Raw genomic sequence first — 121,689 nt, 5'->3', positions numbered from 1 at the left:
AGTATTTTACCTCATGCAATAGAAAACTAGCAAAAAAGCTAAGTAGCTCAATTTTGGTTTCGTCTGTCCAGAGCACATTCTTCCATCTTTTTGCAGCATCACCAGCATGGCTTGTGTCAAACTGTTGTGGCTTTCTTTCTGCAGTTTTCTTCTTACCAGTCTTACAAAAAGGCCAGATTGGAGGAGTACACCTTAAATAGCTGCCCCGTGAACAGATTCTCCCAGCTCAGCAGTGGTAGTTTGCAGATTCTCCACAGTTACCTCTTTCCTGCATCACCGATTTATTATTTCCTTTCTCAGGTTGTCAGTTTAGGTGTATGATCACATCTTTGCTCGATTTACATTTAGCTTGGAATATTAGCCTAAAGAAATTACGGTAAAGAAGAAAACTTATTCTCAATAAAATACATTCATATTTGTGGCTGTATTGTGAAAGAAAAAACCCCATTAAGGTCTGAATTGTCACTGTAATTTATATATATTGTCTGCATAAAACCATGTAGAATAAGTGTCTTGGTATACAAAATACCCTCAAGTGAACTTATCCCCTTAAAATCTCACAGATGACCGAACAGGAATGGACCTTGTCGGACTCTCACACGTCTAGGACTGATCCAGTCCCAGCACTCGGCATCACAGCAAGCCCTGTTTGACCCCTACAGCAACAAAGTCCCTGTGCTGTCTAGAGAAAGTGAAAAACCCAGGGGGACATGTAAGGAGGGAGAATGTCAGGTTGCAGAGAGTCGGGCGTGTGCCTGTCATGCAGAAGGACTGGAGGGATGTGGCCTTCTGCCCTTCCTGGCAGCTGTAGTTAATCACGCACATCAGAACCCACCTGAGTTTAACATTTATGACCCCGAACCTCCCTGCGTTGTCCAGCTGCCGTTCCCTCCAACAAGTGATTGTCCAGGAAATGTGCGGCCATACATCATCAGCTCAAGAAACCCGCTCGGCGCCTGGGGCTGGTGATTAAAAGGAAACGTGAAGAAGACACTCGTGCAAAAAGCTGTTTGTCACATGGGTGTTCCAGTCACACAAACAGCCGGAGACCAAGGAGGAAATGTACAAAGCAGGAAAAAAAAAAAAGGATGCCACTTAGATTATACATACACAGCTGTTAACGAGCCATCGCCCTTGAGGGAATTAGGCGCGGCGTGTTTTTAATGTCAGACACGTATGTAGATGTGTTTCATGTGAAACACAGCTGAATGGCACATCTGTAAGTGCCCCACCTCACTGTCCTCACTGTTATGGCCGTGGTGAGGCTTATAAATATTGATGGAAAAGATGAAGCGGTGGAGGAGGAGATATTCAAAACAGGGTAAAGCCTTCATCATGTTCACACAGCTCCTCATTAGAAAGGCAGCGGAGAGCCCTGACAAGAATCTAAGAGAAAACGTGCATCTCCTGGGAAGATGTGCTGTTATATTGGATTTTTATTTTATGTCAAAAGGTCATAAGTGCTTAAAATGCCAGAAAAGGCTAATACTGAGGTGTTTGTGCAAACAGCTCAGGGGATAGATATGACACGTCAGCTTGTCACCACTCGGGGCAGCACAGCTGGTTTCCAATAATCAGCCAAGGCGATAGGATGGTCATCAAACTGCACACACACCCCCCCACACACAAGCATATAAACACAGTGGAGCAGATGGATGCCACTAATAAACCAAACGGCACTGCCAGTGCCGCCATTGCTGTGAAGCTGAGCCTCTCCATGGACAGATTCAGATTGAGAAAGAAGCCGCAGTCGGTATTAAGTTGACTTGAACCAGTCATCTGGAGATTGAAGAGGCATGAGAGGTGAATAGCACACTGGCCTCGGATCAGCTTCACTGACTCAGTGATTTGAGACAGCCACTGCTGTTAGTGCTTTGTAGAATCAGAGGCAGGAGTCCGATACAGTCAGTCAGAGGCTATCGAGAGTTTAATGTTTCTCTTCTGGGTTGTCTACATTTAAAAGTAAATGCGGTGGCTTGCAAAAGTATGTATGCAGCTTGAACTTTTACACATTTTGTAATATTACAACCACAAACCTTACACTGGATTTTTCTTGTACCAAAACAAACACCAAACTTTGCTAAAAACGTTGCTAGTAATTATGTCTCTTTGTTCCCTAAAACCAAAGCAGCTGTTTGTTGTTTATCATCTGGACAGTTTAAATACAAGTAAACCAGAGAACACACAATTATGTATCTCTGTGCACAGCAGAAACATGGCTCCTGTTGCCTGAGAGAGTAATAATCAATACGGACCTCTGCGTAGGTTATCAATGATCCCCCTGTGCAGCCACCTGCTGTTTGTGTTAGCTTGAATCAATTCACACTTTATCATATCAGTATTTCACAGTGACCTTGCCAGGGCCACAGGTCTGGTGTGAGACGACACGTGAAACACCACCTTCATCCACATATTAGAAGTGAAGGTCTGTCAGGACGTGTTAACATAATCCAAAAGTTAACGCGGGCCTGCTGTGAAATCTAGCTCAGGACTGTTGAAAGAGGATTTTGAGGGATTTTAATTATTTTTTTCCCTTGCAGAGCATAAATGGAGCGATCGTATGGAGGACTACTCTCATCCTGTGGCCTCTGATTGTAAATTAAGCTGAGCAATTATCCCTGGTGATTGGCAAAGGCCATTGCACAATCCAATATAGAGGAATGAAACTTAGACTCCTGTTTTATTGGCAGCCCAACACCTCCAGGCTCTGTTGTGTAAACTGAGTCTGTACCGCTGAATTAATGCAATCATCTCCAACATGAGGCAATTAAACAGCAATTCAAGCTGTCACTGTGATGCTATTTGAGGAAATTGTGTGTATCCCTGCAGCCAGCTATCTATAGATCCTGCTTCATCCACATGCTGGTTGAGGCCGAGCATCGAGACTGGAACATCAAATGATTGAAGTGGTTCAAAAGAAAGTTGCTTATTTTAATATCAAACAAAGGTAGCCAAAGGGAGCAGAAAATGCAGATTCCAAGTGATGATTTTATTTATTAAGCAAAACCATCCAACTCTACCAACTATTTCACTGGCTACAGAAAGGCTTAGTGATGCACAATATAAATTATTACCAAATTATTTTGGTAGATTGATACATCATTAACATATTAAAATATTTTGTGATTTATTTTTTCTTTGTACTGGTCAATAATCAATCTTTGAGATAAAAGGAAATAAAAATGTGTTCAGGAAGACTTTGCTGATGTTTGTAGCCGTCTACAGTATAAAGTGGTTTTTACACTTTTTGGGACAAAGACACAAATTTCTTTGAGCTATCCCTCTGCTCATCATTTAAAAATCTAGAATCAAACCATTCAGGGATTAATAAGTGTACATTGCAATCCTTTGTTTACTTTTCAATGCCATAGTCATGTGAGGGCACCATAATATTTGGTACAATGGACTTCCCGGGTGTATGTGATAATCCAAGTGTGATTAATTGCTTCGGTTGTTCAGAAATACCAATAACTGGCCTTGCTTCTGTAATTATTGCTGTTCATCATATGGAGGAAAACTGTCCCAGTGAAAATCCAGAATGTCACCGGACAAACCAAAGAAGAACAAATGTGCTGTCGAGCTCAGTAATTACAAACAGACTATCGCTCCAAAGAAGACCTTCAATGTTGAGGACTGAAGAATTATCTATATGGTAATAAATGGAAAAAAAACTCTTAGCAACCTTTCAGTAGATTAGAAAAAGTCTACATCTTGCCTATTTGCAGAAGGCGCATGCTTAACTAAAAGACGCAAAAGTTATGAAGTTTATACTTTACTCTAAAGATCCTGCACAATTATTTAAAAGTCTGTTAAATGGAAAGATGATACGACAAGAAGAAAAAAAATGCCCAAGATGCAAATCACATCAGATTCTTAAGTAAACTCAAGGTTGGGTGTGCCAATTGATAATAGGACTGCTGAGGGCAGGTTGCCCCAACAAATTGTGAGCTGTGCAGAAACATCTGCCTGGTTTCCAATAAGTTCCTCCAAACTCATTGGAGAGTGCATCGTCCTGCAACAAGATAGTTATGTCAATAATGCTGCTGGAACGCAGGAGCTCCTCATTTCTTAAAAGGGACTTTTCTTCAACAGCCAAGTTCACTTCCATATGTAGAAGAAGAAACTTAAAAAGAAAAAGCCCTCACAGGGTTGAGCACCAGATATGTTCAAAGAAACTTAGCATGAAAACTTTTCTTATGCTGTCTGTCGCTAGAACGATATGTTTGCTAAAATAACATGACAAAACTGCTGCCATTGATATGGCATTGAAAATCTCCATATTTAAACAGCATAAGGGAAGTCAAATATGCAATAATTCTCAGTAGGGAGACAGACCAACAATGGGGAATAGATAAAAATATACCAATTGAGCTACAGTGCCTACAGCGCCATGTTTCATATGGACATTACAGTTTAATAATAAATGTCTGTTGTGTTGTGCAGTGATGTGCAGTCTTAGAGGGAGAGTAAACTGAAGGGAGGGAGGGAAAAAAGTTCTTCATTAAAAAGGAATTACAGAATTAGCGGCCATCATTTCACTGCCACACCTCATATGACAGCATGCCCACACATACACACGATCCTCTGATCCCCTCTGGTGTAAATGTCAACCTAAGCTTTTGCTCTGAATAGGGACTTGCCGCTCTGCGCTGGTGCCAGTGTTGAATCCTGAAGTGCATACACAGGCTCAGGCACAGTTTATAAATCTGCCCCAACATGTGCTTTCTTAGCCGTGCTTAAATATTGACGTGGTCTGACCTTCGCTTCTTCCTTTGGACCTCTATGAGCTAGTGGCTTGGAGGCATCATTAAGTGACAACCAGAGTGAAATAAAATTGTTGTTCACAAACAAACTTCTGAGGCCTTAAAAAAACACACACACACACATATATATATATATATATATATATATATATATATATATATATATATAAATACTGTATATATGTATGTATGTATATATATAAGTGTAACTTTTGCCTGTGTCCACCTAAATCTAATTTGTGGAAAAAATTTGAAAAAGTTGAAGTGGTACAACTGTTAATCTTTTAATGATCAGAATCGGTTTAGTTTAAGAGAACCTCACAATTTTTAAGCTTTTTTTCTTTTATGGGCTGTTGATTTTTCACTTCTGTCGCTTATCTACAGCGATAGACTCTCTATGTTAGCTGACGGGGGAGATGATCCTTGCTGAGGTTTGATGGAGTCAGACATTGGTAGCAGTAGTAAAACAAGTAGGATAATGGTGAGAGATAACGAGACAGCAAGGCAGCAGGCTCTGTCTAAGAGTGAGGTGGCAAACAGCCTCCAGGGATGGGATGTAAATAACTAACTTTGTCTTATTATGTGTTTCAAGGTGAACTTTCATTCCCTATTGCTTCAAGCAGCGGGCTCTTCACTAGTTACATGTGGTTTATGAGGGGGGAGATTTGGTTTTAGGTTTATGATAATAGAATAAGATTATAGATATATTTGAGATGGTTAGAGCAGCTGCAGAATACCTTACAAACTATATGTACCACTGAGTTGAATCTGTAAAATGTCAAATATATATATATTTTAAATCTAAAACTGTTAAATCTACTTATGTATATTATTTTTTTCCCTACACAAAGGATTAGAAGTAAAACTTTCCCGAGAAACTGAGATCTGGTTGAACTTGAACGCTACCTAAAAGTAAAGGTTAAAGAGACTAAGAAATGATAGTAAGTCAATGTAATGTCCTCTGAAGACATGAAAGCACATTTCTCGTGAGGTGGAAGTTTTAGGGGAGCATCGATTACTGCAGCAAAGCTTGGGCATTACTCTGAGCTCTCACCTTTTACCACTTTAGCCTTATCATTCGAAAAACACAAAGGCTTGGCCTTTTCTTCTTTGTCGTCTGAGTTGAGTCTTAGCTGTGACAACACAGACTTCTCGCTCCCTAAGCCGCGCTGCTTTGTCTTTTATCAGCATAGGAAGCTCAGAGGACAGATCTCGGGAGACATTCAGTTCCAGAGGGAGAGACAACAACACAATGCTACAGAATGTTGAGTCAATATGCAAAAAAGAACCCAATGTCCATGTCGCACTATCTGACAGTACTGGGGTTAGTTTATGTGTGATTATGTACGTGCTGAGAAAAGATATAAAATGTGTGTGGAGGAAGGAGGCGAGGCCGAACAAACAACTGCATCTTCTTTGCACAGCTTGAAAGACTGAATGAGAAATAAGTGGACACATGTACATGTTCTAATAGTGAATCTCCATGACTGAGATGCTGACAGGTGGATTTAGCTCACAGACGCAGCAGGACAGCTGTGCACTCTGTTTCACTTCATTTCTTTCAACTAACGACAATCACACAATGTATTAAACACACAGTGACTCATCAGGGGGACATCCGGTCTAATACCGATGAGTTTTTGTTTAGTTATGCAAGGATTGAGTGTGCTGATAACCAAGTGGTTATGATGAGTAATTTAAATTTGACTATATTTTATTCCTGTCAAGTGTTTATGCATTGCTGGTAATGCTGGAGTCGATCTACTAAAGTATCTTATATTGATTGTCCAACACTCCAGCAAATAAAATTTTAAAAGGTTTTGTTGTATTAATTACTATCTGGAGATAGATTAGATGAACAAATAGAAATGCTGAAATCAGTTGAAACAAACAACATGGTGGTATGCATGCATGGTTTATTTTTGCCTTGCAAAAGTACTTATCCCCCTTCAACTTCCTATTTTGTCTCAGAAAAAACATTTATTTTATAAAGTATGAAATAATTGTGACAAGGAAGGAAGAGGATATTGATATATACTTTTAAATTCTGCTCAGAAGTTAACTATTCTGTGAAGGTCTCCGTGTTTTAGCCAACATTGATGAATATTCAGGATCATACAACTCAAGAAAACACTTGAAATGTCAGGAATGAAGTTGTGTGGCTGCATACAAGAACTAATGCAAGTATAACCTATTCCAGGTTGAATTTTTTGATTAATTATTTAAATTCCCCCTGTGTTTCATAAAGTATTTTTTTTTATTTTGAAGAATAAGTATATGTTATAAGAACCAATACTCTTTAATCATTCACTCAAGCAGCAGAAAGAAAACTGATTAAAGCATCCTTGAATTATTGCCCAGACAATGGAGAGAGTCTCCCCAGCACTCCAGGAATGTGTATCTACTTTCACTTAATTTCATCATCCATCTACAACGTGGGTCCATTTAAGAATCAAATATTTTCTTATTACTTGTGGGAAGTCTCTCACTTTCTCTCTCTCTCTCACACACACACAAAGCGAGTTGCTGTGTGTCCTCTTGCTTTCAAGGTTAAACTGGAGTTCCTGTGACGCTCACAACGCATTTGCATCAAACCACAAGCCAACAGCTGCCAATTAACACACAGCCTCTCCGTTAATACACACATGCCACCGCCACTTAGAGAGTCAGAAGATCTCTCTCTCTTGTAGCAGGCAAAATACTGCAGCATGCAAACACTCATGAAAACATGATTTAGGTGCAGGGTAGACATAACGGACTGGCTAATTGTTTTCAACAGGAACAGTGAGCTGGGGAAGCGAGAGCGGTGCAGACATGCACCAAACGAGATTTTTAGCATTTGTTTTGTCGTGCAGGTACAGTAAACGGGTAAAAAACTGCGGTTGACTCAGTGAGCTCTGACACACAGCTCATAACACTCCTCACATGCCAACACTGTACTACAGGTAGCTGCAGATAAAGAGTGGTCAAACATTCATGCATGCGTACATATGTATTCAAACTATTCTAAAATTTGAAACAATGCAATTGTTATAACACTCTTTTGTGTGCACTTGAAGTCATCCACCTTAAAAAGCTTCAACTTTTTGCTGAGAATAATCTGTGCACTGTCAGACACACAACTCAGCAGCTTTGGATGAGAATACCGCAGGGTGGAGCTATGGGAAAATAAAGATAACTCTGCTCTATTACACACATGCCACAAAAATACAAGCACAGCATAATCCAACATAACCTTCAGACAACAACAGTGAATAACCAGTAGACATGTTAACGACAATTTATTAATGAAGGCAGCCACTAGATGGCATCATCCTTCCTTTCATTTCCAATTTTCATTCTCATTTGTCAGCCGAATCCCACGCACTCTAAATACTAAACTAAAAACAGACCACTAACATTAATTTGCTTCACTTAAAAAAGAAGGGAAAAAAATATGTGTTATGAAGTCATTGGAGGCTCTGCTTGACCCTTTAATAGCTGTGTGTGATTGAGTCCATGTTTGTTTTGTTAAAAATCCTGCATAGCTTTTAACAGACATGTAATTTCTGTCTCTAGATGTCTGAAACCAGCAGACACAAACCCCCAAATTCTTGAAGCTGTATTTGCAGTTAAAGGTGAACATGCAAACTATTGATCCATATGGGGATGATGTTCCTTCCACTTTCTAATTATGGACTACTTTGACGTTTACGGTTTTAATCTGCCAAAATGTTTAAAAGTCTTAGGGGTATGACTACTTCTTTAAGGTTTTGAAAATGCAACACATTCACCCTGAGGTTTTCTCTGCTACATTTTTCTCAAGTCTCACATTATCTTGCAGAATGTGACTGTGGCGGGTTTCAGAGAGACTACAGTTTATCTACTGACCAATCAATCAGTGGCACTCAGCTTGTGGGAGGTCTGCTGTATTCGACAAGACTCGAGTCAGACAGTCAATACAATGACCTTCATCCAAACAAAAGATTAGCCAAATCTGATAGGCACACTAAGGCATTCTGGCAGACTCAAAGAAAAACAAGTGGATCCAAAGAAGAAGTCAAAGCTACTAACAGCTTTTTTTCTGTCTGTAAATGAAAGTGAGGTTTAACAATCTTCACCAGACATGTCAATGTAATGTAAAATATTTTGTATTTTAGAATTAAAAAAAATTATCATTCTAATTACTTGTGGTAAAACTGTCTCAATCTTGGATAGTTATTTAGTAGGTTATTTCAGTCTGGGTCAGACCAAAACTAAATACAATTCATGACAAAATCCAGAACAAGAGTTGAAGATGATTTGGGTAGGAAAACATTAGAATTATGCATTATAAACTTTATTCAGGCTAAGTTATTAAATACAAGCTGAAAAATATGTAAATATGTTGTTACAATAAAAACTTGCAGATGAATAAAAATATAATTGAAAAGTTAATTTAGTTCAGTAACTCCACTCAAAATGTGAAACTTATAAATGCAGCATAATTTTAGACGGTAAATTTGGATGGATAAAGCCTATCAGATAGTCAGATAGTGTGTTCTAGTCTCTGTGCACTGTAGAATTGCAGTCTGTAAAATACCAGCAGCATTATTGGGCAGCTTTGGAGTTTACAGAAGCCTAATGAGGCTAGAGAACACAGGGCAATCCAGACTGGCAAAACATGTCTTGTAAAAAAAAGTTTCTTTTGTTGTTGCAGACAGGTTACAGGTTGTTGCAGACCTGTAAACCTGTCTCCAGGTTTACAGCTAATGAAAACCTGGAAACTAATTCATCAGAAAAATTACGGTTCTCGAAGTCTGGAGGAAGAAAGGAAAATGAGAGACACCAGACCCATCGATGCAGATGAGTTGAAAGTCACTATTAAAGTCTCCTGGAATTCCTCAACATCTCAGCAGAGGCACAGGATGAACACCTTGATGCTGAGGTACAATGTTGCACTAATAAAAGCTAAATCCATCCACATATTAGGTGCATATACTCAGTAGGCCAACATTTCTTTATCAAAGAATTCCAAAATTACATTTTCTAATAAACAATTTTTGGGGGGTTTCATTACCTGCAAGCTATAATAGCTAGATTTTACAGAAGTTCTAATAATTTGTGTAATAAAAGTTCCACTCTTTGAGTAGAATTACTCAAATAAATTCACTTTCCAATGACAATCAAATTGCTACACCTGGATGCTATAACAAATATCCATAAACAACTACAGAACACAGTTTAAGTAAAGTTTAAAGTCATAAAACAGTATAAATGGACAAACAACTTTGAATTGTGCAACCAAACCTGTAGTTTGGCACTGTGCCATAAAGAACAGACAAAAAATAAAATTAGGATTCTTCAGCAAACTCGTTGAGGTGAACTGAGATTGAAGATCAAAGTCACTGATTACTTCTTCTTCTTGCCTTTCTTGCCTTGCTTAGAGGGTGTAGGAGGGGGTGGAGGTGCCAGCTCAGCCTCCTCCTGAGCTGGTTTATCTTCTTGCTCCTTTACCAACGTTAGACGGTTGCAAAATTCTTTGTAATCCTCAGATACTTTCTCACTGGTCTCCTACACACAAAACGGCATCAGAGAGAAACAAATGACAGGAAGATGTCAAACCAGTGACAGATGTAGCAAACTTAGCTCATTATCGTGTTTTTTTTTTTTTTTCAAACAATTACAGACGACACTTGTATTCGTTTCACTGACCAGCACTTTCTCATAGGTCTCGAGGTGACGCTTCTTTAGATCATATTGTTCAATCATGTGCTGCCTGTAGTGCTCCATCATGCTTTCACGGGTCACCCGGTAGCTGTGGATCTTTTCATAACGCTTCTCCTCCCTGGCCTCCTCTCCCTGTGAGTCCAATAGCTCTGGAACATCTTTCTGGCATCTGCATCCAAGCACAAAGTCTTGTTGAAAACATTGCAAGCACATATGTGTGCATCACAATTTACAGTCATGTTGGCGTTTCACATCTTTCAGAGATGTCCCCTTTCAGAATGAACATTCTGTAAGTAGCACATTTTGGATCAAATTTATTCGTTAACAGTGCACGGCAAAACTTTTTCTAATGTAACATTGTCCAACTCCAGAGGCTGGGTCCTTCATGTCAGAGGTCTGTCCAAAAATGCTCAAATTGTATAATTGTTTTCTCTACATCACGTGTCAAACTCAAGGCCCAGGGACCAAATCCGGCACGCCTTGAGTTGTTATGTGGCTCTGTAGACACAATTGAGGCTGTGCACTTTATTTCCATGTGGCATGGACATCACGTCACTATTTCTTATTTTGGCATATCAAAAATTATTTTATATGCCTTTAATCCTGGAATCATGAAGCATTAAAACATGTGTTGCTTTTGCTTTGTATAGTGCATGCTATTTGGATCAAGATTGTGGAACTTTCAGTGTTTAAAAAGACTGAAGTTATTTTATTTTATTTATTTTTTTGCTACATAATTAAAGATCACCTGACCAGCTGTGCATAACAACTCTATGAGTCTATGAGAAATTAAGTGGAACTGCCGTCAATTGGAGCTGCTCCAAGCATGCACCATGCGAAGTTCAGTGCATTTTCATTAGTGCAGGCACAGTGTCTGAATACTGGGTCATCGTTGCCATATTTAAGTGTCATTTGGGTAATTTCCATTGTATCAGCATGTGATTGATATGTCTTGTATAACGTCTCAAGGTTCAGGTGTTGAATTTTTAAAGTCATTAAACAAAACAAAAGCCAGTTTTAGCTGGACTGAAATGGCTATTGAAATGTATACTGTGCTTTTAATTTGTGCAGAGCAACACAAAGTGCAAACATTAACACTTCCAGTTGTAATTTAGAGTTGTACTTCAGACATGTACAGTTGAATTACCCAGCAATAGAACTAAGTAGCAAAGCAAGGGAAGAGGGACAGGAAGTCTTCTATTGGTAGGCAAATATGCGGATGAGTTACATTGGCATATTTATAGATCCTTATTTACAGAATGTGGAAAAGGTGTGAAATTATATATCCATCTGTGAATAAGAAGTGACAAGGAGCATTAATATGAAAGGGACAGACTGAAGATTTGAAAGGGGAAAAAAATAAGTGCAAATTAGCTAATTATACAGACAGTTGTGGTTGACGGCTTTACTGTCACAATAATGTGTTCATGGAGGAAAAAAGTGCAGGTAGGATCCCAGGAGCAACACTGTGAATTTCAAAGATTTACTAAGGACAAAGCTTACAGGTAGACACAGGCAGGGCGGCAGAAAAGAAAAAGAAGAGACGTTAAATACACAGAAAATGTGTTTAGTGACATGGAAACCAGTTATAATCAATCAGATGCCAAACAGCTGAGGAAGATGCTGAGCAGGGAACTGAGGGAAGGTGGCGCTAAAACACAGACTGGACACAGAGGAAGCATAATCAAAACACAAGGGGGAAAACCCCAACACACACAGACACACCCCCACCAACAAATCATGACATCTATGATTTAATGGATGACGTACAGTTGTGAAAACTTAGGAAACCCAATTAAAGTTATGGAGGTAAATATATGTATATATATTAAAAAAAAATACTTGTGAGAAAAAAGTTGGAACACAATACTCACTAGTAGCTGGCTACATAAAACTAAACAATCATGTCTTTTTAAATACAGAAATGTTGGCCTCCTGAAAATAGTAGGACAATTATTTGTCCTACTATATAGCATAAGTAACTGTATAGCATAAGTAATACATGGACGGCTTTTGGACTGCATTTTACTTGATTTAATTTACTTTGAATTGTTCAAATGATTAAAATAACTGAATGTTTTAATGACTTTAATTACATCCTAGTATATTCACATCAAATTTATTGAGCACTCTATAAATGTTTTTCCCCATGCAAATGGCTATTTTTACCTGAGGGGAGAAAAAAGTCAGCAAAGGTTAATGAACAATAGCCTTCTTGTATCTTTGTTACGGAGTGAGAAATTGTGTGAGTCTGAATAAGTATAACACAGCGTCCTGTTCCACAAATATGTAAGACTAGTGCACTGCTGGTTTCAACCGGTGCCTCTGACAGACCACTGCTTTGCATCATTATCTTTTTTTAAATTGCTGGATAAGGTGTCTGCAGTCATACATGCCTGGACGTAGTAACACACCTGATCACACACACTTGCAAATGTCACAAGAGGATAAGAAAGGTGACGGAAAAAGGGCACATCTCTTTGGAGCAACAAACTCGTTGGGGCTCGGAAATAGCTCTCTAATTAACAGACCCAAATATTATCTAATTTGTCCTGTAGAGGGATGGACAATGGGAGAGGAGAATAGAGGGAATAAAAGAAGGCATGTTGGAGATCCAGTGGGAACTCAGGTGAAAACTTTACTCTTAAAAATACTGACTATGACTAACTGCAATATTCATCTAATTTAAGGTGTTATTTAAAGGTTGAGACTAACCCCACAGTTGTAAATATGGAAAAACAGCAAAGCTAGGACCAAGCTGTGTGACTAGCCACCACTCTTTCGTTGATTCATAAACAATTATTCAAAACTTGCCCTCTGGACAGGATGCACTGCCCTTTCAAGATGTGGAAAAGTCAAGGGACATCTTTCTTCACTGCACTAATAAGAGCTAAGTTCACTTAAGGGAAATTACTCTAAAAGTTTTTCGGGTAGCTTTTTATCCACTCTGTGGTTACAAAAATGCATGTTTCTACAATACATTATGTAACCTGAAACATCGATGTCTAAACACAAAATATCCCTCTATGAAATTAAGTCTTAGTACATCTGCAACTGCAAGTAGAAACAGTATGAGCAGCAATCTAGAAGCAGAAAGAGCGAAAGCAGACCTGAACAAATGACTGAACTTTGTGTACAGATCTGGCATGGCTGGGGCGGTCACTTCACTGCTGGGTGGACTGGGCCGGGTAACTTGATCAGAGCTCAGTGTAGCTGCAAAGAATGAAATTATTGTATTTAAAAGGACAAAAGAGCTAAATACATGATTTTAAGTCTTTGTAGAATAATGCCATGACACTTGCTTTTAGGTGAAGTAGGATGACCACGTTCCAGTTGCTTAACTTGATTGAGGAACTGGAGGCGGGACTGAGAAGCCTACAACAACAGAACAGCATAGTCTCTGTAGCATTCTGTATGTCTGAGCAAATAATGCATCAAAATGTATTTTCATTTGTGGTAGGGATTATCACTGGATTTGAAATCTCTCTCTGGGTTATCTGGGTTACCTTTTCAAAACGCCCTGGCTCAGTCGTTTCCCAGGCTTTTTTCATGGATTTAATCTGGTCAATTCTCTCCGTATCTCTCTTTACTTCAACCCTCTCTGGGTTGGTATGGTCAGTGGTGACACGCAGCGTGTAATTTGGCTTAGTCAGGTCCAGGTTCTGTGCAGAGGTACACACACAAACAAGATAACAAAGATCATGCTCACCTCAACAAGCACTAGCTGAAAGTCATTGTTCTGCTATTTATGATGCTTTTTTAAATTAGAAATTTATTCTAGTTATGATATATTACTAATAATTAAGGTGGACAGTAACACTTGCCAGACAACCTTCTTCTACTTCACAGATTTAAAATGAATAAATACGATCTGCCCTACATTGTGACTGTCTTGTTGGCTTACTGTCTTCTGTCATTGTAATTTTGTCATACATTACCGATTCTTGCTTGGAAACATTTATGGAGACACTACTCTTTCCTCTGTGCCTGTCAGCTTCACTTTTTCGGCTCGTTTTTTGTGTTTCAGTCTTGGTACCATTCTGGCTTGATGGGCCGATTCTAGACGAAGACTTAATATCTCCAGGCTTGAACACTGAATGTTGAAGATAGTAGGAAAGCATTTTTTTTATTTTGCCTGATGTCATTTGAACATGAGCTTAAGTATAAACAGTTCAAGAAAATGCTTAAGGGCTTTATAAAATAGAAATATTTTACAACATGCTGGACTGGTTTGCAAACCCTTTTAATTCAGTGTTAAACTGTTATTACATTTGAAACATTTTACTTGATCTTTTTCAATGAGATATTCTAAGAAGAAAAGAAGCAGCAGCATTTAAAAAGAAGTCATTTCCATATAAAAATAGTTTTTCAGCCTTGTTTAAACAAGTAAAGGAGATTTACTAAGTGTGGCAAGAGGCGCATGTGTTGTGCAATCACATGTATGCTAGATGGCACTGTTGCACTTCAAAAGCTAAAACTAACAGACTTCTAAGTTTCAATGCAGTGAATCCTAGTATTTTATCATCATTTAGCTAACTTCTTGCCATTCTCTCTGAAGTACTTTGATAAATTATTCTATGGCTGTAGAAGTTTGCTGCTCTTATTGTATCTAAATATATGTGCATTGTTGCAAAATAAATATAACTTTGGCTTTGTTAAAACATTAGTTTTAGCTAAAACTATGTTTTCATGGTAAAAGTTCCACAGTCCTCACAACAAGTAAGTGCACAGTTATTGTTGGTGACTGTTTTAATGGAGAAATAAAGAATACATAGTTGACACGTAATATTATGCATGTGCCAAACACAGTGCAGTGTTTTAACTGCGTCATGTTAGATAACTTGTAAATTAGGCTTAAAAGCTTTGCATGGCATGCACTACATGTGTATTTGTGTAGCGTGATGGGAGCATGATCAAGGGCACAGTTCCACCACTGAGACAGAGTTAAACTGGGTGAAATTAATCCAGTCTTCTGCTTGGATATTTCCCTGGGCACCAGGGGGCAAGAGCCAACTTCATTTGACATCCCATTGACCCATTTCTACAAAATTATCTGAAGAACACAGGAGGTTTTTGAGGACTGACCCCTTCATAGACATACGAACAAACTCAGTGACAAAATGCTGAACATTCTTGATAGGATGGATAATAGTGATATTGTGTCCAATCATTTAGCGATTTAAATCAAAGAACAAAGAAATTGTGATGACACATTATAAGTTGGGTTGATATTATTTTTTGGGTAGTATTAATTTCTTACACATAATAAAAATATTTTATGATATATTACAAGGGATGTAATATTGCAATATGGTATCATATTTTGCATATTTTTAGACGATAAGCCGAGTTGAGAACAGGTGGTACATCCCACTCTCTGTACAAATAATAAAATATATACATTTAAGTATTGTCCATAAGCATAATTTTACCTTGTATGGCTTACTGGAAACAAATTTATTTTTTTGATCTAATTTAACATCCATCCATTGTATAAATGGGTAACTTCAGATGTCAGTTGAAATCAGATGTCTACACAGACACTAGGAAATTACTATCTTTTTCACCTTACATTTTACCTGATGTTTATTCAGACAAAACGTGTCAAGTTTTATGTTAGTAAGGTTTATGAAACTTTTTCTTCTCCTGTTTGCTAATGCATTAAGGGACAGAGACCATACATATTCAGGGAAAAAAGGTGGATACTTGCAAATTGTGGTGTAACAAAACAGCCTACAAACCTAATGCAGTTATGCCTGATCTGTGAGCAAAAATTCTAGCAAATTGTATAAACCATGTGAAACAAAACCCAAAATTTCTGACCCAAGTCAAACAATTTAATTTCAATTCTACCAAAATCAAACAAAATTTATGTAAATTTATAACTTTAAAGAAAGGAATATTTTTTCTATATTTACCAAGAAGGCATATTTACTCTAGAATAATTTCTAACGTACCTAAAAAAATGTGTATCTTTTTATTAAGTGTATGTGAACATCTAATTTCAACTCGAAATGGAAGCAAAATTGCCAAGAGTAACAAACGCAGTCAGAATTCAATGACAGCAAATTGGCCTTTTTCTACAGGCAATCATACATATTCTTCCCATGCTGATTTGTTTCACAGCAACACAGCTGCACTCAATGAATTATCCTCAAACTGTTCAAAGGATTATATCAAATTTAAACCAATTTCTTTTTTTCCTTTCCAACTGATCTGTTCTAATTGTTAAAATTAGAAACCCAGATCCAAGAAACCAAGATTGCTTCAACAGTCAATAATAAACAGACTAAGCAGATATCTCTTTGATTTGCTGTATTCATCTGGTTTCCGTTAGACTTGTAATTACAGGCCTCTGACCATTGGAAGCCTGGAAATGCCTAAGCTCCAACACTGTCTCTTGAATATCAATAACACTTCAAAACAAAGAATAACATGTACGAAAGCAACGATGATGAGAAAATAATAAAAATAACAATAATAATAATAAAACATTTAGAACCTGAGGCCTAAATGCTGCAAAGACAAAAGGAAAATGGTTTCCATTGCCTATTATAGGCTTACATGTATCAAGGGGCTACATGAGTCATGTGGAATGCATACTAAGAGCTGCAAGTTCAGATCAAGATTCACTTGAGTGACTTGGTGTTCTAGCTATCCTAGGGGCTATTGAGAATAGCTGTTTGGTGTGGCATCTACATAGTTTTTATATAGTATGTACCTCTGATTTCATTCTTCTTCATTTCTTGTAGCATATGGACAAAATCCAGCTGGGTTTCATCCAAATGCCAGCTCTTACAGAGCATCTCTGCTTGCACCACATACTTATGATCCTGGGAAACACAAATAAGCAAAAATTCACATACAAATATAGCATTGTAATATAAAAACAAAGAAATACACACAGTACAAAAAAGATGCATAGATATATGCAGCATAAACCAGAATAAGCATAAAGCCATAAGCCTTACTTATGATATGACAGTAAAAAAGGTGCTTTAAAGCACAAGAGTTAGCTTTAGCTATTCCGTATTTTGACTAAAGCACATAGGGAGCAAAAACAAAGACCTGGTTAGTAAACATTAAGTCATGAGTGTGAAAGGAAAAAAAAATGTTTCAGAACTTAAGAGAAACACACACATTTTTTTTCTTTTTCTCCACTGGAGAGGAGAAAATTTCTCTATTTGTACAGGCATGCACTTTTAGCAAAAGTGTGCTAATACTTTTGGCAGGATAGTGTATGTGTGGGTGAATGTAAATCAATATGTGTGAGCATGCTTACAAATCAGTATGCAGGAAGCAAAACTGATATGGACAGGCAGAAACTAACTAGGTGAGAGGGACAAGCATAGAATGTCTTTGTACCGGGATGGCGTTAGAGGACAGTTTTGATCTTCCAGCTGGACTTTCTAAGCTTCGCCGCCTATCCCTCCTGGAGTCTGTTAACACAAAATTCACAGCGGTTTATATCTGAAGTAAAAAACTGAAGCACAATACTCGACCATAACAACATACTCATTCAACAAGTGTGGGTCTCCAGGGTGACAGAAATTTTTTTTAAAAAGTGCGGCCACACACAAAGTTAGTTGGTTTGCAGTTGTGGCATAATTAATTTTAATTGGTGGGGTGAATAGTGAATAGCACAATCAAGTAATTATGTTACCTTCAGTTGTTATAAAAATGATATATTTCAAATATAACCCAAAAGAAATTTGACTTTGGAATTTAACACATTGGAATTGGGCCTCTGTAAGAAAGGACTGCTCTTTAACACTCCGTCTTCAGGAAGTCATCACAACATTGTTCATCTATTAACCTTATAGTAACGTTTTTAACAGCGCTGCTCTAAGAAGTAGCTAATGTAATGAGCACAGCAAATGTGCAGTTCCACCAGGCGTTTGCTAATTGCTTCTGGCTAGTCTGAAGGAGCTGAGTGGAGGAGTCACAAGGGAGGACTGCTCTACGAGGCGGAAACTTCGAAGCTTGGAAACTGCAGCTCTGAGGAGGAGCTTTGTCCTAGGTTCCCCCAAGCGTTTTACACAGCTGAATGGTTGCCACAGGAGATTAAAGGATTTCTCAAACATGCATTAAAGAATCAATGCAGCACTCCAGGTATGTTTTTGATGAGGGAATATCACTGTGACATTTTTTTTAGCTTCACATGCTGTGAAGCTAAAAAAAAAGAAGAAGTTTATTTTACATAATACTGCTCTTTTAAACATATATACGACTTCAACCCTGATCTGTTTGCTATTTTCCTTGGTCTTCATGAAGATGTTTATTTGCTAATGTGGGCTTTATTAGATGTATAAGTATATAAAAATACATGTCACACTATGTTTTTCTTTCAATTTCATATGCATCACTTTAGGATGTTTAAATCTCAAATGAAACTCAGCGATGTCTTTACACTATCCAGAAGACATTAAAAGTGTGTAAATATATTTATGAGGCATTTTAACTTTCTGCCACATGAAGAATTTAAATTAATAAATTTTTCTCATAATACAAAAGACTTGAACAAAAAGTACTCAACTTACCTGGCTGTTGACCTTTGTTTGCCTTGAAGAAGAATACAGGTAGTACAACAAAGCCCCTCCCAGTGATGCCAGCCATCTCCTCCTCCTTGTCCAGAACAGACAAGTGTATCAAAACGTTTTGGTCAGAAGTTTCAAACTGAATTGTGCCCATAGCATCTGCCATCACGTGAACACTGTAACTGAAAGAAATTTTCAGAAAATCATAGTTGTTTTTTAGTCTCAGAGGAGTATTACCTTTGGCCTGTCCATACTTTCTTAAATTGTTAGTTTAACATAATTTGTCTTCTCACCGACAAATGAGATTTTTGTCGCTTGGAATGTAATAATCTTGGAATTGCTTCACTGAGAACGCATTGACAGGAACTTCACGGCTCAGCTTTGGAAGAGGTTCTTTTGAACCGATCAACCGCATCCTCCATTTGCTATCACTGACAGGGAATCCAGGTTTAACCACCTCTGCAACAAATGTATAGCCAAGCTGCAAAACAAAAACAAAAAAGAAAATTAAGAATGTAAATATAACAAAAGATTTTCTAGTGCTTTGAGAAGGAAGGTAGAACAAATCTCTGTATCCACAAACCTTATTGGGTTTATAAACATGGGGCAGCACTTTGAGCCTCTCGATTTCCTCTCCCGTGTCATTGTTAACAACATGCAGACAACAGTTAGAAACTGGAGAGAAGATGATCGGTACCAGCAGCATCTCCTTTGGAACAATGAATACTTCTCTATATAAACAAAAAAAAGGAAGTGATCAGCTTGACACTGATTGGTGATTGATTGATCTTTTTGTGTATCAGGCTTGGTGGTACCAGGTCTGGCTGACAACACCCATTGGTATGGACACTTTAAAGAGTGGCGGGGATTAAATAAGAACAACACATTGGTTTATTTAGGAAGTAAAAAATTATCTGCTAAAATTACACTTTCAGCAGATAACATGAAGCCTACCAAACAGTTTGATAGGCCATCACAATTGTCATTGTGGTAGCTTGTCAGAGTGACTTTGAATTACCAAACATATAAGACCTCTTAAAGGTTGAAAGGAAACTGTTTAATTTCCAAACCTAGCCTTTAAAATATAATTGTTCTCTAACCTGAAGACCAAAGCCCAGGACTGGTTTGTGTCCTGGAAAGAGACGGAGTAATCAGCGAAGGCGATTCTTGACGATTCATCCTCCAGACAGGAGTACAGTTCTTCTTCCTCCCCTAAATGATCAATAATGTATCTGGACAGGAAAGACAGAAATCAAAACATACTTAAAAACTCAAAGAAATTTTCTGCAAAGGTTAAACACAATTTCTAAAATTTATTCTCAGAATAAATAAACATTTACGCTTTAGCAGAAAGTGAATGAAAGCTAAGTATAGTTCATGAATATAAAGCTACTCTGGAGAGGAGGAGATGCCGTTTTGTTGCCTCTCAGCGTGGAGTAGATGCTTCTGTCAGCTAAGACAAGCACATGCTTAAAGGTTGACAACAGCCAAAAAATGCCCCCTCTGTTCTCCATACACACTGACTGAGCTTTCAGTGTTCATGCACATATATGCTTCCCCAGGCAGCGGGTCATTCGACAGACGCTGCAAGCTGATTGGTACGGGGTGAGTATAAACAGCAGATGGTACCACTGGGAAAAGATGGAACACAATGTGGAAAATACTCCCTGCATGGCCCCCACAGGCTGCCACAACCAGGAGAGGGAGCAAACTCTGGGTATGTGGTAGATTAGAGGCAAAGTATATGATCACACAATCTACACAATATTCACAAAAAACTGAAGCTGGAATGACGTTACATTTTCTCTAACGTTGGTATTTGTCTCCAAATGTTTACAGAAACAAAAGTCAAGCTTTGATGCATAAATTGAAGTATGCGTTTCGATGAAACTAGTTTAAAAGTGTATTTAAAAATTACAACCTTTAAGCAGGTATTAAACATTCTTTTCAGTAACCCAACATTTCTGTATTATTTTTATTAGTCAGAAGTAATTTAATCTTCCATGAAATAAAACAATTATATTTTCCCAAGCTATAAGCAGAAAGTCATCATAATTATCAGAAATAGAGGCTTGAAAACATACATCTGTTTGAAATTAATTAATGTAATATTTACTTATGGAATTTAGTTAAATGAATAAACTTGCCAATAACATAATTTAATTAGATGTACCTGTATCTTTGTACCTCTATTCCTCATAACAGTTTCACATTATAAAAATCTGTCTTTTATTTACCGTAGCAACAAGGCAGAATGTTTTGCTGCATCTGCTTCAATCTTCTGCCACATATCTGAAAGGATCTTGGAAGCACGAAGGTTTTCTTTATTTCCTGAATGACATAAGAGCACAAAAAAAACTAAGTAAGAAAAGTAGCCGCTATTAAGTCTGAAAGACAATGGATGTTTATGCAAAACACAAACCATTGTTATTGATGAGCTAGTTCAGGCAGGGCCACAGAAATTGGAAATCAGACTCACTTTGCCAGTCTGTGGGTTTTTCTATTTTCCTTTTTTTTAGTCCCTTTAGAAAGATTGTTATTTCTTTTTATTTAGCAAAATTAGATATTCAAATTCAGCACTAAAATTGGCCAGAGTCTCAAAATCTTATTGAGTAAATATGACATGACACAGTCCAGCATTTATTGGAACTGTTAATTGGGATGGATGGGGGTCAAAAAAATGTCAAACAAATCTCCAAAGGCCACTTTTGGCAACTACAGAACAACCATTAGATTAAACTGAAATTTAGTTTATTGTTCTGGTTACCAAATGTCTACTGTTAGGTGAAGTGGAGGATCTATTTCCTTGCCCCCTTATGTGGTCACATTTTCAAATTAAATGTCGTAATGTGCAATGTCTGGGTTTTTGGGGATAAGCTGCTTCAAATATAAAGAGAGAAATGGAGAGAAAATATGCTAACAGGAAAGAGGTAGGAAAAACCAAAGCATGACAGTCCAGTTTCATACAGATCAAGCAGCTAAGCCTTAGTGAGTGCTGTGGTCAATGGTATCTGACCCCCTTCAACTTTTTCTGGCAGTGCTGGCAGATTCTATAACAATGTAAGTATTCTAGGTGTCTTGAAGACTCCAACTACATGTCAACGTTTTCTTTTTTAAATGATGCCTTATAGAAGCTACTGTTTTGACACTGACACATATCATACCAGGAGTTTCCAAAACTAGCCTCAGGCGACTGAAATAAAAACAAATGTCACCTTTAGAATTTTCTCATTATTCTACAGAGGCATCGAACATCATATTTTGTTTTCTACTTCTTTTTATAAAAGGATAGTACATGCATTAAATATGAAACAACTAACTGGTTAATTGGGACCAAACTGCACTTAATGATTTGTACTGTTGCAATGAACTGGGTTGATATGAACTGATTTTTATATGATGGCACTGTGGCTCAATGTGTACAGTAGTCAACTTGAAATCTGAAATTTGTTGGTTGGACAGTTTCCTTCAGTGACAAATTATATTTTGTTTGCAGGTCGGCATGGTCGTCTGCCTGCATTTATAGCGCTTTCCTGAGGTTGGGTTGGGAGCAGTAGTGGCGAAGCGTAACCTTTGTTTTGGGGGCGTTGCTTCCGGGATGGTTTTGGGGCGGAGTTCCGGTTTGCCTCAAACGCAATCTAGATGCTAAAGGCAGCGCTTTGATCGTCATTGCTGACTTCTATTTTATTGTCCTTCTGGTCAGTACACGGTGAAAACATACCAAGACTACTTTGTAAGATGTTTACCTCTTATTTGACTGTGTTACGGTTTCTGTGCACCGTTTTACCAATAGTTGCCAGTTTTATTAGGCAAAAGTAAAGTTGGAAATATACCAGTCCGTGCTGGGAAAGTCCCGCGAGGAAAGGTGATTAGAACACCGTGATATCTTACGAACTCCAGGTTTTAGGAGTTTTATTTTGCTTTTGTTTGAATAATATTCATTGTAAATTGGTTGTTGACTCATAAAGTAGCTCAGAGCATGAGTAAAGTGAGTCCAGGCAAAGTTAAAGGTAGAGAAATATTCATTGTTCATAAAGTGTGTGAATTGAGGTTGAAGTTGAAATAACGCCAAGCTAAATTCTGTATTTGTTTTGTAAGTCTTGTAATTCTGTTTTTAACTGTTGATTTATCCTGTTTGGTACACTGTACCTTGGTTGTCTTCATCTAAGTGACGGATGGAAATTTGAAAAGGGTAATGTGTGAAGTTAATTATTACCTGTGCGAAAAATAAACCAGGTCTATAAGACAATGGTTATGTAAAACATTAATACTGTACACTGTAAAGGTTTTGTTTGTTAACAAATAAAGAAAAACGCAATCTGGATATTAAAGGCAGCACTTCAGTCGTTATTGCCGATTTCTATTTTATTATCCTTCAGATTGTGCTCAATGTTACAGCCGTCCAGACACTCAGGACCTGTGACATTTAACCTCAGCGTGGCTACTGATCTGTGTATTAGTGTATGAACATGTGAGAGCAACTAGCTAAATGTTTTTCTCTATTTCCTCATCTACAGAGCTCTTTGTCTTGGCATATTGGTAAGAATGGAGGTCCTGCACTATTGGCTCCTGTGCTTCACAGCTCGGTTTAATAAATCAGGCAAATTTTAACAATGAGTGAAAATGTAAGCTACTCTCCATTAAATACATGTTTCTCATATACTTATGTGTGCCTTTACCAGGTTTTGAGGCTTTAAGTGCCGCTCGCACCAAATACCCTTTTAATCGAGCTTGCAGAATTGTGACTGCCTGGATTTCTTTGTCTGTTGGCCGCCTGTCTCCCCATACTTCAGAGCGCTTTGTATTTCCTAGAAACAGGACAATGAGAGAAACAAACCAACATGTTAAAATGATAGAAAGTGAAAAAAAAAAGTTCAAATGCTATATTCTGAAATGGTTTCCCTCAAGCAGATCTGGATTTAGGAGTAAATCCACTGATTATAGCACATATAACAGCTGTTGCAAATATAAGCTGCAAGACAGCATACCATAACTGTGAATTACAAACATATGCAAATGTATACATTTTATTTGCCAACATAAAAATGAGACCTACGGGTAGAAGGTGATGCTTCTATGACTGGGGCCCAAAGTGAGGGGTCGGCAGTAAGGGCTTGAAGTGCAAAGTACTCCTGTGATGTCAGCTTTTTGCCCTGGGCCTCATGAAACATGTGGCACACTGCCAAGTTAAACAGCTTTGTTTCCGGCAAACAAACACAAAATAACAAATACATACATGAATGTGTGAAAAAAAAAACTGACTGCAAGATTACAGTTATGAGAAGGACTACCTGCAGGACAATAACTGCTGGACAATTACTTCTCATGCTTGCTAAAAGTTAAACATAGTAATTATTACTAATTAAAGACGACTTGTTACTGCTATTTTTATATACAAACTCTTGTGTATATGTGAAATAACTCACAACAGGTTGTCTGCTAGGGCTATTAGATCTTTACCAACTTATAACTTTTACAAAATAATTTTTGACACACTATCAAATAATATTTCTCCAATATATAAAAAAAATCTTACAGGTGATTTAGTAAAGCACATTAAAGCTTTACCATAGGGTTTTTAGGTTGCAGAGCTTGGATATAACAAGCTAACATAGAGATATCATATATAATAAATAATTATGTGAATATCAGGACAAAAATGTTCATAGACCAAAATGACACTTGTTTATAATAGCTGTGACAGTCAAAGTCCCATCACCAATTCTGTTTTTACAGTTCAGCTGTTCAGCCCAGCACATTTAGCAAGTTTCTCTGCACCATCCATACTTATTTGCTGCACAATAAGATCATTGTTGCATGGCATTATGTTTATGTCGCATTATGATCACAAGTTACCTTTTGGTGTTTTCTTGTCCCAGTTTTGGAAAAGATACTTTTGGGGAAATAAGTATTTTCCAGATTCTTTCTGAGTGACGGGAGCTTCTGTTCATCAGTAAAGGAAGCAACCACGCAGGATAAGGCTTTGAATATGGCCAAAGCCTGCTCATTGAAGCGAACACTTTCCTGTTAAGACCGAACAATAGCATATGTTTTTATTTACTGCTGCCAGTTAAACAAAACTAAACTAAACTAAAATTGATGCAATTGGTGCAGAAATGTAGCAGAAAAAAAGTTTAAACTGTAAACTGTGCTGGTAAACAGAAAAAAAAAAATCTGCAACAGAGAGACTCATTTAAAACTTGAAGAAAAGTACACAGACAGCTGTACACATTTATAAGCTGGTGGGGTAAAAAGAAAAGTAATTCCAATATGTTTTAGAGAAAATATTTCAAAAGAAACTGTTTATATTAGTAAATGCTTAAAGAAAAAAGTGGAAAAAATGTTTCAAATTCCTCTGGTTTTGTCTCTTTGTTTCATAATTAGTTTTCTGAGAAAGAAAATACAAAATATTGCTCGAACATGTGTTCTTTAATTCAGTAACAATATACTGTTTTACTCTTGGAGAAATAGACAAACACAAGATTTGTCAATTTATTTTCATCAGCTTCCCCCCTCACTTATTTCCCCCAGCTAGGTACATGAAAGGATATTTCTATTCTTCTGAATTTTTTTGTTACACAGTGGTTTTCTTATTTAACTGGTCAAATGTACACACATTTGACCAGTGTGTACATTTGATACACTGATACGGTCAGTGGATTTGTCCAGAAAAAGGAAAATAAAAATAATCTGTTTAGAATCAAAGATACTATATTGTCCACTAGAACCACCAACATGATCAGGTGTTGACAACAGTTTTGGATCACCTTTGCTAGGATGGGCATAATGGTTTCTTCATCTCCTAACATGAATTGAGTCTCGCTGCTCAGGTGGATGTGGTAGGCTAGAGTCGCATGTACGTGGAGGCAAAACACATTGCGCCTGAGAAATGAGAGACAGTGGCAAAATACATTTTTAAAACAGGGACTTGCAGCTCATACTGTTTACTAAATAGACTATAAGGACTTGTGCTACCATTTATTCAATAAGACAAAGAGATCCTTCATCAACAGACCCCCTTCACAATCAGAGACTGTAGTATAAACCACATTCAAATCACTTTAAAAAAAAAATCTCAAGTATCTTCATTGTCAGCCTGAGAAATGTTTTTCCTTTCGTTTTTCTTATTTTAATATGTCATTTACTATTGTATTTAGTATGTTCCTTGCTGAAACAATTGACATTTTTCTTCAGTTTTTACAATATTTCAAACAAGTAACAAAAATGAGCAAAGTTAGTTTCATTATCTGAATGTTCCACATATCATGAGACAATATGCAATTTGGCTTTTTATTGGGCAACGTGACAAATGTATTTTTTTTCTTTTTTCTTTTTCTCACATCATTTCTATTTTACCGAAAGGTGTGAAAATGTAAAATGTTTATTATCAAATATGGACTGGATTATTCAGCATTAAGTACAACCCAAAATCAATTTAGTATTGAGTTTACCATTGTTGTTTTACTTTCCTTACACTTTTCTACTTTACTTTTTTATTAAACGTTTCTTTATGCTCCAGAGAAAAACATCTGAAAATCCAAGCATCTTTCTATACATTTTTTTTCCTATCATCATACTTAACCAAAGATGGAAAATTATCAAAAGCTAATTTCATACTTTCAATACTGAGTAGGAACCCTATTTTTTAATTTTCCTGAGTATTTTAGACAGATTCACTGCATTCTTGGAAGCAGTACTGCATGTTTCCATTTTTCTCTGTGGTAATCAATGGGTCAACTGGTCAAGAGTTGCTCCAGTCAAAGAGTTTGTCTGCCAAATGCCCAGCTGAGTTCACAGGGACTGAAGCGTGGAATTCTGCTACCCAAGACCCATTAGCTTTATACAATTCAGCCATCACAGCATTTAGTAAATGGGTGAGCAGTGAATCAGAGCTTGGCTGGGGCTAAAACTGAAAAGGAAACAAAAAACAGTGGAAAAGGATAGAGGAGAACAAAGAGTTTAACACAAAGATGTGCTAGGGCAGTAAATTTTGTAACAAAAAGCATAATAGCAGTTCACAGGAGAGGAAGTAGTATTATGGGGCATTGTCAATTGAGTGTTGTGCATGATTATGGCTCAGCAGTAATTGCACTGCTGCACACTTGTACCTGACCCCAGAAACTAGGCTTTCTCCTTCTAGGCCAAACTATTGCCATTAATAGAGACGAGGACAGATACTTTTTTGCTGCCTTTCAGGACAACTATAGTGGGAAAATATATGTGCTCACATTATAAGAGCCACTTGTAGATTTTTCGATGGCTGTGAAGGGAAATAATGAACCACTTATTTACCTCTGTAGGAAATTTAAAATAAAAATCATATAAGGTATGGATTTCTTATACTATTAGTTCTTTTGTTTTGATGTATTATTGTATGTGGAATCTTTAAGCACCATTGTCCAATAAATTAAGTACTTAACTGATGCCTTTTCTTTTATGTTTATTAGTGAAATGTAATTTTTTTTGGCAGTTTTAACAAATGAGTCTTACCCTGCTGCCAAGCTAAGAACAGCTGCCTTTGAGAAGCTGGTCTTGATAGTGAGAACTGGAAGCTGAGCCTGCAAGCATGTCCAGGACTGAGGTTGAATAAGAAGCGCTGCACACCTGTGTATTCCGAATGACGTTTTCTCAACAGAACATGCTGAAATGGAAAGCATTTCAAATATAATGGTTGTACAGTTTAACATAAATCTAAGTTACAAAATGTTAATGCAGGTAAACACAAATTTTATCATTTTTTAGCAATAACTTGATATACACACACACAACACGCAAGTAAGTTGAGCTTCTTACAGAAACTGCACAGAAAATTATTTTCAGTGTGTGTTCATGTGCAGATAATCCCTTACTCTTTTCACCAGTGTCTCCCCAGTGAAGAAAGGCAGACAAACTGACGAGGATCTCGGAAGGTTCCAGGGAGTCGACAAAAAGATAGTAAGTTCCTCTTACTTCTGAACACTGTGCCAAGAAACACACACAAGACCGATATATTCTTAAATAAAAACTGGAAGAGGACTGAAACAAGAACAAAGGAAAGCTTTATGGAGGAAAAACTAATGTTGAAGGTAAACCCTTAGCAGGGGAAACTGAAGGATAGAAGGTGAAATGCATATTAAATATTTTCTCAGTGTGGTTTTACGTGTACAGTGCTGGCTGCTTGTATTCTATTTTTGAATACTACAAGGGAATTTTGTAATGATTATTTCATTGATTAATGAAAACAGGCTGCCTTCCAGAGAATTCCTACATTTGTCTTGGGGATCAATGGATTTTTTGAAAAATGTGAAATGGGCTTTGTCCAGTCTCATTCTTATTGTTGACTCATGACCAAGGATCTTAACAGAGGCATGTGAAGCCTGCAGGGCTAAATGTTGTTTTAGGTTCTTTCCTGACCGTCCTGGATGAGTTGTTGATGGATGGGAGTAATGGTCACTGCTGAGAAGGTTCACCACTGCTCCATGTTTTCAAAATTTATGGACAAAAGTTACAAAGTGGTTTTCTTGAGTCCCAATGTAAATGAGTTAGTATATTTTCTATTCTTGAATGTCTTAAAATTCGGCCATAATTTTCCATCTTTCGTTAATAGGATAATAGGAAAAAATTGTATAGAAAGATGCTTGGATTTTCAGATGTTTTTCTCTGGAGCATAAAGAAATTTTAATAAAAAAAATGAAGTAGAAAAGTGTAAGGAAAGTAAAACAACAATGGTAAACTCAATACTAAATTGATTTTGGGTGGTACTTAATGCTGAATAATCCAGTCCATATTTGATAATGAACATTTTAGTCATAATTAAGTTGATCTAAATAGCTTACCATTTACTTTTTCACATATTGTCAAGGTTGATTTGGAGAGCTTTTTTGTGTTTACTCGTTTTATCTTTGTCTTTAGTTAAAATCCCTTAGGTGATTGGTAACTTTGGAATGTCAAAATAAAAGAAACAAATAGACTAAATCTATAAAGGAGAAAATCATTTTTCTAAAATGTGTGTGTTTGCATATGTACCTCAGCACTTGCTATATCCACAGATCTATTGGTAGGATATTGACAAGACGTTCCAGAGCCGCTGACACTACCCATATCTCTTGAGAGGAGAGTACTCTGATGATAAAGGAACAGTCAGGTAACAGTTATCACAATAATCAGTATTAAGATAATATACAAAGCACAAACCAATGAAATGTCAGGAAACAGCATGTTAAAAATGCAGATATTAGTCATTTATTTTGAGATGCTTTCTTTTTTTCTTACCTTGAATTGTGATTTCTGGATATGGTGAGAGTACATCTGGGGTTTGTGAAAGACCAACAATGACCTGAAGAAAAAAGAAGATTTTTTTATTTTTGTTTCACCCAACCATTACTTCATGCACTGTAATGTTTCTTGCTTTCATTTGCATTTGTCTCACTGAAAACATTTTGAAAAGTCATCCATGTCCACCCATGTGGTCAGTAGAGGTTTGGCGTTCTTGACTGCAGGATCTTTAATTGATAGTTGTTCTGGAAGGAAGTGGATTGAACTTAGGTCAATAATTCATCATGACTACAGGGATGTTTGTCTTGGAAGCACACACACTAAATCATTATATAAGGAACAAAATAATGACCTTTTTGAGACGATTAACAACTGAAATGAGTGGGGCTTTTCATGTTACAGTGATAGTTCTAGTCTCAAAATGCTGCAAGTAAATGTATGTGAGTCATAGAAAGTTATCCTAGACTCAAATCATTACAGCAAGTTGAACTGGCCAAACTCCCACATAAAGGCACAGTGTAAGCACACATGCACGTCCATACTCCCACTCAAACTCCCACCATCTCTGTGCATCCTGTCCAAAGTCACAGACATATGCATGCATACAGGCTCCATCTCAAAAAAAAAAAAAAGAAAACACACGAGCACATGCAAACGGTCTACCCCCGAGCTCTACTTGAAGCGAGATTCTGATCAGTAAGCTGAGCCTGCGAGGGCAAGCGTCTCTGCCGCTGAGCAATGGTGGTCTGCAAACTCAAACTGCAGGTGTTACTAAGCAACTAAAAAGGGGCAGAGAAGAGGCAGAGAATCGGTTTGATGTCACAAGCTGAAATTTCAATCCTGTCTTCTTCAAATGTTCGCTTCGCCCACAGAGAGACAGAAAGATGGGTGCAAATATTTCCCATCATAGTAACTAGGCTGAACTCCATGGGTGCTTTCAACTAGACCAAATATAGTAATATTTCATGATGTATAATGAAAGACCTTGTGTAATTTGTCTTATAATCAAATATTTGACTTTTTACAAGGCGGTTTTCCACACAGATATTCTTTTAAGTAGTGAAAATATTGCATGGAAATAGCATTTACCAATGTACATCTGATCAGTGTCCTTTATCTTGTCCTCTGCTGTAACCTAGAGGGATAATAAGAGACAGAAAAAAAGGGAGAGGCATGAACTGTGGGACGCTGACAGAGTACCACTGCGCGAGATATGCTTCTACCCTCTAGTTATTCCACGCCAGCTGTGGTGTTGTGCCATTCTCACCCTACACAGAGACACAGTTTAATGTGACAGGGCCTGCTCCGCCCCAACTAAAATCACCACCAGGGAATACCAGCTCTAATTTACTTTGAATGCAAGTGACAGAGGAGGAGTTGTTGTGTTGTGTAGTTTGTTACTCCTTTTAGAGGTGATTCACACAGTGGCTCTGATTTCCCTGTAAGTCTGCCCAGTCCTTTAAAGTTATAGCACTAATGAGTCAGAATTATATACTTGAAATGTTTTCTTAAGCTATTTTCCCTCTCGTCTCCCCTTCTTGTCCTCTCAGTCTGCCACTAAATACTCCTGGCTGCTTTTACTTGAAGTGTTTTACTATTAAGAAAGAAAGTGAGGGAAATTATTGAAGTTAAGGATAAAAGGACTCAATCTGAATGAGGATTTAATCAAATACATTCAGAACATCTAGATACAGTTTTTCCACACAGTACACTTTCACATTGCAACCACAAACTACATGGTATTTTTATTGGGATTTTAGGTGACAGACCAACACATGGTCTCTTTCTTTAAAGAAAGACTTCTAAGAGAGACTTTACTATTACCATTTTCCCATAAAGACCAGACTTGTGGTGCACGCAAGTAATAGTTGTCCTGTTGACAAAATCTCCTACCCAGGCTGTGTTTCTCTGCAGGTCCTCCAGAGTTATCGTGAGCCTTTGCTGTCTTCTCTACTTAATGCTGTTTGCCAGAGAGAAGACCTGACTTGTGAATGCAACTAAATGTATTTTATTTCATTTATGTTATCTGAGCAAAGGGGGCCAAACACAAAAACTGGAGTACTTCCATTTTCTTGTAAAAAATTTAAAACACAAGTATCATTTTCCTTCATATTTTCCTATATTATTAAATGAAAAAATATATTGAACTTTCAGGTTGTAAGTGATGAAATGAAACACATTGGAGTATTTATATTTCAATTATACCAATTTATTCCTAATTTACAGTGCCATAAAATGAGCTTTGCTGTGAGCTTAATTTAAGCTAATTTTAAAAAAAAAACAAAGTGATTGTTCCAGAAAAGTATGTCTTTGATATCAAAGCCAACTACAAGAAGATGTGCCCATGTCTCACTGATCTAAACCTTCCTCCCTTTAAGTCTTTGTCGAAAAACATTCCCTTGAGGAACCAATCTGGTGAATGTCCAAGGGTTTGCTCAGTTCTGAACAAGAATTATCATTTTGTATTGTGTAGCTTCAAAGTATCCCCCGCCAAGACTCTCTGACTCAGAGAGAGACTGAGAGTGTGTCTGCTGCTGCATGTGAGTCACCACTTATTCAAATAAGTACCCAGAGATTCAGACAGACGGAAAGAGGCATTGTGATCGGGAGGCACACTTGACCTCCTCTCTACCACTGTAAAAAAGCTCTGCTGCAACAGAAATGCCAATATGCAGATGTCTATGTAAGTTGGCAAAAGTTAATAAAACTTTAAGTCATGCTCCAAGTCATGCAATGTTTTCTATACCATCCATGAGACTACTCATCTGTGTGGTGAGATGGGATTTTGAGACTGGATATTCTAAATATTGGCATCAGAGATTACAACAATAAAGCAAATAAATAACAAAGCTGTAAGTTTGGATGACCATCCCACCATTTAATAAGTAAAAGCAGGGAGTTTGTATAATGAGCTAACAGTATAAATCCTACTCCAGGAGAGGGTACTAATGATGTCATGTGATGGCACCTCCCTTTTGTCCTGGAGTCAGCAGCAGAGCTTAATTCCATTGGTCAGGGTTAACAAAAACAGTGGGAGGGGAAAACGGAGCAAGAAACCCTTTTTGCTTGATTCACAGACTCAGCATGTGATCCACCATGTGCTCGCCATGAAAAGTGTCACACATGACACATGCAAACTGATCTGAGAAGTCTGCACACAAAAATCTAATTAGCATGCCAACACTGTCCTAACCTACCCGCCCTATAACTGCTCAGAGTTACACAAAAGGCCGATTAATATGAATGCTATTTTTTCCTGCATATGCTGGGGGTGGAGTATAATAATGAAGCCCTCGAGAGATGTAGACACTCATGGCTCACCATCTAATTGCAGTCCTTTTTTCATCAGCATAGTACATGACACCTCCCTGTACGACACCTATGCACCACCACACTGCAGAGTCTTTTCATGCTTTGCACCTATAGACTTATCACTTTCTATCCATTTTTAAGCCCCTTTTCATATTCTGCTCTATTGCACATTAGTTGCCTCTCTGTGCTCCTTGCCATCCTTGCTTCTGTCTTCGTCTCAGACAGAAGCAAGGATATGTCTCCTGCTTTGAATGCTAGCCTCTGGTATTTCCCTTTCTGAGCTGGTTCTTTCTTTAGTCCAAATGTGCCTCTGGTCAGTTGTGGCCTGACCAGGAGATAACAGAAGTGACTTTGAGATTGGTGGATGGCAGCCGTGCTGTCACAAACACACGGGACTCTACTGATCAGCCTTCAGCTGCATGGATAATGACTCTAAAGAGGTGTGGGGGCACAAGAATGAAACAATGGAAGGTAGTAACAAAAAGCTACAAAATATCACTTTTTTACAGCACTGAAATACAATTTCACAAAGGTCCTAAAATCCGTAGAAGCCATCAGTCCATTTCTCCTGAAAGGTTAAGTTTTACATGTTAAATCCATTTATTCTAAATTTATATATTAAAAGCACACCTGTGGAGACACCTTCAGTTCTCCAGTGCTGCTTGGCTCAGCTGCTTCAGGTTCATGTCTGTCTGCCTCCTCTGACTCAGTAATCGCAAACATACTGGGTTTACGGGAACGCTTCCTTGTTGTGCTGACCTTGGTCTCTCTGCCACACAAAAACACATTGTCATTATAATAAATGGAACAAATCATTTTACCCAGAAAACAGTTATGAATACTAAGAACAAAATTTCTACCTTAAATTACTGGATAATAAAAAATGCATAATTTTTATATCTTACAGTTCTGAGCAAGTAATCTTGCAATGCCATTTTGCATCAAAGGACAGAGAGAAACATAAGTAGCATCATTTTTGGGTTAGAACAACATATGGGGTCAGTTTTCTTGCTTTTCTTACCTTAGTGATAAGGAAGCAAGAAATAATATAGTATTAGCACAATTTTAAAAGCTATTATTAAAAGAAAATAGCATCTTGCAAAAATAGAAAGAACAGTTCAACTTGATTTCATATTTTGATCATTTAAAAGAACATACGGTTCTGGGACGGAGGATTCACTGCTTATGTCACTGCAGAAAAACAAAAGCCAATATTAAAAGACAATAGTATCTTGTAAAACCAAAACAGAAAAAAACAATTCAACACTGTTTCATTTTTTGGTCATTCAAAAGAACGTACGGTTCTGGGACGCCTCCAGTGATTGTGGCACTGCGAAAAACAAAAGTGCTGGTAACCTCAATGAATTTCTCATGTGATGGCTCAGGTTCCTCTGCAAATGGAGAAAAATTAAAAACTCGGAACATATCATGGCAACATTACTTGATCAGTCAGAGATCAGCAGGTGCCGGGTACAAAGAGCTATTTAGTACCAGAAGTTATGTACCAGCACAGCTCATATTTTCATGTTAGAATGTAATACTGGTTGACCTTTTTTAACAGGTAGAGTCTGGCGGGTCAGAATGGGTTCAACACTCTCTGACAAAACAACTACCAGCTCTGACTCTCCTCAGGGATGTTTTATCTTCACTATTATTTATTCTATACACCAACACAAAATACACAATTACTTTTACAAATAGACAATTAAGTAAATATACTGATGACACAAACCTGGTAAGCCTTTTAAATAACAAGAGGACCAGTCCTGAACTTCTTCGTTAACTAGTTCAAAACATCTAAACTAATTCTGAACACGACTAAAACAGAAGAAAAGACTATAGACTTCAGGAAGCTTCAGTCATTATCTCCAACCTTCATCAAAGCAGAGCAGATTAAGACCGTTTCTTGCTACATGAACCTGGGCATGGTTCTGGACTGTAATTTAAAGTGGGACTCATGGAGTGATTTTATCAGCAACAAAGCTCAGTAGAGACTGTAGTTTTGAAAGACAGACAGACAGCATGGCAATGCTACAGAGGTTCAGAAGAAATCCTTAACAAGCCAGTGACCACAGCCACAAAGGGACCACTTTGCAGAACACAGCAAACATATACATGGACAAAGTCATAAGGAAGGCAAACAACATTATAGTAGACAATACACACCTTTTATGAACTTTATTTTAGGTGTTTTCTTCAGGGCTAAGGTACTGCATTCCTCTATTCTCAAGAAACAGGACAATAATTTATTTCATGCCACTTTTCCAATCATGGACAAAATATACATGGACAGAGTTATGAGGAAGGCAAACAAGGTTATAGCAGACAATACATACCCCTTAAGATCTTCATATGAGATGACTCCCTCAGGGATAAGGAACTGCCTTCTTCTATGCTCAAGAAACAGAACAAAATTTTTCTTTCATACCACAAGAAATTAAATCATTAGACAGTAAAAAGGTACCATAAATTGTGGAGGCATTCAAATCTCTTTGTTATTAATGCCATGGTATAATGTGTGTATGTATGTCTTTTCATGTAAATTCTTGCTGACAATGCTGCAAACCAATCATGCAATCAATCAATCAATCAATCAAATCTATCCAGTTAGCCAACACACTGTGGAATTGCCTGCACCTTGCTTGTTTGATATACTCCCATGCATTCTCTTCCAGTTTTCTTTTCACCATGCTTTTATTTCCAAACATAATTCAATGTCTCCTTTTCTCTTTTTCTTACTTTGAGGCTCAGAAGTGACTACTATCTTCTTGCGCAGACGGATGAGTTTCCATCGGGATACCATCTTAGTTTTGGGAGGAGGTGTCAGCGAACATGAACGGGTTTTGGTCAACAGGACAACATGGCTGTGCAGCATCGACAAACCATAAAACCGTAAAAGCTCTGAGGAAGTTGCCTGTATGACCACAAATGTCAGATGCACGGAAATAAAAACATCTTCAGCGAAAGTTATAAATACTTGTTTAAAACAGTAAAGTTAAAAGTATTTGGCTCTTACAGATTTCTGCTTATTTTTGTTTTTGCCACACAGATCATTAAATAAGTGTCAATTTGAGATAAATATAACTATAGAAAACAAAATCCAGCATTCAAATAATCATTTTGTTAACTATCCAAATGTGAAAAGGTGTCTGCCCAATTAATCCTAATAAATGGCTGTGACAGCATTTAAACCTGAAGTAGCCAGCAAGAGCAGAAGAACACTAGAAACATAAATACCGTTTGAACAAGCCCAAAAGAATCTTGTAGAGAAGGGTAGAAGCTGGCACATACTGCAACTTTTAGAGGACCTGAAAAATACCATTAAATATGGTTTAAAGATCTGTAACCAATACAAAAGTGAGATGAAATTGAGGTGTGCATTTTCAACTTGCCCTCTTTACAATGTTATCACTAATAACATATAGTGCAACCAACCATCTTCAGAAATGAGCTTATTGGTAAACTGATGTTATCAGTGTGCATATTATCTCATAAAAACATCTGTAAATGAAGCTTTACAGTGAATGCCTTAGAGGTTCGTTAGACAACAATAGAGGGCAAAAGTCATTCATTGTGTTCACCAAGGAACACAGTAGACTTCTCAGGGAGTAACCTGTGGAGTCGTTTTAACCAGGGCCATACAATAAAATATCCAAAGCTTGAGAGATATAGTGTTCACAAATAGAGTGTGTCACAATAGCTGTCCATCCCAGACATAGCCATTATCTAATCCACAGGTGTCAAACTCCAGTCCTGGAGGGCCGGTGCCCTGCAACTTTTAGATGTGTCTCTGCTGAACCACACCTGAATACAATAATTAGGTCATTAGCAAGACTCTGGAAAACGTATCTACACAAGAAGGAGGAAATTAAGCCATTTCATTCCAGTGTTTTGTAGCTGTGGCACATCTAAAAACTGGAGGACAGTGGCCCTTGAGGACTGGAGTTTGACACCCCTGATCTAATCCGACAGGCTGGGTCAAGAGAGGATTCATTAGAGAATTGGCTAATTGCCAAATCTAAGGTAAATTTATGAAGTAGCAGGTATTGGGTAACTTTGATCAACCTACAAAAAGGGTGAGTTTGCGGTCTAAATTGAAAAAATTGATTACATTTCTACAAAAAAAGAAGAAAAAAAAACACTTTGAAAAAAGGGCTGCACTGCAGTGCACTTGGTTGCAGCAAGGTGGTCCTAGGAATGAATCCTGGCCTGGGGTCTTTATGCATGGAGTTTGCATGTTTTTCATGTGTCTGCATGGGTTCTCTCCAAGTAGTTTAGCTTCCTCCAAAATCTCCAAAACATGGCTGTTAGGTTAATTGGTCTCTCTAAATTGTCCAGGAGTGAGTGTGCACATGCATGGCTGTTTGTCCTAAGTTGTTCTGTGATGGACAAACATACTGTCCAGGGTGTACGAGGCCTCTCGGCCAATGACTACTGGACATAGGCAGTAGCACCCATGGGCCTGCAAAGATAATGATTGTACGGATGGATGGATGAACAGGAAAAACTAAAATGGAATGTGGAGAAAAAAAATGCATACACATTTAATAGGGCCGTAAAGAACTTAACTTTATATATTTTTGTAAATAATACAAATACTATAAAGACATAAGTTTGAAACTAATAGTTGCTTGTGAAATTTTGAATGGCTGGTAAAATGTTTCTTCTATTAGCCATTGTTGCTGGTGAAAGACATTTATTTCCATCAGGGTGAAGAGGTAGAAAGTGGCCAGTGGTAGAGCTGTAGGAGCAGCAGAGATGCACCACTCTGGCAGATTCTGCTAACATGATAGCTGTTTTTTATGCACTCCCCAAGCCTGGCCTTTAGGGAAGAGTGACAAGAAGACGTTCATTGCTTAAAGAAATCCCTCAGTAGCGCTGCTTGAAATGTACCACAAGCCATGTATCTGACAAAGAAAAGATATGGAAGGAGGTCAAATTTTAGGTGTAAATAGCTTTACTCTGCCAAGTCTATTTACATTTAAGAGGGCTTGGGAAAGAAAGATATAGGAGTCTATTGTAAAAACAAAAAAGAACCAGTAGGTAAAAAAGAGAAAGGTTTAAAATATTTGGTAGCTGAAAATGACTTGGTGCCATACAACCAACAAAAAACCCCAACTTTTGTCTGTCTTCATCCAGATTTTTAACATAGTGTTAATGCCATTTTACTATCTGCTACATGAATTGAACAGTCCCACTTTATCATAAAATGGTCTTTTTAAATTATCTTCAGATAAAATTTATCTCTGAGAATGTCTAATTCCTACCTGGATCAGCCAAGTAAGAATAGATGGAGGCTCTCCTGGATTTATCTACATGGATGCAAAAGAAGATAATACCAAGAAATGAGACATAAATTAACATACATACTGGATATGGCCAGATGTTAGATGATTGGTTAACTAATTTAATACCAGATGCAATTTAGAAATATTATGTAGGCATTAATCTGTTCATAAATGTGTATTTCGGTGAAAATGAATGTGTGCCTAATTATGCAACAATCTGGACCTGTGCTTTTTTCTGTCTCCTGGACCAGACTCTTATTGTCATGAGGAATGGAATCTGTCCCTCCAGCTTGATCGTCACTGTCAGAGAACGACGTTCCCAAACCCGTATCATCGTGTGTAAATTTAGGAATGGCGTCTAGAAGGAAATTCCATATTTTCCCTGAGTCCCTTGGCCTAAAAGGGTGTAAAGGAGAACAGAATTAGTTTAAGACAATATGACTCATTGTAAAAAAAAAAAAAAAGGAAAAAAAAAAGATGCATTAATAGTGAAATTGCAAATGTGTTATGTGTTTTTTATCTAGAATGTATTTAGTGTTTTGGGTGTGACATCCTGAGTTGCAGAGAACTGTTTATAACAAACATCCAGGAGATCGGTAAAAATCTTACGCTATAGGACTGATTACTGGCATCCAGCCAGTGAGGGAGTGGATAAAGGTGAAATCACCCATCTCACCACCAACCCTGAAAACTGGACTGAGAAAAAAAACAAACATCAAAACTGGTTAAAAATATGTTAACTGTAGTATGTAAAATGCTTAATTATGTTGTAAAACACAGTAACTTACATTGTGCAGGCTATTTTAATTAGAGCTTTAGCCAACAGCATTGGCCAAATCTCTGACTGACAAGTAGTGGCAGGGAGAAGAAGATTATTCTCCTCATCAAATGGCATGTTATCATCCACAGTCATCTTTCTCCAGGAACCCTGAGGGTAAAGAGGGAGAATAGAAGAAACTGAATGAGCTTTCAGATAGAGTGGAAGAAATATGCTATATTAGTCATCCAGTTTTTTATGTAAACATTAAGACTAATATATCAGTCTTACGTTAGTGAATTTCTGATTTTCTTTGCGGTCTAACTGATTTAAATTTTTAGTAAACTGAAAAAAGTACAAAAAATGTAGGTGTTTTAAGCTGATGGGTTTTACAGATAAAAAATAAATAGGAGTTTTTAGTTTTGATGTTCTTTATGAGCAGAGAACAATCCTCTTTGTATTTTGACCAACCAATCACTTATCAAAGACGATCATAGGAATATTGGTGCTGTCCGATCTTTGGACAATAGATTAAAGCTATTCAGAACATAAGCCATTCTTGAAAATTATAATTTTCATGAATCTACATTTCTATTATAAGGAAGTTCTGTGGTTCCAGGGCAGCATGTGGCATAGCACCTTTGACCAAAAATTATTTTTGAATAAAAGCTATGCTTATAGATACAAAGATGCTCGTTTCGACAGTCATCCATCTTTTCTGGAGTATATGATAATATGGCACTAACAGTACATGGAATATTTTTACTTAGTCTTTTTATATCATAAAAAATATTTGCTTTAAGTATTTGCATTTTTATATTTATTTTAAAAGCCACTGGAAGTGTTCAGTTGAAAATATTTTGCAAAAAATATCTTGCTGTAGAAATTCAGTGTTTCGTCATCATAAAACCCCAAAAGTAATAAAACTGCAATTATTTGATTTTGTTAGAGATTTTTTGGTATTATCATTTTGTTCTTACTTTAGTTCACATTCAGCCTATAGATCGTTGTGATTTTCTGTTTAAAGTGTTCTCTTCCTTACGTGTGTATGGAGGTCACTACTGTCTGTTCAACTTTACGCACCTCCTAATTTAGTAACTACCTGTGAACAGTCGTATTTTGTTTTATTGACAGTACTGACCGAGATTTGAACCGGGCTCAGACCTTTGATCAGATATCACATCTGGAACTGGGTTGTTAGATGTTTTGGTTAGAAGCTTTACGACCTCTGTTGTTTTTCCTGACTGCCCCCTTGCCTGTTCTTCTTTGACAATAAAAACAGGAGCTCATGTGAGAGCCGATCAGAATGCTCTGCGAATTGTTCGGAGGAAGAGTTGGCAGAGCGTTCTCCTTTTGCAAAAGCTCCACGTGAAATTCATATACGTTGTCTGTGGTTCTTTCTTTTATTTAGGTTCGAAAGGAAAATACCTATCAGATTTTACCACAAAACATTGTAAATACTATGCTGAACATTTATAAAAAACTAAACTGGAACTTTAAAATAATGTTAGGTAATTAGTAAACATTAAAGAATGTACAACACTGTCCCTTGTTTGAATAATGTCATGTAGCAACACTGTAGCAGACTGGATGTTGTTTTACAGATATTGTAAAAAACACAGTTTTTGCCCAATGAGGGAAGTGTATAGGTAATATGGGTAACTCTAGTAATAATGACGAGTTACATTTATTGCATGCTAACTTCGGGCTTCATGCTTTTCTCCATTCTACCTTCTAGCAATTACTGTTATTAGGTTTAGAGTAATAGATTGTTACACTATAAGTCTGTCTGCTAACTATAAAGAAAATAAGCAGTCAGGTGACATGTCTGATTGCTCACAACCATATCTTTTACTTATCAGAAAAGTGTGAACAAGCACTGCAAACCTCTGTAGAACAGAGGCAGGGAAGGGTGGAACACTTAGTTTCTCACTTGTTCTTTTTAGCTCCAGGAATATATATTTCCCCACAGAGGAGACTCTTGATGTGGTCAAAGGATGAGGTGAAGTATAGTGCAAGATAGTGAGTATAGGGAGAGACTTTAAAAACACAAGATAATCGTATGCAAGACAAACTGAGGACTAAAATGTAAATAAGTTATTTGCACATTGCAGAAACCTGAACAAATAAAGAAGCTAAGCAGTCAGAGCAAAAATGCGACAAGGAAACAGGAAAGGAGGATAGTGGGGGCTGGGTGCCTAATAGCATCTCAACAACCATCTGTTGGGATGCTATGGTTGGCATGGAAAGTGATGCCTACAACTGTGTTATGCTTGTTTGTCAAAGCAAGAATCAGCAATATAATAAATCTTTTTCCCAGTTGACCCAAGCTGTTGTGGAGAAAAGAACTGACCAAGGTGTAACTATCGAACTTGAGTCTTGAGAAACCTCAGACTCGTGTTAAGCCTTATCTATTCAACATATCCATTTTGCTACACCAGTGAGACTGATTGATTTTAGCTCAGAGAACAAGATTCTCATATCCCTCCCTCCCTCTAATTCAGTTCATTCACATTTTCATTGACTAAGTCTGATATAATCTCCTGTATAAAGAAATGAAACACTGTGCCTCATACATGCATGATTACAAAACTACTGTGACTTCAGGAATGTCTTTATGAATGTATGTTTTTCTGACAGGCTTACCATCCAGTAAAGTCTGATCACATATTTCCCATAGCTGTTATAAAGTGGCACATGACCTTTCACCACGTCACACATTGAGTAGATGTGCTCCCAGGGTTTCCAGTTGTCTTGTTGGAAGGTTGACTCTGTATAAAGCATCCAAACAATATGGATCTCACTGATGATCCACCTCATCAGCTTAGCAGAGAAGACAGGCAAAAATTACTGTCAGTACAAGTGTTACATGGTCAATGCAGAAGTAATATTTACACGTAGAACATGTTAAAAACTAACCTCACAACCAAACAAATGATTGTTGGGGGAGACCAGGTCAAAGTCCGTTTTGTTTTCAACCACAGTGATATCCTAAAAACGACAGATACTGACTTGCCTATAAGATATTTGGCTATTCAACACAACTATGATATAAATACATACAAATGAAAACATATTTACATACACAGTATAAAAAACATACACAACCTTAGTTTTTTGTAACAATATAAACACACTAAACTCTTTCTTCCTGTCAGAAAATGTGTCAAGTTTGTGAGCCACTTTGCTAGCACAGCTTTCTAGGTCTGTCCACAATCTTTCACAAATCTGCTCTCGAGCTTCAGTTTCATAATGGGACGTGATAAGGTTAAGGTTTTTGTGCATTTGCAAACCAGAATCTGGCTTTTTTTAAATTGCTTTTTGGGGAAAAAAAATCTTCTTCCTCTCTGACTGTATAGGATTTGTTTCACTGTGGAAAATGACATTCTTGTCAGCTTCAGACAGAATCTTCACAAGGATGTTGCTTCATGTCTGATGGATACACAAATCTTGCACCAAATGTATGTCTCCACAAAAATTGTGTGCCAAAATTTGTGGTGCACATACAATTCCATCGTTTTGAACCGTATCGTTTTGAACATGGTGTTTGTACTTGCAAATATTGCCTGAACAGATTGTCATGGTTCATTCAGGCATCGGAAATTTGTACCAAAGAATGAACTAGACTTGAGAAGGTCCACATTGACATTTCTAACTCTCTTGTCACATTTATTTTAAATGTTCTTATGACACAAAAGCAAACAAAACCTCTACTTAACTTAGATGTTGTATGTTAACCAGTTATTTAATCAGAGGCTTAGAAAGCCATGTCATTATAATATGGACTTTCTTAAATAGTTTGGGTGTAGGTAACCTACAGAACTTCAGGAAAGTGACCAAAAACACTCATTATTCTAATAATAATTACATAAAATATCTTTGGTAAACCTAACTGACACAATAGAGAAAACATTAAGACTAAATTAATGTCAAACAGTGGAAATAAATGGTTGTGTGCATTTTTTACAGTAGCATATACAATTTTAACTGAATATAAACAAATACACAATTTATGTAGTAATCTACTGTCAAAGGCCAATATAACATGCAATTCAAGGTCCTTAAATTTAAATAAGGAATTTAAATTGAAATGCATATATTTAAATGTATGCATTTAAATAAAATACTAATACTGTTTTATTTATGCCTGTCCTGCATCAGATGTCAGAAACACAGAAGGACGTTTTTGTTGTTCAAACTGAAGCAACCTTTTTCAAGGACATTAAATCATTTCTTTCATAATGTGCATCTTCAGCAAGACAGACAGCTTTTTCAGAAGAGTTTCTGCTTCCTTCTGTATGGCTGATTGCTTCCTTGATTAGCCTCTGCTCCTTTTGTATGAAACCATTGAATTCGTTTTGACTTCTTGAGTGAAAAGGCACCATCTGACTTGGCAAAGACTGATTCAAAATAACAGGAAGCTTCCAGTTAGTAAGTGGTCCATACACCAATGTGAAAAGTAAAGTGATGAAATTACACTTAATTGGAGAAGGTTAGAGAATATATCTGTATACTTTTCACATTGTGACGCAAGGAGAAATTTACTTTAGGGATTTATTGCTGAGTAAATTACCCTAGGTATTCAATTAGCAGATAAATACTTGACAGGTAGGTAAATCTATATGGAGCTAAATGCCGTTGAATCATAGAAGAACAACTGCTGCAGGCTGCGAAAACACTAACGGCGGGGGCAGAGGTTTCGATTTCCAGTAGAACAACAATAATATTACCAAAATTACAATAGAATAGTTTATTTCAAAGCATTAAAGGCCCAGTCAAAATCCAGACCAAAATCTGATTGAGAACTTTGAAAGAACTTGGAGACACTTTCAATCTGATCTGTCTAATCTTGAGTCATTTTCCACTGAAAACAATATCTGCATTTCAATTTAAAGATGAGCATAACTAACGAGACTGTAATTGCAGTAAGAGGTGACTCTCAAAAGCTTTGACAGAATACAAATGCATACCACGATTTTCACCTGTTCATTTCAATTGTTTCACGTATGTTTTAACTTCCAATTTACAATCAGACACTACTTTATTTTCATCTATCACACGAAACCTTTTTAAATACATAAAATGTTATGTTTGTAATGTAACAAATTGGATAAAGGTTCAATGGGATAAGAATACCATTTCAAGGTACTGTATCAGTGCTTTTATATTTGCAAGGATAAGAATTAATGTTAGTTGCAATCTGACACAAGATCCAAAATAAATTATCTTACAAGGATAAAAGTGGTTAAAATTATTACTAACAATTTACTTATTTAACATGATTTTTTCTTAATGCTGAAACTTGGTTACTCATTTGGCAGGACAAATGGGTAACCAATTTGTTGTCCAACTATAAATGCTGGACAACATTTATAGTCCAATAGGAGTCAACATATTTACTAAATGGCCAAAGTTCATATAGCTTCACTACACTAGTATTAGACTATTATATTAGCAGCTATACCCAACTAAAACTAACTGAAATTAAAGGTTTATGTTTTAATACAAAACAACATAATTCTGAAAGGGATGGTATAGTTACCTTATCAACAATAAACTCAGATGGACGTTTCCATGTGTGCACTTTCAGGGCTGAAGGCAAAAACACCTTTCCTTCTGGATCGTCGAAGAAGGACTGTAAAGGCAACTTAATTTTCAAATGCAGATGCATATTTTAATCATTTTTGTTTGAATGCGTTGATAAAGTTCAACTATCTCCCATATATGGATTAGATTAATCTTTCATGAAAATTTTCAGTACTTTCCAGAATTGATGTTCTATGAAATACAAAGTTTCACAATGAATAGGATATTTAGTGCAAAGGCTTTAAATGACAGAGCTGTAACAACACAGGCTGTAAGGACAAAGGTAGCAAAGAAAAGACATAACAGGAAAGAATGGAAGGAATCAAAGAAAGAGAAAAGTGTGGGAGAAAGGACGAAGGGAAAAGAGGGAAGCTGAAAAGGACACCTGAAAAGGAATGACTCAAAAGGAAGCAAGGAAGGATAACAACAAAGCGTTTTAGATGATGAGACGGAATAAAATCCGGAAACACCCATTTGTCCAGGCTCTTAAGATCTTTTTCAGACGTTGTAGACCTGGAAAATACTGAAATCAACTTTCTCACTGTAGGAACCGTCTTTCACTGACTACCATCCCCCGCCCCATATTTACAGAATTACTCTTGGTCTTGGTTGACTTTCTGCCTTCTCCTTTAGATACGTCCCACTTCTCCTTGCTGACTTCGGCATCGCTCCACTCGGGCCAGATGTACATTTTGGATTTTTCGAGGCTCTCGGAGGAGTTGGCTGTCCTAAAATACCGAGACATTCGATTCAGCTTTGTGCACTTTTTTCTCTGTTAGCAAACGGCAAGGCAGCAACGCAACTGTATTTAATTACTCACTCATACTGCCGGTCTGAAGCAGACGTTTTGCTGGTGGCGTGATCCCTTTTCTTTACCTGTGCTTGTTTGGCCATTGTGTTTATGTCAGAAAACAGAAAAAGAAAAGTAACACGAAGCGCCTTAATTATATTCGTTTCATAAGCGTTTCCTTCTGCCTGTCGAAGTTTGACAGTTGCTACGCAACCGAGCTTAAAGGTGGGCGGGATCAACAGCAGGGGCATTTCCTGCACTTTCTTATTTTGGCAGTGTGTGCTCAAACTTTTCTGCCAGTCGCCAATAAAACATTAAGAAGAAGAAATTATATATCTGCCGATATAAAAATCAATTTAGATCATATTTCCAAAACATATATCGAAGTTGTTTGTGTAAGGAAAACAGCTCTAATCTCCTCTCTTAAATTTAGCCCAACTACATTGTATTTAGCTTAATCATTAGTTTACTTGTGCTACAGACTGGCGACCTGTCCAGGGTGAACCCCGCCTCTCGCCTGGAACGTTAGCTGGAGATAGGCACCAGCACCCCTCCCAACCTCTTAAGGGACAAGGGTGTACAGAAAATGGATGGATTAGTTTACTTTTAAGGTGCCAATAAACCTTCTTTACTAGACATACTTAATGTAAAACCCAGGCACAACATCTGTTTCTTCGGAGGTCATAGACAAGATTGAACTGTCACACATATTTTGTGTTCTTAACATTCAAAGTGCTCTTAAGTACAACTCAACTAAAGAAGTAATGTTCATCTTACTTCACCCATGAAGTACTTTGTTTTTACCTTTTCCTGGAGACTTTCTGGAGCTGGGATAACATCTATCACCAGAGCCCTGCAAACAGGCATTAAATCACGACTTGACAAGAAAGATCTGATAAAATGTTTATTCTATTTTGGTTTTGCATATTTAAAGTATTTTCACCTGTAAACATGTTTAAGACAATATTTACATTTAATCAACACTTCAACAGATTGCCATATACAAAAGCCTGGAGACCTCTGTCAGAGTCTGGTTTTGCTGCACAGTCAGTTATGCAACATTTGACACAAAACATTTTAAAAGCACAGGAATTTACACAGCCACACCAGCAGAAACATAGCTAAGCAAAGGTCTGCAATTGCTTCTGTAGTCATACAGTACCATCAATATAGCTTTGTTCTTTTTTGTTTTTTGTGAAATACTGCAGTGTAATTTTGATTGTACTATGTGAAGCATAAAAATTGTTACCCAAGCCATTGTTAAAATAATAACAATGTTATGGCACAATACTTAATTAGAGATAAGTGGACAAATGCAATACAATAAAAGGAAAATGGCAATTTTCAAATTTTACAGAACGACTGGCTAACAGTAGTCTAATAATGAAAAAAGCAGGCAAAATTCACTCTGTGTGCAATATAATGCAATGTCCACCTATAGGCACTGAAGAAAAGCTTCAGCATCTTTATTTTTTTGTTCTTTTTGTTTCACAGAAAAATGTGAGGTGAGAAAATAAGACATACATGGGATGATATTGATTAAGAATACATGAAAGTGACAATCACAAGGTCACAAATTGCTCCTCAACTTTCTGCAGTGAATGCACCACACCCCCCACCCTGTTTCTTTTGTGATATTAGTCCAAGACTTAAGAGGTTGTCAAAAAAAAAGCAACTTAAGAGGTTGTCAGAGCAACAGTCTGAAAATCAGCTGTACATACTGAAAGCATTTTTAAAGGAACAACACCAAAAAAATTCCCCAAATGCAAAGTAAATGCAGTAGAAAACCTTTGAGGCAAAATTGAAAATAAAAGTGAGTAATGAGAATCTTAGATGCACAGGTCAAATGGGCATCAGTGTAAGAAGTTCCTGAAGCTTTGAAGAGACAAAAATAAAAAAAAATTGTCTCCAAGGTTGCATCAGGGAGCTGGAGCCACAGGCTGGGTGAACTCACTGGACCCCACCAGAGGGAGGCGGATGGCTAATGTGAGTGGATTGAGTGTTAGCAGCAGCCTGACTTGCTCTCAGCAGCTACGGTCTCCTGGTCCAGTTTGATCCGGTCTCCGTTGCTCTCCTCATATGGCAAACCTTTATCATTCGCCAGGATGTTCTCTACCAAGAAACGAGCCGCCTCATCTACGTTGATGTTGTCCTAATAACACAAGAAAATAGTTCAGTAAGACGGGGATATGACAACATGATGCTAAAGGATACGTACTACAAAAAGAAATGACAGATATGAAGTACATTAATTTCAAAATAGATTTACACAAGCTATGGAAACAACATTTGTTTGTAACTGCATTTTCATTTTGGACAAAAGCTTTAAATGACTAACGGGCATTGACTGCCAATGCAAAATATACCCCAAAAAAAGTTTTGTTCTTTCCAACTGAAATCTTGGTTCTGTTTTGCCTTTAGACTGTGTATTGGAATAATTTACATTGTCCTCTGTTTTTTTTTCAGCCAACAGAAAGAGCTTTCAAGTATTTTAATTACTTGAAAACTAGAAATACACCGGCTTTTTAACTGTGGTAAGCTTCCCGGTCATTTCTCTCGTCCACCATTTTGTACTTTTACAGTTTGGGTTGGACATAGGCGCTCAAGCGCCAGATAAAAATTTACAGCCATCTGTCTGTTGTGCCTTGAACTGGTTTTCTATTGCTTTTTTACATGTGCAACCAATGGTAAGTGGTTTCCGTAGTGGCTGCTGAGAACAAAAAGACTATTTTATGTGCTTTTGTAGGACTGCAATAAGTTCCCTATGCATCAAAATGGCACTGATGCATAGCGAAGTTTGTTTTTGGGATCAAAATGGAAGTAGGTGGGGAAAAATGTCAACTCTTGGGTCAAAAATGGGTGTTGAAGATGGAAAATGAGTGAATTGACCTGGAGCAGTCAGATGCTAGTTTAAACTGTCAGAATATTCTAACAAGCAGATGGCTGTTTTAATTGTTTTGAGCCATTTAAAACTGCTGACAATGTTTTTTCTTTTGCAGTTGTTTATGTTCACTTGATGCCTGGCCTGTGCTGCAATTGAAATGCAATTTCTAAGTGGAAAACAGAAGGTAGATATATTACAAAAGGATTATTTTACATTTGTTCTCACGAAGTCTTGCAAAACTGATGATATGAGTATGCCAAAATAACTGTACAGTGAGAGATAATTATTTTTCAAAAGTAGGCTGAATACAATGAAATGCTATTTTCATTTTAGTAAAACTGAAATTAGTCTTCAATGTTTTTTTGGATTTCTTCTGGGTCAAAAATAACATTATTTTAGTACTTTTTATTTTGATTAAGTTCTATTATCTTCTAAAAAAAATAGTCCCCAACTTTTCTAGTAACAAGTCTATACATTTCAGACCCATATTTCAAAGATCCTCCAAAAACATTGATTTACTTCACCAGAACAATGTTATTGTATTGCTTACGGCCTTGAGAACACATTGTTCTGTGAACATTTGGCTCCCATTAAGAGAACTCCCATCCCAGGTTTGTATGAGTTGGGCTTTACACTAACGTGACCAGCAAGTTACTGCACTAACAGAAAGGAAACTGCTTTGCACTCGTCACACACCCATACACTTCACATGACACAGCTCCAGGAGCAAAAGTTTTTTTTATAATAAGATCAATAGAGCCAACTCATTCCAAACACATCAACATCTCTTAACAGGGAAGAGTAACAGTAGCTAACTATTATTCAAAATGTAAGGGAGCCTCTTTCTTGGAGTGTTTCCAGTTTCTTGACACCAGATGTTTTCCTAGAAAGACTGATAATGCCAGTGAGTAAAGTATAACAGCAAGAGGAATTAGATGACAAGAAATATGGAGGAAGTTTTCCTACTCTCTTTTATTTATATCTGGGAAATGTACAACTCTGTTGTTCAAAACACCCATTAGTAGTGATAATTTAAAATAATTTAAACAAACAATACCTCCCCCCAAAGAAATAACAAAAGTAATTTGTTAAAGTACTACCCCTTGAAGTACCTATGAGTTGTGCACAGAAAGAATGTTTTGCCTATTTTCAAATAGTTCAAGCTCTGAAAGACTGAATAGAGAACATCAGTGAAGTCTTGCCACAGATTTTGGATGCATGTCTGGACTTTGACTGAGCCCTTCTAAAAGATGACTATGTGTTGAATTATACTGTCCCATTGCACCTCACTGTATGTTGACTGCTTTTGCCCTGCTGCAAGATGAATCTCCATCTCAGTCTCTTTAGGACCTTTTAACAAGTTTTCTTTCTTTCTCCAGGTTTTCCATCCATCTGCGTTTACACTTTAAACATTTTCAAAACTTTATCTGAGACCTGTTTTGTTTGTTTCTTTGTTTATTATCATGCAATTTAGTTACTAATGCTAATTTACAAACCTCTGAGAGTTTATACTGAGACTACGGTTACTGCTAATTTTTAGGATATCCATAAAAGAGTTTATTTGAAAATCAAGCTCATTTGTTCTGAATTGTATTCACAAAAATTTTGAAAGATTCTTCTTTACGAAGACCACAGTATACAGAGTAAAAACAGTAACATATGACTCCAGGAGAAGGAAAAAAAGTAAGACATTTCCTTTATATGCCAATCTCAAACCAATCTACCATATTAAATATTTTTTGTTGTGGTCTGTGCTTACTGGACCGGTTTAAACACTTTTAACCAATATGGTTGCTTGTTTCAGACACTAGCTGTTGAAAAGTTCAGAGCCAAAAAGATTTCAACATTTTGTATTTTCACAATAACCACAGGAGCAGAAGAGGCCGGGCTTCCCCACATGATTTGGAGGATTTCCTGTCAGCCAGTGGCAGTAGGGAAATCATTCAGGAAGGTGGCAACACGTCCGGTGACAACTCTTGTCTCTTGTTGGGTCATGTAAAAAGCTTACTTGATGAAGCTATAATCTCTCTTCAGCAACAATCACATCATGTCATGATATTAAAACAACTCCAACATTGGGAACCTAATGCTGCTGCAGAATGATTCACTGATGAAGAAACACAATGACACAACTAAAATAGAGATACTGAATATGAGATGAAAAGAACACATAAAAGGATGAACACAACGTCACTATAGCGATATATATATATGTAACACAGAAACAGACAGGACAAACAACCATGCCAAAACAATTTTCTAATTTTAAAAGTATGTTGCTTATATATCATTTAAAAATGTGTTTATTGAACATTAAAGTCAGTTTGAGGATCTGAAAAATGTAAGTGTGACAAAAAAAGAGCAAAAACAGAAGAAACCTGTAAAGTGACAAGTACTTTTTCAAGGCACCACATGTGGGTTATTGGTTGTTTCTCACCTTAGCCGATGTCTCAAACCATCCCAGGAAGCCTGTCTCTTTGCAGAAATTGTCCATTAGTGTTGAATTGTTGACGTTGTCTTTCTTCTGGTCACATTTATTGGCGAGGAGCACTGCGGGGATGGGGTTGCCATTAGCCAGCTTCACTTTGCTGTCCAGGTCATGCTTCCATTTAGACACGGCTTCAAACGTGGCGCCCCTCGTCACGTCAAACACAACAAATGCCCCGACGGCTTCCTTGTAGTACACCCGCGTCATGTTTCCGAATCGCTCCTGCCCTAGAGGGATGGAAAGAAAGAATGAAATATTTATCTTTGGCTAAAATCTTGAAAGAGTGCTATAGATTTAGAAAAATACAAGATTTTAAATATTGCAGAACAGTCTAAGAGTGGGTGTGATTACAAAGATATTATAGGACTACACACTGATATTCATGGTATTGTAGTTCACTCTTCTTTTTTAAACTCTAAACCAATGAGAATTCACACAATCCTTCTCTTTTAAATTAGGTAAAATTGCATCCCTAACTTGGTATAAGCCAAATTCCAATCCACATGCAATAAGTCATACCGGCAATTTCATTCTCTCATGAAATCTTTCTCTGTCAACATTCTGTGGGAAAATCTAGAATATAAAGAGGCTGAACTAAGTTTTTCTATTTATTTGTTTTTAGTTCTGTCTATTTTTAACTCATTTCTGAATGAGCTGTTGTAGGGCCTCCTCTCCCTTTAAATCCAAAAAACCTGCTGCTAGCCACCACTTCCAACTCAACATTTATATTCATGCTGCATTCATGTGAAAATGGCTACAAACAGTTGCAAAACTGTGCAATGGTGGATTTTGTGTAATAACAAGGCAGTGCCTCTTAATTGTTATTTAATAATTGGGAGGTTTTTGAAATGGCTCATTTTCCAGATATCAAGACACCTTAATATATCCCCAAAGAAATGGTAGAATGTTTTTTTTAGGCTCTTGGACAGTTTCAAGAAGCAGCACAGAGGTGATTAGATTGAGTCCATGCATACAGGGTCTCCAATGATTTGTGGCATGTGACAGATTTAGTACATAACTTTTTGTTCTATTGCTCCAATTAAAGAATAAAGACTTTACAGTTAACGTATTGAGGAAGACAGCCGGTATATCTTTGTCGCAAAAATAGGAAATGGGTTTAGAAAGCAATTGAGGAAGTGTAAGCAAAGCTCCTCCTATCACACTTTCACTTTTCAGTATAGGTGCCTTCCCAAGCTTGCAGAAAACTGGAGAGGTGTGTTCCAGTGCAGGTTTGCGAGAGAGAGCGAATCCACTGTGGGGCCCACAGGCCTAGTGGTAATTGCTCATAATTGAGAGTCTAATTTTAGCTGATATAACCCCAGGTGAATTCACCAGAGACACGACACAGTGGGATAAAGAGCCGATGGACTGAAAATAAGGCTTTTATTTCCAGGCCTTGTACAGAGCGTATGTCCAGAACTGAGCAGGCCAGGGCAGAAAAAAGACAAAAATAAAGGACCTCATCATTCTCTGAGAACCTCTGCTCTTGTTAATGGGCTTGCTGAGTAAAATACAACAATTATGCCAGAATGCGTTGACATTTTCGCACAGCATCATCACTGTTAGTTGATGGACTGGGTGAGGAGAACTCTGAGGAACATCACAATTCAGCAAACTAACTTTAGGCAGTAGGCATAGCAAGTACAACAAGGATATACAGGATATACACATTCAAAAGTTTCAAATCTTATTAACATTTTTGCCACCTTAACACCACAAGTGGTGAATGCATTTATGAGTTTCCCTCTATTCTATCTTTGGGGATGTGATTCGACCAGAGCCATTCTTTTTTGAGAAGTGAGATGAGATTAGAAGAGTCTTTCATAGGCAATTGTCAAGCCTTGCCACAGATTAAGTGAATTTAGATAAAGTGTCTAATGAAACCCTACTAACATATGAATATGCTGTGATTAAAAGCCTTCCTTTGTAGCTCTGACTCTACATTTAGGGCCAGTGTCATTGAGAAATGGGAACTTCTACCATAGCATGACATCTTTTTCAGTCCCTAAAAGATTTGCCTCCAGGATTGCCCTGATCATTAACCTTCTCATCTTCTCTGACCAACTTCACTGTGGCCCCAGAAAACATCCCCATATCACAATACACCACCACCATGTTTGACAAGGGACAAGGTACATGTTTTTCATATTTGACATAAAAAAAGTTACATTTTAGTCTCACCCTTATTTCATGTGTTTGCAATGTCTCCTCCATGACATGTAGTAAACCCTAAACAGGTTTTCTTTCAGCAATGTCTTTCTTTCTAGTACTCTTCCAAACAGGCCAATTTGTGGCCTGTTTGGAAGAGTATCCTCCAGCATGTGAGGATAGTTAGTAGCTCCTCCAGCATTATCACGGGGCTCCAAATAGAAGAGCCAATGATCTTTCCAAGTGTATATAAAAAAGGATACTCTTCCTCTTGATATGTGAGTCGACTAAGTGATTGTTAAGTGAAAATATCAAATTTACTTTAAGGCTTTTCTTTTTAGTTTACTATTAAGAAATATCCCTTTGTTTGAAAAGTAAAACTGGAATATTTTTGGAAATTTTGCTATCAACTGACCTATTGTTCAGGACTTCCCCTTTTGTGTACCTGTCAGGCTTCAAATAATTAATAAAGAAGTTTACTTTGATTTATTTTTATTCATAACATTTTTGCTAATAACTCTGTACATGGCCCATATTTCTTTTTTATTTTTTTTATCAAATGGTTGCTGAAATACTGTTTAGACACTCATTCTCACAATTTTCTGCTTATATTAAACAAGCTTGTTGATGTATAATGTAAAACTCTAAATTTAGCAACTCTAAATTTAGCATCGATAATGTCGTGATTTCCATAACAAACTAGCAAGCAGAAAAAAAATCTGATCAGCAAAAATCCTTCTAATGGTGCTCATGCTTTTCTGCTTTATTTAATCTGTCATCTTTCATTATATTCAAGCAAAGGAAGAGAATATCTCAACAAGATTTGTCTTGTTACATAAGGAGAAAACAAAATTACACCGCAAACATTAATGAGTGTCATATGTGGCTAACCTAATCAGCAAAAAACATGGGAATGGACTGAACTACATGAACAATAGAGTATTTACTCAGCAGATGCCATAGAGGAGCATGAGATGTGTGGTGCTGCGTCCAATGCACAACATGAAGCAACTGCCAGCAAACTAAAGAAAAACATACATCCAAAGCTGTGCATTAAGATGCAGAAATTTAGAAGGAAACCAGCAAGTTTCATAAGATGAACTTCTTTTTTTTTTTTTTAGCTCAGTATACCAAAGTTACAAGAACTGGTGCATGGCCTCTAGTACAATTAGACACAGTGGTAAGATGCACATCAGTCAGACCTCCTGCACAACTACTTTATGAAACAGCTAAGTTACAGCCACTGGTTAATCTGTTTGCTGCGTGGGAGAAACAGAAATAAAGCACAGTCTCATCATTATCCACAGACCCAGCAGCCCCTGCTTCCTCTATGGTCATACACACTCTTGTGGGTGGGTTACTATAGAAACTGTCCAAGCCAGACGTTGCAGCGGCAACAGCGGCAGCAGCCTCCATCTGTTAGGGAGCCAACAGCCTGTGACCCTCCTCATACCCTCCACCCCCATCCCAGCAGCACTAAAATAAGAAAAGCAACACAGTAGCTCTGTCTTTAAGGTAGTCTTCAGCAGGAATTCCATAGCGAGACTGTGAAGAACACATGACCGACACGTTAAAATTCCTCTGAGCAGCATGTGAGGAAAAGCTGCAGCTTACTTAAGCGCTTAGCAAAGACTCAGGGAAAAACTCCATAACTTCAAGTGCAGCGTTTCATCTTTTACATTCAACTGAATGCATTACATTCGAGTAAGTGCAACTGATGTATTAAGAGTAAGAATTAGGTGTCAGAGCTGCAACAAATCTGATCCACAATATCAGGAAAAACTACAAAAAGGAGCACCAATCTGGAATGGGCATCCTAATCTTTTAGTGTGCAAATATTTCAACAATGTGGCAATATGGACTTAGAGGGGATTGATGAAAAATTAACAGTTGTTGTGCCATTATTCATTTAGTTTGCAAACTGTGTATCAGTAAAGTTATGTGTAGTGAGTCTATAGGAGCGTGGAGCAACACAGACCATTTGTATAGTTGCTAAGTATGAATCATTAATCAGAAAAAATGCAAATATCATAGTAGGTTATTTTAAAGTGTCACAAAGTGTAAGTTTGAGACAATGTTTGAAGAAAATCCTGACTGAAATCTACAGTTTAGCAAAAACATGAGTTTCATCATAGTGAAAGTACCTATTTTTGTGGCACTAGTTTTCAAATACACATTTGTACTGTATGTTCGATCCACTGAATCCAGTCTAATGGTTTAGTGTTCAGAAAATACCACAGGTTTGAAAAAAGGCAGACGATCTTAATCAAGTGTTACTCAAACTGAAGACTGTGGGGGAAGTAGGAACACAGTGTTGCCACAAAGCCTCTTAGAACATTTATCAATCAGCAAGTGATTGGCCCACTTTCCAAATTTTTGGTTCTAATCGGTGATCGATGAATAAAAAACTAAAAACCTGGATGCTTTCATTACTGTTCAACAAATGCATTAAGTTAAACTAAATTTCACAATTTTTTTGTGATGAGGAATGAAATCACTGTAGCGAGCAACACGTTGTGCAAAGATTCTCACTGCTAATAAGGAAAAAAACATCTAATTTAACATTTAACAAAAATTCACATGTAAAAGCATTGGATATGCAAAAAAAACAATCAGAGCTTAATGACGATTCTAATAGACCAGAAAACCTACAATGGATGTAAGGCTGAACATAAAATAATCACAAGAACTAGAAGATAGATATTACTTTCAAAACATGCTATGGTAATCTAAATACATTTCATTTCATGGGTGAATCTCAAGCAAAAAAAAAAAATTATACTTCTTTAGCTTTCCCTCAAAAGAACCTTTTTTTGTTAAGTTGGTTCCATTTTATATTTTATTTTTATTTTTTATTTTATCTACAAGTACTACTCAGTGGTAGTTGTCATTGTGTCTTATCTCTATGTTGTAACTGCGAAGTAATTTCCCTGCTGGGATGAATAAAGTACTTCTATTCTATTCTATTCTATTGTAAAGACTATGGTTAACAACTTGCTAGACATTAAAAGTACATTGGTATAATTTAAAATACATTTTAGATTGTGTCAAATCATGCACTTATGACAGCGTAATGCAAAAGAATTTAATTAACTTAAATTGCAGTATTGCATACTCCCATGACCTTAGATAGATACAGAGAATTTACTGAACACGCAAATCTCACATCCTTCTGAAACTTGTGTTGGCTGAGAGCAAAAAAAAATCCCCAGCAAAACAAGAGTTCACCTGCACGTCAAAAATGTCTGTATCCTGTTTTTGGGTATTCATCTTTCTACTGGAAAGATTTGGACTGTTCTCCCTACAACCCCAACCACCTTGTAATCCCTGAAAGAAAATCCAGGCATTTAAAGACTGGTTTGCGTCTAAATGCTTTTGGGTTTGCCTAAATTTGAGCAGATTGTAAAAAATGTGGATTGATGTTTATTTTTTCCAAAAATGTCTCCAGCATGAGGATAGCAATAAAGACCTTTGCTGAAATATAATTTCATCCCCCAACTTTTCTCATTTTATATGATTGTGATCTTCTGCAACAGAAATTTGATCTGGTGCTCTGTTCCTACAGACCTATGCTAAATGCATGGGGTAAGCAGTTTGACTGAAGGAGCGTTTAGCCAATCACAACAATGGTCTAATTTTCTGTCAGAGACAAGAGAATTATAGCTGCTCTTCTGCTAAGTGAGGACAGTGTGCTTTAAGTTAGCAAAGGCTACAGTAGACTGAGGTTTGGAAAGAACACAGAGTCATGTCGAATGAAATGGCATCTCATCTGTCTGATCTAATCTATTGCTCAATTGGCTTTCAGTGTATGTGGCACATCTCAGCACTTTGCAGCCGTTTTGATTTATTTATCTACAAATTGATCTGAGCTGTAACTCGTTCACAGGAAGCAGAGAAAGTAGAGCAGGGATTTTTTGTTCATCTCCAAGGGGCGCCAGTGTTGTCATTTTCTAGACTTCACTAGAAAAACCTTTTGAAGATACCTTACTGTCTGTGCAACTTTCAAAAAGAAAGGACACCAAGTGACCCTCAGGCTCAGTCCTGCTGCTCCCATTTTTTATTCCTGCAGCTAATACTAATACAATCGTCCATCACACTATCAAACACCTGCCTTTAAATTGAATAGTTTCGGTCGGCGCAATGGGAAAGGAAAATAATGTTCTGGCACTACCTTAGATCGAAATTAAAAATGCAGCTGAAAATATTTCATCACCAGTTAAAAATTGCTGACCATGTGAATTACATGGGAACCACAGGTACACAGTCACAGCCATGATTCACTGAAAACATTTGTTCTGTCATGCTTTACTTTTGCTGACTACACTTTACAAGTATTGCTCACCTCGGCATACTGGATGCATAAAACTGAAAGTGAAACTGTCAGTACAACCAACTTACTGATTCATTTGTCTAATAAGTGACAGGACCTGATGTTCTTTAAACTCTACTTCATCTCCACATGCTTACCCCCTATTTTTCAACGCATCAATGTCCTTAAAAAAATCTGATAGCAGAGGAGTTGATTTAGATGAGGATCTACAGAGTAGTTGAGAGTCTGCTTGGCAAAACTGCCAAAATATTATCAATTAGGCAATTAACAAGAAGCCTGACTACCATTTGCATTTTATGTAGAATCTTTATTTATCCAGGTGTCATTAAAATTAAGATATTTCACTTTAAAAGAAACATGGGTCTGAAGACTACAACACATAAAATAAGTAAAATAATACAACAATACAAATAAAACTTATATTTAGAATATGTTCAACTTGTCAATTTGACAGAATTTGTAATTGGTTAAAAGCCTCATTTTAGCACAGGAGCTCAGTCACAACTTCCGTCAAACCTTTACGGCCCTTCCTGCTCACTGATCCTCTTAAAGTTTTGTAAAATTGCTTACAGGGTTGTCTCTGCTTGTAAAAACGCATATCCCGGTTATGGAGTCCTAAATCCTTTGAGACGGCATTCCAAATGTTTAACCTTACGTTTAAGATCGCTGAGTTAAAGTGTTACAGTTATAAAATTCCATAACTTTACAGTGATTATACAGTGTACAGATCAGCCATTCACAATGTTTTAAGAGGTGTGAACAAAGGTCAGCTGATATCAGGAGACTGGTGATGAACGCTGAAGACAGTAATGACCCAAGTTTCAGGTGATGACCATAAAAATGTATTCCTACAATAGTCCACCTGTTCTGCCCAACAAGATGAATCCTCCTTTTACAATGTAGCATAGTGGTAATCACATCCTGTCCACAAGCTAAAAACATCCCAGCGAAAGTACCAATTGTGTCTGAAAAGGGGCTGGGTTACTCTCCAGCTTCATACTCATTTCCTACCTCTTATAAAAGCCCCTGATTACTGTCATTCTACATGGACTGTAATCACAGTTGTGTTTGTTAAAAAAAACTACACAACTCAGAAATTGCTTTCTGTGTTTCCAAGATAAATTCTCCTTCCTTCTCTTTCTGCATGACCAAATCGCCTAAAGGCCATTCATTAATGACTCATCTAATTTACCTTAATCTCTCTCTCTTACACCCACATTCTGTTTTGTTTTGCTTTTTTTTACTTTCTCTAAGTTATCTCACGTTTTGTTGTAGATGTGGGCAACATCAAGTTTTTTAGTTGGGAGTAAAAATCTGTGCTCTCTCAATGTATGCAAATGATTCATTGTCTCGCCACAAAAACATCAGGCAAAGTATCATGTTTTTTTTGTTTTTGTTTTTTTTTCTCTTACAGATCTTCTGATTAGGTCCTGATTTGCAGTGACAGGCAGCCGGCCCACCCTGATGTTTAGTCACGGATGCCGTGCACACTCACTGAGCTTGAGCTGCGAGGGTCTGAACGTCAGCCTGGACTGCCAATCCGCTTCTGACAGAAACTCAAGTTGTTGTGACGACCTATCCAGCACCCAACCGTTCGCCCCCTTTCTGTCACTGCTATGAGCAATGGAATAAATATATATATAAATAAATAAATAAAAAACAGCAGCCTTTATAACCATCTGTCCCGATCTGTCTCAGCATATGAGGTTTGTTTGATTGAGGGAGCGGGTAGAACAGAATGTGTCTAGAGGCAGGGCATACTTTTTCCTTCCAAAGGATTAAAAACTGTTTTGAAAAGTTAAGTTTTAGATTTTCAATCTAACCAATGAAGCTCAAGAAGGAGATGTTGTCAAGAGGAACACATCTAGAAATAATAACATTTTTTAAAAAACTCCTCATGTGACTTGTGTTTTGAAATCAACCCAAAATGGCAATAAGTCACATTATTGGAATCATACCAGCACTCACATGAGCTTAGTGCAAAGCTCCAGGAGTCATATATCCTAACCCTAAGGATTATTGTAAGATTTTGTGCTACACAATAGCAGGAAAAATATGTAACTGCGAACATGGTGCTGAACAGTCACAATATACACTGTCATTTTCATTACTGGAATACAGAATATGAATGCTTAAAATATAATGTCATACCAAAAGAGGCATTTAAGAACTCAATTGAGACTATTACATTGCAAACACTGATATTACTTTCATAATTGTGATACATTTGATTCAGCTCTAATTTATATGGTGTTGAGAAAAACGTCTGAAGCATAATGAATGACTGGGGAAAAACAATTCATGGGCTGTAACTGTACTGCCAAATCCAAATGCCTTCTTGAATGCCCTTTATGAATTGTTTAAATATGTCTTTTGTGATATTAAAAAACTACAGCAATGTGTTCCAAATGTAACAGTTTTGGAGCACTTAACTCAACTTTAAGTCTTCCTGAGTTCAAACTTCTCACCAATTTGCAAATTTCCATCCTTTAGCTAAAATCCTAGAATGCGGAGGATGTACAACAGATCAAAAGCATATTGTAGTACAAAGGTATCAGTCAGGATAAAGGTTCAAAAAGTCTACAGCATTACATATTTACGCATTGCAGACTGAAAAGAAGGATCATCAATAATAAAGCATAGGACTGATATGGTGTCATTATGAAAACTGGATGCTTCTCCAATTAAAGAGACAAGTTGAAAACTCGACTGTTTAATACATGTAGGCTTCCGGGTTTTAGCAAACTGAAGACTGATTGACAAGTTAAGACACAGGACGCTGATCAACTTATACCAGAAAAGCACAAATATTATAATTGAATCAAAAGGATGCTGAGCAAAATTTTAGTTGAAGTGTGATACATAATCAAAAATAATGCTTTTTTTTGTTTTGTATTTATCTCCCAATACATTTCTGACATATTGAATTATACAGAATATAAGTCAAACAAAAAAAAAATCCAGGACTTGAACAGGGATGTGTATGCCTTTTAGATGCATTGTCTACAAAGGGAAACTTTTATTTTGATCCTTTTCATGCACTATACTGCCGTATGTTAAATTGGACTGTAATTTAAATAAATAAGTAAAAAATGCTTTAAAAAAAATGCTTGATTTTTTTTAAACAGAGACCATCATTTAAAAGTTTTAATTTATTTTTCTATTTTTAAAAAAATATTAAAATGACATATCTGCTTAATCAAATGAGATTTGACTAATATCTAATTAAACAAACAGACTCAACTCTACTGCAACACATTTCCAAAAGCATAACATTAGCCTTTAATAAAAAAAAAAATTACATGTTTTCCTGTCTTGGTGTTTTGTTAACTTATTATCAGTGTAATCCTGCAATGTTTTAGTGCAGAATTTTTCCACAGACTAATCACAGCAAGCACTCCAGAACTTAAGTCAGCACAGCACTGCAAAACTGCATTATCTTCACAACCATGCAAAACAGTTAGCATGAAGTTCCTTCATATGAAGCCTTAGGTCATTAACTAACATTGCTCTCTGGTACTAAGGTCAAAAATCCCTCTTTGATTGATTTGACTAGAGAACATCTTTCCAGAAAGCCTGTGTGTTCAAAGGGAAACTAGGTTTAGTACTGTACTTTTAGAGCTTCTACGAGCAAGTTTGGTTAAAATTCAACTGTTGAAGACAGAAACACATCGAAATTATAGCTACAATATGAAAGTCTAACAGTACTATTTTTTTTAAATTAGTTTATAAAATTTGTAAATTGCATTAATCTAATCATCAAAACATTTTGCTCACAGTAATTCAAGACAGCCATTTGGTTTAATTTAGCAGGGTTAGTCTTGTTTTAGGTCAAAATGTAATTCTACAGAAACCAATGCTTTGTTTGCTTGATTGATTGGTCATTAATAACAAATGGATTCTGATTTAATTATATCATATAATTCAAAGTTCATGATTGCAGAGACATAAGAAACATAATTCACTCGTTGGACAACAGTCAAATTCTGATATCACTTATTCCTTGTCATATATATATTCAGGGTTTCCCCCAGAGTATTATAGACCTGGTGGCCCGCCATGCTTTACTAGCCCCACCGCCAGGCTAAGCCTTTCTTGTTTATGTTTTTAGGAAAATAAAAAAAATAAAAATAGCTTCTTTTTTTTTTTTTCTAAGCCGGATTGCAAGTGTCCCTGTTGCTCTGAGCGTTTCACTGGCGGAACAGATTTATTCCTGAAAGATATGTTTATAGAAGATAAGTTTATTGTTTATGCATTTAAAGCCGGACCAATCACACTGCTGGCGCCTCTGCGTGCTGCCTCGCGCGCTGCAGCAGCTGGATTAAGTTAACCTCTTTGCGGATCGAGCGCGCTTCCTTTGACTGAAACTGGACACAAGCTGACCTGTATGGATATTTACATCAAGCCCCTGTGAGGAACTATGTTTCTTTCCAGAGTTTTTGATCAAGGTAGGAGTTTAAACCCCACCGCGTTAGCTCTGGTTGCGCAGCTCTACGTGAACGCAGGAATAACTTGTAGTCGCGCTTTCAGAGGTGAGTTGAGCGATCGGTAAGAATGATTTATTTGTAGACAAAGAATTTTCAGCGCCCAGCTCTGTCCGCGATGATAAAGTTTATGTATGTGTTCCTGGTTGGCCGGTGCGTTAGTGATTAAAGAACCAGCGCTGATCACTCATCATGCAGGTTCAGCCCATTGAGGGGATTTTGCGCTCTCCTCGTAGTCACGCATCACGCTGGTTTTATATTATTTTATTATTATTATTAGTATTATTTTTCTGGTTACACAATGTATCAAATCATACCAAATGCATTGTCCACTTAAACAGAGTTAATGTGCGCGGAGATCTGAAAAAGTCGTCCCATAAACTCGAGCAACAGTTTCTGTGGCCTTTATTAAAAACTCAACAGACACAAAATGGAAGAGCTACTAAAGCCACATTAACTTTACAAATTAAACTTGCCAGATCCTTAAAATCTTACATATAAATGTTAAACTATTTAAAATCTTTTAATTTATGTATGCTGAAACCATTCAATCAAATTTAGCAGCATTGATCATCTCAATAAACAAATGTTACATTTATGTATCTGTGGTCTGTGTTAAAATATTAGCCTTTATGTGGCCCTTGAAGCCCTGGGGAACCTTATGGAGCCACTGACTTAATTTGGATTAAACAGAAGTGCAAATAATTGATTTCAATTGTATTTTTTGATTTGTTGTTTTTAAGACTAGTTGTGGGTTTAAAGAGCATTTCACTGGCGATGTTTTCCAGTAACATATAATTACCCAGTAATATTTTTACATTTCCTGTCTATTTAACATCTTTTAATGCAAAAACACAGTGGACCGCCGGTAGACCGCCTTGGTGCCCCGACCACCGGGCTTAGCAAGTTTCCTGGGGGGAAACCCTGATGTTGATACTTCTAAAATACAAAAAAATGAACATGCACCACTTGTTTAATTATATTCCCTTTATCTATAACCACTGTTACAGAGCAATATCAAATGTTTGGTTTTTCATTTAAATTTATACAGTATGTCTTATTTCTTAAAAAACAGAAATTTGTTTGCGCAAGGCTCAAATGTCTTTTTATTTTAGAATTTATAAAAATAAAAGATTTAAAAATAACAAAAGTACAACAAAAACGGTTATGTCTGCACAAATTACATTTTGCTTTTCCAAAATGACTGAAGAAAACACACACATTCAGAGGCCCTGTACCACATGATCTTCCACACACAATGATAATTAGCATGAATTGGCCTCATGACTTCCAGCACGCTCATGAGGGTTTATAACCAAGGAATTTCAAAAGCCTTGATGTCAGACATATTTTTAATGATAAATACAATCATATCAAGCATAATAAAAATTAAAGGATTTTATGGAACAACACAGACATCACCTTTGTTCATGCTGACTGAACTGTGGGAACACCAGTCTGGCTACAGCTATAGTGAATTGAAAGCTTCATGACGTCTTTGCTCACTTCCTCATTCATCAGTCTTTTCAAGCATGTCGCTTTCTTACTGTTGTGATAACTCTGTTATTTTTGCATTGAGGTGGCATTATCAGTTGCCTGGCTGACTTCATAAGGGGTTAACTTGCATTTACCCTGCTCCTTTCAGCTTGCTTACTCGAGCTGCTGGAATGCAACAGGTTGGGAAGTGGGCCACGTCTGGCAGCATTAAATAAAAATGATTATTTAAGTTGAAACCGAAATAAAAAGTCAACATGGGACTATACATGGGGAATGATAATTTGGCTGTGTTTGAAAATAATAAACCATAGCAGGAAAAAGATAAGAGACTATATCCTTGAGCAAGCCCATAAACAGTTCATTCCAATGGTTCTCAAACATTTTACCACTTACTTAATTACTTCTGTCCTAATAATACCTAGACAGATACAGCAGTCATTCATTCATTTAACTTTATTTGTGTAGAAACAGTACATTGTGGTGTAAAGTAGCTGTTGCTCTGGAAATAGGCCTTTAAGCCACCAGCCAATTTAAGGGAGTCAATCAATGCCTGGACTTTGTTATGAAGTGGTATAGAAGCAACTTAAGACATTAACAATAAAAAAAAAGACTAAAAGAACAAACTTTCTCCCACACACACTCATTCTTTTTAAGAACAGAAGAAAAAACAATTACTTTATATTTTATGCTGCAACTGGATTTGGACATTTACAGTTTCTTTTGCTTTTTCAACAAAAAAAAAGAAAAAAAGAAAAATATTTTTCATCCATCAGCACTGAAGTTGTTCTCTATTGCACTCCTCTTTTTAAGAAGATGAGCACAGACCAGTGTGATTAGACAACTTATTTTTTTATGTTATTGGCTCTACATTACAGATAATTAGCTAAAAATTACCACTCAAGACAGCCCAGGCACTAGTTTTACGAGTACCACAGTTTGAGAACCCTGGTTTTATTCAAACAAAAGATATTTAAAAAAAAAAAAAAAAAAACTGAAAGGAGCCAACTTTTTGAGGCGGCGCTTAGTCGGTAATAACAACGTGACCTACATTCCATTGACAATTATGAGCTGCTGTGATCAAAAGGGGAAAACACAATGAGCAGGCATGAAGGCTGCGGGAATTTCCTATCTGGAGTCTTTAAACTCACGCCCTACCGGAATTAAACCAGTTTTTTTTTAGTTTTTTTTTATTATGTCTCCTTGCATATCAGATTTAGCGTGGTTGACACATTGCATAATTTCACGGGTTAACTGTCAACAAGTCGCAAAGAATCTCTTAACACTCATCTGCTGAAGAGGAAACCTCACTCACACATGACTCTTACCCACACAACGTTAGAAATAGTATCAACTCCAAGCCAGAAGATTCTGGGTTTTTTTTTTATCTATTTACAAAATAAGAAGTAAATATCTTACCTGCTATGTCCCAGAGCTGTAGACGGACCAGCGTTTTGCTGTCCCAGTTGATGACTTTTAGAGCGAAGTCGACTCCGATCGTCGCCCTGTAGTGCTGGGAGAAAAGCTGGTGGACATAGCGTTTGATGATGCTGGTCTTCCCCACTCCTAATTCCCCGATGACCAGCACTTTGAAGAGATACTCCTTACACTCTGACACCGAGCCTCCGGCCATGCTGAGACTGAAAGCTGTTAGCGAAACTTTAAGCAACTTCTGCTTTCTCGGTCATATAAGCTGCGCTGACAGGAGCCGAGGAGAATGGGCAAGGAGAATGGGCAGGTCAGGGAGCTGGGTCGGTCAGGGAGTCCCCCACTCCGTCCCTCCTTTTCCACTACTTTCTAATTCTCCGTTTTTCTCCTCCTCCTCCCTCCCTCTTCTCCTCCCTCTGCCACACAGTAACCACCTGATAAGTCATAGGACCCGGAAATGTCGAGTAAGTTTGACATGCTTTCTGCAGTGAGTGACATAAACCTTCGCTGCTTATCATAATAAATCAGACACTTTTCTGTGCTCTCTGCTCCCAGGTAATCAGTCACTAAAGCCAAATCGTCTCCTCAACGTAATGTTATTTTTATTTCCTGAATCGATAGGCAACATTTAGGAAAGTTATTAGTCTACGTACACATCTGTTTTTAAAAATTGTTTTAAAACAAACTGAAAACTTCTTACAAAGACATTTGAAAATAATACCATATCCTATTGTTTTAATATTTCTCCCGCTTTAACTTATGAGTTAATATTCATTTCTTTATTTCCCCTCTATTATGGATGTTTTTCTGTTCTGTCCTTATGCACAAATGATAATAGGTTCACATAGTTCTGTGTTCCTGGTAACAAAACGATAACATAACCTTTAGAGGATCTTGACCACATACCACGGTATGTTTTAAGGAAGATGTATCAAGAAGTTAATGCTGCCCAAATTTAGTGTGCTCTGCCTTGTTGTAATTACACTAAAGTCAACAAGGGACTATACATGAGGACTGTGTGATTTGATACAGCAGTTATTAGTTTTGGGAAATTTATTATGAGCCATGTGTACAAATGTAAATATGAGTTTATCAGTTCATGGCTTTTGGATATGATAACTACTTCCCAAGTCATGAGGGTATAAAAGCAAAGCGTTTGTTTTCTCAGTTCTTTTCTTATGTTGACTTTTTATGGAGGACAAATCCTGCCATAATTAAGAATAATAGACTACTGTACTAACCTTGCAAGTTACATTTAACACCTCTTTTTTGGTGTTGGAAACATGGCTCAAATAGAATATACATAAACAGTTTAAAATGTGTAAATTGTAGCAATTTGGAAAGTAATTGTGGGCAGTGACCAGACTTCTAGATATAAATAACTTTTATTTTTACAGCATTGTTCATGTCCAGTTTACTCAAAACATGAAGGCCTATTTCACTCTAGATTCAACAGTGTTAAAACAGGTGGCACCTCGTATATTTTACATCAGCTTAAATCATTAAACAACTTACACTATTTTCGACTAAAAACATTTGGAAATACAATACAGTTGCACTACAGTATGTACCATGTAGTCCTTTAACTTTAAAATTATTTTCCATCTTAAAGATTTAAAAAAGTAAGGGTAAGAAATCTAGTCTTAATTGAACTACTTAAGTTTATAGCAAGATTTAAGCGAAACTGAAACATGTATGATCCCATTACAGAAAGCAAGAGGATACAGTTAACTCAAGTTAGCTTAAAAGTTACCAAAAATTCAAACACACAGCATCTGCGGACAGTTTCAAAATGTATAAACTTTTTTTTTCTGTTCACATTCTAAATATATAAACATTTATCCATATTACAAACATACCACCTGTGAGAAAAAAAGCAATTGATGGCTTAAACAGTATTAAAAACTTTGAGAGCTTGTACAACTTGTACTGTGTTTCAAATACAATGACACAGTAAAACTTTGAAAAACGTGGAAAAATACCAGCGCAGCATGAAAAGGAAAAAAAAACATTTCTTTGTTTTTTTAAAATCACCTGTCTTGCCATTAAAACTCATTCCTAGGGCTATAATTTAGTGTAAACTGTATCAATAGCAATGCCATGATCTACAATCACACAATCACCTTCATTGGATAATTTATATAAAAGAGTTAAAACCAGGAATTGGCACATGATATGTATATCATACAGCTCAAGCCTTCAACTGAATGACAGTTTGTATCGTTATTTGGTGTTTGAGACCTTTTAATAGTTAGTATGTAACCAATGTTTGGCACATTTCTTAATATTTTGTTGTATTAAAGACTTAAGACAAAACTATTGGAGGTTAGATGAACTAAAAAAAGAATATCTTTAACACAGCTGAGATTTCTTTACTCTTCTGATCCGGAGAAGAATGAGCTGCATTTATTCTAACAAAGACATGAAACTTGTCTTTTTGTAAGAATAGCGACAGATTAATTCATATTTATCATTTTTGGTGTGTGTCTGCAACTATATTCCTTATAAAACAGATTTGTAAGATAGTAAAGCCACATTATAGTTTCCCTCATCAGCATTTCATCGAGCAGACTCTATCAGCTTTATATAAGATAGTAGAAACTAAGGTTATCCAAAGGTTGTGCTGATCCTCCCACTAATTTTAACACAAGAACAATATTAGGTTCATGGTTCCCAAGTAGTCTTAAAGTTCAGGAGTTATTAAATTGCATTTTTTTTCCAACTTTGGAGAAACATAGAGAAGTTAAAACTCCAATGTCTCCAGTTTGTTTGTTTCATTCAAATGGATGAAAAATAATTTTAAAAAACCCTTGAATAACCCAGTACATTTTGTAAGTAAATAAGTTTCAACTGATTTAAATTTGTTAAACTCTCAAAGGAACTGTTAAATATGCATTATCAATCTACCAAATGGAAAGCCAGTTTCAGCATTATTTTAAGATTTGTTAAAAAAAAAAAAAAAAAAAAAAAACAACAACAAAAAACAAGTTTTGAGCTCATATGCCAATTAAGTCAAACCCTGAAAAGTAAAACCTAGAAAACTAAAATGAAAAATAGGAAATGGAAAATTTGCAAGAAGCTTGTAGTCAGGTACACTTTATATTATAAAAAAAAAAAAAAAAACTTAACTTTTGTTGCCCTCAATGTCAACATACTGAAGATGTTCTCTCATATGGCGTTAAAGACGAGGTACATACCAAACTGTGATTTTTATGTACCCTTACATCTCTATGTTCTCAATAAAATTGTTTTTCTTACATACCTTTTGTTTGCACCATCAAAACCAAAATTATGTCTTCTATCATGATTTCCAGGTTCGTTTGGCTTGAAAGAAGAGGCCGGTACTACAAAGCAGGTTTTTAGTTTTAGCTCAACTATCTTAACTAACCCTTGGTCAGTCTACCCTTCCTATAAGATTGACAGATTTGATGTCAGAGACTCAACGACAATGAAGAAGCAGAAAATAAAGCTCAGTGTGTTCAACACAAAGATTTATAAACTTATCAATATCAATGCCACATCACAAAAGTACAAATTTATCATTGCATATTGCATTATTTTAATATGTCCCACATGCTAAACTGAAAGTTAGAAGAAAATAGACGACTTTGTCGTTTATCAATTCATTTTTTTAGCAAGTCTTAGGTATTTACCTATTTTCTATTTGCACTTTATGTGATCCTCATAGCATTTATTCTTTAAATTTAGCCTAAGACTTTATTGTAATTTTCTTTGCCTCTACTATTTTATTTTCCTCTAAATCATTCAAATTGTCATGTGTATGAATGTTACAGTATAATAAACCTGTCTTGTCCTCTGTCTAAACCAGTTATTTTTAGCATGGTGGATGAGGACTGAACATTTAGTTCAACTACAGAGAAATTCATTCTCAGACGTTGAAATAGTTGGAATTTTAATTCATGTTTGAGCATGAAAGCACTTCTGAATTTGCTACAGAAAGGCAAACAAGTCTAACGTAAGCTGGTTTTAAATAAAATGCAAGTAATTTAGTGTTATAGGGAAAATCGGTCCATTCTACCATATAATATCCAAATTGCATACTTTTATTCCAAATTGTTGAAGAGTTGACTTCCTTTGGGTCATGTGTTGTCATTAAGGTTTGTTGGTGGTACCTGAAGCCAGACCAAATGAGATCCACTAATCTAAACAGCAAAATGAAAAGTGAAACATTAAATATGTGTATAAAAGAATGTTTAATGCTCTCTTAACATGTTTAAAAGTTGAATGTCCGGTGTTTGCAGGGCAGGTGTTTCCTATTATTGAGACCTGAGACAAAGTTGAAATATTAAGAAAATGATTGTTCCACACACTTTACCCTAAATACTATTCAAGTTAAAAATCATACATTCCAGGTAATGGGGTATTGTAAACATCCAAGTTCATTTTCAGTCACTCAGGATCTACAACGTCACATCATGTAATTAAAGATTCTTTAATATTTAAGCAAAAACCTTGGATGATTTAGTCTTTGTTATACATATAAATAAATATCAATTCTGGTGGGATGTACTTTATTAACAGCATCTCAGTGAAATTAATTTAGAGAGAGACAGAAGACAATGCTTCACTCTTCAGTCATCTCTGTCCTTTTAATTTATTCACACATCTGTTGAAATCTTATCTGTTGAAGCCTAAGCTACTTCAATAAGCCAATAAACCTGCTTCATAGCACAAGCCTCCGATTGGTTTTGGCACTCTTCCTTGTAAATCTTTTTGAAAAAACGTGCAATAACAGCCTTTCCCAAAAGCGCTTTTAAAGTAAATAATTCCTCATATATGTATCCTTAAACTTTTTTTTTCTTTTTTTTTACTCACCTACGAATAAAAGAAATAAACTCAAGCGAGCAAATCACTTAATGAAAATTTTGAAAAGTTGTTTGTGTGTATCTGGATGTTTCGAAAGAAATGTCCATTGACTTCGCCGGTTCTGCTCTCACAGTGTTGAGGAGCTGTGTGCAAAGTTTTGGAGGATATTTGAGGTGTAGACTGAGCTACCGAGCAGGGAATCGATGATGGGGGAGCCGTTTGCAGAATCCCCTGAACACAGCGAGTCTCTGAAGGGGGAGGGGGGAGACAGAGCCAGAGAATCTTCCAGAATGGTCTTATTTGGAGTTAAATCCTCACCTTCTCCTTCATCCCCCTCCCCCTCCTCCTTGGCGTCGTAAATGTAGCTGTGCAGGAGGTCCAGCTCCTCATCCTCAGACCCTTCGTCCTCAAATTCCCCCAGTCTTGGGTCTGAAGGAAACTGAGAGGGCATCAGGCTCAAAGGCTCATTGGCAGGAATTTGCTCAAAGGAAGTGTGGCTTTTTAGTGCAGGGACATGAGAGCTGTGCGTGTTCAACAACGCCCCCTGCAAGCACTCCTGGGTGGGGCGTATGAAGTCGGAGGGCAAATTAGAAGCAGGCTCATCTAAATCAAATTCCAGTCCTTGTTGCGTCTGTTCCGAGCAAGCCGGAGTCCAGAGGGGGCGCTGTGCATCCCCCTGGTCGTCTTCCTCTGCCTTATTGCATGGAGGCTTGGTGCCAGGCGTGTCCTGTGGAGGTTGGGGGTCTGTGCCATGGTTGCCGGTGGAGGGCTCACAACTGTGGGGGTCGGGGGTGTTAGTTAGGGGCCTGATGACCGCTGTCTGATTCGAGCCGGCTTCCTGTTTCCTCACATGCACAGACAGTCTGTGCCACACATTCCCCCCCCTCGGAGGGTGTCTTGGACCTGATTCAGACCATGACACAGACTTGCCATTAGAACTATGAATGAAATAAAGACCCAAGTTACTATCAAAGGAAACCAGGAGGTGGAGGCAGAAAAAAACAGCAAAACACAACAGCAGCAACGTACCACAGCAGGGTGATAGCATTTTAACATTTCTGGTGCATGTCAAAATACTTTTAATCACATAACTAGACATTAACAGCTTTGCTGTGAGAGCTAACTGGTGAGCCGCTAGGAGCATTACACGTAGTGGCTCAACAAACAGTGATTCATAATGCGCTGCAGACAGCATTATGATCCTCATTTAAAGAATTAGGAGCCATCCAACTCATTGCTTGATTCCTTTTTTTTTGGCTTTTAATAAAACAGGATGCATGCATTTGCACAGATTTTTTTTTTGTCTCTGAACTGGTCTGACAAAGACATACAGCTTAGCTCAAAATGAGCTTGGACTGGCTCTAATGTGATTAGTTTGAGGGGTGGTCAGGGAGGGTGTACATGCTGAGAAAAGTTAAATGTGAGGTTAATTCAGGATAAACCAAAAGCAGCAGGTTGGCAGGTCTCCTCGTTGGAAGGCTGCAGTGTCAAAAACACCGAAGTGACCAGATAATCGAGGGAGAGATAAATCAGTGGCAGGCAAACTGCTTTGTAGCTGAATGCAAAATAAAAAAGTACAATATCCTCATTACTTAGAAATTTGCTGTTCAAGAAACTTAAGTCTTCAAATCTCTATCATGCTTCCAAGTAGCCAAAGTGATCTTAAACAAGAATTTCTCTAAATTTCTCAAGGTCTGCAAAAGTTTTTCTTTGGACTTTGGACTACCATTTTTAGGAGAACAATTTTCAACATAAAAGGCAATTTTTTGGATGAAATTATTCAGCCGCCTGAATGTACTTCTTCATCAGACCAAACTTTAGCAAATCTACCAATCTAGGTCTTTGTCTCTTATATTCAGTAATGTTTTATGGCATGTCAGAGATAAGGCTAAGTCTGGAGAATCTTCAAAAAAGAAATTGAGAAGAGATCATAGCTTGCACAAATGAGGAAAGAGGTCCAATAAGAAAGTAAAACTCCTAAACCTTCCAAGGGAGTCATGTTTCACAAGTTTAAAATTAAAGTAATGGTGACTATAACACCTGAATCTGGCAGAAAGATGAAGCCAATAATGATTATCTACCAGACCTATAAGCAGCAGCTGGTGAGAAACCCTCAACTGACTGCAAAAGACCGACAGCAAGACTATGTGGCAGCAGAAATTGAGGTTTCAGTTTTCACTAAAAACCGAGAGTCTCCAAACTACAAGATGCACACAATTACTAAACATATAACAGTGGCCCTTATAAGAAAGACACCACAAGAAGACTTGCTGTAACCATTTGGATGATTTATATCTCAAGGACAACAAGGGCATCGATTGAACACCATCTCAGTTAGGCTCCCATCAATGTGCAAATAAAAAAAATTCTACAGCTTTCACACTCCACTGCCACAGAACTGAAGGAACTGTGACTCAGATATTACAGCAGTGACCCAATAAAAACAATCTCACACAATCCTCTGCTGAGTTTGCACTGATGAAGATTCTCTCACTTCGACATGACGGATGCTCTAAGCTGAAATTGAAATTGATTTACCCTACTTTCTTAGTAATGTGGCTCATAATTATCAGAGCACTGAGTTCACTGAGATGATGAATATTTCATTCCAAGAACATCTGTGGATTTGCCAAATGCAGCTGAACACCATGGATTCTAACCCTTGATGCCACTATGCATACACTATTCAAAAAGGAAGCTTATCAGAAACACGAAACGTATTCTAGAGACAGGATTTCCTTTCTTCACATTTAGACCTCAAACAAAACATGTTTGTTTTTCATTTCATCTTTGGATGCATGACCAGATAGGAAACAGTGAGCTAAGATTAAATTCAAGATTGTATCTGCCAGCTTAAAATGTGCATCCTCTGACACCACCACCTAAAATGTTTTGGACAATTATGATCTACTTAGATACCACTCAGTTTTTGTGATGTAAGGAGAGAGGAAAGTATCGCTTTTACCTCCAAACAGAGCATGTTAGGGGCGATTGTTGAAGAGCTACAAGATGTACTAATGAAAAAGTCACAAATGTTAAAACATTGCAATTTCTAATGTGCTATGTTGAGTACATCACTACCCAATTCTTTGCAAGAAGTCTTGCACTTCAAACAGTTCAAGTCTGTTTACGTAAAAATAAATTATATTAACGGACACGTTTGTTTACTGTCAGATTTTGCAGTGGAATATTTTACCAAATATCTTCATTGACTCTGATTGAAGAGTGATGGGGTTGCTCAGACTCTAAGGTAAGCAGTAACCTCTTAAATGCAAGTTAACTAAAAAATCCATTGAAGAGATAGATGACTGTACGGGTTTCCTTTCTCCCTGCATCAACAGGACAACTAAAACACACCTTAATATTGGTGTCAGAGCTGTTAGGGCTAAGTGTTAGGTTGGACATGCCATCTTCTTGTTCCCCATCCTTTTTTAAGCACAAAGGAAGACTTTAAAAAGGTTCATCGAAACCCTCTTGTTTTATAAACAAACTGGGAATGGTTTAAGGAATTAAGAATTTGAATAGCACACTATGTTTTTTTATACTGCAGTTACTGGACAGCCACTTCGTTGAATGTCAAAAATTAAATCAGCTCCGCTGACAGTGCAGCCCTCCAGTAAAGAAGACAAATAAAACCCCTTGCCACAGCAGTTGCCAGCCTTGAATCTACAGTGCTTGTGTAGATGAGTAAAGGTTAATGTTAGGTAGGATGCATAGCAAGGATTTAGAGACAACACCTAAACATTTTAGGATCAGTCTCATTCTCTGCCCCACTCCTTACTTCAGTCACCTGTCCACGTGTCACTGCTGTGGAGCTCAAAAGAGTTACATGCAATTCTGACTGACTGTGTAACATCTGTTCTTAAATAATCACTTACATGAAGAAAAGCCAGTTTGCTTCAAATCTGTAAAACCAGTCTCATTTTTTTGCGTGTGTAATATAATAAATTGAAGTTAATTTCATCATTAATATTTTAGAACTCAGGGGGAGGGGAATGTGTCTTGTGAAATCATTTATAAAAAAACATATATCAGTTCCACATTAATAAGACTAGAGTGCCAAAAGTCAAATTGATATGATTTCACACACCCTAAGCTTTTTCACAATTTGTTGCATTACAGCCACAACCCTAAATTGGATTTTTATAGAACAGACCAATAGAAAGCGCTGCCTAATTCTGAAGTTTAAGGAAAAGGATTCATGGTTTTCATAATTCTTGAAAATTAAAGGATCTAACAGTTGTGGCATTCATTCCCACACCAACCTCTTGTGACAATATGTTTGTAGAGCCATGTTTTACTACAGTTATAGCCCACACCTATCCAGTAAAGATTGTTCTCATTCGTCCTTGGAAAAAGAAAATAAGTTCTAATTGAAAATGTATGTTAGGGCTTTAAAAATTGTTGTTCAAAAATTGTTTAATCCTTCATGCAGATTTTTAGCTGAATTTTGTTTGTTTGTTTGATTTGGTCATGGTTACGTGTGAATGGGGTAAATCTTTCTCCCCATTCTCAAGACTTTTGTTGGCTCTAACATTTATTTAAAGTGCATTTATTCAAACATGTTTTTCCTTAGGATCTTTTAACATAGCATTGCATATTTGTCTTCATCATTTCATTCGTTTTTTCTTCAATCAGGTTTTAATTTTATGTTTAAAGCTATATTTTTATATTAATCTTCGTGAAGTTTGTCATTTTAATCTGTGAAAGGTGTTAAATACATAAATTTGACCATTAATGCTTTGTGTTCAGCAGCTCTTCACATTAAATCTGAACAACTTTGCTGCCTCTCCTGAATAAAAGCATCACCACAGCATGATGCTGTCACCATCACTAGTTCAGGTGGGCAAATCACAAACGGCATATCCGTCCAAACCCAGCTTCATAAAGGCAAGAATTGTGGAGAGCACCACTAACAGTTTCCCCATCAACAGATTCTCCTCCATGGCTGTAACTGGCCATTTGGCGGCTTCTCTTATTAATGGTCCCCTTGGTCAGACTTTCAGTTTTTATGGACAGTTTTGTCTTGATATGTTTAGAGTTTCCTCTTTGCAGTTTTAGATGATGGGTTAAGCTTGAGATCCAACTCTGCTATACACTTTCCTCACAATTTTATTCCTGACCTCTCTGGTGAGGTCCGTGGTATTCATATTTGTTTCAAAGATCCTTGGAGGCCTCCACAAATTAGTTGTTTTCACAGAGTGCCTTAGTCTGTGACTTTATTTGCTAATTAGGCTACTTCAAAATGGTCATACTGGATTTTTTTTTTATGGATATCAGAGTAAATTAGGTTGAATCCAAATTGTACCCACACTCTTATGATTCTCAATTGCAAAAAAATGAAAAAGAAAACCATGTTTCCTTTTCTTTCTACTTCACTGTTTCACTCAACTACATGTTGGTCTGTGACATAAACCCACAATAGAAGTTTGTGGTACTAATGTAAAAAAATGTGAACAAGTTCATGGAGTATAAACAATAACAGCTTCTACAAAAGGAACTCAAACTATTCCACGTACAAACTTACATACATCATGAACATGGATGTCATGGCTTGATTTATTTATAATTCATTGGGAAATATAAAGTAGGATTAATCTTATGAAATAAAAATGTAGGTTTTCAGATATGTATTTGTCCACTCTGAACATAGGTGTCAGCTTCCCAAGTCTCTTTGACTTCCACTGAATGACTGTAAATCAACCTATTTGGTAAGAGTTTGTTTCACGGAAGTTATTAACCGACAATGAACACTGCAAAGGTTAAGTAAAGGAAGCTCAATCCAGATCTGAGAAAGAGGATTATTACTTCTAAGAGATTTATCTTTAAGGAATTTCTAAAAGACTACTCAACTCAAAGCTATTACTTGAAATAGCTTATGTAAAATATGCTAAGCCAGATTTCATAAGAAGTCATCCAGCGTAGTGTTGCGTTCTTGATAAAACAGCAGCCACTACAGCTGAGCAGTTCTGTTACAGATGGGGCCCAAAGAATATGTTTTTAAAAGAGAACTGCACTGCATGTATTTCTGTTTTGTAGTTTCATAACATTTATGTCTGTGATGATTTCATGCAAACTTTTCCCTTTGACTGCACTTTATAAGAACTAAACAAATCCATGTCGTTTGGAAAAATAGGTGGTAGGCTTCTACTTTTCTTATTTCATTTTGGTGCTGAATTATACTGCAATCCCTCTGCCTCTAAAGTCAGAACTGGGATTTGAAAATGTCTTGGACAGTATGCAGTCTATCCCTTCCTGGGAGTTTCAGATAAATGAAAGCAAATTCCAACTTACAAGCTCAGAGGGAAGGCACCAGTATCTTCTAATTTTAATATATGTTACCAAACATGATATCATTTTCCCAAATATCAAAAAGATTAGATACTCACTTGGCATTTCCAGAAATCGCCTTCTTCCGACGGAACATGTTAAAGAAGCTGTTGCTCCCGCACTGAGCCGCAGACTTCCCATCGCCGACATGCATTCGCACCACGTCGGATGTAGTGAAGGCGCTTCGGACGTTTCTCTCTGGTTTGGCAATGATAATGTACATCTTGGGTGTGAACATGCACCCCAGGGCTACTGTTACACTCAGGCTGACCGAAAAAGACGTGGTTATGATCTTGTAGTTTGAGCCGAAATAGATTGGCACAAAGGCAAGCCAGATGATGCAGGTAGTGTACATTGTAAAGGCAATATATTTGGCCTCATTGAAATTGGCAGGGACGTTTCTCGTCTTGAAGGCATAGTAGGTGCAGCTCATGATAAGTAGGCCGTTGTAGCCCAGCGGTGCCACCATGCCTACGTTGCTGGTGTTGCAGATGAGGTAGACCTCACGTATGCTTGGGTATGATTTGATGGGCTCGGGAGGCTCCAGAATAATGAGCGTGATCTCAAGAGTTAGTTGCACGCTGATAAGCATAAAGGCAATGATGACTTGGGCCCAGGCACTCATGAAACGTGGTTTCCTGGTGCAGATCTTCTTCTTGCTGCCAGCTAGAATACGAGCAATTCGGTTTGTTTTAGTCACCAGAGCAGAGTAGCACATGGCAGAAGAGAGGCCTACCAAGAGTCTCTGCAAGTAGCAGGAAGCGACAGTGGGTCGAGCGATTAATGTGAACGGACAGATGTAACCCAAGAATATGCCTGCCAAGATGATATAACAGAGTTCCCTGCTGGAGGATTTAACCACAGGCGTGTCACGGTACTGGATGAATATGAAGGTGACAAAGGAGGTGATCAGGATGCCAACGCAGGAGAAAACAACTGCGACAATGGATTCCACATCGGCCCAGTCAAGATACTTCAGAGGCAGGGGCTGGCAGCCTGAAAGACATTTACAGTACAAAGACTTATTAGCATGCTCATGTTCCTGGACAAATTTCTTTATCAGCAATGGTATAGTCTTCTGGCATCAATTTGGCTTTGCAAGACATAAATATGTGTGTTTTAACTGCACTAGTTGCATGCTTGTCATCTAGCCTGCGGAGGAATATTGAAGAGCTTAATTTGGAGAAGAAGAAAAAAAACTGACATCCCTCGACTTCCCCAGCTTAAATCACCATAAATGATGTGCTTCTGCTAATAGCATTAAAATGACTTCACTTAGAAGCCCACTTTTGATCTGACGCCTAACATGTCAAATCATTAGAAATCTGACATTTAAAAGTAGTCCATGTTGGCTAACACTGAGAGAACATGCTTTTTATTTTAGATAAAAACTTAAATTTGCCATTCTAAATCCTTTCAGTTACAATTCTAAAATAAAGAAACCATTCTAAGTAAACCGAATGCCCCCCCTTTCCTTTCTTTTCTCTCAAAGTAATGAGAGTGAAAGGGAAATTTCTTCCTCAACACACTGCTGAAGTGTGTTCCCAGGCTTCTCATGGCAGTAATGGGATTTTACACCTGGGAATGAAGAGCTCCTCTCAACTTCATAAATTGCTGTCAAAACAACCACCAAGATACAAGGTGAAGAGCAGGGAGCAAGGAAGCGAGCAACATCACCTTTTTTAAGTAACAAGGAGCCTGAGGAAGCAATGAGAGGATCACCCTTCAGGAAGAAGCGTGATCTGTAAAAATATAAACTAGTTTGTATTTTATTCCATCTACCTAATTATTCACATCAGGTAAAGCCTGACAGGAGCTGAAAGAGGTGAACTATTATGGATTTGTTCAATATCTTTTCTCACTTATATTCAAATTAAATTAAATATTTCCTGTTTTAGATCAGACACTATTGCCAAAACGATTTTTATAACAGGAAATAATAGAAACAACAACAATTTTTTTTTTGACCTGTGGGTGTATTTTAAGGACTACCTCAAACACAGTTTCCTTGTTTGACATCAAGGTGACATCAGAAGAAATCAGGTAGGCAGATATCTGTGTGTCTAGATATCCAGTGTATTTGTCAACATTTTGACAGTTTAAAAGGAAATTCATTCAAATGCTACTGATATTTAAATTAAATTTACAAAAAATCTGAGATTTTGCAGTAGACACATACATTTTGTATTAGTAATCCCGACTGATCAAAACAGGAAACATTTAATTTGATCTTATGTCAGACAATTAGAAAAGAAAAGTCTTTTTCATCTTTTTATGCAGTGTATGTGCATATCAGGTTTTAAAATAGTTTATAGCAAGATTTTCCTACCTGCAAGATCTTCGTCGGGCCACCATCCCAGCTCACAGGCCTTGCAGGTAAACTCATCTTGAACATACTCATTGTCTTTGCAGGTTGTGCAAATCCAACAGCAGCTCACTTCACCTTTCCTTATCACCTGGATACAGATGGGGAATAGGCAATGCTTCAACCAATCACAATGCTAATCCAATCACCACATAAAGCACAGTACACTTTAAGAAACACAACATCGTAATTTGCATCAAGGAAAATTTCAAAGTCAGGCATTTTTTTTGTGCATATTTTTTTGAGTCAAAGACAGTGTTTGGAAAACAAGGCCAACTGCTCTCTTACATCCGGCTCCCAGAGAGGCTGTTACCAGCGCTGTGATATGCAAAGCAGGGTGATAAGTGGGGCAAGAAACAAAGCAGATAGAGGAAGAAGTATGGGGCAGCTAACAGAGAGACGGTTGAACCCTCCCTTCAGGGCAGCTCAGTATACAACAACAGAAACTATTCATCCCCAGCAGAGGCCAGTCGGGGCATTTCATGAAATTGGGCACAGAACCAGTTTGATTACTCAGTGAGGCAAACTGGCCTTCTCCTCGTCCAGTTAGGGTAAAAGTCCCAGTATTATTAGAATATGTGTGCGATATGAGGCATAATCTAAAATTAAATAATTCAGGAATAACCTTTCTAAGGTTACACCATTGACTACTTATTCCAAACAGCTAAGGTTGTAATACGTAGTCAAAACTTATTCATTTAATAAATGTAATATGAATATTTATGTCATCTGTATTTACTAAATATTGATATTCTTGTATAGAACCCTGGAAGAGTAAATACAGTATATTTCATTAAGATGCACCACTTAAACTAATAACTAATTTTAAGCAAAACAACATTTTATTTTATATTTTATGTGTTTTAATGATTTTGATGATGGCACTTGACAAAATGCAATTTTCGCTACTGGTTTCTCAATTGGTGAATGACGTTTTTATGACTTTATTTTTTGTGTTTTTATGGTGTAAAGCACTTTGAACTGCTTTGTTGCTGAAATGTGACATACAAACAAACTTGACTGATTGACTTGATTTATAGCGTTCATACATTTTATCAAAAGGAATTTGATCTATATACATTTAGCTCTGTTTATATTGTTTCCCACAGATAAACTCTTGTACAACATACAGACTTAGCCTAAGTATGGATGTTCAAAACAGGCCTGAGAAGTTTATTATGTAAAGCAGATATTGAGTGATTTTGGACATATCCTTGTGTTCGAGTGTAGTTTGACAGACATATCTGTTCATAAATTAATAAACAGAAAATGATTGTGCTTACTGTTAAAGTCAAACACTGAATGGAAAACAGGAATGTGAGAGATATCTGACAGCAGCAGCAGTCTCCTACATGACTTTCTAGAAAATGTCTGGCATCACTTTTGATATGTGATGTAGGCTGCCTTTGATTGAGAAAGCAAGAATCATTTATAAAATCATTAGAATGCAACTGACTTCCAAGCTCATCCTCTTCTGCTACAGCAGCTATTTGCAGCTGTTAAATGACTATGGATTTCTTTCAGACTATTTTGACAAATCGCTGACAGTGTTTACTTACGGTTGCAGAATCCCCTTTAAGCAGGATTTGAATCCCTACCTTTATCTGTCCCTTGGAGCAGGGGTCGCTGCAGACTGAACGAACCATCTCACTGCTGTTCATCCACAGCTTGTTGTCGTCGATGTTAAGGATGCCTTCATGCCAGGATCCTACGTTTATGTAGTCGAAGCGTTCGTCACCCACATTCTGGAGATTCATGATGTCATACCTGGAAATATGGAGAGAAAAAGAGAAAAATGGCAGATAAGCGTTGGTATGAGCAGGATAAAGTTGAAGAGTGGGAGGTAATTTAGAGAGATTAAACAGCCTTGCAACCATTTTGTCTGTTAAAATTTGGTTTTGCAGTGCGAGACCTTGTTGGGGTGTGTGTTCAGGAGTACATGGCCTTCTCATTTTTAAAATGAGCCGGGATGTGCTTCACCTAACCTCGCACTATTGTTGGAATGGCCCTGCTCTGATTTCAGACTGTCAAACAGTGTCTATTGTGCTGGAAAGAAAAAAGATGAAAGTGGACTGCCGCAGTGGACCGTCCGCTGAACCTGTTCCAGTCCAAACTAATTACATCCCTCTGTGTGCTCAGGCCCAGCGCACATGTATGTGCTTATGCACGAAAGCTCCGCTTCTCTTCTCCTCCTTTTCTCACCTGCCTGGAGTGTCTCCGTTTTCATCAAAGTAAATTTCCTCCCCTGACACTCCTCTGAAGGACGTCTTGAGCAGGTAGTCCAGCAGCTTGCTGCCATCAATTGGATCCATTGCCTCACAGAGTCCCGTCTGGCCCGGGCACAGCTCCTTATGCATATCATGAAGGCCATGAGCCATAGCGTAGATGGCATTGATGACAAAGCCCATCTTACTGTCTTGAACATAGTTTTCATGCAGGCCCTCATTTCCTGTTGAAAGAAAACAAAAAAGTCACTCAGTGCAAGCCTCAGAACTGTGGTGAAATCTGATTCAAATAAAGTAAACAGGAATGGAAGCCATTGTCCTTTCTTTATCGTAAATATCAACATATCCATCCAAATTTCCACAGGAAACAGATTGGGGAAACATTCAGGAGAATATTTTGAGAGGAGTTTATATACACACAAATCAGTCTAAAATCAAATGAAGTTTTTTTTTTTTTTTGCAGGATGTAGAATATGTGCAGGAAACGACTTCAGAAATAAAGCTAGTTGCACAAGTTTGAGTTTCAGTTACATTTTTTAAAATTTTTACAGCATCACTATTAATGTGAACTTTTATAACCATCCACAACTTTTCAACAGTTAACACCAATTCCTCTGTTCAGAGGAACACCAAATTCTGTAAAAAAATAATAAAATAAAATAAAACTAAAGCCATAAGTAATTCAAATACATCTATTTCTTCAGGTGGATCCAAATAATGTTTCTTTGTGTTTCTGAAAGTAAAAGTTTAGAAATCTTTGCGATGGGTCTCACTTTATAACTGACTTTCTCAAAATGAAATAGAGCCATCCATAGAGACCATACATCAGTTTCTACTTCCACTAGGGGTAATCGATGCTCATTTTGAGAATGGATAATTTAAGGTCATTTTCTGTAATCTATTCTCGTACAATCATATTCAGTTATGGGACTCCAGTAGTCGTGTGTCTCAGCAAGAGAAGTATGCAGATATTTTGACATGAAGGACCATAATCTCTCACATTTTGAGGAAAGGGGACAGAAAAACAATTAATGGAGTTGGGGTAAAATGCTAATTGCGGCATAAAAATGCTTTTTTTTAAAAATCCCAAATTATAATGCATTTGAATTCAAGTAAAATTCAAATTGTATTTAAATTTAATAAAATAAAATGTAAGAATTGCTACGACTTGTTTTATCCTCATGATGCATCTAAATTGTGGTTCAGAATGGCAAACGGGTGAACTGTGCTCTGTGTCAGATGCATGCATTCACTCTAGAAACCAGAAGGTGTTACAGGTCCACCTAGGTGCCAGTGTGAGCCATTCATTTGTGCAGTCTATGTCTACTTCACATATTAGTTTGACCATTGAAAATCTCAGTATGCATCATTACAGTCTCAGAGATTTGTTCTTGTTTTCAAATTGGCCAAACTCATCTTGCCTTTGAGGAATCAAACATAAACAATGTGCAAGTGACAAAAAAATAAATATTAACCTAACACTCACCACCTTGAAGATCTTTGGGAGATTGGTTTTAAAACAGCGACACAGACAATGCAGAAAAGCAGCCATGATTACAATGACTGTACATGTGTGAAGCAGTAAAATTCATGAGATTTCATTTCTTTTATTACAAAAAGCAGGCGGTGCAATTGAATCAACTGAATGCAGTGGTAGTTGATTTTGTCAAGAACAAAATTTACCGTGATCACCTTTGAGAAGCAAATCAAGAGAATATTCAGAAAGAGAAAAATAAAAGATGTCATTGTTCTTTTGTTTTAAGAGTTACTGCTTAAATGTAGCCGCCCCGAGATAAAAGCATACAAAGTGACATTTTAGATCAGGGGTCAGCAACTCCAATCCTCGATTGCCACTGTTTTACAAAAAAACACTTTAATCATCAACATGTCAGCAAGTTTTACAAAGGCCTGGTTAATAACAATTCATTTGACTCAGGTATGGATCCAACAGTGACACTCGAGCACTGGAGTTGCAGACCCCTGCTTTACCTCAAATCTAATTCTATGCAACCCTTTTGTTTTAGTTCAGAAACTAAATCTGAACTTCTCTGCTACCACCTACCAGAACAGACTTTTTTGTAGTTCTTGTTTTCCTGCGGATGCCCCGGAAGGCGACACTGGAATCGATACTGCCAGAACTCGGCGAACCAGGGGTTCCTGGTGTTCTTGTCGAGACGCAGCTTCAGGTAGTAGTCGTCGAAGGACTTCACGACCTCCGACTGCAGCTTCATGGTGATTCCTCCCTCCGCCTCCTCCTCGTAACCCTCCACCACTTCGTAACGGTCAGCCCATCCATCGCTGCAGTGACATGCAAATAAATAAATAAAAAAAAACTTAAATATAAATCACAGTCATCAAGATAATTATGATAATTATAGACCATAAAGCATCGACAGAACAGTAAGAAGTCACCGCAGACAGTAATGACAGACTTTGCTTGTCACTGTCAGTTCTCCTTTTAAAATAGATTCTTGTTGGGTGTAATTTGCGATTAGTATCAGATTGATGCAAGAACAAACATTTGCAAGAGCTCAGAAATTCATTCCTTCATTCGCTCACTCGTTTCGCCAATGCAGTGTTTGGTTACACAGCTCTGTCCTGGTTATATTCACAATGCTTTTGGTAGATTGGTGGCTCAGTTTTACCAAGTAATCTTAAAATTGATATATCAACATACTGATGATGTTTTGCTTTGAAGCAGCTCTCAAAGAGGATAAAAAAAAAAGATTATTCCCGTATTTGTCATTTGAAGGTCATGAAAAGCACTTAAATGTCAAAAGGAAGTTTTGTTAATGTGTTTATATTTTGGGTACAGCATGTCCACAGCTGGAACTAGTCCTGTATAAAAAGATAATTAAGCTTGTTTTTTTTAACTGTTGGACATGAAATCCTGTTTTAGGTCAGTTAGGATAGAACTTGTGTAATCTATTTCGTTTTATTAAATCATTATTTCCATATGAAGATGGTATGATGTAAAACTTGCACAGAAATGTATGAGTTTGACAATCTGCTGCAACAATCTTTAAGTCAAGAAGACGGAAATCTCACTGCCTCAGCTGTTACTGTTGGTTTTAGAAAATCTTTCCAGTTTGCTGGTTTGCTCGCTTGCATAATCCAGTGTGCCTGAACATCTATCCTATCAAGCTCATTTGGATATAGCTGGCCAGTGGGCTCAAAAAGAAATGAAAAACATCAGTGAAAGTGACACAAATTAACAGATGAACAACGCCGCTCAGGGCTACCTTTTTCCTCACAGTCTGAGCCAGAGAGTTTTCAGCTCCTTGACTCCCTGTGTCTCTCTTTCATCCTAATGTTAGCTCTGAGCTCCTGCCTTGAAATACCTGTGCCGTCTACAGCTGCAAACCAATTAAGTGCAACTCACCGTGGAACCAATTACCTCACACATTGTTCCGGGTGATGGAAAAGGACACAAACATGTCTCTGTGAGTTCAGCTCAGAGTCTCTGACCTTTTTGTCTACAATTACTGCCAGTCAGGAAAAAGGAGACAGTCAAACTAATTGGCGAGATTGTGTGGGAGACGCATTGAAGCCAAGTGTGGACCTTATCAAAGCAGAAGCCATGCATATATTTGTTCAGCTGGAAAAGGGAAAAATATGGAAATTATTTCAAAGGTAAAGCTCAGGTTATTCAGAAGTTGACTCTGATGTCTGATCCTCTGATCTGTTCATATTGTTAAAAACTGAACTACCACGGTTGATCAAACTTTTATTAAATATGCTTTGTAGTCATCCCACTGTGCAAGATCAGAGACTCATTATCACATGACATTTATGAGTCCATAAGGATACCAGTACGGAAACAGTTGGGTCAATCTGATGGCTTTAAAACATTTACATACAATGCCCCTATTTATTCACAACTTTCAGTGAAACAGTGGAATTTCACAAGCCACACATTGAGCTAATAATTACTTTACCTGCAGAATTAATAAATCCCTCAACAAACAACAAAAAAATTAATTGATAAATGATTCTAAAAAGAGTATATATATTTAATGATTTGAAACTTTAGTAAACCCTGCTGAGAGAAAATATCCATAAAATGGAGAAAACATGAAACAGTAGTGAACCGTTCAAATTTTCCACTGATGACTAATTCAGCATATATGTACTGATTTAGAATGCAATTATGTGTTAACTATGTTCCAGTCAAAAAATGTTGCATCTTTGGGCTTGAGGGAAATAAAAAAACTCAATCCAGCATCTACAAGACACGATTCAGTAAAAAGTTAGACTGTGACAAGACCAAGGCTTTGAAAATGTGGTCTCTGACTGGTCTACAAGGCCACAACGCTGATGTATGTGCCTACATAATAACATCCATCCACTTTCTTACACCCTTATCCTAATCGGGTTGGCAGGGGTGCTGGTGCCTATCTCCAGCTGTCAACAGACGAGAGGCAGGGTACACCCTGGACTGGACGCCAGTCCATCGTAGATATAACAACACAGGGTTTCCCCCAAAAACTTGCTAAGCCCAGTGGTTGGGGCTCTAGGGCAGTCATTCATTCAGCTTCCTAATTCAGCTGCCTGTCATGTTTTTGAGTTAAAAAGTGTTTAAAGTTGACAGGAAATTTGAAAATATCACTTGATAATTATGTGTTTTTGTAAGATTAATGCTTGAATACCAGCTATAAAGTCTTACAAAATGCAAACATTAAAAAAAAAACTAAATAAATAAGCCACGCATTGCCTGGTGGGGGCCCAAGTAAAACTTGGGACTGTAACATACACTGTAACATACTGTATCTATCTTATATTAAACCAAAAATCATAACTGGGCTAAATATTAACTTGTTGTCAAAATGGTCAGCAGTCAGACAAGATCTAATTAAATATTGTTTGTTGCCTTTAAAGTTTAATATAACAGTTACTCTACAAAATAGCATAACCTTGCATAATCCTACTGTGTTCTTAAATACCAATAAATAATCTCTGTGAATGATGTACCAACAAGATTTCCTGCATTTCTGCTGACTGTTTAAAAGGAGAGTTGATGTGAGTCACCACTAGAATTCTCCAAATTGAGTTAAGACTCAGAAACACGTGAACGTCATTGGGTCATTAGTCACATTTCCTTCATTCTCTCTGAGTCAATACCACCTCTGTTGCTCCTTCTCTTCTTCAGTACAAATGACACAAAAACAAGCCCCATGTTATCATTTAAAAATGTAAAGCACACCACAAACATGCTAGCGTGAAAGGTTAAAGGCATTTAGTAAAGTCTGTGCTTTGCAATTTCATGTTTTGGTCTAAGTAAAGAGAAGGAAGCAGGCGGTTCTAAAATAAAGACAGTGAGCGAAAGAGAGGCAGGAGGAGTGCTGTTCAACACTCCACATGAATAATTCACAGCGCACTGAAGACATGCCTGACTGTGTCTCACAGTGCAGTTTGTGATAAAGTGAAATGACATTTCTTTCTTCTCACACTTCTCTCTTTGAGAATATTTCTGTCTGGCAAAGGTCCAAACAGCTCATCAAAGCTCACCGTGGCCCATGACGGCTGCCTAATGGGACCAAATCTGATTTTCTGTCACCTCAATGTTCTGCACCTTCGCGCTGCATATTTGAATGGTCCATCGTTACATAAATGCAGTTGGGCATACCAGAGAAACACCTGTTCGAACAGATTAAGTGTGGCATTAGCGACGCAGATGGTTCCACAATGACAGAGAGCCAGAAGGTTTAAAAATAAGCAAATTGTACCGGAAAGGATCACAACTTTTGATACTTCAGATACTGCAAAGCAAAAATATACTGTTATGTAATGGGAGCTTTTCCACCTTTTTCCATTTTTGACCTGAATTGGTGAAAAGGTGGATTCATTTTGCACCTTTAGTTTCTAGGTTTGTCAAGGAAAAGAAGAGGCTGTACTGGACAACTGGGAAATGGGTGTTAGACTCACTAAATTATTCTCTAGCTCTAAAACGTGACAAATGTAAATTTACATGATAGGTGTGAATGCTTTTAAACAGATATTTGTCTAATTCTCATTTCAACCAAAATATATAATTGTAATTTCACAGCCGACATGCCAGGAATGGTGTCAGAAAGCATAAGTGAAGATGTCTGGATGGAAGTGATGTGTAACAGACCAAGCAGCATTCAAACCAAGCAGAAAGTGAAAAGGCATGGTGCGTCTGTTGAAGGTCATGTAGTGGTTTTGTGAACAAGCTTCATGAACATATAAGACAGCTTAAAAGCAACATCAAGTGCACATACATTAAATGTGTTGACATATAATGTGGTCAGAAACAGGAAAATTTGACAGATAATCTGTAATTAGTTTCATTATAGCTCCTTCAGCAAAAAAAAGTGTTTAAATCATTTAAGGTGGACGAAGGATAACATTTGACTTAGATAATTGCAGGTTTTATCACATAATGAACAAATGCTGATTGTCCTCGTTGCAGTTTGCCAAAAAAGAATTATGCAACCAGATTATGTAACATACTACTTTTTTCATGCCTATGAAGATGCATTCACTCAAAAACAGAAGATATCTTAGAATGGTAAGAGTTTGTCCTTGTGGATTTGAACACCTTTAACTAAGCCGGATTAGTGGGACAATGGGGTAAAAATTCACAAAAGGCATATCTAGAGGATGTTTTTCAAATGTCTCGTGTTATTCCTGAAAGTCAGCAGTGATTTCAGTTTCATCTGGTACTTGATAGATTTACTGACACATCATCATGTGTGCCGTTGAGAAAACACATGTCAGCAGCTTAGGTTATTTCACAGAACTGCATGAAAAACGTGGAAATCGAGGACTCTGTCAGATGATCCGGTTCCAGTTTGAAAGTACACTTGTATATTTATAAAATCATGAATTAATTGGCAGGGGAGAGATTTAATCACATGCACCGTTTTCCTTGGAGGACGACTGAGAAGAGTTGCTTTAGAAAAGTGGGGTAGGAGAGTGAAGAGTTCCTAAATTTGCTGTGTGGATTTAAAAATAACAAAACTTGTAATCATTCATAAATTGGAACAATAATTAGGTTACTGTTAATGGGAAGTATAGATGCCAGTTTTAAAGTATCTACACTGGCTCCCTGGAGCTCAAAGAATAGACTTTAAAATACTGTTGTTAGCTTATAAATCACTGAACGGCTTAGCACCACGATACATTAAAGATCTGTTGTTGTTGCATCAACCTTCCAGACCCCTCAGGACGTTTGGTTCTGGTCTGCTCTGCATCCCCAGAACCAAACAAGGAGAAGCAGCATTCAGCTTCTATGCACCACAAATCTGGAAAAAAAACTTCCAGAAAACTGTTGAACAGCTGAAACACTGACTTCCTTTAAATCTTGACTAAAAACCCACCTGTTTAGAGTTGCTTTTGAAACATAATCAATTACGAATTTAATGATGGCACTGGACTTAATCTAATGTTCTTGTTGCTGATTCTATGTTGCATGACTTTGTGTTTTTGCCTTGCTGCCTTGTTGCTGAAATGTGCTATACAAATAAAATTTGATTTGATTTTTGATTTGATGCACTGATTAGTATTTCCTGGCCAGTACACATTTCAAGATTTTCTTCAAAGTCTGACTTGTTACATATGAATTTGAGCAACTCTGATTTTTGTTTTTGTTCTTTTTTTCTATGACATGAAATATGCCCCTGACCTTTATTGGATTTTTCATAATCTTAAAAAAGACAAAGTATGCTGCTAGACCACAAATGGTGGGCATTTTTAGTTTTAATATATTTAATTATTAGGGGAAAACATTTATTTTTTATTTTTGACCTGCTACTCACCAGATAAAACCAATCAAGACAAAAATGGGAAAGTAAGAGACAGATTTGTGCATCTCTAGCTCATATTAGAAATAGAAAGCAAGATTTTACGTGATTGCTAATAAATTAAAAAAATGATAATTTTAAAAAGCTAAAAAGTTGTTAATTCAAGTTATTTTAGGTTTGAGTGCAAAACTTCTAGATTTTATATTGATTATGCATCATTAAATAAATGCATCAAAAATTTTAATCAATTGCAGGACATAAAATAACATATACATATAAAATATAAATTATTTTTTTTTAGGTATTATTGAATAAAATCTCAATGTTTAATCTGAATAGATAAGAAATTTACAAATATAACCCCAGTAAACACTTGGCAAGGCCTAACTAAGGAACATTAAATGCATAGAATGCTCAAATAAATAAACACAGAGGTTTTAAAAATAGGCATGATGCTAAATTAGTGGTTTTATCTTTAAAGCACACAGTTTCTTAAATGATGGAGAGTTAGAATCATCATGTGCAGAACTCATCTCAGTCTTGCCAGACTGCCTCTAGCAATACAATCCTATCTATACTTATCAGAAAACTTGATCCACATCAATAAACAATGTCTTTCAAACGTAGCGAAAAATACATGCAATTTCGTCTGTACAAAGGCAGTTAACATGTATTCATCTAAAGACTCCACAATCAAAAATACCATCCCACTTTCTGTAGTTTAATTGTCATCCATTTTTCTGCCTTGTAGCACAGCTCTCTTGAGGTGATGCATAGGCCCAAAGTGGTCTATGGAAGCCATGCAAGCTGATGTTTTATTAATTCATCTTGCCCCAGTTTAGGTTGAGAGATCAGTGTCCTGAGCGTTAACAGGAAGGACCACAGGGGGAGGGGTCTTTTTTTTCTTTTTACTACAAAGGGATTCAGTTCACTTCTAAATCCCTTAACAACATTTATTTCCCAAATGGTCTAAAAGATACTAAAATATTGAAAGCAACTAGTTACATTTTTTAGTGCTGCTCTTCTTAAACTGGGTTACGTTCTGGTGAAGTTCACATTTTCCTGTTTGCCTGTAAACTCCAAAGAATTGCTATTAGTTTTACTGAAAAGCTTTTAAGACCCGACTATATGTCTTAAAGAGTAATAAATTGTTGTGTATATCTTATAAAAATATAATCTACATTATGCCTTTTTCCATTACAGAACCCATTATTGGTCATGAGACAAAATGCTGCATTTCAAAATTCAGGTAACAATAAACTTAGGTATTTCAACATCTACTGCACATTTGGTAAAACGTTTCAGAAAATTTGTAGTTAAGTGATAACATCCAGAATGTTGTCAGTGAAATGGCTGACAAAAAATACCTGCACTACAGCAAAAAGGTGAAGGCATCATAAAAATGTCCTGTGTGCATTTTTGCTTCACTTGAATGATTCAGATCAAATAAATATTTACATCAGACCAAGACAGCCTGAGTAAATTAGTTTTTAAATATCCTACACTGTGAACCAATAATGAATAAGCATGTCAGGAGTTGAAGGATGGAGAGTCTTATACAGATCCTGGCAGGGTGCTGGTATAGGACAAAATTTGCATTGAGTTTTCCAGGTCATGACATCCCCAGAGAATCACACTATCAATACCATGTTGGACTGCCGGGACTTTGCTCTTTTTCTGAAATGCTGTGTTGGTGTTATGCCAGAGGAAACACGGTGAACACCTTCCAAAATGTTCTCCTTTTGCCTCATCTGTCCACAGAGTATTTTCACAGAAATGTTGGTGATCATCAAGATATTTTCTGACAAATGTGAGACATACACAACATTTTGCTAAGTCTCTTGTTCTGTGTTAAACAAGAGACTTAAAACCCTTTGATATTGCGCCTGAAATATTTTTGTTGTGTTAGAGATTCCTGGGAAGTTTCACCTTTGTTCCATTTGTTCTCCATTTGTTAATGGATTTCTCAGGGGTTCAGTGGAGTCTTAAAGTCTTACAGATGGCCTTGTAAATCTTGGATTATAAGGTTACATTAGATATTTTTTTTTCTCTGAGTAAATTAAAAGCATCATTTGAAAACAGTGTTTTGTATTTACCTAGATTATCTTTGAGAAAAAATACATATTGGATGATCTGAAATATTTAAGTGTAACATCAAACATAAGGGAAATTAGCAAAGGGAAAATAGATTTTCACATCACTGTAGATGTGACTACCTGTATAGATTATTTTGAAGTGCAACCATAGCCATCTTTCTTTTTTGCAAACTCAATGCTCACCTTCTCTTTCCTTTCCTTTCAGTTTTCAGATCTTTTCAAATGGCTTCATTCATTCGGTGAACACACAAGGTCAACACAGAATGTAAAAACATCTGAGACTTTCAAAATTTTGGACATGTGTCTTTTAAAAATTCAACTAAATATGTAAAAAATTGTTTTCGGTTCAGTTATATTGTTCTGTAGAAAAGCCTAGCACCCACGCACTTTGTTCTAGTGGCCTCTGTCTGCACAAAAAGCCTTACAGCTTCCACTAATCAGCTTGTGACAGCTATGCCCAGATGCGAGGCCAGTGAGCTATTTTTGATCCCTTCAATGCCGTGGAGCCATATCCTTGTACTTGGAGCACAAGGCATCAATTAGAAAGATAGATGCCCTTGACAATGTGTGGCTGATCTCAATTAACATCATAGGTGTGATAAAAATATCCAGGTTCAGCACATTGTTCTCTACAAGTGAAGACAAATAAATTTATCAATCTTCACCCAACATGAATTAAGATTCAACTGGTGTATTTAGAAACAATTCCTTTACTGCAATACATTCCTTACTTATAGATGCATCTTTTTTTACTTATTAATGGAACATTTTCAGCCATGTCTGCTGAGAAAGAGCCATTGTGTTGGCTTCAGCGAAGCCCCGCTGACAGAGCGCTTAACAGATCTGCAATGCAATGATCACACCAACTTTGTCAAGAGGTCAAACAATGTCTCCATGGAGACTGTGGTGAAAGCACCACACAAGTTAATTTTTGTTTATTTTTTTGTGCGTTGGGTCAATAAACTCATTCTCTGCAGACATAAACTAGAATGATTTTCATGTGGAATGCCACAGAAAAATCTAAGTTTCCTACACATAGGAAATTCAGAGTTAATGAACTGGTATGAAGCTGTTTGGGGTTTTTTTCAGACAAGTCTTAAGAGAAGTAATCAGAATAAATGGAAATAGTACACTTAACCCATTGTTACATGTCTGTGTGAGGTATAAAAGAATGAGAAACAGGGAAATTAGAAACTAAACTGTGTTTGTGGCATTGATAATTAAATATCAATACAAAGCCCTGCCAAAGTTTGACCCCTTATATTGTGTTCATAGGTACATAACGTGGCAGAAAGTAAGACTAATGTTAAAAGAGTGTTTTGTCTTTAATCCGGGAAATTACAAACAAAATAAAATAAATAAGATAGAAAGGAAATCTCAAGGATGACATATTTCTGAAGTTGATCGAAGCATGGAGATTGTGTTTTTTTTTCTTTGACAAGAATTTGTAATTTTACAAACTGTATAATTTTACATTTTCAAAAGTGTTGAGGTCAGAACCACTCCAGATGCCCACTGTTATCTGGTTTTATCAATTTTTGAAGTGTGTTTAGGATCAAAATCCTTATGGGAAATCCAATTTGTGTCCATCTTTCCCAAACTATCAGAAATTGGTTTGACTGTTCAAGGACTGTCGTTGTTCAAACCTATCATAAATCATAAACTGGAATCTCACAATATAGACACTTTAATATTTATTGAGTGTGTTCTTCTACTGGTCCAAAACTAGTACCTTTAATCTTCACAGAAATGTGCAGCAGACATGTAGGTGGAAGACAAATAATCATCAATAATCAAAAACCCTTAATGTTTATGAACTTCATTCTGATACCTACTTTGTAAACTACTGGATTAGTAAAATATGTATTATATAAAGCATGGTAGTGCTGTTATTCTTTTAGCTAATGAAGTGCATATTCGTGGGATTCTTCAATTGAGTTATGTAACAAAAACATTTTGATCTTTTAATTATTTCAAAAATAATTTCATTCTGAATATTTTGAAACATTTTATTGAAGAGGATGGATTGCGCTTGGTTAAAAAAACCCAACATGTGCAGAGCTGCTTGAAAAAGAGACCAATGTATTTATCATTACTTTCAGTGCTATTGACAGAAGGAGCCTCTCTCTTTGCTCATGCCCCACTATTTACCAAATAACTTGTGTTAAGAAGCCAAGAGGGAACATTTGACATCCCTAGTGCTCTCCTTGAGATGGAGAGAAGATGAGAAACATAGAAATGAATAGATAAAGGCAGTAGAATGTGTCCATTCAGAAACACTTCTTCTCCTGTAGCCCTAAACATTTTATGATTCAGTCTTGGAGGAAAACGCCAATCTCCTCTTACATACACAAAAACAAAAATCAATGGTACTGCTGAATGCAGCTGGTGCATACAGCTCAGATTTCCAGCTTTCTCTTTACAGATAAAGAGTCGTGCAAATCATAATGACGGGTGTCAAGCGAGTCAGTGTCCTTTTTGACAGACTAAACAAGACCAAAGTCTTGAAAATTGGACCCCGACCAAAAAGCCACGCATGTAGGAGAAGGAGAGAATTGAGCACAACATGTGGAAAAGCAGCTTATGCAAATGGTGTTTGGTAATAACAGCATTGAAGCAGCATTAGAGAGAGAGAGAAAATGAATGCTTCTAATTGCAAGAGAGCAGGCAGGCAAATGAGTGGGTGGATTCACTGCATGCCACCATTCAGAAACTTGGTGGTGGGGGAAGCGGCAGAGGGAACAATAACAAAGGCCACTGCACAGATAATGTATAGCTGGTTTTGAAAAGCTGCACAAACTAAAGCTCAGCAGACAGACGTGAATGCCGCGAACATTCCTTTTTAGAATGGAGCGGGTGGAAAATTACTATTCCGGATTCAGAGCTTCCTTGTAACATTTTGAAATGCAAAATAAGCCTAATGGTGTTGGCCCCAGGGAACACTATTTAAATATTTGTTAAGAGGCAACCACATCTCACAAACATATTTTCCACTCTCACAACAAAACAACTTTGAAATAAATGAATTCCTGAAGGGTTTTCAAAAATGCCAACATGAAACCAGGTTTGACTCCTCATGCCTGAATCTGGTGTAATTTACAGAGCAAATGTTAGAGGGGCCACTTTCTCATACATATCTCCCTTTTTTACTTGCTGCAGGCTTTTGCAAAAATAGGCATTAAATACAATCAGGAGGTTGTACCTGAGCTAAAGATGAGCTGGAAATTAATCAAATTTTGACTTTGAGAGGCTTATTTTTATTATATGGCAGTAGTTGTGTCAAGGTTTAAATTACGTTTACATTGTCTTGTGAAACATTCACAATGTTCCCTTAAATGTTTTAAGTTCTTCTCTGCTTACAAACTACAAACTCACTGTATTTGAATTGCGATTTGTTGGAAGGACTAACACAAACTAGAAATAAAGAAGCAAGGTAGGATAAAATGAAACATGGCTTCCTAGCTTTTACACAAATTGTTTGAAAAGTGTGGTGTGCATGGATCTTTTCAACCCCTTGTGATCTGACACCCATGATTAAATCAAAAGTTTTATACATCACCTAACAATTGAATAAAGATATTAATGTGTGCACAGCTGTTCTTGGAAGGGTGATTTTGAACTCTGGGGGAACTGAGAGATCTCCACTTCAGAATTTGACACAGTGACCATCAGTTAAAGTAACTTTTAAAATATGAGTCAAATACAGTAAAATATGAACAGATAATCTGTAAAAAAAAAAAAAAAAAAAAGCTTGTTCCTCTGCATTCTCCCTGTGGACTTGCTGTCCGCTGCAGAAATACACTGGTCCTTCTGAAATAACCAATCAGAGCCAGGAGGAGGGTCTTAGTACTGTTGATCCTCCTTGTGTACATGCTGCTCACAACCTCTCTCTTTCTCTTTGCTACGCTACAGTTGGGTACACCAAAACACAGGCTTCTATGAATGTTCAGGCTAGTTAGCATAGCTACAGTTTTCCTGGAACGGTAAGTTGTTTCTACAGCATTAGCACGTTTAATAGCACATACACAAGGTTGATTGACAGTGCTAACATGCTCCTCCTGGTACTGATTGATTGTTTTTAACTGGGAGCAATGCATTTTTTCAAACAGCAATAGCAGCACTGGGAGGAGGTGGAGAAGCGTGATCTTTTAACAAATCATTTGTTTCACATTATTCTGTCACAACTTAACATTTTGTTTTCTAAAAGTTACATACGGTAGATTTAATTACTCCACAAATCTGATCTAAATTATGTTCACGTTTGAGGTTTTTATTTGTTCCTTTTCCTTCCACTTTACAAAGTTGCACTACTATAACTTAAAGTTCAAGGAGTTTGTGATATTTTTGCCAGGCACTGTTCCCTGTATAAGGGGAAAAAATTAAAACTTAGCTCCTAATTTAGTTTGATAATATGCTTCACAGATCTGTAGTTTATAGTCTCAAAGGACTCGTATTTGGTGAAGACGCTGATATATGAAAGAAACAGAATCAAGTTTGAACTGTAACAATGCACACTGGGAGCCATTGTGCATGTTGCTTTGGCACATAGCTAACAAGTGAAAACTCTGTGGCCATCTGCACCACCACTCTCTGATTAGCTCACATTTCTTGTCAAAGTTGGTCTTTCCTTCATACAAAGCATAGAAGCCTCATTGACTTGCTGAAAAAATAAATTAGTAGGCTACTGATTTTGTGCAGAGCTGATGTGCCGGCCTTTCATTAGCAAACTTCACAACCTTCTATTAATGCAGTGCATCAGGAAGGTCATCGCCCTGATACTTCTACATTTCTTTTGCAAATTTGCATGAGTCAAGTATAAATTAATATTCTTGAGTACTGAATGGGGCGGGTCGATCTGAAATTGTCTGAAATTGATATCCAGTTTTCCATTTAAAATATTTTTCAGCCAGTCCATACAACTAGACCTTTTTTAGGGTCTGTTTTCTGATTACACCCCCTCAGTTAATTCCTGTATAGGAAAAAATATATAATAAACTGCCATTTAAGATTTGCATGGTGCATAAAAATTACCCACAGTGGAACTGCAAGTTTTGGTTTTGGATTGTTGCTGCTAGCATTTTCCACTTTCCCTGCAAAACAAAAAACAAATTTCTAGTCTGCTGGGAAGCGTTTAATCTTTGAAAACAACTGAAAGCCAGAGATGATAATCTAACAAAATCTCCATCCTCAGCTCTCTTATCTTCTTCCAATTTCTCTGTTTCTGTCAACTTGTTTTGTTTTTCTTTTTTATAATCTATTTTTATCACTAGTTACTCTGCAAGATCTCTCAATCTGAAAAGTTCAAAGTCCACACCTGAAGAATACCGATGTTCATCTTCAATAAGTCTTAAGTGCAGAGCTGAGAAATCACCCACAGTCTTCCACGTATGTGAATCAAGTCAGTTTAATGCCTCTGCACTGTGTTTTATTTATTACAATCCATCGATAAAACACATATCATGACCTTTACTGACCTGTCAGAGAGAGCATGAATCTACCACCACCATGCTTCACCAGGGCAATAGCTTTCTTTCTTTCATCAATGACTTTATTATTGCTCTGCTTTCATAAAGGTCATGTGTGTGGACTTTACCACACCATGGGGATATTGACTGTTTCTACCACTAATGCTCTACTTCCCCAGTTTGGTAGACTTGCAGCTGTGCAATACAATTTCCATTTTTAGATGAGAAACATCCAAAGCTTGAGATATTATTTTATAGCCTAACTATTCAACAAACTTCACAACAGGTATATCCATAACATTTTTGTGTTTTCCTTAGACCTACCAATGCTATTGCTACTTTTACGTTTTTAAGCAAAGCTATCTATAAGTAAAAAAGTTTGAAAATGTGGTTTTTTTCTATTTCTACGTTGTGCTCTTCCATTGAACTAGAACATAAACATTGACGTTTGTAGTTTTAAGGTAACAACATTGAAAAAGGTTCAAGTGTTATAAATATACAATACAGACCAAAAGTTTGGACACACCTTCTCATTGAATTCAATGAGAAGGTTCACCTTCTCATTGAATTCAGCACATTGAATTCAATGAGAAGGTGTGTCCAAACTTTTGGTCTGTACTGTATGTAGGGCACAATGTGTTGGGAATGGAAGTTCCTCTTTCTCTGTTCATACCACACTGATAGCTGGTTTCTATGTTTGGAGTCATAGAGAAACTGAGAGAGCTGGCTGAGACAATCATCGCTAAAAACATGGAGAGAGAATGAAAAGAGACTCCCGGACCACAGAGAAGAAGAGTGGATGGAAAAGGTTGAAATCAAGAGATGAAGTGGGTCGAGGATGACGCCACATACAGCCCTCGTCTGAAGAGCAGGTTAGATGAACAGCAACAACAAAAAGCTCTCAGATTCAAACCACTCACATGTGCCCACTTGCTGTAGTGTTTTTGTCTGCCTCTGTGGGGTTCTGATCATCACAGTGTACGAGATGAGGATGAAAACCACCACACTGATAGCATACGATGATTTCACCCTGATGCTCTGAATCAAAGGCTTTTATGTTGCTTTATTTGGTGTATTGCAATTTCTTGGCACAGCAGCAATTGAGATAATGTCAAAGCGATACAAGCTATGTAAACTTGATCTATTTTTTGCAATGCTCTCAGCACAGAGATGCACATTACACATCCTAAGTAAAATAAGATTTTTAAGATCAAAATTACATTCATGATTTCACATCTCCGTTGCTCTACAAAAGTTCAAAGCTTAAAATGACCAGCTGTCATACTCATGGCAGTTTCTGTGATTCTGGAGCATGAAAGGAATCTCTTGTGCACAATCCATCTACTCTCATGCATGAAGCGGCAAGATTAAAATTTTCATATCATCCACAATGTTTTTCCTATTTCTGGCATTATCAGACAACATGATAGGAACTCACTATTTGGCATTTTCCTTTCTGCTTAGCATTTCCTCAAAAGCTTGCTCACATGATCTCCAGTATGAACTCCATAAACCCAGTCTATCAGAAACAAATCTATCCAGAGAACATTGAAGCTGAGCAATGATATCAGGCAAACCACCAAAAACCAAATACCTGTAGCTAAGTCAACAGCATTAGCATCAGATAGCAAATCCTTCAGGTAATATTAGCGGGAGTGCTTTAATACCTTTCCACTTGGAAAGGTGACAAAAGCCTAAATTCCTCTCCACATTGATGAGTTGTTCTTCCAGTGTACAAACATTCCATTAAAGGGTGTTGCCAAACCTTAATTTTCAGAGTTGAACGAGTTGTTTTCAGTCTGTGGCTCTTCCAGTTCAAAAATATCCAAACCACTAAGGTTGCTAGAGCTCACTGAACTGCTTTCATTTGTTGTTTAAAAATAGTTTCAAAGCACAGACATGTTTTGTAGACCAGGTTTGCCTGATTGAAGTAGTGATTTGCCTTTACTTTTTAAGCTGATTTTTTTTTTTTATTACAAGCATACTGGACTGTTATTCGTTTACACTCTGTGTTGTTCAGCTGCTAATTCATCTGTGTGCTGTCAAGTGAAAAGTGGTCTCCAGGGGCTTTTTCACCAAAAAGCAGCAACTGGCTACAACTGGGAACAAACCATATCAGGAGACATAAACTGTGACAAAACAGCACTTTCACATATAGCTGTATGATTTTACCATTGTTTCAAATGTTCCTATATCCAAAATCATTGATTAAAACTTCATAAATCCAGTCTTAACTTAGAATGTTGAACTTTTTTGCCTCTTTACCAACTGTATGCTATCAGTCTGAATGTCCCTTGTTGCTTTATGCAAACGTAACACACAGAACAAGCCAAAATGCACATGCACACATCATGTGAAGAGGCTCCCTGTAGGATGAAAGCATAAATTAGGAAAACAAGCTCCCGTTGGTGAGCTAATACCTACCTGCCAGCTTTATTTGGCCACACACGTGGCATAGCATCTGTGCTGGTCCAGACTTGCTCTGTCATTTCACACACTCCTTTCTATCTCCTTTTATTTTCTGTGACCTAGAAGCACTTCTTCCTCCCATGGAGATTTCCACAAAAAAGCTAAAAAAAGGATTCACTTTTTCCTCTTATGGAGGAAAGAGAAAGGGACACATACGGGAGCCACTCTTAGAGTGTCGTTACAATAGATAATTTAGATGGTATTCAAAAAAAGGAAGACTGCCCTGCTAAGAACTAAGATATGCATGGTTGCATTGGATGTGGAAATATAAACAGGCAGCTAAGAACGCTGATTGAGTCCTCTTCAGTTCTGCTTATGGGAAATAATACAGGGCATGAGAAAGGCTTATTCAAAGATGAAGACAATGACAAAAAGATATTCTTCAACATGAAAGGTTTGGATTAGATCAAGTGATCTCTATCTGGATGGAAATACTAAGCATAATTAAAACTCTCAATGCAAATATTAATCCTGATTCTCATCTAAATGATAATTTAGTTTTAGACAAGGTACAAGAGCCTCCCTCTTTTATAAAACATGATGAATAAGAAGTTAGGGTTTATGTACAAGGCAGTCTTCATGGGGAATGAGATTGTATTCTGCAATGCGCACCTATTCTTACTCCCCCTACTTCCACTAAGTTAATGGAACCCAGAATTATCAACTTTGGTTTTCTTCAGTGTTTATCTCCTCCTCAGTCCCTAGCTACCTACAAATCTACAAATCTCTGAAAACATTGTTATGTTTGCTCTGTTGTTTCTCCCCTCATCCCCCTTTTATAAGTTCAAGTCATGGCAGCATGCCTGCCTGTTGGAGTGCAGATGTTAAAATTAATTTACTGTTTTTTGTTTTGTTTTTTTCTTAAAAACAAAACTTAATCATCTTATGTTAAACAGAGAGCCTCAAAAAACTCAAACTGGTTTCACACTGACAAGATATTCCCTATTTTTTGAATGAGAATTGCTAAAATGAAACAGAAAATAATGTTCTACTCTATTCACAGCATGGTGTTGTAATCCATATAGTTTTTATGCTCTGCAGCATTGCATCTAATTTACTCATAGCATCTAGCAAAAGAGTCTAAGATTAGAAAATTAATAGCACAAGAAAAAAAACCTCACTGCCTGTCTGTCTTAATGACATGGCACAGCTAAAACCACAGTAAAACAATAGCATTGCAAAAACTTGAAGTTTGTCCCAAATTGATGAAAAAGCAACAACCAAGGTGGTCAATGAAGCTGCCAAGAGGCTGACAGTAGCACCAAGAAAACTGAAGAAATATCTGTGTTCTTCTTCATGAGACAATATCATCCTTTGTGTCTATTTATCTGAAAAGAGAGGAGGGCTTTAAAGTTGAAATCTTTTCTTCCAAGTGAAACGTCAAGAATTATCTAAAGTTTCCCTAAGCTTTGGGGGAAAATGTGTCACAATTAGTTGAAATCAGACTTGAACATTGGACCAAAACTCAACAAGGTAGGTTTGGCATAAAAACAACATTAAATCACTATAAAAAGAACATTATTCACACACAGGATGAATATATCGGTAGCAGCATCACAATCAGTTGTTTTCATTGTAATCTCGTTGTTTTATCTTTATTTGTTTTGTTGTTCTCAGCAATCTAGTAAGAGCAAGGATAAATCCAATTAATTTTCTTTATTTAAACATTATTTTACCAGGATAAAAAAAAAAACCCATAGAGATTAAAACCTATTTTTCTGGCCAAGAGGCAACAACAAATACAACACAGAAAAATAAAGAAAAGAAATGTAAGATTTTAGAATGGTCAAGCCACAATCTAAAACTAAAATGGACAGAAAAATTGCAGCCATGTGAACAGGGTTGTGGACAAAAGATGCGCGCACAATCCCCAATATCTGAGATCTTTTAAGAGGCAGATTGGGCACTTATTGATGTGAGATGGTGTTTAATTCTCCCCAAAGTAGACTGAGCCACGAAAGTAAACCAAAAGATGCTTTAATGAAGTGAATAAATTTAAGGGTGTGCATATTTATGCAACAAGAATGTTGCCGTTTCTCTTTTTTATTATTATTTTAGCAGATTTGTTTGTGTTTCCATTGAATTGTATGGGATAAATAATCATGTCTGTTGGGGAAAAACATTTGAAAAGATCTATCAAGGTTCCACTTTCACGGCTCAACAAACCACCCCATCATTTCAACCTAGCTTGTGGATGTGATGCTAACGCACCCAGTCACTGCTGTGACTGACAACAGCAAGTATTTATGCAAATAAATATTTACATAAAAAAAGCTTAAATTAATTGTGAGATAAAGCTTAATCGGATATCCAATTAAGAGGAATTTCTATAATTCAAGTGCTTGAGCCAAATGAGTCAATGCTGAAACAAAATGCAATAACTGCATATATAAGAAAATCTACCCTAAAGAGGCCCGGTAGAAATTGGACAGGAAAAATTGACTGTTTGTCTATTTGTGCATCTGTGAAAGATTTGATAATTATTCAATCTAGACAAACATTTCTTTTCAGTGCTACTTTTATGTAGTCTAATTCTTTTTGGTTGCCTTGGTGACATGTGCTTTGGAAAGACAAAACAGCCTCTCTTAGACTCCCAGCCTGTTAACAGAGTCATTGTCATCCAGCAAGATGCTCTGGACTGGTGTGAAAAGAAACATGCAGATACATACAACCATACCTGCCAACAAGGAGGAATTCCCCACGCACCCTTTGTCGCTTCATAGCCATCAGAAGATTACGGACCGTCATGCCCTCGCAGAAACACACCACCACACGAGCTTTGGGCAAACGTTCCTTTAGTTTCCCTAAAAGGCGATCAAAGTGTTTCTCTCCGGCGTTGCTGTAGATCTTGTCCGAGTGGGCGATGCACAGGCCCTCTTGAGAGGCCAGCTCCTTGAAGGCCTCCATGCCACTCTCCCCATAGTTTCCTGAAGGTGATTAATAAAGAAGACATTAGCCATAGAATTGCCCAAATTGAAATTTCAAACATAAAATTGCTTAATGAAAACACGTCAATTTTGAGAGAAACAAAAATCCGTTTTTTTGATAAAAAGTGTTTCCCCCAGGATGAGGTTGTTTTTCCGGCATATTGAAATAGATGTATTTAGCAAAACTGCAATGGAAACAGTTTTTCTGCACCACCTGAGTCACATGATCAACAGCTGGATGTTACTGCTGGTGAAAACAACAAAGAAGAAGACAGCGAGAAGTAGTAGGAGGATGATGTTTGTTTTTGTTTTGGTTTTTTGGACAATGTGCAGCTGGCTCCACCAGAGCTGTCACAACATCGCACAGTTCATGAGAAGTTTTGTGTCAGGCAAACGTGTTGAATGCCCAGCTTGTCCGTAAAATCGTCAACTACAATTTCAGTCAAAACACTGCATACATAGTTGCCCCAAAAAATAAGGGGCTTGTCACTCAGACACCTGAACAAAACGCCGCCGTCTCCTCTGATAACTGATGGATGATAAGCGATAGCATTATGGGTGAATTATTCAAGTAATTAATGTTTACATCCATTTACATCGGTCGCTGCCTTGATATTTTTTATGACTTATGCGTGAACAAGCTTATTCACCTGTGATTTTAATTTAATTTCTTAATTAATGGAAACACCGCAATCACAAAATTGTGGGGGTGGGGGGGTTACATTAGCAAAATATAGACAAAGATTTGCAAACATTTGTAATTGAAATGCATCCTTTTTTACTTTAGAAATTATGCCTGAAAAAAAATCTCATCTCATGATACTGCAGATGCTTCATGACAGGTGTTGTCATCACTGGCACAACCAGGCCAAGGTTTAGGGTCAGGTTAGTTTGGATAGTTGTTTTTTTTATTTCTCTAATAAAATAAAACGTCTTTTGAAATCTGCATTTTGTACTCTCTCTGGTGTTTTTAATTTTGAAAGGAAGCAGATAGATTGTTAACATGTTTTTTTACAAGCCATAATCTACATATTTATGTAAAAGATAATCAATGTCATGCCTAAAAGACTCCTCTCAGCAGTCTCTCACTGCCTCAATCCTTGACTGACCCAAAGCTCTGATCCACTGATAACGAGAGTCAGACTTGACTTGCTGCTGATTGCAATCAAGCCCAAAGGGGTGAAGATGACTGTCCTTGTTTAACTCTAAACTGTCCCAATCAAGAGCCTGGCAAAGCTGTTTCTACGTCTATATCTCCTCCTTCCATGTAGACTGCAACGCTGCTCTGAATTGATGAGAAAACCCACAGCTTCTCTTTCTGAGAGCTGGATTACACAGACAATCCAATCGCTTGTGTGCGACAGCACATGTTTTGCATTTGAACAGACATGTCATCATAGGGAAATCAGAAGCACCTTGCTGTAAATATGTGAAAAACATTTGTCTTGCAGTTGATGAGTAGCCTGATTCTTGAAGGATGTCTATGCCGTGTTTTGCATGATTGAGGACAAACAATCATACATCTTCACATGGTGAAGCTTTACATTGCTGCTGAAATAGACATCAGTGTAATTCATTTACACAGGTCCATGATGCGTCCATGTGTTGGTTTGCCAATAGTCCTTTGATTATATTTTCAATTGCCTCTTTTCATTCTGCTGCAGGTAAATGGAAATAATGATATCCAATTATTTTACTCGCTCCATCTCAGCTATGAGACCGGTGGGTGGTGGTGCATTAGTTGACACCTCACAATGACCAAACAACAACAAAAAACCCGCACTAAGCATTCATCACCACAGAGATGATAATCGAGACAGGTAATTTATGCAACTGCACAGCTCTAGCTGTTGCTACAGGCAACAAGCTGCACTTATAACTTGTCTCGGGTGGTGGAGATAGAAAACTGATGAGCTTGAGCCAGTCGTGACCACAGATTCAAGATGACTGAAGACAAGACTAACAAGAATAGTGCCTTGCAAAAGTATTAACACCACTTTAGTTATGTTACAGCCAAAGGAGGTTGACTACAAAAGGCATGCCGCACTTTACAGATTTTATTTGTTATAAAACCTTATGTACTCACTTCACAATTCTGTTCTACTCGCTGCTGGTTTATCGCATCAAAATCCAGTAAAAGACACTGAAGTGTAATGTGTAAAAGTTCAAGGGTTGTAAATACTTAAATTAGCACCAAATTTTGTTTCATTTTCATGGACAGAGTATGACTTTGCCTCTCTGGGGATTGAGTTTAGGGTGTTAAAACAAATTTCAATCTCTTTCAGATTGGTCAAAGTGATAGTGATCTATACGAGTAAAACGGGTTGAAGAGATTTTTAAAAAATGTCAACGAATGTCCAAATGTTATCACTGCTTAGGCAGAAGGCAGTGCTTGTAGCTCAGCCAGTTGCAGCAGAAATGTAGAAAAGTTTCATTAAAAAACTGTTATTTATTTCAAAACGAAGGAATTAATTATAATTTGTTGAATTTTTAACAATGTAACAAGCATCTGGCAAATAACTATTGTAACGAAAAATGTTGCTAAGAACATCGTTTGAATACTTGTGGTTTGCAAGTATTCAAATCACAAGTATTCACAAAATAACAGCTTCTGATCCAAATATTAATTTGCCAGTACTATTCTGTATGGCATTTGATAGAAATGATAACTTTTCCTTTATGTCATTGTTCTGCAGTTCCTACATTTTCTGATGGCATTCCCAGAGGAGGGTCAGATACCTGATATCACCTATAGTCCTTCAGGTACTACACTTTCCTAACTCCCTTTGCCATTTACCTAATGCCAGCCTGCGCTCGTCTCCCATACCTAACTATAATAAGACTCTCCAAAGATGTTTTACACTCCCAGCATGTCTGCAGTTCCTTAGAGAGAGATCCTGGTTAATGCAGCCTGTCAGTCATAATTTGGGTGCACATCACTGACTGTGTTTCACCAAGACTTTAATGAAAAGCCACAGACATAATTCATTTCACAGTAATTACTCTGTCTACCCAACCCGCCTTTTTCTGTTATCTCCTGTCTCCACCACAACATAACCGATGTGCTGCAAATGAGGACGTTTTCAAAAAGGTTAGAAGCTAATCACAATGCGAGAACTGAAGTATATTTTTGAGAATTTATGTTCAGTTTAATTATAGGTATTTGATGAAATCTGAAACAGTTGTATAATTCTTAACCTTGTCCTCTCCAGTTAAAAATTGAATAAATATTCATGTGTAAATTCTAAAATAGTCCCTTATGTGCTGTAATACAGTTCTGAAACTTGCTATGGTGGCCATCCTAACAAAGCCAGAAAGTTCACACGTTCTATTCCGATTAGCAAAGCACATTAGGTGTGAAGTTGTGGGAACAATAGGAGCACTCTTTATGGTCTTCATGTGCAGATGTACATGTGAATGTTCCTGCCAAGTGTGAGATATTATTACAAAGAAAATTATATCGAGTTCAAATTCGAAAGGTTGACACAAACAGAACACACTCAGTTGGAGTTTAGAAAAACAAAACAAGTAAAAACTGCTCTGGGGTCAGTGCATATTTATATTCCACCATAAAACCCTGAGGACCTGTGAAACCTCAGCAGCATGTGATCCTCGACATGTCAAAGTGTATGACTCTTCTATAAATGTAGCAACTAATAAGCTGTTGTGCCACTCCTAATGAAAAGAAATGCTTTGATGAAATGGTTGATCGAAGATGCAATCAAGAGAACCTGGATCACTATAAACTAGGTATTTTGTTTATTAACATGTGACGTGTATTATAAGATCCTTGACTGCAATACAGATTTGGTCTGTGTCAGACTTTAAAAAGGTTTTTAGGAGATTAACCCAGAACCCTCGGGTTTTGAAACACAAAATATATTTTGAGCATTTTGAAAGTAACATTAGGGCGTTTTACTTTACTTTGGTTCTCATAGATATCATATATAGCCAAGGCAACTATTTGAAAGCAATGATGTCATAGTAGACCTACCTCTAACCTCAAAGTTACCTCTGAGCAGGACAGACATAACACCAAACCTTGTCCATGCTTTTTGCGACCTTTGTTTTTTTTATATATATATTTCAGTGATTGTATCACATACAATTAATTATGTATTTATTCATTTCTGTATTCTTATCAATTGAAATTTTTAAAATACGTTCTTTATGTTTGAATAATTACTCTAGACTGTCATGAGGGTCAGCAGATGAGTGGAGCTTACATTGATTGGTTTAAAGTTCACTTCATATTTACCATAACCAATCATCTTCAGGCTTGATGACTTGCAGCAGTAATAATTACTTTCCAGAGCACTCCAACACAGGAATTAAAATATCAAATCGATACTGAAATGATGTAATACATTTTACTATTTAAGGACATCAGATTTTAGTTTTAACTTTTCATTATTACATTACACTGAAAACACTGTGAATTAATGGGTTTATTTTGTTGAGACTACATTGAGATTATCCTTAAATATAGGTATTAAATACTTTGACCAACTATTAGTTGAACTGTAAACATTTTATAAACCATTAATAGATAGATAAAGTACACAATTTAACGAATTACAGAGAATTTCAAAGTGATCAGCACGTTGCAAAAAAAAAAAAAAAATCCAATTGTGTTTATATGATCACATATGAACTTATATATTTAATGAATTATTATTTGGCATTTTAGGCTCTTAATACCTATCAATTTCAATCTATAGGTTTAAAACTAAACTTAGATAAACCTGGCCCAGATCCCTCAGAAACTGGCCTTGGAGTTGGGGCTAATTTTTCTCACCCTCAGTGTGGACTGCAGACACGTAGGTCCAGTTATGAAGCTTGACGATGTCCAGCATGGCCCGGGCCTGTAGAGTGTCTGAAGGAACGACCCTTAGGAAGTACTTGAACAAAGTCTTGTCACTCAGGTCGATGCTCGTGGCAGAGTAGGCAATCTGTGGAATGTTGAATAACTGTAGAAGGTTTTGCACTTGAATGGCCACAGAGCTGGATCCGGGGCCGATTACTCCTGCTATGGGTTTCTTTGAAGGCGGTGGCTGGTTGGACGGGGTTCCGTCGATGCACCATTTGGAACCGTCCTTATCATCCCGAATCGAGATGAGAGAGTCCCGGATAAATTCGATGCTCTGCTCCAAGGCAACAGAGGAGTGCCAGCAGGAATCCCGGATCTCACAGCCGAGGCTGATGTTGGGGAGCAGGTGTTGGTCGGAGTTGATGCGGTCAAGCGTGTGGAACATGGCCTCCACCCGCTGGATACCGTATTGCTCCCGGACGTCCCCGCACTTCCGCTCGGCCACCTTCTCGGCAGACGGCTGGTGGTGGACAGAGAAGAGCGCGCCGATTATCACGTCCCCGTCCATGCGGGCCACGGAACGGGACGCGGCGCGGGGCACCACCGATCTCTCGTGGATGCTGCCGCTGCTGTGGGTGATCACGAGGCATGCGGGGAGACACAGGAGAGCGAAAAAACCCATCTTTACGCGTGCCATGTCGTGCCACAGAGCGTGAGCCGTGCAGTCTGCGATGGCATATTATCTGCTGTCTGTCAGAGCTTCCACGCTTATCCCAGCCATTACCTGTGGGAATGTTGTTTGGAGTGTATCCGTAGGCACCTGCAGAAAAAACGAGAAAATTGTTGAGATGTGGAGAAAGAAGGTTAAGAGTTTACTAAGCACGCATGTTCTTCTCCACACGCCCTGTTTTACAGTCTCCTATCAGGATGCCTTTGAACAAACCACTTAAAACACAGTTCAACTGCGTCTCTATAATTCTTTAAAGAGAATTTAACTATTGCACCTGGTTGAGTGCAGATCCTGCCAGTGTCATTCATTGAGAAAACACAGAAACCGGATTTCAGCACCACGGCCAGCGCGCTTTCCGAACACGTTACAGGGACGTCTATGTGACTGTTGTCTGCACGCATCATTCCCGCAGATCCGAACTCTTCACGGTTTAACCTAAATAATAAACATATACATATATATATATAAAGAAAAAAAAAATCTCACCTTTATTTTAGCACGAACAGAAGCACAAAACAGCTTCCCTCCCTGGACTGTTTTCTTATTTTTTCATAGAGCGTGGATTTTCTTTTTCTTTTCTTTTTTTCTCGAGAAGTCTCTCTCAATCAGCGGATGAAGTCAGGATTATCAATGATACATTATTATACCAGTTGTCTTATAATCTTTAACCACAAAGCAGAACGTGCCTGGTTACACAACCACACAGTTCTTCGCCATGCATACGGATTGTTCTGCTGTATTAAAACTTACCTCAATCCTTGGATCATGTCTCGTGCCTTCGTCCGTCTTCTGTGCCGCGTGGTCCTCGTCGGTATTACTTGAGTTTCTCTCCCTCTCCCTCTCGCTCATCCAACTCGAAACGTGTTAACGAGAACCCCCTCCAGTCCTTTCCCCACCACCCCACTCCCAAGTTCTCTTTCCCCCCCACCCCTTTTCCAGAGCTGTCTTTGAGTCTTTATCTTTAGGATATAACTTAATTAGTTTTACTTGAAGCATTTCCAGCAATAATAATTACCCAATCAGAAGAATTGGCACTCTTTATGGTGCTACTTTAAGCAGTCTAAATCTGACTTTCACAGACGGGCTGCTTAATTACAATGCTGTACTATTCAATAAAGTGAATTCAGATTCTTGAAATCAAAAGACAACATGAAATGTTAGGAGTTGCTCCATCCATTTGGATCCCAAGCAACAACCAACAAATCAAAACTCTTTGCTTCATTTTTACTAAGTTTACATTTCATGGATGACCAAAAGTGCCAAAATTCCATAGATACTTACACAACAAATTAGTACTCAAGTTCATGAGTAACTGTTGAAAATTATATAAAAAAATATGAACAAAATTTGTGCAAACGTAAAGTGCCAGTTTATTTAAAAGCACAATTTGCAATAATTGTGCTTTTAACCAAGATTAAGACTATTTAATCTCAATTAATTACTCTTAATCTTCAATTGATTATCCATCAAACTAAGTAAGTAGTGTTAACATTACTCCAGTCAATGTGGTCTAAAATGGATTTGATGTTATTTACCCAATCAGGAGTTAGTCTGTTTAATGAGCCAGTCTTTTTCACTGCCGCACAGACGTTGTAAATATCAATGTAGTTATTTTGATTTCTTATTTTTTTATTGGGGTTACCCTTAAATTAACAGATCAAGTAAGGGATAAAAGTACAGAATATATTTACAGAAATGTATGAAGTAACGTTTTTTGGTCATAACAACAGACATTTTCTATATGGAGAAAATAGCTACATGTGTCGCTCTGGTGTGAATTGACACATTCTCCCACACAACGTGTAGTAAAAATCTTTAATGTGTTGACACTCCAGCATTATGCGCTCTGATAATCAGTTCTGTCTATAGATTTTCAACTCCAAATAAGTCCAGTGATTAATTACGCCATTTTAGCAGTTTTACTTCTTATTTCCCTCAAATCAATTAAGAGTGTCATTGACCGTGTGTTTGGGACAATTGTCTTGCCAAGCTTGTTTCATCAGATTTTTATCAAGAATGTCATGGTATATTTTTTTGCTTTCCTTCATTCAAATGAACCTTGCCTGTACTTTAAGCAGTAACAAACCCCACACCATGATGGTCCCACCTGCAAACTTTACTTTTGGCATGGAGATTCTGGGGTGATGTGTGGATCTCTTCTTCCTTCCAGGTGACATTTCAGTGTTCCCACTTTGACCTCATCTATATTCTCCCAACATTTCACTGGCTTGTCCAAATCTTCTAAGCAAACTTTAATCAAGCTAAAATATGGCTTTTCTATAGACTCTATAGCAATAGAGTCTTGAGCAGTGAGTATAGACACAACCAGTGAAATTCCTCAGTTCCTTCTCATGTGACATTTAGCATCTGCTTGAGAGTCATAGATGTTGATGAGAACTTCTCTGTTCATCTTAAATGTGAGTTGTATTTGATATAACAGATCATGTGAAGCAACCTTGGTTTGCAATGGCATTCTCCTATATCTATAAATCTTAGTAAGCTTTGCAAGAAACATTTTTACTGAAAAACATTCAAATATGAGATACTGTTAAAACAGTCGACTCCAAAGTAGCAAATGAGTTGGTAAATAGTTTAACTTTCCCCTCCTTGGGGACACAAACCCTATACATGAAGGGCTGTGTCGTGACTCACACCAGGCGGTATAAATCACAAATAAACTTAAGAAGTCTGTGTGACACTGTTGCCCAAGGCTTTTTGAGTGATCATCTGTTACAGAACCTGAATAAAAGTGACATGTATGAGAAGGAAAGACTGTTTGGATGCTGTAGACACTCTTCAGGCCAAAGGGCTATGGCTAAGCTTGGTCTATTCTCATAATGGAGTGTGCGTGGGTTGACTGCAAGGCAAATGACTTAAGCACTACAGGCCTATATAATCATCATCATGATGAGTTATTGGTAGTGGACATACTTATTAGCCTTAAAGAAAATTTATGAACTAGATGTATTATTCGGTATGTTTGTTATTTATTTTGCAAGTTTACTTTCGAATATAACAGAGAATTTGATTGTTTTAAAGACATTGTTTTTCTTCTTACAACTATTTCTATGACTTATGTCAAGAAACTCACTCAGAAACTGTATTTGTGTTTCTAAATAAACTGCAAGGTTTGAGACAGTGTAGCTGCATTAACAAAACCATAAAAGGATTGAAGTGTCATGATTTATTGAGGTTGAAGTGGACCCACATGCACAAGCACAAGAAGATACTGGTTTAAACTGTTTTGCAGCTGTCAGTCTGCTCATTATATTGTTTGGAGCTGTGTATCTCTGCATCTTCACTTGTGCTTATGATATCCGAATTACCCTGAGAAGAAGTTTGCTGAATATTTAATGTCTGGTGAAAATACTGTCAAACTGGGTTTTTGACATAGACATTTTAAGTAAACAAAACGCAAATAGGTTAATGTGAAAATGAACACTGAACTGTGATCAATAAAATAATATGAATCACAAACTTACAAGCTGTGAAAAACATAGCATTTGTGTAAATTAACCATGTTCTAGCCACGAGTTCAAAGCCTTGCAGACATGAAAACCAGTATGATAAACATTTTTTTACTTTCAAATTCAAATATTCCAAAACGTACTGAGCTGAGTATTTCCAAACCAGATGATATTTCTCTTCGGGCCTCACTACTTTTTATTTTATGATATATATTCATGTATTTTGCTGACTTGGCAAAAGCCATTTGAGATTCTGGCTGCATTGCTTTTGGCATATAAGATAATATATTTTAGTAGAATAATTATTCTAATGTTTATGTATAACACCTTTTAGATGTGACATAATGGCAATCATAGTGGTCCCATACGATGGTTTTGTTTCAGTTCTTGATAACAAGTGTGGTCATCAGTGCCGTTGATGTGCCCATGAGTCAACTTCTCCTGCTCCTGGGGGTTTTATGTTGTGTAGGTGACCCCAGACTTGAAATGTGGCATCTCCCACTGTCAACATTAATGAGCAGGCGTCTGTTCAAACCTTTGTCCTCAAGAGAGAAAATAAATCACGTGCTACACTGCCATCTCCTGTTGCAACAAGGCTATTACATGTTAGATTCATAATCCGTGTTGGGCAGTTCAGAGGTTTTTTATTGACTTTTGCATTAACAAAAAAATTCCCTGTACCTTCATGCCATTTCTTACCATTTAACTAAAAATACTAACAAAGCTTTTATGAGTTAATTATACTTGTTTTTTCCCCCACATATGTAAATAACTTAAAAAATAAATGATAAAGAAAATTGTAGCTATTATGTAAGCCCATTTTCTCCACTCTGATAAAAACAACTAAACTTGTCTGTCTCATAATTATTCTTACAATTATGATCATTACGCATTGATTTGGAAGCAGACACCGAAAAACATTCAGAGCAGGGTTACTTGACAAAGTAACCCTATATATATATATATATATATATATATATATATATATATGTGTGTGTGTGTGTGTGTGTGTGTGTGTGTGTGTGTGTGTGTATGTATGTATGTAGGTGTGTATGTATAGATAGATAGATAGATAGATAGATAGATAGATAGATAGATAGATAGATAGATAGATAGATAGATAGATAGATAGATAGATAGATAGATAGATAGATTACATTATATATATTATATTATATTATTAGTAAATTATATTATTATATATTACAGATTGAATGAAATAAATATATATAATGACAAAAATTAAAAAAAGTTAACATAAGATTCTGGAATAATAAATTCGATGCTACGTTATCCAAGTTTCTTTTCACCGTCGAGTAATATCTCAGGCATTGCAACAGTTACACTGTTCAATAAAGTTTCCGACAGGAAAAAAAAAAAGTGGTGGCGATTGTGGCTAGGCTAGCTAAACATGTCTCCAGAGGCAAATATGCTAACACACGGGTTTACCCCATATATGAAGACACAAACAAGTCGTATCATGCATTTTCCAGTGAACATGACTTGAGGTAAGGAAAACCAGCAGTGCTTACATTTTTTTTGCAAAAAAAACGGCCTTTGTTTTGGAATGCTTAACTTCCGCCCGAGCTAGTTGTTTTTAGCACACAATAGCATAGCTCAATTTCTTGAACAAAAAAAAGAACTGTTGTTGCACACATATCTATATCAAAAGTATTTTATTGCTGAAGAAGTTACTGAAGAGGTGATGGTTGCAGTGTACTTTTTTTGTTGACATATGCAGCCGGGTAATCTTAAATTCTCCATTTACATAATTCTACACACTTGCAGAAATACAAATCCTTGTAGAAATATATTGTTTCAGACTGAAGTCAACCGAGTTCCTCAGCCTCCCATTAAAAAATATATTTTAATTATTTGAATTGGACACTAGTTATGTACACTTAAACTTCAAAAATATTGATATATGCAAACTGAAAAATCTAAAACTCTCATATATCTCTTATCTAAATGAGTTAAATCAATGAGTTAAAAAAAACTGAAAAAACTAAAATTCATATATTACTAAGTGTTTTTGACTTCTGAAATATCACTGACTACTGGTCACAATTTTGTGATTTTAATTGTGATTTATCAGTTTTCTTTATATGCTAAACACTGTATGTTTCCATTGGTATCTTTGTTGATGTGCTCCAAGTTTGAGGTTGGATGGCTTCTTTGCCATCAGTCTATTCTTTGGCGCCCTCTAGGGTCTCTATCAGATTCAAGTACTGGGCCACTCCAAATGGGGTAATACTACTATCAGTTTAAACAAACATGTTAGTAAGATATAAAAAAGATTGCCTTAAACCTAAATATACCTATGGTATAAGTAGTTAGAGCCCAACTGTATAAATTAAAACTCTGAAACTTAAGACATGTTGGTGCGCAGTGACAGATTCCACCAAAGTCGGATGTACAAATCCAAAATCCAATATAGAAGCTATGTTTTAATTTTAATCATAACTAATTATGGTCAAAACATTAAAAAATGTTATGCTTACTACTGATTACCTTTGTGCTGACTAACATATGGTAGTTTGCTATGATGAACACTGTCAATATCGTCGAAGTCAGTTGATCTAGATAAGAGACGCACACTTTCTTACAAATTGTGACTGCCGATTCGTCAGTTGCTGACAAATACCCTGAAATGATTGGGGGAGGATTGCTCCACGTCTGCATGCGGAGGGAGCCGGCATCATGTTAATCGTTTCCTGGAAGTGATAATACGCATAGTTCAAATCCTCTAGTGGGATGTTTTTTTTCTTTTTTTTAGTCAGTATATAATAATTTATTTTTATTTTGTGTCTTTTGATGAAAATGCTGCAACAACTACATATAAGTAATGTTAAATCAGATGAAAAATAAATTAAATCTAATATTTTCTGGGGGTGCTATGACTTTTCCTGGGGGAGCTATAGCACCCTTGCGCCGCTACTGCGTAGGTTTCTTTCTGTTAAACACCCTCGATAAGGTGCCACCCATATAACATTTTGGTAATCCCTTTTGTTAGACCAGATTTTCACTGAGAGTAGCTGATAGTTGGACCCTGTTTTGTTTTATGTATTTCTTTTATTTGGCACAACCTAACTGCCCCTTTCTCCTCCACAGTTTGTGCAAACCTTTTAAGTTTTTTGTGAAGAAAAAAATTTCTATATTTCTACATTTACAGAGACTCTGTTTATTGTGGTTGTTGGGTTATTCTCCCCTCAATAGTGGAGGGACGTAACACTGCGCAACAAAGATTTAAGCTGTGACACAGCAAACACCATTAGCCATGTAATATCTTGTGGTTGTAGTTAAAAAGTAACATTTTAATTGTTTTGCATTTGTTGCCTAAGAGTTGATTTATTTAACTATCTTCAATGCATTTCTATCTTTGTGTGTCTTCATATTAAACATTTTATTTATTTTCACAGAGGCACCCGACGAACCATTCCACCCCCTTAATTCTGAAGATGGAGAACCATATTCACTGTATCTCCTGTGTTAACCGGAGGTGCATGGCACAGTCTGAACCAGGAGTTTCTTGTGAGATTATCACATGTCCTTTGATGTGTGGGGCTATGTTTCATTCCTGCAAAGGTGATGAGCACCAACTTTTGTGCCCACTTATGAAGGTTCCATGTCTTAATAGCAACTATGGCTGCCCAGCTATTCTGATCCGTAACAAAATCCCTGCACACATGGATGTTTGTCCGGCTGGGGTTGTCTTCTGCCCAGAGAGATGGAACTTGCACCCAACAGAAATCTTGGATTTGAAACCTGGTAGGAAATTAGGAAGTATCTTGGATGAGATAAGGAGCCATAAAGACCTTGCACTTGCTCTGGAGGACCATCAGGCACTCCTTGAGACCATAGAGGAGATGGGGATGGAAAACTTGACTTACAAAGATTCTGTTATTGAAGAAGCGATACTGTTAGCTTTAGCATTGTCTGCTTCTGAGGCATCAACTGTGACTTCCTCACTTCAATTGCAGTCTGCTCCAAAAGGATCCACAACAGAGGAAGTTGTTAGTGGAATCAAAGATTTAAAAAAAAGAGATATAAAGGAGAACTGTTCTAGTCTGAGCTGTTTGGATGAAAGTGGTGCACCTGAAAATATTGGTGTATTAAGTAAAAATTTAACCAATGGATCATTTATGGAAACAGAAGCCATTAATATTTCAAAAGAACCTGTGACCCTTCAAATAATATCACACACTTATCCCCCCATATGCGGTCAGTCATTTCGCCGTGACCAATATCCTTCCCATTATCTAAATATCCATTGTGACTTTCACCCCAACTTTCGTGACCGCATAGAGTCCCACTGTCCTCTGGCATTGTATGGATGTAGGTTTTCCCAGCAGAGGCTGTGGCCATCCACCCACAGGGCCAAGGTGATTTACCATAAGCACCTTAAGTCGTTTATAATCCTGCCTTCTATCAATGCGGAACCTGCAAAGGACTCCCAGTCAGACCGGTTTAGTGGGCTCCCCATTGAGATACTGTGGCACATAGCTAGATTCCTGGACAGTTTTAGCCTCTGCCAGCTGTCCTTGGTGTCGAGGACTATGAGGCAAGTGTGTGCCAGTCTCCTCCCTTCAAGGGGGATAGTAGAGCTGCAGTGGGAGCGAGGACATTCTCCTGGTCATCCTCACACTATGAGATGGCGGGTCAAAAGTAAAGTGAGTAAAAAACAATAACTTGTGTATCTGTGTGTTTTAAACAATCACTGTTATACAACATGCACCATGGAATTAATTGTGGATGTACCAGAGTCATAGCTGAAAAGCAGCAAAACAAGGAGACTGTGTTTATTTTGGGAAATAAAATCTCATAATGCAGGATTTATTTACTCATTGTCTGTGTGAATTCTTTAATGCAACCAGAAGTGTTCATAACCCTAAAAGTTCAGGCTTTAACAGCTGCAAATTTGTTATTTTTTATTTTTGTGTATTAGTAAACTCACTTATCTTTTACTGTTGCAGGTGTGGAAATTCAGCCCTGCCTTCAGTCCTGTGTACTCGTGGCATTTTGTTGATGTTCCCAGCATGTCGGATCACATGAAGAAGTGTCCTTTTTTCAACAGAGCTGAGCTGAAGACTGAGCCAGTACCCCTTACCGCAATGTGCACCGAACAAGACAGACTCTCAATCCTGCATTGTTATCAAACCCTGCGTAGCCTCATTGCTTGATCAAGCAAAGCTGATCTTTATGAGTTTCACTGTGGAATTATGGGAATGTTTCTAATAAAAATGTCCTTTCTTGCACTAAATCAAAATGGAACTTTTATTATTCAGAAACCCTTGCGCTAAAATGATGTACTACAGTAGTCAGGTTTGCAATTTTGAGTCAGAAGAGAGGAGTAGACATCATGGATTTGTGCTACAAATATAAGTTTTGCATGAATGGCAGCCTGGGGAAGCCCCTCCAACCCCACATTATTTCTCATGGATTTTTCATGTAATGGCCATGGCATTGATATGTAACTACACTTTTTAAGAGAGGTTTAGGTCTCATCTATCAGATCTGAGTTTCTCTGTAGTCTGCTTTTTCTGGTGTTCTTCAGGGATCCATTTTGGGTGCGGTTTTTATCTACATCCCACCGTTATGGCATCAATTTCAAAATATATAAAAATTTTGATTTATAAACTAATAGTACTCAGACTGACGTTCAGCTGAAACTCTTCCATTCCTTTTCATGAAGCCCCACTGTTTGACTAAATGATTACTTACAGTATGAATGGACTTTTGTCAACTCATACATTAAAAGAATGTGTGATAGCATTTGATTCAAATTTGTTTAATTGTACAACACTTTTATAAAATCTTGACCTTAAAGACGTGATCCATGCTTTTACTACTTCATATCAACTGGTTTGTCACTCTGCATGTTGTTGTGCAGCCTGCCTTTCACAAATGCAATTAGCCATATTCTGACACAAATAATGAACATTAATCTTATTTTTTTCCCTCTCTCCTATACTGTTTATTTCACTTAGAACATTTCCTCTTTGATTTTCTACTCATCTGATCTAGAACACTAGACTAAAGCAATTCATCTGTATAAACTACATTATTGTTTCTTTCAGCAGTATTGAAATGTGTTTTACTTTTTCTCCCACTCGATTATATTGCAAAGGCATTAACTTCACATTTTGTTAAATAAAGTTTTGAAGAGGGGTGGAAAAAAAAAACCGGTGGAGACGATGACTGACTGAGAGTGGCTAGCTATCTTTAGCAGTTTCTTCCCGGTGGCAAGTACAGTTAACAGACGCATTAATGTGGAAACAATCAAAGACGTCATAACACGCCTTTTCCTGTCAATACGACACACAGGTGAGAAACATCTGGAACCTCTAAAACATTATTTTACGAAAAGTTGTTTTTGTTGTGAACTGCTCAACTTCCGTCCGAGCTAGCTGTTTTTAGCCAACATTAGCAACACTCACTCCGAGCTTTAGCTAGCCTTCTATTGTTGTCTTTAGAAGTTGATATTGTAGAAAAATGACAGACGACAACAGGAGAGTTTTTATTAGGTTGATGGATAAAAATATGTAGATTACCGAAACAAAATGTTGCTGTAAACTTTGTTACAGAGCTGTTAGTTGCAACTGAACTTTTCCTGTTGACATGAAGTAGCTCCAATCTTATTGTCTCAGTTGTTATAAGTAAATTCGCTTTAAAAATGCTTTATTTACTCGATAGCCATCCTAAGATAAGATAAGATACGATTTTTGATAACTGTTAGAATACTTAATTTATAAAAGCTTTATTTAAATGTATGGTAATACTTTGGAATGTCCTCAAGAAATAGACAAGCTTTTAATTTTCTCTAGATAGCTGAGCAGTTATTGCTTTAAATTTAACATTTTCCCGTCTTCTGCTTTTCATATGTTTTAATGAAAATTGATGCATTTATAACATCACTCTGTGATCACAAGTTGTTTTTCAAGCCCTTACTAACTTTGCTACTTAAAAGTTTTTAGTTGTTGCAATGTCAGATTTATAGAAAATTAATTTGCAGCTTTAAAGTAAAGCAATGTACAACAGCAGATTTATGATCAAACTGCAGTTTTAGGACAACTTGCAGATTGAAAGGCTCCAATATGGAGCAATCCAATCTCAGTTATTTTGGCCAAAATAGAAATTGCAATGCTATGAATCTTTGAGACAGGAATTTCCTGTGCTTATTTTTTGCTGTTTGTCTTTTGGTCAGTAGCATAGTTTTTTTGATTGGATTCTAAATTAAAATGCAATTTTGATTAACTGCACAGCACTGCCTTTAAATTTCAAAGGACTTCTTTAATTTAGATCTTTTTGAACCTTTGTCTTTTGGTCAGTAGCATAGTTTTTTTGATTGGATTCTAAATTAAAATGCAATTTTGATTAACTGCACAGCACTGCCTTTAAATTTCAAAGGACTTCTTTAATTTAGATCTTTTTGAACCTTTGTCTACTTTTAGCTAAATTTATTTTTTGTTTTGCACATGCACTGGTTGCTTGGCTTAGCTTGGGTTGAACAGGCATATTCTTGATAAAAATTTAATTTTATGTAAACTGACTGAAACTCTTGAAAGGGGATTTAAACCCCTTTTGTTGTACAGCCTGAGGTGCAGAGGCATTCTTCTTTCTTAATTTTTGTTGCTTGTTTATGTTTTCAATCTTGCACATAAAATAAATGCTAATGTTCACATTTAAATGGCTCTTAACAAAATCACCTAAAAAATTCTCACCAAAAATCCCATTGCATAGACGAAGTTCCTGAAACCTAAACATTGATCTCTTGCGACAGTGATTTGAAACAATGAGGCATGGATGAGTAGAGTCAGTAGCAGTGACATCTGCTGGTTGCTATTGTAATAGCAGTCGTACAAGTCTGAAACAAATCACTAAAACGCAGTTTGTCTACTTAATACCAGTACATCTAAAACAATGTAAATATTATAGAAATGTCATGTTTTTGGTCCTTCATTTCAACAATTAAAACTCATATATTCATTACAGGCAGAATTACATATTTTAACCCTTTATTTCTAGCCATTTTTATGATTGACCTGTGAATGAAAATCCAAAATTTGGTTTCTCAGACATTTCTCAGAATATTACAGAAGAGCAATAAAAATAAACCAAATTGTCAGCCTTTTGAAAAGAGAGTTTATTTGAATACACTCAATACTTGATTGGGCTTCCTTTTGCATCAATTATTGCAGCTTAGTATGGAGGCGATCATCCTGTGGATTTGTTCAGCTGTAATGAAAGCCCTGTAGCTGGTGCGCCTTTTCTTACTACACTTTTTCCTTCAATTGCAATTTCTATGAATAGGCTTGGATGTAGCATTCTGTAAACAACCAACTTTGTTAGCAATGACCTATTGAGGACTACTCTCCTTGTGGAACATGTAAATGACATCTACCAAGTCAAAATGGATTGAGTAAACCATTTTATACAGATATGCTTTTTTTGTAACTTGTAATACTATAACTTTCAGAGATGCTATATTTTGGGTTTTCATTAAGCTACTACATTAAGCTACTACATAATCATCAAAATTATACAGATTTATATATGATTAGTATAGGAGTGTGTAATGAATCTATACTTATGTAAATAATCGTTACACACTGTGTATGTATACTGATATTTATATACAGTAGATTCAGTACACAATTTTCTGATAGCAGCTGAATACTGTTTGTCATTCCCTGTATTTTTGTAGCATTTTTGTCTTTGTGTATCTTTAAAACCCATTGACATAATGTAAATACATAATTTAAGTAATTTGTACCTGACTCTTATTTCTCATGATATTCTCCTACAGAGGGGCCCATATAAACCACTCCACCACCTCAGTGGCTCTTAAAATGGAGCACCACCATGTTCACTGTATCTCCTGTGTTAACCAAAGATGCATGGTCAAACCTGAACCAGGAGTTTCTTGTGATCTAATCGCATGTCCATTGGTGTGTGGGGCTGTGTTTCACTCCTGCAAAGTTGATGAGCACCAACTTTTGTGCCCACTTACGAGGATTCCATGCCTTAATAGCGGCTACGGCTGCCCAGCCATGCTGATTCGTAACCAGATGTCTGCACACCTGGATGTTTGTCCAGCAGGAGCTGTCTCCTGCACAATGGAGTGGAACAGGTGGCCTGTTAGCTGCTTGAACTACACCTCTTACGAGAGCCTAATTAGTCTGTTGGAAGAGATGGAGCAGCTGGACATGGCACTTGCACTTCAGGACCAACAAACACTCCTTGATTCAATGAAGATGATTGCCAAGACTCCATCTCCACAAGAAGATCCACTCACTAGAAAGGAGATTAAAGCAAAACATTTAGCTTTACAGTCGTCTGCTCCTGAAATCTCAACCTCGCAATTATCCTCCTCGCATCAATCCCAGTCAGCCCCCAAAGCTTCAGCAAAGGAGAAAATTCTCAGTGGGATTAATGGATTGAAAGAGGAACAGCTCAGTAAGCTGTATGAGGCCACAGTTGAGACTGCAAGAAGCTTAGCTGCTGCTCTAGACTTTGTTAGCAATGCCAGCTGTGGGGAAAGTAGCTCAGTAGGTGAAAATGTAGGAGATGTCTTGTTACAAAGCAGTTTGGACAATAATAGAAGCATTCAGAATGGACTGGAAGACATAACCCCTCAACATGCTGATGGTTTGCACAACAGTAACATAAATTGGAACAGTTCTAGTCTGAACCGCTTAGATGAAAATGGAGCTTTTGAAGGAATCGGTATGCAGAACAAAACCACAGCCAATGGACCATTGGTGGAGGCAACAAATGCTGATACTTCACAAGAACCTGCGACTCCACAAATGATATCCCCAGTGCATGTGAGCCAGGGTGTGGCACAGTGGGCTGACCATGTAGTTCTGGACAATAAAGGACTAGTTCTTTCAGGAAATCTTGGACCTGAGAGGATGCTGCCCCTGAACCTCTTCTATAAGGGCCAGGTTCAATATCCTCTAACTAATGGACAATTAGGTGCTAAACCAGACAAGTCACCATATAGGCTCCAGGTAGAAATGGAAGACAAAGGAGTTGATACTTCAGATTTGGAGCATGATGATGATCCTATGGGTCTTGGGGAGATTGATGCGATCCCACCAGCTCTACTCTTCTGTTTGGAAGAGTCCAGGGAGTGTAGAAGGATTTCTGATACAGTCTACATTGATGGTTACCGTGTTGACCTTGGCACGCAGACTTTCACATTTCCTACAGCAGTCTTGGTGACTAATACAAGAGTGGGTGACATGGCCTCTGTTTCAGCCTGTGACCATGCAGCACCACAGCTCGCCTACCCCAGCCCTCTTCGCACCCTTCGCCTTGGCCAGGTCCTCGAAGCTCTGGATTCGGAGGCGGTCCCATATAATCGTTACCTCCCACCTAACCCCCAACACCAGCACACCTTTCCTTTCTTATGTGGTCAGTCATTCAGGCGGGACCAGTTTTCGTCACATTTCAGAAACATCCACGGGGAGATTCACGCTTGGCTCAGTGGCTGGATAGAGCAACGGTGCCCTCTTGCATATTATGGCTGTACATTTTCCCAGCGGAGATTTTACCCATCTACCCGAGGAGCAAAGGTGGTTCACGATAGGCATCTTAAGGCATTTGGGGTTCAGCCCTGCACCAGACTGCAACCGCCAACAGACTCCCAGTCAGACCGGTTTAGTGGGCTCCCTATTGAGATACTGTGGCACATAGCTGGATTCCTGGATAGTTTTAGCCTGTGCCAGCTGTCCCTGGTGTCAAGGACAATGAGGGAAGTGTGTGCCAGTCTCCTCCAGACCAGGGGCATTGTAGAGCTACAGTGGGAGCGAACAGATTGTTCTAGTGGGCTCCATAATGTGTCGTGGCAGGTCAAAAATAAGGTGAGTTCAGAACTTATATATCATAGTTCAATGAGTGTGAATACTTTTGCGAAACAAAAAACGAAATCTTCTTATGATCATTCAAATATATTTTACTGTTACAGGTGTGGAGATTCAGCACTGCTTTCACTCCTGTATCCTCGTGGGGATTTACTGAGGTCCCCAGCATGTCAGTTCACCTTAAGAAGTGTCCTTTCAATGTAGTAGAGCAGAAGACAGAACCGATACCTCTTCCTGCCATGTGTACCGCACGAGATGGACTGTCACTCCGCCGCGTCCTACGTCATGTCAACACTTGACCAAACAAGGCTGAGCTGCATGAGATTCACTGTAGCTTTATGTGAATGTGGCTAATGAAGTAAAATGGATTCCGATTAGTTTTGATTATAAATAAACCTTAATGGGAAAATATGATTTCAGATCTGTTAATGATTTGTATGTGGAATGAGAAAGTTAGCATTCACAATTGCTTTGCATGGATTTGTGCTGAAAGTGCACCTTTATTCTGCTAAGAAAACATTTTTTGACAAAGATAATTGTGCACAATAGATTTATATTCTCCTGAAGATTAAATATTATTCTGCCTTTTTACTTGTAGCTATGGAAAACAATATGATAAAACTCCATTATTTCTGAATATTATAAACCATGCCGGCACTTTATATTTTAATTCCTTCCAAACTGAACAGTGTACCTTGCCTGAAGAGCTTCTGATCGCTACTAAGGGTCAAGTTCAGTGTGTATGTTATGTTTAGTTTTATTTGAAGTTTGGATCACAGTTTGACATCACAGAATGACTAATGTACCTGATTGCTGCAGTTTAATAAAGTGTTTACTGACTTTTTATTTTTCTCTAAGGTGTCTTTTATTAGTTCATTTCCATATTTATGTAAGATGTTTGGATAGAAAGCAAGTCTTGCCAAATCCAGGAAACCTAATCCAAATTTAGACTGAAATTACCCTTACATAGCTGAGTAATATTACAATAACATATTGTAATATATACTTACTCAGTTTAACAGTTTCATTGTGCAACAATTGTTTCAAGGGCAAAATAAACTGTCAAACCCCATCAGTGGTGAGAGAATGGGAATGGGTTAAAAGTGACAACTG

General features: G+C 37.2%; 5 protein-coding genes across 11 annotated transcripts; 2 read left to right on the top strand and 3 right to left on the bottom strand.

The window, feature by feature from the left end:
• Positions 1 to 9,065: 9,065 nt before the first annotated feature.
• On the bottom strand, positions 9,066 to 45,175 carry adgb (androglobin). Of its 4 annotated transcripts, none has more exons than XM_023347696.1 (39): positions 45,006 to 45,175; positions 44,775 to 44,913; positions 44,142 to 44,246; positions 41,519 to 41,590; positions 41,246 to 41,422; positions 38,631 to 38,770; positions 38,452 to 38,538; positions 38,066 to 38,238; positions 37,822 to 37,866; positions 35,792 to 35,862; positions 35,294 to 35,468; positions 34,891 to 34,944; positions 34,721 to 34,774; positions 33,855 to 33,945; positions 33,713 to 33,745; positions 33,185 to 33,323; positions 30,332 to 30,377; positions 29,397 to 29,487; positions 29,240 to 29,303; positions 28,994 to 29,089; positions 27,838 to 27,946; positions 27,479 to 27,629; positions 25,756 to 25,870; positions 24,845 to 25,012; positions 24,045 to 24,183; positions 23,668 to 23,796; positions 21,226 to 21,319; positions 20,089 to 20,220; positions 19,572 to 19,719; positions 19,282 to 19,469; positions 18,992 to 19,170; positions 17,817 to 17,890; positions 17,173 to 17,284; positions 14,390 to 14,544; positions 13,958 to 14,113; positions 13,754 to 13,826; positions 13,562 to 13,664; positions 10,437 to 10,620; positions 9,066 to 10,295 (listed from the first exon to the last, which is right to left on the bottom strand). In XM_023347696.1, exons 1-39 carry the CDS (start codon positions 45,077 to 45,079, stop codon positions 10,134 to 10,136), a joined length of 4,497 nt encoding a protein of 1,498 aa, XP_023203464.1. In that variant the 5' UTR covers positions 45,080 to 45,175; the 3' UTR covers positions 9,066 to 10,133. The 4 variants fall into 4 exon arrangements, with proteins under 4 accessions (XP_023203464.1, XP_023203465.1, XP_023203466.1 ...); XM_023347697.1 differs by having other exon boundaries at positions 44,142 to 44,234; XM_023347698.1 differs by lacking the exons at positions 44,142 to 44,246; positions 44,775 to 44,913; positions 45,006 to 45,175 and having other exon boundaries at positions 41,246 to 41,370; positions 41,519 to 44,128.
• Positions 45,176 to 45,876: 701 nt separating this feature from the next.
• On the bottom strand, positions 45,877 to 64,638 carry rab32 (RAB32, member RAS oncogene family). The gene is made up of 3 exons (XM_005802588.3): positions 64,223 to 64,638; positions 50,297 to 50,574; positions 45,877 to 47,127 (listed from the first exon to the last, which is right to left on the bottom strand). The coding sequence occupies exons 1-3, from the start codon at positions 64,434 to 64,436 to the stop codon at positions 46,978 to 46,980; spliced, it is 642 nt and encodes a 213-aa protein (XP_005802645.1). The 5' UTR covers positions 64,437 to 64,638; the 3' UTR covers positions 45,877 to 46,977.
• Positions 64,639 to 65,597: 959 nt separating this feature from the next.
• Positions 65,598 to 107,070, bottom strand: grm1 (glutamate metabotropic receptor 1). 4 transcript variants are annotated; one of them, XM_023347958.1, is made up of 10 exons: positions 106,992 to 107,059; positions 106,516 to 106,676; positions 105,500 to 106,331; positions 100,452 to 100,701; positions 82,041 to 82,276; positions 79,956 to 80,202; positions 79,352 to 79,520; positions 77,718 to 77,844; positions 75,448 to 76,384; positions 65,598 to 69,996 (listed from the first exon to the last, which is right to left on the bottom strand). In XM_023347958.1, the coding sequence occupies exons 3-10, from the start codon at positions 106,206 to 106,208 to the stop codon at positions 69,186 to 69,188; spliced, it is 3,486 nt and encodes a 1,161-aa protein (XP_023203726.1). In that variant the 5' UTR covers positions 106,209 to 106,331; positions 106,516 to 106,676; positions 106,992 to 107,059; the 3' UTR covers positions 65,598 to 69,185. The 4 variants fall into 4 exon arrangements, with proteins under 4 accessions (XP_023203726.1, XP_014325582.1, XP_023203727.1 ...); XM_014470096.2 differs by lacking the exon at positions 106,516 to 106,676 and having other exon boundaries at positions 106,992 to 107,070; XM_023347959.1 differs by lacking the exons at positions 106,516 to 106,676; positions 106,992 to 107,059 and adding an exon at positions 106,728 to 106,784.
• Positions 107,071 to 111,089: 4,019 nt separating this feature from the next.
• LOC106699733 (F-box only protein 30-like) lies at positions 111,090 to 115,534 on the top strand. Its single transcript, XM_014470082.2, has 3 exons — positions 111,090 to 111,216; positions 113,128 to 114,378; positions 114,682 to 115,534. The coding sequence occupies exons 2-3, from the start codon at positions 113,167 to 113,169 to the stop codon at positions 114,886 to 114,888; spliced, it is 1,419 nt and encodes a 472-aa protein (XP_014325568.1). The 5' UTR covers positions 111,090 to 111,216; positions 113,128 to 113,166; the 3' UTR covers positions 114,889 to 115,534.
• Positions 115,535 to 115,903: 369 nt separating this feature from the next.
• Positions 115,904 to 121,422, top strand: LOC102225099 (F-box only protein 30-like). Its single transcript, XM_014470093.2, has 3 exons — positions 115,904 to 116,032; positions 118,515 to 120,576; positions 120,681 to 121,422. Exons 2-3 carry the CDS (start codon positions 118,558 to 118,560, stop codon positions 120,873 to 120,875), a joined length of 2,214 nt encoding a protein of 737 aa, XP_014325579.1. The 5' UTR covers positions 115,904 to 116,032; positions 118,515 to 118,557; the 3' UTR covers positions 120,876 to 121,422.
• The last annotated feature ends 267 nt before the right edge of the window (positions 121,423 to 121,689 follow it).

This window comes from Xiphophorus maculatus, chromosome 15 (assembly GCF_002775205.1).
Source record: "Xiphophorus maculatus strain JP 163 A chromosome 15, X_maculatus-5.0-male, whole genome shotgun sequence".
Taxonomy (NCBI): domain Eukaryota; kingdom Metazoa; phylum Chordata; class Actinopteri; order Cyprinodontiformes; family Poeciliidae; genus Xiphophorus; species Xiphophorus maculatus.
The sequence above is the reverse complement of the archived record's forward strand: the minus strand, read 5'-3'. Positions and strand labels throughout refer to the sequence as shown.

What these genes read in the sequence shown, in the direction of transcription:
- grm1 (XM_014470096.2), bottom strand. Translation starts at nt 106,208, where the DNA reads ATGGCACGCGTAAAGATGGGTTTTTTCGCTCTCCTGTGTCTCCCCGCA. An exon ending in GTCTGCAGTCCACACTGAGG is followed by an intron (nt 100,702 to 105,499) that starts GTGAGAAAAATT and finishes AATCACCTTCAG; the next exon opens with GAAACTATGGGGAGAGTGGC. An exon ending in GCCCGACGAAGATCTTGCAG is followed by an intron (nt 76,385 to 77,717) that starts GTAGGAAAATCT and finishes AATGTCTTTCAG; the next exon opens with GCTGCCAGCCCCTGCCTCTG.
- rab32 (XM_005802588.3), bottom strand. Translation starts at nt 64,436, where the DNA reads ATGGCCGGAGGCTCGGTGTCAGAGTGTAAGGAGTATCTCTTCAAAGTG. An exon ending in ACAGCTCTGGGACATAGCAG is followed by an intron (nt 50,575 to 64,222) that starts GTAAGATATTTA and finishes CCATCCCTCTAG; the next exon opens with GGCAGGAGCGATTCGGAAAC. An exon ending in GGTTTGAGACATCGGCTAAG is followed by an intron (nt 47,128 to 50,296) that starts GTGAGAAACAAC and finishes TTGTGTTATTAG; the next exon opens with GACAACATCAACGTAGATGA.
- adgb (XM_023347696.1), bottom strand. Translation starts at nt 45,079, where the DNA reads ATGGCCAAACAAGCACAGGTAAAGAAAAGGGATCACGCCACCAGCAAA. An exon ending in GGGAGACACTGGTGAAAAGA is followed by an intron (nt 27,630 to 27,837) that starts GTAAGGGATTAT and finishes TTTCCATTTCAG; the next exon opens with CATGTTCTGTTGAGAAAACG. An exon ending in AAGTTCAGTCATTTGTTCAG is followed by an intron (nt 10,621 to 13,561) that starts GTCTGCTTTCGC and finishes GCTTGGATGCAG; the next exon opens with ATGCCAGAAAGATGTTCCAG.
- LOC106699733 (XM_014470082.2), top strand. Translation starts at nt 113,167, where the DNA reads ATGGAGAACCATATTCACTGTATCTCCTGTGTTAACCGGAGGTGCATG. An exon ending in GATGGCGGGTCAAAAGTAAA is followed by an intron (nt 114,379 to 114,681) that starts GTGAGTAAAAAA and finishes TTACTGTTGCAG; the next exon opens with GTGTGGAAATTCAGCCCTGC.
- LOC102225099 (XM_014470093.2), top strand. Translation starts at nt 118,558, where the DNA reads ATGGAGCACCACCATGTTCACTGTATCTCCTGTGTTAACCAAAGATGC. An exon ending in CGTGGCAGGTCAAAAATAAG is followed by an intron (nt 120,577 to 120,680) that starts GTGAGTTCAGAA and finishes TTACTGTTACAG; the next exon opens with GTGTGGAGATTCAGCACTGC.